The sequence below is a fragment of the Bubalus kerabau genome, chromosome 4 (genome assembly GCF_029407905.1).
Source record: "Bubalus kerabau isolate K-KA32 ecotype Philippines breed swamp buffalo chromosome 4, PCC_UOA_SB_1v2, whole genome shotgun sequence".
In the NCBI taxonomy this organism is placed as follows: Eukaryota; Metazoa; Chordata; class Mammalia; order Artiodactyla; family Bovidae; genus Bubalus; species Bubalus kerabau.
The window spans coordinates 2,194,976-2,312,579 of NC_073627.1; the positions used below are offsets into that span (position 1 = coordinate 2,194,976).

Sequence of the window (117,604 nt, forward strand, 5' to 3'; positions counted from 1 at the left end):
TCAATCTTTCCCAGCCTCAGGGTCTTTTTTAGTGGGCAGTTCTTCGCACCAGGTGGCCAAAGTATTGGAGCTTCAGCTTCAGTATCAGTCCTTCCAATGAATATTCAGGACTGATTTCTTTTAGGGTTGACTGGTTGGATCTCCTTGTAGTCCAAGGGACTCTGAAGAGTCTTCTCCAACACCACAGTTCAAAAGCATCAATTCTTTGGCACTCAGCCTTCTTTATGGTCCAACTCTCACATCCATACAAGACTATTGGAAAAACCATAGCTTTGACTAGACGGACCTTTGTTGGCAAAGTAATGTCTCTACTTTTCAACATGCTGTCTAGGTTGGTCATAGCTTTTCTTCCAAGAAGCAAGAGTCTTTTAATTTCATGGCTGCAGTCACCATTTGCAGTGATTTTGGAGCCCCCCAAAATAAAGTCTCTCACTGTTTCCACTGTTTCCCCATCTATTTGCCATGAATGCCATGATTTTCATTTTTCGCATGCTGAGTTTTAAGCCAACTTTTTCACTCTCCTCTTTCACTGTCATGAAGAGGCTCTTTAGTTCTTCTTCACTTTCTGCCCTAAGGATGGTGTCATTTGCACATCTGAGGTTATTGGTATTTCTCCCGGCAATCTTGATTCCAGCTTGTGCTTCCTCCAGCCCAGCATTTCTCATGATATATGCTGCATATAAGTTAAATAAGCAGGGTGACAATATATAGCCTTGATGTACTCCTTTCCAATTTTGAATCAGTTGGTTGTTCAGTGTCTAGTTCTGTTGCTTCTTGACCTGCATACAGGTTTTGCAGGAGGTAGGTAAGGTGGTCTGGTATTCCCATCTCTTTAAGAAGTTTCCACAGTTTGTTGTGATCCACACAGTCAAACGCTTTAGTGTAGTCAATGGAATAGAAGTGGATATTTTCCTGGAATTCTCTTGCTTTTTATGATCCAATACATGTAGGCAATTTGATCTCTGGTTCCTATTGTACTTTCTATTGCACAGTTACTCAAGTCTAAAGCTGAGACATTGCATCCCATTGAAGTGTCTGGTGTACCCATTGGAGAGGGCTTCCCACTGGCTCAGATGGTAAAGAATAAGCCTGCAATGTAGGAGACCAGGTCCAATCCCTGGGTTGGGAAGATCCCCTGGAGGAGGGCATGGCTACCCACTCCAGTATTCTTGCCTGGAGAATCCCATGGACAGAGGGGTGGAGCCTGGTGGGCTACAGTGGAGGAGTAGAGGCCACAGAGGAGTCCGTGGGGTCACAAAGAGTCGGACTCGACTGGAGTGACTTAGCGCACATGCATGGAAACGTCAGTAACCGCTGCGACCAGCGCTGGGCGAGACTGCAGTTTGAGTGGATGTGTCTGGATCCACCCCAGAGTGAGAGATCCTGCTGACCACAAACTGGGAATAATTCTTCTACCTTCTCGGTGTCACAACGGTCTGGGCCCCCAGGCTGCTTAGGCACGACCACGTGGATGATGGTAACTCATCAAGTGGCGGTTTCCACGGGTTTCCATTCCCCTCACTGATCAGATCTGCCGGCTGCAGAAACGTGTGGCCAAGATCTCCTGATAAAACACAGTCCTCCAGCCGCCAAATGCTCGGCGCTTAGACAAGCCGCTCCTGTAAGGCCCTGTTGGCGGGAAGAGGCTGGCCTCACTGATCACATCCTTTTACCCGGCTGGTCTGCAGGGACGTTCGGCACAGAATTGTTCTGGTGTTGGGAGAACAGGACAGAGCAGCCCCGTGAATCTGCCTGTGAACCTGCTCCTGAAGAGCGGGCAGGGGGCTGGGGGCTCTAGGGGGGTTGTTCCTGGCTCCCCTGGCAGCCTCAGGCTAATTCCTCTTGAGCTGATTTTCCACAACCAGAGACTGCCGCCATTCTATCTCTGCTGGTGCATCTGAGCGGCTCGCTTCCTTTCCGTCTCCGTCAATCTCGGATGCTTCCGATTTGTGAAAATTTCAGCTGTGTGTTTGTTCTTGCCTTGCAGATATTCTTGGTATTCCATTTGATGTTTCTGTAAAAGGCCCCTTTTCAGTTCATCTTTCCTTGGGAATGCAATCTCCTGTATTCTCACGTCTCTTCTTCTCAAGGTCTTCACGTCTCTTCTGGGCCATGCTCTGGGCTACAAAGCTTTGTGTCATAATAGAAATTTGTTCAGCTTCAACACACAAGCTCAGAGGTGAATCCATGGGGCCACGTTGAGGGATCAGTATCTGAGCAGATTCTGGGCTGCCATCTCTGGCCTGTTCGTTTCATTCTGGTCTTTTATTCTCTAGCTAACTTCTCCTGATGCACCGCTGGTCCTCTAGATATGCTGGGACAGGATCTTCAGATGAGCCTGGCTGTGCGATCCCAGCTTTGGCTCAGCCTAGGATCTCCACTCTACAGGTTTCTGTGTTAGGACGAAATGTGGTACCGATCGCAGTTGATACAGGAGGAGAGATTGCATTAGGAACCAGAGCCTTTGGTTCCCTTGAACCAAAGATGCGGGTGACATCAAAGAGGGAACGTCTCAGCGGCAACGGATACCCGTGTCCCGGGCACGGAGTAGATTTATGGATTGAGAGAGAAAGACAGAAAGAGAGAGACAGGGTTGGGGGAGGGAGGGAGAGAGCAAGGGAGAACTGGGTCAAGGGCAGAGAGGAAGTAGCTGAAGCCATGAGACCAGGTAACCTGTGATGGGAAACACGCCAGAGAACTGGAATGCAACGTCCTGGTTTGATGTCTGGACTGTTCCTTTAATTTTAGTTACACTATCGGAAGGGAAGCTGGCTTGTGTGTTTAGCCGGCCGTGGCAGCTCTAAGTCACACATTGCTGATGAGTGAGAGCCTCCGTTATAAATGGAAACTCGAACTGCCCAACACTCATCAGCTGAAACCAAGTGCCCAAGTTTATTTTGGTGCCTATTAATTACCCACAGATCACCTATTTTCCTTATTGCTTGCAAATACGTGCAGGGAATAAAAAGCTGGTGTGTTCTCCAAAAACACAACTGAGCTTTTACGGTTGCGTACCTGGAGTGGGTGTGATTTAGATGTTTCATGATTCCTCTGAGGTTGGAAGCATCCTTTGGTGGGACTCTTAATTTCCTGTGGAAGTTTGGCTGTGGAGGTTATTGAAGACATTGAGTCAACAAAATGTATCTTAAAGTATGGACAGTGGCAGTTTCCTAGGCTGTCAGTTCTTCTCTTTTTTGCTCTCTCCCCAGGATCTCTCCCCACACTTGGTGCTTTAGGTCAGTCTCTATCTACAGTTGACCGCGGTCTGACCTCGCTCTCTGGAATGCCCTGTCTGCTTCTGACATTCAGGGCAAATCCACATGCCCTCCCAGCGGCATTCCTGATGGGATCACTTTCTCCTGAGCTCTTGAAAGAATCCTGCTTCAGCAACTCCCAGCAGAGGTGGGAGAGGTGCTTTTTAAAAAGAGATTTGGCGCACACCAAGAACTTGTTCATTGGAAGGACTGATGCTGAGGCTGAAACTTCAATACTTTGGCTACCTCATGCAAACAGTTGACTCATTGGAAAAGACCTTGATGCTGGGAGGGATTAGGGGCAGGAGGAGAAGGGGACAACAGAGGATGAGATTGGCTGGATGGCATCACCAACTCGATACACATGAGTTTGGGTAAACTCCAGGAGTTGGTGATGGACAGGGAGGCCTGGTGTGCTGCGATTCATGGGGTTGCAAAGAGTCGGACACGACTGAGCGACTGGACTGAACTGAACTGAAGAGCAGGCGTCACTGACTCTGTGCCCTTTCACGCACGGACTATCGTGTGGTGGGCGGTTCACCCCCTCTCCTGTTCTCCCAGTCCATGAACATAGTATAAGTCTTAAGGTCTTCTTGACCCAGGTCCGTAATTTCCTACAGACACATAGCCCAGTGCCTTCTACCAGCAGGGATTCTTATGTTAGCCTGTGTATTTCCTTCAAAGCAGTTATGGCAACCTGAAATTATCTTCTTTGTTTATCTGTTTACCTATTTGCTGTCTATCTCGTCCATCCAGAAGGTAAGGTCCATGAGAGCATCGTCTTCTCCCAGCATCTGGAATGATGCTTGAGCACATAGTAGGGCCTCATGAAATATTTGCTGAATGACCTACTTATAGGATCAGTCATTTAAAAATAAAAAAATTATTAATTTTATAAAGTTAAGTTTTCCATGAACTCATCATCTGTGTCAGTTTCCTGTCTTTAACAAAGATATTTTCCAAATTTAATTGGTATTCTGTTGTTTAGATGCTAAGTTACATCTGACTCTTTGCGACCCCATGGACAGTAGCCCACCAGGCTCCTCTGTCCATGGGATCATGGCAAGAATACTGGAGTGGATTGCCATTTACTCCTCCAGGGGATCTTCCTGACCCAGGGATCGAACCTGCGTCTCCTGTGATTCCTGCATTAGCAGGCAGATCCTTTACCACTGAGCCACCTGGGAAGCCCTACGTTTTTATAGTATTCTTTTTTTCATATTAATACATGAAGGAATCTATTAATATGTCTAAGTCAGTTCAGTACATAGTTGGCTTCTCATTCCTGCAATGTAATAATGTATCATTGATTTCATAATAAACATCAGTATTAAAATAGAATCTGTTACATGGATCATATAGTATTCTTTTTATACGAGACATAGCTATCTATCATTCAGGACCTTCAGTTCAGCTGAAAAATGGCAAGCCTGTAAAACGGCCAAATGTAGAGCATTAAGTCGGATCAACTGCCGTTTCCTGGGGCTAAGTTTTTGGAAAGGCAGGGAGTCAGCTGTCATTTTGGTGACTGTTTTTAAAAAGATGAGGTGTGATTGCTAATGAATGAAGAGGATGCTGACAGAAAGTTATATCCTGTGCTGGCCATGCTGTGTGTGTGTGTGTGTGTGTGTGTGCGCGCGCGCACCTGTGCACAGGAGGGTCAAGGGCTGCCTGCCTCGGACAGCGGTGCCCAAGGGGCTGCCCGGTCCCTGCAGCTGCCTGGTGTCAGGCATAGTGAGAAGGCTGGAGGCTGGCAGATGGGCACCTCCGGTCGTGTGACAAAGAGTCAGCCCGGCAGGGTGTCCAGCACTTCCTCTCTGGAAGATCCCCCTCGAGTCCTCTCCAACAGCCCCTCAGATGAAAACCAAAGAGCACCAGCTTTCCAAATCAAAACTCCAGGATGAGCAAAGGCTGGGCTGAACTGGGAGACTGGAACGGACATATGCTCACTGTGCCCAGTCCCTCAGTCGTGTCCAACTCTGTGACCCCATGGACTGCAGCCTGCCAGCCTCCTCTGTCCACGAGGACCCTCCAGGCAAGACCACTGGAGTGGGTTCCATTTCCTTCTCCAGGGGATCTTCCCGACTCAGGGAATGAACCCAGGTCTTCTGCATCTCCTGCACTGGCAGGCAGGTTCTTCATCGCTCTGCCAAGGGGGAGGCCCTCATATATTCATTACTATGTATAAAATAGATAACTAATGAAAACCTACTCTATAGCACAGGGAACCCTACTCAGTGCTCTGTGGTGACCTAAATGGGAAGGAAATCCAAAAAAGAGGAGATATATGTATACAGATAGCTGATTCACTTTGCTGCACCGTAGAAACTAACCCAACATTGTAAACCAACTAAACTCAGTAAAAATTAATTAAAAAGTCAAAACCCCTGAGTTTTCCTATTTGTTTAAATAAATAAAACATTTAAAATGTCTTCTAAAAGTTATAAAAGCCGAATTGGATTTATTTTTGTTGACTTCCATTTGCATGGAGAATCTTTTTCCATCCCCTCACTTTCAGTCTGTATGTGACCCAAGATCAGAAGTGGGTGCCAAGGTACAAAACGGGAGCAAAGCTCTACTTTTAAGGAGTCTCTCATTGAGTAGAGGGAGCTAGGGACGGACAAGGACATAGGTCCTGGCAGTGTGGTGACGGTCACATGCTCCAGTGGGGAGACAAAGCCTGTAGGGGAGCAACGCCTTCAATGAGTTTCTTGAGTTGAATTTTGAAAGATGAGTGATCAGTCACCAGATGACGACCTAAGGAAGGACGCTAATAGTTTTGATTGGATACAACTTAAAATTTACATGTGGAAACAGCAATGGTTGACATTTATTGAGCATTTAATATGTGCCCGCTATGGGTTTTTCATGGTTGTCCTTTATCAGATTGCGGATGCTCAGTTTGGATCAGTTTTGAAAACTCATTGCTTCCCCTGTGGCTCAGCAGTAAAGAATCTGCCTGTAATGCCAGGGACACAGGGGACACAGGAGACACGGGTCTGATCCCTGGGTCAGGAAGATCCCCTGGAGGAGGAAATGTCAACCCACTCCAGTATTCTTGCCTGGGAAATTCCATGGATAGAGGAGCCTGATGGGCATTCATAGGGTCACAAAACAGTTGAACACGACTGAGAGACTGAGCGTGCAACCTAGCAAGAAAAGGCTGATCATCAGAATAGCGTCCTCTGACACAGAATAGACTTGTGGTGCCAAGGGGGAGAGGGGAAGCGGGAGGGACAGACTGGAGTTTAGCAGGAGCGGATGCAAGCTGTTCTATATGAGACGGGTGAGCAGCAAGGTCCTGGCATATGAAACAGGAAGCGCACTCAGTGTCCTGTGACAAGCCATAACGGAAGAGAATGTGGAAGGGAATATGCATGTAGTATAACCGAGTCACTCTGATGTAAGCAGAAACCAAACCACATTGTAAATCAGCCATGAAAGTGAAGCTGTTAGTCGCCCAGTCGTGTCTGACTCTTTCTGACCCCATGGACTATACTTCAATAAAATAAAAGGACAGTGTTCTCCATCATGATATAGCAAAACACTAACAAATTAGTGGCCTAGTTCGTAAGAAATTCCTGGAATACACGAAGACATCATGGGTGAATCTGTTTCTCCAAGGCCTCAAAGAACAGCCTGAACTTTTATGATTTGCTTGCTCGATTCAAGGGTAGATGGTGGGCTGCCTGTCTGCCAATCAGATTATTTCACCCACCAAATCGTCATGGAGAAGAGATGTTGCTTCTGCATGTGGTACTATTTGTCTGGAGTCAAGGGAAAGCTCAGCAGAGAAGGAGCATGGGGGACCGTGCCTGACTTCCATTCCACAAAAAGTTGGGTGCCCGTTGACCTCTCAGACCAGCTTCTGCTGTCTGTACAAGGATATCATCGTAGACCTTGGCGTGACTACATTATCCTTTGGATGACGTTGTATTAAGACAGCAGTGGGTCTGCTTTGTGGAGAGGGAGGGCAGAGTAGGAAGGACAAGACATCTGTTACTTCTGTGAGTTAAGCCTTCTAAAAATATTTCTCACTCAGCGACCACTTGTTCCTTTGACCTCTTTGATCTTTTACTCTGGAAATAGGACCTTCTAAGTGCCCTAGTCCCCTCTCCGTGTTCGTAAAATGGTGATGCCTGAACCACAGAAGCAGAGACTTCACTTTGCATCCACAGCTCTCGGAGATGAGAGGTTTTGGGGAATAAGGGAGGAAATCTTCCTATGTTTGCAAAGTCTGAAGAACTTCAGATACAAAAATTACATTGGTTGTACTGATTCTCAAGAAACATTCCTGAGGCTCAGTGATCAAGTCTGACATGTCCTGTGCTTCAGTGAACCGTGGGTGGGTCAATGTGGCAGAATAGACCCTCTCAGCAAGCAGCCACCTCTGTGATCCATTTCACAGCTGATGTTGGGACCAGGCAGAGAAGACTCCATGAGGTTTAGAAACGTCTGTGTGACTGTGGAGTCTTGAAAGCTTTCCAGGGGACTGTCCTGTGAAAGTCACCAGGCTCTCAGAGTCCCTGGGACGGCAAGGAGATCACGGGCTATGCTGTCGGGAGACATGGGCTCCTGATTTCAAGGAGATTCTTCCTCTTTGTCTTCCTCTCTCTTCCTCCCTCCTTTCCCCTTCCCCTCTTTTCTCCTTTTCTTCTTCTTTTAAATAAGTACTCGCCTTCCCTCTTCACATTCAAGGAATAAAGTATGATCACCAAGAAAAGTGACTATACAGGGTGGCCCATGCTCCAGAATTAAGCTTGAGTTAGAAATCTGGGGGACTTCCCCAGCAGTCCAGAGGTTAGGACTCTGTGCTCCCACTGCAGAGGGTACAGGTTCAAGCCTGGGCAAGATCCCACAAGCCAGCTGTGCAGTGTGGCCTCCAAAATTGTTCTGTTTAAAAAAAAATAGATGACTAAGACTACCTGGGCTCCAAAACCACTGCAGATGGTGATTACAGCCATGAAACTAAAAGACGCTTGCTCCTTGGAAAAAAAGCTATGACCAAACTAGACAGCATATTAAAAAGCAGAGACATTACTTTGCCAACAAAGGTCCGTCTAGTCAAAGCTATGGTTTTTCTAGTAGTCATGTATGGATGTGAGGGGTGGACTATAAAGAAAGCTAAGCACGGAAGAATTGATGCTTTTGAACTATGGTGTTGGAGAAGAGTCTTGAGAGTCCCTTGAACTATAAGGAGATACAACCAGTACATCCTAAAGGAGATCAGTCCTAACTAGTCATTGAAGGACTGATGCTGAAGCTGAAACTCCAATACTTTGGCCACTTGATGCAAAGAGCCTACTCATTGGAAAAGACCCTGATGCTGGGAAAGATTGAGAGCAGGAGGAGAAGGGGATAACAGAGGATGAGATGGTTGGATGGCATCATCAACTTGATGGACATGGATTTGAGTAAACTTCGGGAGTTGGTGATAGACAGGGAGGCCTGGCGTGCTGCAGTCCATGGGGTCGAAAAGAGTCCACACACTTGAGTGACTAAACTGAAAACTGCCTGTCCTCTGGAAGGCTGGTAAATACATTGTATCTGGAGGTTCACTTTTACAGTCTGGAGTTTTCAAATGAAGGCCAATCAAATGAACTAAGGAGTATTTATTTAGCCAGACACTGCTATGTAATGAGAGGTATATAGTTATAATTTAGTGAACACTTTGTCTTTCTCCTAATTCCCTTTCTAGTATTCATCCATCCATTATGGACTCGTTCAAAGATATTTTTGGCACTTTTATGTACCAGATGCTGTTCCAAGTAAGGGAGGCACAACAGAGATCAAAGCAAAAACCTTGCCCTTGTGAAGCTTTCATCTCTATCTCTCTGTACGTGTGTGTGTATGTGGCGGGTGAGGGGAGAGAGACAGAGACAAACACTAAGAGAGAGACCCACAGACAGATCAAACAAACTAGCGAAATATGCACGTCACACAGCGATGAACCTGGAGTGAGTAGGACTGTGAAGGGGCTCGCACAGGAGAAGGAAGGCTGCATTTGGAATAAGACAGTCAGGTGACCTGCACGGGTGAGGGGTCAGTGGATGGCCAGCCCTGACGTGGGCTTGTTTGAACAACAGCAAGGCTTCCGCGTGGCCTGAGGATGTGTGGGCAGGAAGCGGAAGGGCTGAGATCTGGGGTGACAAGACCAGATGACAGGGGCATGCAGGCTGGCCTGAGTCTTCTTGGCTCCTTTTCCAACTTCCCTGACCTAAGATGTGCTTGGACCAGCGAAACGCGCAAGGAACCGCTCTGGGTCCCTCCTCTATGGAAGCTTGAAGGGATAGTTTCTTCCCTCTGCCATGATGTTCTGGACAGAGGCCACATTTAAAAACTGAGATCTGTTGTGAAGGTAAGACGGAACGGAATTGCAGGCCTTCTGGGGTAGACTTGTCGTGTGAGTGAGAAATACACTTTCAAGGGGCTCTTTCTCCAGCCTGCTTCTGGACTGGGCTTGTGCTAGTTGCATCTGCAAAGCATTTTATGTAGTATTGTTAAAAGTCAAATTATCCATTGTTGTTTAGTTGCTAAGTCGTGTCTGACTCTTTGTGACCCCACGGACTGTAGCCCACCAGGTTCCTCTGTCCGTGGGATTCTCCAGGTAAAAAGTGCGGTGCGTTGCCATTTCCTCCTCCAGGGGATCTTCCCAGGGATTGAACCTGCTTCTCCTGCACTGTAGGTGGATTCTCTACCGCTGAGCCACCTGGGAAGCTCTGAACTGTCCAAACACCTAAGTGTGGAGAGGCTCCTGGAACCGCGAAAGCCACCGCCTTCGGCAGCGGAGCCTTCGCGGGCTGTTGCTTCCGCCACAGCAATAGCTGCCCGGTTTGTCTGCCTGCCAGGCTGTTCCCCGCGCTGAGGACGAAGTAAGTTTAGACATGCAAATTCAATAATGTCTCTTTCCCTTTTAAAGTCTTTCTGACGAAAAGTGAGGAGATATATGAAGAGTCTGGGAAGGTGGAGCTTCAAAGGTATCGAAAGGGCATTCTTCACGATGTCATGGCATCGTTTCTAGGTAGTGGACGATCTCTAATGCCCTTTTCTGTATTTTTCCACATGAAAAATGTTTTTAAGAAATCACATAGTCCCAAAAAGAAAAAAGAAACCCTTCACCAGCTCCCTATTTCTTGATGGCGCAGATTAAAGATGGTCCAGGATTTTGGGGGCTCCTCCCATTGAGAGATCAGGCTTCACTTAAAAAAAAACTTTTATCTTAAAATTTTATTTGTTTATTCATTAATGTTATTTTTAGTAATTATTTTATTAAAATTTTCTTATTACACTTTTTATTTTAAAATTTATTTATTACTTTTTATTTTTATGTATTTTAAATTCTGGATCTTAGTTTCCTGATGAGAGATTGAAACTGCAGCCCAGCCCTGGACTGCCAGGGAAGTCCCAGCTTCCTTTCTTGGTTGACATGAAGATGGCATGTTAATGAATAAATCATTTCTTCACTTATCCAATAGGAGCCTGGAGATTTTAATATTGTTATTTTCCAGGACAAGATCACGGACTTCTATCACTCAGAGTTCTATTAGCAAACAAAGGAACAATTCCTTGATGACATGAGTAGAAAAGGAATTTATTGAACATATATCGGGTAACTCACAGAACTTCTGGGAAGAGCTGAGAACCAGGTTTGAGCGAGAATGTGCCACGTGGGGCAACACCCAAAACTATAGTGTGGGAGTGGCTGGGATTCGCTTCACGGAGCACGTGTGGAAAAGCAGTTAAGAGAAACAACACAGCCTCCATATTCTGTGTCTTTTCCCTGTGCTTTCGAGGGAGACAAGTTTCACACGACTTTAATCAGCACAATAACCTCATGATTGTTTCATTTCTAATCTCTAGTTTCATGGACTGCAAGGAGATCAAATCAGTCTATCCTAAAGGAAATCAGTCCTGAATATTCACTGGATACTGAAGCTGAAGCTCCAATACTTTGGCCACGTGATTCGAAGAGCCAACTCATCGGACAAGACCCTGACACTGGCAAAGATTGAAGGCAGACGAGAAGGGGGCGGGACAGAATGGGATGGTTGCATGGATTCACTGACTCAATGGACATGAGTTTGGGTAAACTCCAGGAGTTGGTGATGGACAGGGAGGCCTGGAGTGCTGCAGTCCATGGGGTCACAAAGAGTCACACCTAGCCGGGTGACTGAGAACAACAGCAGTCTATTGCTGGCTGGTCACGCAGAGAGTCCATGTGGAGGCGCTGTCAGCGCCCTTCCCTCTTGGTGTTGGGTCGGAAGTGCCGACGAGGTTCCCAGGACCCCGCCTATGCTGTGAGCCGCCCCGCCTCTCCGTTTCTCGCGCCACTTCTCGGCAGCCTCTGTTTCCATCTCTGGACACGTGCTCCCCGCGGCTCCTGCGGCCTCCACCCTCTCCCAGGTTTCTGTCTGCTCCCTTACATCCCTTCTGGTCCCCTTCTTCTCTTCTCCTCTTATTCTCGGTCTTCCTCACGCCACCTTCCTGCTTCCCCTTTGCTTCTCTCTCAACGCCCACAGCCAGGAGGGATTTCATTCCTGCCCATGGCTTTATAATTAATAAATTGATGATTTCAAAGCCTTTAGCTGTCTCTTGAGCTTTCAACCTGCAGACAGCTGACAGCCCCTGGTGGATGAGTCACGGCCCCTCATCCCACCCACCTGCACTGTTCCTCCCGAGTCCTCTGACTCAGGGAAGGGCAGCAGAATTGATTCACTGGCTGAGGCAGACATCTCGGGATCATCTCTGAGTATCCCCTCCTCTGATCCTCCACGTCAGGCCTGAGGTTCTGTCTCTCCTATTTCTTAAATGTTTCTGGAAAATACTCAGCTCTTTGTTGTTGTTCAGTCACTAAGTCATGCCCGACTCTTTGAGACCCCGTGGACTGCAGCACATCAAGCTCCCCGTCTTTCACCATCTCCCAGAGTTTGCTCAAACTCACGTTCATCGAGTCGGTGATGCCATCCAACCATCTCATCCTCTGTTGTCCCCTTCTCCTCCTGCCCTCAATCTTTCCCAGCATCAGGGTCTTTTCCAAGGAGTCAGTTCTTTGCATCAGGTGGCCAAAGTATTGGAGTTTCAGCTTCAGCATCAGTCCTTCCGATGGATATTCAGGACTAATCTCCTTTGGGATGGACTGGTTGATTCTCTTTGCAGTCCAAGGGACTCTTGAGAGTCTTTTCCAGCACCACAGTTTGAAAGCATCAATTCCTTGGTGCTCAGCGTTCTTTATGGTCCAACTCTCACATCTGTACATAACTACTGGAGAAGCCTTAGCTTTGACTAGACAGACCTTTGTCAGCAAAGTGATGTCACTGCTTTTTAATATGCTGTCTAGGTTTGTCTACAGTCCATGGGGTCGCTAAGAGTCGGACACGACTGTGCGCCTTCACTTTCACTTTTCACTTCCATGCATTGGAGGAGGAAATGGCAACCCACTCCAACGTTCTTGCCTGGAGAATCCCAGGGATGGCGGGGCCTGGTGGGCTGCCGTCTCTGGGGTCGTACAGAGTCAGACACGACTGAAGCGACTTAGCAGCAGCAGCAGCAGGTTTGTCATAGCTTTTCTTCCAAGGAGCAAACATCTCTTAATTTCATGGCTGCAGTTACCATCCACAGTGGATTTTAGAGCCCCGCTCTACTCAGCTGCATCAAAACTTCATTAGTTTAAGCCAGCCCCACCGCTCACCTAGATCACTGCAACAAACTCTAACAAGTGTCTTTGCTCCAAGCTCCCTCATACACCTTGCTCCTGCCCTCACTTCAGTAGAGGCAGAGTGATAAGCATGTACTAGACCACATCTGTTCACTGCATGTGACCGTGGGCTGATTCCCGAGTGGTTCTAAGAAGAAAACCCAAACATCTCAGACAAACTATGACCTATGGGTTGACTCTGCTCCCTGATGTGTTCTTATACAGCTTACAAGCTACAGATGATTTCACATTTTAAAATTGTTGAAAGAAGTGAATGTGACATGTAAAAATTATATGAACTTTATTCAAAATTTTCAAAGAACTCTTACCAACAGGAAAACAAAACAATCCAATTAAAAAATGGACAAAAGATCTTAAGGGTCACCTCATCAAGGATACACAGATGGCAGATAAACATGCGAAGAGATGCTGAATCTCATAGGCTATTAGGGAACTGCAAGTGAAAAGAAGCATGATGTACCACTACCTGCCCGGCCGGAGGCCGAAAATCCTAAACACTGACAACTCCAGATGCTGGCAGGGCTGCGGAGCCACGGGAGCTGTCATCTGCCGTTGACGGGAACGCAAAACTGGTGCAGCCACTTTGGAAGACAGTTTGGGGGTTTCTTACAAAAGTGTACATACTCTTAACCATACGAACCAGCCAGAGTACTCCTTGGTATTCATCCAAATGGGTTGAAAACGAATCCATGTGAAATCCTGTGCATGCCAGGGAATTCCCTGCCAGTCCAGTGGTTAGACTTGGTGCTTTCATTGCTGTGGGCCCAGGTTTATTTCTGGTCAGGAAAGTAAGATCCCACAAGCCACGGCACAGCCAAAAAAAATCAAAAACAAACCTGCATATGTATTCCTATGGTGTTTTGTTCATAATAAAACTTGAAAGTAACTAAGATGCCCTTTAATAAATGAATGGATAAATACACTGTGGTATATCTGGACAATGAAACATTATTTGTCCTAAAAAGAGATGAACCACCAAGTCATGAAAAGGTATGGAATGCACAGCAGGAAGCGAAAGAAGCCAGTCTGAAAAGCCTACATACCTTTAGATCGCAATGGTGTGACGTTCTGGAAAAGACAAAACTATGGAGACAGTAAAATGGTCAGTGGTTGCCACCAGCTGAGAGAAGGAAAAGGAATAAACAGGTGGAATATGCTGGATTTTTAGGGCAGTACTTGATGCAACCTCAAAAACAACAGAATGATCTCTGTTCATTTCCAAGGCAAACCATTCAATACCCCAGTAATCCAATTCTATGCCCCAACCAGTAACACTGAAGAAGCTGAAGTTGAATGGTTCTATGAAGACCTACAAGACTTTCTAGAACTAACACCGAAAAATGTCCTTTTCATTATAGGGGACTAGAATGCAAAAGTAGGAAGTCAAGAAACACCTGGAGGAACAGGCAAATTTGGCCATGGAGTACAGAATGAAGCAGGGCAAAGGCTAACAGATTTGCCAAGAGAATACACTGGTCATAGCAAACACCCTCTTCCAACAACACAAGAGAAGACCCTACACATGGACATCACTGAAATCAGATTGATTATATTCTTTGCAGCCAAAGATGGAGAAGCTCTATACAGTCAGCAAAAACAAGACCAGGAGCTGACTGTGGCTCAGACCATGAACTCCTTATTGCCAAATTCAGACTTAAATTGAAGAAAGTAGGGAAAACCACTAGATGATTCAGATATGACCCAAATCAAATCCCTTATGATTATACAGTGGAAGTGAGAAATAGATTTAAGGGACTAGATCTGATAGAGTGCCTGATGAACTATGGATGGAGGTTTGTGACATTGTACAGGAGACAGGGATCAAGACCATCCCCAAGAAAAAGAAATGCAAAAAAGCAAAATGGCTGTCTGAGGAGGCCTTACAAATAGCTGTGAAAGGAAGAGAAGCCAAAAGCAAAGGAGAAGAGGAAAGATATATCCATTTGAATGCAGAGTTCCAAAGAATAGCAAGGAGAGATAAGAAAGTCTTCCTCAGCGATCAATGCAAAGAAATAGAGGAAAACAACAGAATGGGGAAGACTAGAGATCTCTTCAAGAAAATTAGAGATACCAAGGAACATTTCATGAAAAGATGGGCTCGACAAAGGACAGAAATGGTATGGACCTAACAGAAGCAAAAGATATTAAGAAGAGGTGGCAAGAATACACAGAACTGTACAAAAAAGATCTTCATGATGAAGATAATCACAATGGTGTGATCACTCACCTAGAGCCAGACATCCTGGAATGTTAAGTCAAGTGGGCCTTAGGAAGCATCACTATGAACAACGCTAGTGGAGGTGATGGAATTCCAGTTGAGCTATTTCAAATCCTAAGAGATGATGCTGTGAAAGTGCTGTAGTCAATATACCAGCAAATTTGGAAAACTCAGCAGTGGCCACAGGACTGGAAAAGGTCCGTTTTCATTCCAATCCCAAAGAAAGGCAATGCCAAAGAATGCTCAAACTACCGCACAATTGCACTCATCTCACATTCTAGTAAAGGGATGCTCAAAATTCTCCAAGCCAGGCTTCAGCAGTATGTGAACCATGAACCTCCAGATGTTCAATCTGGTTTTAGAAAAGGCAGAGGAACCAGAGATCAAATTGCCAACATCCGCTGGATCATGGAAAAAGCAAGAGAGTTCCAGAAAAACATCTATTTCTGCTTTATTGACTATGCCAAAGCCTTTGACTGTGTGGATCACAATCAACTGTGGAAAATTCTGAAAGAGATGGGAATACCAGACCGCCTGACCTGCCTCTTGAGAAATCTGTATGTAGGTCAGGAAGCAACAGTTAGAACTGGACATGGAACAACAGACTGGTTCCAAATAGGAAAAGGAGTATGTCAAGGCTGTATATTGTCACCCTGCTTATTTAACTTATATGCAGATATATCATGAGAAACGCTGGGCTGGAAGAAGCATAATCTGGAATCAAGATTGCCGGGAGAAATATCAATCACCTCAGATATGCAGATGACACCACCCTTATGGCAGAAAGTGAAGAGGAACTAAAGAGCCTCTTGATGAAAGTGAAACAGGAGAGTCAAAAATTTGCCTTAAAGCTCAACATTCAGAAAACTGCAATCATGGCATCTGGTCCCATCACTTCATGGCAAATAGATGGGGAAACAGTGGAAACAGTGGCTGACTTTATTTTTGGGGGCTCCAAAATCACTGCAGATGGTGACTGCAGCCATGAAATTAAAAGACACTTGGTCCTTGGAAGAAAAGCTATGACCAACCGAGACAGTATATTAAAAAGCAGAGACATTACTTTGCCAACAAAGGTCTGTCAAGTCAAGGCTGTGGTTTTTCCAGTAGTCATGTATTAATGTGAGAGTTGGACTACAGAGAAAGCTGAGCACCGAAGGATTGATGCTTCTGAACTGTGGTGTTGGAGAAGACTCCTGAGAGTCCCTTGGACTGCAAGGAGATCCAACCAGTCCATCCTAAAGGAGATCAGTCCTGAGTGTTCATTGGAAGGATTGATGTTGAAGCTGAAACTCCAATACTTAGGCCACCTGATGCGAAGTGCTGACTCATTTGAAAAGACCCTGATGCTGGGAAAGATTGAGGGCAGAAGGAGAAGGGGACGACAGAGGATGAGATGGTTGGATGGCATCACTGACTCAATGGACATGAGTTTGGGTAAACTCTGAGAGTTGGTGATGGACAGGGAGGCCCAGCGTGCTGCGGTCCATGGGTCGCAAAGAGTCGGACATGACTGAGGAACTGAACTGAAAGGAAATCAGTCCTGAATATTCATTGGAAGGACTGATGCTAAAGATGAAACTCCAATACTTTGGCCACCTGATGCAAAGAACTGACTCATTGGAAAAGACCCTGATGTTGGGAAAGTTTGAGAGCAGGAAGAAAAGGGGATGACAGAGGATGAGATGGTTGGATAGTCCATCACTGACTCGATGGACATGAGTTTGAGCAAGCTCTGGGAGTTGGTGATGCACAGGGAGGCCTGGCGTGCAGTAGTCCATGGGGTCGCAAAGAGTTGGACATGACAGAGCCACTCAACTAAACTGAACTACGACAATTAATTTTACAATTTAACTTGGCTAAGCCCTGGTACCCAGTTTTTGTTCAAGTACTAGTCTTAATTATCCTTGAGAAGGTATTGTTTAGATGTGATCAACCTTTAGGTCAGATTATCCTTGATTGTGTGGGTGGCCCTACCCAGCCAGTTGAAGGCCTTAAGAGGAAACACTGAGGTTCCCTGAGAAAGGAGTTCAGCTTCCAGACTGTCTTCAGAGTCAAGGCTCCAACACCAACTTTTCCCTGGTTGCTAGCCTGCTGGCACGTCCTACAGGTTGGGACTTGCCAGGACCCACAACCATGTGAGCCAATTTCTTCAAATAAATTCCTCTCTCTCCCTCTTCCTCCTATTGCTTCTATTTCTCTGGAGAACCTGGCTACTAATTTAACTTTCTCTTATTGAACATTGTGGATTTAAATATGCTATTCTGGGTGAAGGTATATTTGGGATGAAGATATCTTTACTTGGAAAACTCTCTTTAGTAGTAGAGTGAAAATTGCCACTCCTCTGGTTTTGGGGTTAACATTTTCAATGAATACTTTGGGTAAACACCAACCTTCAGGCTTTATTCTGTGTTGTTTTGGGGAGGGGGCACGTGTGGCCTTGCTGCAAGGCATGCAGGATCTTAGCTCCTCACCAGACTTAGTTCCTGCACTCCTGGCCTCTATGGTGGAAGCCCGGAGTCTTAACCACAGGACCACCAGTCCTCAGATTAGGTAAGCATTTGCCAGTGAGGAAAGACCTCACTGGCATTGGAAAGCTTAGAAAGACCTCTGGCATTGGAAAGCTTGCTGAAACTAGGTTATCTTTGAAACCACAATCTTGGGTTCCACAGGAAGCACATATACTCAGCACAAGAAGGCGGAAATAGTCTGAAAAGTGCCCCTTGGAAACCTGAAGTCGGGGCATCTATCTTTAGCCAGTGGAGACTTCAGCCATAACACCAAGAAATGGTCTCCCAAGACCTTCGTTCCATTTATACACTTGCTTGCTTAGTTCCACTTTGGCTAAATGCACAGCTGATGTTTATTTTGCTTCTAAAATTGTTTGCTATTGTTTCACAAACATTGTAACAGCAATTAAGGAATTTTGTTTTAAAGAGAAAAATTGACTTACAACCCTACTGTAGAAACTCATGTTGTTGAGCCTTTTCAACAAATATTTGTTTAATTGGTGCACCGGCTCCGAGTTGTGGCACATGGGATCTTTAGTTGCAGCATATGGGATCCAGTTCCCTGGTCGGGGATCCAGGGAACCTCGGCCCCCTGCACTGGGATGGCCAAGTTCTTTTTAGCCACTGGACCACCAGGAAATCCCTTGTTGAGCCTTTATAAGGACATAGATTTAAAAAAAAAAGGCTGACAGACCTTGGAATTCAGGACAGAAGGCCTCTGGAGAGGGTAAAACCACACAGAAACTAGGGTGGAGCAATGGTCGCTTCTGAAATGAAACTGAGGAGCTGAAATTCTCCCCAGGGCAGGGTGGGACTGAAAGAGCCTTCACCCCTCTTGGAAACCCCCAGGGCTGTTTGGTTTTTCCGAACAATCTTCTCAGTGGGCTCTAGGCTCAACAATCTGCTGCCCATTTCTGTGTTTTGTCTTTCAGAGCCCCAGCTCAGGAGGGTTTGGCAGCTACAAGAAGGTTGAGCGAGACAGGAAACGGCCTGTGGCTAGACTGGAGCCTGAGTGCAGGTGAGTGGGGCCACAGCCAGGCCACCCAGCACGGGTCAGCTGTCCCTCAGAGCCGCCGGCTCCTCGTCAGCAGCCTGATGGTCTCCTTACTCTAAGGGTCTTGACTGTGGCAGGAAGGTAACACCATCCAAGGCCGTCTTAACCTAGAGATGCAGGGAGCTGATGAGAGGTGGGGACAAATGGCAAGCAAACTAATTTGTATTTATTGTAGCCCCCACCTGGGCTGGACACTGCACACCAGCTGCAGAGGAAAGTGACTAAGCTTGCTGCCGGGGTATGAGCCATCCTGGCCATTTAACTGCTCCGTGCCTTCTTTTCCTTTGGTAACAGTAACAATAATAATACTGATGCTAGAGCTATGATGAAGATTCAGTTATGATGTACTTAGCACAGCCAGGAACATACTAAGTGCTACAGACACGTGTGCTGTTACTATCTTTACTTAACTAATAATTTGAACCGCACCCTGCTTGTCCTTTCCCACTGAGGAAACTGAGGCTCATCGGGATTAAGTCAATTACCGGAGATGGCAGAGCCTGAAACCAAACTCAGATTTATCTGACAGCAGTTTTTCTTCTCGGAACATGACTGGGCCTGCTCACTGCTATTGAAGTCCCTCTCCTGCTTGCCAGCTTAAGGCTGTTCTCTTTGTACCGACACGGTGAAATCCTATATGACGGAGGCTCTGCCTTTAATCCGTCATTCCACCCATCCCTGGGGGGAGATTCATGGGGGTGTGGGCACTTCCCCATACACCCTCCTCTTATCGACCTAATCTGGCCCTTCTGATAATTGTCTGTGCTTCCTCTGACTTTCAGAAAGTAGGGGATAACCACAACTAAATAAAAGAAATACTCTGAGAAGCAGGAGCCCTATCAGACTGCTGGATCCAGGGGAGCAATTGGCCTGTTAGGGCAGTGACGACCAACAGAGATAGTATAAACACGAACCTTAGAGGTATTTGAAATTTTCCTAATAGCTGTATCAAAAGGTAAAAAACAAAGGCCAAATTAATTTTAATAACATTTAACCGAATAGATCCAAAATACACTGTTTTGACCTGAAATCAATATAAAATTATTCATGATGTATATATCTTATAATATATACATGTCTATATATGTATCTCATTATATATATATTGTTCAACCCCATGGACTGTAGCCCGCCAGGCCTTCCTGCCCTCCACTATCTCCCAGGAATTTGCTCAAGTTCATGTCCTTTAAGTCTAGGGATACAAGTGTGAAATCCATTGTGTATCTCACACATGCAGCCCTAGAACTATATACCCCAAGAGTCCAACAGGTATCAGCCAGACAAGGACGCGCTTGTTCCCAGGGCCTTCATTTATTGTCTCTCTGCATCCCCTTTCTTCTTCAGGGGCAGAGTCTGGGATGGAAAAAATAAAATGGCTGAAGCGGTGAAGAAACCCCCCTCCCCACCCCGCCAACCGCATCGTCCCTGATGGGGGCCGTTTTGCAGGCGGCTGAGATTTCTCTTGCGGTCAGAGGGTCTGCGCCCATCAGCATGGTTTGCACTTCTCACCGCACTGGGCCAGGGGCTTCAAGTTCTAGGGGGATTCGGGCCTCTCCTGGATCCCCACAAAGTCCTTCCCAGCACTTGGTGCCCAAAGGGGCAGAGAGGCCTCCGCCAGCCACAGCACCCCGGGTGGGGGGCGCGGGGCGGGCAGCCGGACCTGCCGAGAGGACACTTGGCCGGGCTCGGGTTTCCTGGGCCGGATGGCCGGCCGCAGCCCGGAGGCCGCGAGCGCCGGATGCCCGGCGGCCGTGCGCGGCCCCCGGAGCAGCTGCCGCCTCCCCCGGGTCGGAGGCGGTGGGAAGCCCCCTCTGGGTCCCGCGGCCCCTCGGCGGGGCCCTGGGCGGAGCCGCCCACCTGTCCCCCGGGACGCCCCAGGGGGCCGAGCGGGGGCGGGCGCGGAGGGCCGGAGAAAAGGCGCGGGAGGCGCGCGCGGCGGGAGTGAGGGCGCTAGGAGAGCGCGGAACGGGCACGCGAGTTGCCGCGCCGCGCGCACAGGGGCCGGGAGCCCGCGGAGCAGCTGGGTGCTCGCGGCGTCCGAACGGGGACAGGTGAGGGGCGGAAGGTGACGGGCGACGGGAGCCCCGAGCCGGAGACCGCGCGCCGTGGGGTGCGGATCAGGGACGCGCTGGGAGCGAAACAAGGGCAGAGGGAGGACCACTCCGGGCGGGGGAGGGGCGAGGGTTCGCCTGCAGGGCCGCTGCCCCTTTAAGGTTGCCGGGGCGACGGCTCTGGCCAGAGCGAGGCGCATTGACGTCAGCAGCTGGGTGTTGATTGGCTGCGGCGCGGCCGTTTCCGGTGGCGCCGTTGCGGAGCCGCTGTCGCCGAGTGGAGCGGGGCCGGGAGGGCGTCGTTGAGGGAGCCCCGCCGGCCGTCTCCGAGCCCGCAGCCCGAGCCCGCCGCCGCCCGTCCGCAGGTGAGGGGACTCGCGGGCCCCGGCGCGCCCCGCCTCGCCGCCCGCCGCCCGCCCGGGGGCGCCGGGACGACCCAAGATGGCGTCGCGGGGAGCGCCCTGCGGGGGGACGGCCGCTCCCCCGGCGCCGCCCGCCCGCGCGGCCTCTCCTCACGGCTGCCGCGGGCCCCGCGCTGGCCGGCGTCCGCGCCGCGGGCCGCCCTGGCGGCTCCCGGCTCCCAGCGCGGGCCCACCCGCGCCGCCTCGCTCACCCTCCCCCCACCACGGGCGGCGGCGCGGGGCTCGCGCTTTCCCCGCGCGGCCGCCTCCGCGACCGCCCGCGGCGCTCTTCGTCCGTCCCGGCCTGCCCCGTCGGTCCGCCCTCGTCAGCCCTCTCTCGCCGGCCTCGCCCACCCCGCTGCCCCCCTCGGGGGTCTCCCCGCGGCCTTCCGACCGGAGCGAGATGGGGGCCCTCCCTCCCGCGGCCGGGGCCCAAGTGCCGCGAAGGGCACGTCCCTGCGCACGTCCGGGGTTCCCGGGGCCCCCCCAGCTCGGGGCGCGCGCGTCCGCGCCGGGGGGAGCCCGGGGGAGTGGCCATCTCCATGGTCCCCGAGGATGACCCCCAGGAAGGGCTCCTGGCCGCGGCCTGAATCAGCGACCTTCTCAAAGGGTCTGACATACTTACTGGCATCTAATCCCTTGGACACGGCGTTGTGTTACTGTCACAACTGAATTTCCAGAAGAAGGAACCCCAGTGTTTTCTTAGAGACAATGCGGTGTCCGTTTTTCAGCAGTTGAGTAACGGGGGGCGAGAGAGAGAGCTAAATTGTAGGCTGTTAGAACTGAGTACAAGTGCAGAGTGAATCTGTAGTCCATTAAGAAATTAAGACCATGAAATACGGATTTTCCGGGATTCACACGATGAACGCATGAATCCTGGAGCATTTCTATTAATATGTCGCCAAATTTCCAGTGTCCTCTTTTTGGTCTTTTAAATACATTGTTGCAAACAAAAAACCAGTTTCACCTCTTGGACTCAGTTCTATCATTTCTACCACAAACCTGACCTTTGAATGGTTTCTCTGGTCAGTTGAAAACATGTATTGATGTTCCCGAAATGTATCTCAGTGTTTGGAAACACAGATCTCATTGACCAATTTTGGTGGCTTTCAGTACAATATATTTTCTAATGCAGAAAATTCTGAAGTGGATTTTCAGTTGATACGGTTGTCTGACCTGTAAAAGAGGCGGGTGTGAATCTATCTTAAGGTAATGTGTGTGTGTGTGTGTGTGTGTGTGTGTGTGTGTGTGTGTGTGTTAGAGTTTATTTCTGAAGGAGCAGCAGGAATCTTTTTCTGTGGCCTCTTTAATTTATGTGCCTGTCAGATATCTACAAACTTTCTCATCGACTGTTAACTAGTCTACTGTTATAAAGCTGTCAAAACAGAATGAGTAACAGCATAGTACTGCCCCTCTTCCCTGTGCTGTTTCTTTGTCCTTTGAAATTTAGTTTGATCTCATTGTTTTGTGTGCGTTGTATTTGGAAAACATGGGTTAGTACTGAATTCTCTTGCAGAGTGGAAAGGACCTCACCTTTATCTTCTGATCTTAATTACATGGTAATTAGGAAGGAAAACAGTTTGTGACTCTTTTGTTAAGTTAGTGAGCTTTGAATTCCAGGCTGAGGTTAGCCGCCCATTATTGCATTTGTTTATTTTACTTCACATCGAAGTAGTTTAAACCCTCTAAAATTCACTAAATGTAGTTTATCTATTTAGTTTTCATGTGAGTTAAAAACTTGATGGTTTAACATTTCCCTATTCAAATCTTTTATAATTTACTTGTTAAGGTGTTTATATGGTGGGTTTTTTTTTCCTATTAATAACGTATAAGATTTTCCCTTTTACTAGTGGATAATTGTGTTATCATTTAAGGCTGGAATCTGGTACAAAGAGTCTGGAATTAAAAATTGCTTTTGTTACTCATCTGGGGTTTCTTTTGTGTTTTAAACCATTTTGGTTGTGTTGGCTGATCAGAGCCTGTGCTCGGGTGGTTTGCTGGCTGAGATTGGCCTGCTCCCCTGGAATCCGGGTTACGTGAAGGGGACATCAGATGTCCCTCTTGGTGCTTCCTTGCTTTGACCAGGTGCTGACTGCTGTGCCTTGTAGTTCTCTGTCCTGTTTACCCTTTGCACACGTCTCTTTCCTCAGGATTCCTTTTGCAGAAGAGAACTGAATGAAATTCCCTTGGGGGCCTGCCTGACTCCTCAGCACCAGCCCCTGCCGGGAGAGCCGCTCGTGCTTCCTCTCCGCCTGGTGGCCGGCCCAGTCGGTGCCTCTCCGGGCCTGGGCCCTGTGCAGCAGGACCTCAGTGCAGCACTGCCTTGCCAGAATGTGCCTTCTCTTCATACTTCATTCCCTAGCCCTCACCTCCCTGTTTTACAATTTAAAAAATCTACCTAGTGAGAATGAAATCTTTGTGAATCTGTTGCCTAGTGAGTTAAATCGAAGGCCAGCTTGACGTTTGCTCTCAGTGAATAGTTTCCCAAGCTTCTGTGTCTTCTCCGTAGTGAACCATGGCTTCCGGCACCACCGCCAGCGAGGAGGAGCGCAGCCTCCGGGAGTGCGAGCTCTATGTCCAGAAGCACAACATCCAGGCCCTGCTCAAGGACTCCATCGTGCAGCTGTGCACCGCACGGCCTGAGAGGCCCATGGCCTTCCTCAGGGAATACTTCGAGAAGCTGGAGAAGGTAAAAATAAAAGGGGGAGCACGAGAGCTGACCCTTACAGTTGTTAAATGCAAGGCTGGAGAAGGTCGCTGATTTCTATTTTTGGGAAGAAAAGGAATTCTGACCAAATAATTATTTATAATCATCATCATCATTTAAAATAGAATTTCAGAAAAGAAATGCAGTTAATGTGTTTGTAGTAATTTGTAACTTTGTAATCAGTAGAATTTATCAAAACTACTCTGAATGCTCAGTTTACTTGGCTACAGGTTTTCCAACCATAGTTCCTTGTAACTGTTTTAATTAATACATAAAATGGACCAAATAAAGTAACTGAGTTGATTCAGTTGATTGGAAGTAGTACAGCGTTGGTCAGCAGAAACGATCGCAAGATTGTAAATTGAGTATCCTCCAGTAAAAATTAAAAATAAAAACAGTACATCAGTGGTGTGAATTGAGAACTTCTGCAGTACTTGAAAGCATTTATGCTGTTTTCTTCAGCAAAACAAATAAACTTGTAGGCTTTATCCTACGTTTGAAATCACTGTACTGGAGCATCAGAGTCCGGCCTGTGACTAGTACATTAGAAACTCCGAGTCGTCCAAATGTGTCTTACTGTAGGATATGTCCGAACATAAATCGACTGTGGAGCAGAGAGAGCAAGATGGTCGGCTGTCAGAATTTTACTTTATTTACAGTTCTGGTCAGGACTTGTTTCCTTTTGAGAAAAAAAAAGATTCAGTTTTTACTCATTGTTGCGCATCCTTATTGTGTGTGTGTCGGTGGGACCTAAGCATGGGGTATGTGCTTCTCTAAGCAAAGTGGTCATTTTTCATCAAGGTCAGTGCTTTAGTTCAGTCCCCTCAAAAAAATGATGAAGGAGGAAGTTTGGGTTGTTGAGAGTTTTGAGTAGTTTGTTTGATTTGCTCCTGAAATTTCAGGAGGATAAAGTTACAGATCTTCTTAACGCATATTGAAGTTATGATGTGGTTCATAATGACTGTGTACCACTTGGGAGGCATTTTCTTAGGTGTATGGTTGTTAATTATCTAGTTGTATTGCAGAAAGTTTTATACTGTATCCCACTGATTTGGACAACTTCTCAGTCAGCATAATTTATTAGTAAAAGAATCTGTTTTACTAATGTTCAAAAAATATTTGGGTGGCTCAGTGATTGGACCCTTTTTCCCCGTTTTCTTGGAAAGCTGTTGAAATTGGTGTCTAGTACCATGATTAGAATAATTAAAAACAACAGGAAAACCTAGCCAGTCCCAGTGAATGTAGCCTTGGTGTTTTGGAATTGTGGTAGGAAGTCTGGTTTTTACTTAAGCAGTTTCTGGTAGTGGAGCACTGTAGCGCAAGGCTGCTGTGGGCCTTCCCTCCCTGTTTGAAAGTGAAGTGTGTTCCTGGAGGTCTGGTTCTGAAGTCCGTCGCTGTAAGGTGATCCCTCTTCTCTCAGGACATCAATAGCAGCCACCTGCTGAGCGGACGAGGTGGGTGAAGCATGAAGTGTGTGTCTTTTTATAGGGAGTGCAGTGCCGTGCTCGTCTCAGGGCTGCACTTTGATGGCCCTTTTGGAGCACTGACCTCAGGGAAAGCAGGAAAGGACCCTGAAAGTCGTTTCTGTGCGCATGGGGTTTTTAGATGTAATGCGTGTCGGCCTCTCTACCCCTTAATAGAAGTCACAGCTTACCACTTTTGTGTGTTCATGGATTTTTGTTCATTTGCATCCACTCCTTTAGCCGAGGTTGACTATAGATATCCGGACATTGGAGAAACTAGGGTTTCAGCTATTCAACAGGTCATTTTTCTGTACATTAGGTGTTGAGTTATATGTCTGAGAATACAGGCACACTCTTGTCTCCTCTTTGCCGTGCTAACCAGGGCTCATGTTTCTGGTTCCCTCAACTGCTCAGTAAGAAATGCCCCAGAAACCTATCTCAGTTGGTCCATTGACAGCGTCTGCATTTTTCTTCAGACTGTTGTTTGTAATCCGAGTCGTCTCTTCTGTATGTGTTCCTTTGAACCTTGCCAACTAGTAGATGAGAGGAATCGTGATGGCTCTGACCGTGGAGTGCCTCCTGTGTGCCAGGTTCTGTGTGAGCCCTTGACCTTCTGTAAATGCTCATTATTTCAAATGTGTGAGGTTGGTGATTGTCACCGTTTTAGAGAGGAAGCAGTAAAGCTGAGAGAGGGGTCAGGGAACTTGGCCGCGGTCATACAGGGACCTCATGCCCCTCACGTCTCCGTGGTTCACTCCAGATGTCCCGATACTGGGTCACGTGCAGCCCTCTCTGCTCAGCCCGTCTTGTCTTGGCTGCACATGTTTTGTTCCGGGGTTCAGTGGAAGGAGCAGCCATATATAAGGCATGCTGTTCTCAAGGCAGAGCAGGGCAGGCGCTCCAGGGGCCAGAGTACAGTCTTACAAGAGGGCGTGGCGTGGCAGAACAAGCCAAGTACCAAAGCCCAAGTCAGTGGGCTGGGACGTTGACGTCACCCTCTGGGAGGAATGGATGTCAGGGCAGGGAGGATGAAAGCACGTTGAGTGAGCCGCGGGCGCAGAATCAGAACTTAACATGCTGGGATGCACTGACAGTAAGTGGACGGGGGTGGGGGGTTCTTTTGAGGAGTGAGGAGCCTGAAGAATGACAGCAGCGAGAAAAAGGGTATAAAACGTGTCACGGTGCTCGGTGGAAGTGGGCGACCTCAGCCGTGGCTCCCGAGTCATCAGGATCAGGACACTTCCGAGCGCTGTTGAAGGTGGAAACCCAGGAAGCATGGTTACAACCACAGTGCTCTTGGCACTTCAGAATCGTCTAAGACAATAAAAATTCACTTAGATAGACGGTACTTCCAAACGAAGGGTTACTTGTGAGGTTTTTCATGAATTTTTTGTGAAATATCAATGATAAATCTTGGGAGGTAGAACTGTGTTTTCATTTATGCTCTTGAACTTTAAACTTTGGGGAGACTTGAGTTTTAAAGTTCTCTGTTAATATGGAATGAGAAGAACCTTACCTGTTACTGTAATTACCAGAACGACAATGAAGTGGGTTTTCTTTGAAAATTTTGTAAAAAACAATTTAGTTACATATTTGCCCGTGGATCAACATGACAATGAGAAGTCTTTTTCCTATGCCGTGGTCTCCCTGGAGTGCCGCCTGAGTCCCATCATACTCGGGCATTTACACACCTGTGTCCAGTGTGTGCATGGCATCCCATCGTATGGACGTACAGTAACTGTGGGTGTTGCTTAATCGCCATATTGATGACCGTTTTGGTGGTTTCCGGTATTTTGCTGTTAAAAGCTTTGGTATAATGAATAACTCTGTGTATCTGTAATTTCACATACATGCATGTTTAAAATAAATTCTTAGCAGTAGACACACTTTATTATTTGGTCAACAGATAAGTGCATTTGTAACTAAATATGCAAATACATTAACGTTAGTTTTGTTATAGGCCTTTGTTACTGTGTTTTTAATTGAAAAATCTAGAGAGATGAGAAAAATAAAGCTGGTTCCTCCCTCCAAAAAATAAAAAAAGAAAAAACCATCGGGCACAAGTCTACTGATAGAAATAAGCACTGTTCTTGCCTCAGTGGTGGTGGTTCTAGATGGTTCTTGCTGCACTTGTGTGTGCTTTGATTTGTCTTGATGCCAGATGCAGAACTGAGTACCAGGCGGGAGAAAAAGCCACCACCTCCTTAAATTCTTTTTTATCAGAATTTTTCAGAAATAATTAGTAAATGCTGTCATTTAGAATTTAAGGCTGCTTTAGGAAAAGAATGGAGAGTGAGTCACAAACGAGGAGGTGATAGCTCGCCATTCTCGGCTTGTTTCATTCGGGTTTGGCGTCAGTCATAACTCATTTTCTACTGCAGACCTGAGGGGATTTCTTTTTAAGGCCCTAGATCTGAAAAATAAGATTGTTAAATAGTTGATCTTGGTTTCATATGGATTGGTTTAATAAGTTGTTAAAAACAGGTAAACCAAGTGTCAGCCCTGCCCGTAAAGAATGCTTCCAGCTCTGTTAGGGTAAGTATTGTTATGTCTGATCTTAGTTGAAGTCCAGGTTCTCATCACATTTCATTATTTGTTGAATCTAAATCCCGCAGGCTCAGCACTCTCTCTGTTGTTTTTTGTGTTCCCCTTGCCTAGTGTAGATGTGGAGTGGCAGGTCCACAGAATTCGTATTGAGTTAATGGAGTAACCTGATAGCCTAGACTTTCTCATGTCACTTGCTGTGCCTGAGTGATATTCCTAGATGGCATGCACGGGCGAGGCAGGGATCTCACTCATTTCCCAGGGTTTTGTTTTGCTGTTGAGCGCGTTGCAGATCAGCGTCGCTTTATTGCCGCAGTGCGTGTATGGCTTTCATACGCGCGTTCTGTGCCCTTGTACCGGGGGCTTCCTGTGTGTGAGTATAGCGCCTGTCACCATCTGAGAGCCAGTATGACCTTTCAGAGTATCGCTCTTCCAATTCAACTGTGCATTTTTTCCCATTCATGATTGGCCTTTGCCCCTTAACTTTCATGTTGATGAGGAGAGGTTTGCAGTGACTGAGGAGGACTGTGGTTAGACTAGGAGAACGCCAGTGAAGAGCACCGATGCAGGGTCTCATTTTATAAACTTGTAATTTTTCAGGAGGAGGCAAAGCAGATCCAGAACCTGCAGAAAGCAGGCAGCCGTGCAGACTCTCGGGAGGATGAAATCTCCCCGCCGCCCCCTAACCCGGTGGTGAAGGGCCGGCGGCGACGCGGGGCCATCAGCGCTGAGGTCTACACCGAGGAGGATGCCGCGTCTTATGTTCGGAAGGTACCTGCCCGCGGGGATGTCTCCTCTGATGAGCGTGCGCTGTTCCCGGTAGTAAACACAAACGGGGTGGGCCGTACTCCATCCTTGCTGTTCCTGGGTACTGGGGAGCAGGTTTCTGCAATAATAGCCCATCAGAGGAAGTATCTGTAGTGATTATAAAACAGCGAGTACTTGAGTTTGGGGGATTTTCTTTTCCATGGTGGTGTTTTGCAGTGAAAGACCAGGCAGTACTTGTTGTCTTGCATTGTGGTGTCAGTTTTTTGACGTCCTCTCGTTCATGTGGTGGCTTTACCCTTTTGCTCTGTAAGCGTCTTTCATCTCCATTGGCTCTTTCTCAGAGCCAGTCGGCCATTTCCAGTTATGCGATTAGCCTGAAGGGGAAAGATAATTGGGCTGGCAGGAGGTTGAGAGACTAACAGTGCATGATCACACTTCAGACGATGACCAGTTAGCATAAAACGCTCGGGTGTGCCTCAGTAATGGCTGTGGGGAAGGTGATAGTGGTTTGTCTCTTGGGTTGTTGACTAGGAACCAAACACCAGCCTTTCAGTGCAGGCCTAGTTGTAGACCAAGGGGATTAATTAGTCAGTATTTGTTCACTCAAAGTCAGTATCTGTGGGGTCAGAGATAGTGTGAGAGTGTTGTGTTGAAAATACTTAACTCAAAGCAGCCTTGTCTAAGTACCTAAGGTAGCTTGACATCTAATTGAAATGTCGGTTGCAGTCATGAAGTTTTGGTTTATGGAATGTATGGAATGGTCATTGCACTTTCTGCTCTTTCCTAGGTTATACCGAAAGATTATAAGACAATGGCTGCTTTAGCTAAAGCCATTGAAAAGAACGTACTGTTTTCACATCTTGATGATAACGAGAGAAGGTAGGTGATATTTTTTTTCCGGTACAGTTGGGATCCCAAACTAGCTGCCTCATAGTTGCAAGTTTTAAAGGGTCTTCATAATTGTTCACCTGGTGCCACTCCAGGCTGAAAATCTGGAAGCTCTAAGGTTAACTAACAGACTAAGGTCTGTTAGTTTTAAGGTTAATGTTTTGTAACACGAAGCCTTCTCTCTCTGCAGTGACATTTTTGACGCCATGTTCCCGGTTTCCTTTATTGCTGGAGAGACTGTTATTCAGCAGGGTAAGGGTGGCCGCTTTTATGGCAAGTGCTATTAGTAAAGTTGTGAAGTTTTTTTCTTCTTTAAGCCTACCATCTTCCTTTTGGTATACTGTTGGATTTTCTTATTTCTTTAATTAAAATTTTCTCAGCTAAAAGTAAAAGGCACACTTTGCCTAAGGGGCTAATATTTCCCTAATGTCAGTATCGTTTTGTTTATAGTAACTGTTAAAGAAAATTCGTGCATTTTTACTTTGTAAGGAATTCCAGAGCCACATATATTTTATATATCCTTTATATGGATCATTAACCAGTCAGAGGAAGATGAAGCAGGGAATAAGCCACACTCAGACTCTTCATCATCTAGCTTGTCTCTGTGTAAGGCTCTGTCCCTTCTGCCAGCTCTTATTTTGCCCACACACACTGACATGGAGCTCATCTTTTGGGTGTTCCTCTTTTTTCCTTTCTTATTTACTCTCAATATTTTCATGGGTTTTCATAATCCATGTATTTTCTTCTTTAGTGACAAGGTGATATGTTGTTACTATTGTATCTTGTTTGTTGTTTTAGATGACATAGTGGTTAACATTTCTAATTTCTATGCATACAAGTGGCTTGCTTAAGTTATTTTTCAGAGGCATCTTCACCATGAGATGACTGATGACCTGGTCAGTTTTATGACTTGTAAAATATATTGCTGGACTTTTTGGTTTGATTTGTTCTTTTTTAATTTATAATTTGCTTCTGACTTTTTTACTCTCCTCACTTTTAGGTGATGAAGGGGATAACTTCTACGTGATTGACCAAGGAGAGATGGACGTAAGATTTAATAATAAAAATATGTTGAGAATCTTAAAAGCCTGTTATTTACTGCTTCTGAGAGTGTCTGAAGGACTATTACATCCTTGTATGTTAGATTCCTTTTGCCAGATGTTTTACTGACACCAAGAAAGGCCATTTTTACTGACACATAGACTTTCTTAAAGGTAGTTCCTTTGGTTGAGTGTACAGTTCGGAGCTTTCACTGGGTTAGCGGTTCAGGCACGTGCGCCTGCTTTGCAGGAGAAGGTCAGGGGGAGGCTCGGCAGGTCGTCAGCTGGGAGACTTGGTGTAGCCTCTGTCGTGTACATCTTGTCCTCCCACAAGAGTATTAGAAAACTCAGTGGCACAGCAAGTAAAGCGCTAACCAGCACAGTGCCTGGCGCAGGGCTCTGTAAGTACACTTGTTCAGTGGCTGAGTTGTGTCCGACTCTTTTCGACCCCATGGGCTGCAGCACACCAGGCTCTTCTGTCCTCCACCGTCTCCTGGAGGTTGCTTATAGTCATGTCCATTGAGTCGGTGATGCTATCTAACCATCTGATCCTCTGCTGCCCCCTTCTCTTTTTGCCTAGTAAATATGTGATGAGCACTGTTAAGGCCTGGTTCACTTTTTCACTCTCATCGTCTGCACTGGGGGCCCTTTTCTTCCCAGATGATTAGGCCAGCTGTGTCATAGACACTCTGGGCGTTTGACTTGTCAGAAGGCAGGTGCTTTGCTCTGCTGTGTTCCAGAAAGGTAACATTTTATTTCCTACAACAAAGTTCAGGATTCTGACCTTTTAAAAGAGTGTGTGCGTTTTTAACCCATATGTATTTGTGTGTGTGGAGGTCACCAGTGCTTTTGTATTTTAGGTCTATGTCAACAATGAATGGGCAACCAGCGTTGGGGAAGGAGGGAGCTTCGGGGAGCTTGCTCTGATTTACGGGACTCCTCGAGCGGCCACTGTCAAGGCCAAGACAAACGTGAAACTGTGGGGCATTGACCGGGACAGCTACAGAAGGATCCTCATGGTGAGACCCGTGCGAGTGGGTGCAGCCCACCATCCAGGCTGTGCGACTCGCGTTCGACAGTACTACTGCGGAAAGATGGGAGTACTTGTAACGATTGAATGCTTGATCTTAGCACTACCCGTTACACCGTTTGTGACAGAGATCTTTTAGAACAGAACTTTGGCTGAAATAATATGGGAGACAAACACAGGGTGTGTGTGCAGTGGTCAGCTGATGTTTGCAGCTGCCTCCGTTGGCCAGCGCATCTTCCTGTAGCCAGGAAGATCTTCACACGGACGGATGGCTTGATGGTGCTGCTCTGACGTTTCTACGATAGCAGTTTGAGTCCTTCTTTCTGTAGAGGATTGGCATTGTGGAGCAGGACCCTGAGCTGGAAGTATACTCAGTTTTACTTGGGGGCTTTTTTTTTTTTTTTGCAGAACTGATTATTTGCTTTTTTTTGACATTTCAGTACTTGATGAATTCTTTGGCCATATACCTGGTGTTCCTTTTAGGAGCAAGTTACCGAGAGCTTTTTATTGAACACAGACCTTACCGTCTTCAACAGGAGAAAACAAGCAAGCTCTGAGTGACTGTTGTCAGTTTACCTGAAATAGCATTTGTTTGCTCCACAGCGTTATATGATTTACACATTTTAGAGGTATGACTTTCTCTTTTTCGTTTACAGGGAAGCACGCTGAGAAAGCGGAAGATGTATGAGGAGTTTCTTAGTAAAGTGTCTATTTTAGGTAAGTTGGAAAGTTGCATGGAGAATCGCTAAATTGAAGTGTTAGTGGTGCTTAAGGAAGTGGATTCTGTTTGCTAAAGATTGCTCAAGTTATCAGCATATTCTCATAGTAACAAAAAGCACGGGACTTTGAGACCGAGGTTTGGCCAAGAAGGAGTTTCACCTTGTGTTTAATTTGCTGGTGGATGGCTGACCTCTTAGTTAGAAATCAGTGCTACTGATTCTTTCTGGAAGGATAGAAATGCTGGACCTGTCCTCCAGACGGCGGCTGGCCGGTTCCCTGGGACTTGGTCTCCATGCTCTGTCAGTGAGTTTTTTTAGTTCAGGAAAGTGAGTGTCACCAAGAATGTGTTTCTTCTGTGGAAAGGTTTGGTGTCACTTGCTGGCTTTCTCTGAAAAAATGCTAGAAGTTTGAGGAAATGCAGAGCAGCGTAATCGGAGGTGCTGCTGTGGGATATGTTACGTGGACTTGAAGATGTTATTACAAGCTGCTCTTCATTGGGAGGGAATGGTGGATTTCATAAGGTCACGCAGTCTTGAATTGTTGCTTTTTACAGTGACTTGATTTTTGTGCCCTTAGTTTTCCTTTCTCGGAAATGATTACTATTTAGTGTCTCGAGTGTTAGTTTGGCCGTTGGGAACATAAGTTATTTTTTAGTTATTCTTTTTGGTTTTGTAAATAAATCTGAGTTATTTCTCTGCATTTCTGGAGCAGATTCTTTTTGGGTCCTGTAATTGCAGGTTTGAGTTGCATTGATGGCAGTCTTTGGCAATACTTAATGATCACATTCTTTTCATTCCTTTCCCACTGGATGAGTTCGTGTAGGTTAGTCTGGCTTCTGGGCCCCTGGATTCAGGAGGGCGCATGGGCCACCTGCAAGTGACGGGGGGCGTTGCTGAGAGAGGGGCAGTTGAAGACAGGTGCCAAGTTGAATCTGAGCCACACTGGAGTGTTTCAGTTGACTTTTTATACTTTTTGTTTTGAAATTTTTAGCAATACCAAATAACATAGAGAAACTCTTTGGATATTTGCCTTTTAGAATCTCTGGACAAGTGGGAGCGTCTCACGGTAGCTGATGCATTGGAACCAGTCCAGTTTGAAGACGGGCAGAAGATTGTGGTACAGGGGGAGCCGGGTGATGAGTTCTTCATTATTTTAGAGGTAAAGATGGGGCAGCCCCGGAGGGAGAAGGGGGTGCTGGTTCTCAGTCACAGCTTCTGTTCTCGGGTCACCTGACAGTTTTAGTTAAAGGTTATCATCCCCTTTGAAATGCTGATATTTGTTTTTCTGCTAGGCCACCACATTTTAAATGAGTTTAAGTCAGAATTGTGGGAGGTATTAGCCAGATTCTGATCTACTCAAATTAATCCTGCTTATACAGGCCAAACAGAACTCCACCACTCAACGTGCAGACTGTGAAGTGATGTACATTTTTGTTGAAATCATGTTTTTGGGCTGTTTGGCAATAAAGGGCCCAGCTCAGGTCTTTAAATTCTCTGTTTTCCTGTGTTTTATATATTCATGACTGTGGACATGGAGATCCACACAGCTGGTGTGCTGTGAATGTGGTCAGGAGAAGCTGCTGGTATCTCTCCGGCCAGGGGTTGAGGAAGTCTCAGTGAGCAGGGCCAGGCAGGAACGTGTCCAGGCTCTTCTGAGCCCCGGCGTTTCTGTCGCAGACAGAACTCTGTCACAGAGAGGCAGCAGGCAGGGACAGTACCAGGAGGAGCTGGGGCATCGCCCGCGTGCCGCTGTGTCAGTGAAAAGACGGTGCGCCTGGGTCTGCCCTCCGAGGTCAAGCCTGTGCTGACTCTCCAGTCCTCTTCGTCATGTGAACACAGAAGATGTGAAGTAGCTGCTGAGATTTGTTCTTGCAGAGCTCTAGGTTGCACAGGGCGTTAGCGTGTCCCTGGGAGTGGGCCGTGTTCATGTGTGTTGCTCTCTGCTGGTCCCATTGCAGGGCTCGGCCGCGGTGCTGCAGCGGCGCTCAGAGAACGAAGAGTTCGTGGAAGTGGGAAGGTTGGGGCCTTCAGACTACTTTGGTGAGTGGGTCCCGCGGGTGACGTCCCTCCTCGGCAAGCGCCACGGTCCTTCCTGCCCTTGTTTTCCTTCTCCTGCATTTCAGTTTTTACTTTAGTTTTTTGGCTCTCAGAGAGTTTGACCTTGACTCAGTTAATAGTTACATTACTGTCTCACGTCTGTCGTTTGTTCTGAAGTGCGGATGTCGTGTGGCCTGGGCGGGTCTCTCTCTGCTCTAAGGGTGCCTCTCGGAAAGCGTTCCGGGAGTGCGCCCGCTCTCAGCCCCCTCTCCCCTCCAGGCGAGATCGCTCTGCTGATGAACCGGCCCCGTGCAGCCACCGTGGTGGCCCGTGGCCCGCTGAAGTGCGTCAAGCTGGACCGGCCGCGGTTCGAGCGTGTTCTCGGCCCGTGCTCCGACATCCTCAAGCGCAACATCCAGCAGTACAACAGCTTCGTGTCCCTGTCTGTCTGAGGCCCGCCCCGGCGCCCCGTCCGCCCAGGCCCCCACGCAGACGCTCTGTGCCCGCGCAGCGCCCCGTGGCCACTGGCACCGCAGCTTCTTGTCGGTTTCTGTTCAAGTTGCTTTTGTGGCAGCGTTCTTATTTTGGAGCATTACTGAGTGCTCACACAGTTAAATAAATAGAAGGCTTCTCTGGAGACTCTGCTGTCCCCGCCTGTGTGTGCAGTACTGGTGTTCACCCCAGCCCCCGCCGCCCCCGCCCCCGCCCGGCTCGCTGTCTGCCGAGGGCTGACCCCGCTCCCCTGAGGTGCGTGGCGTCTGAGGCACAGTGCGAGGTTTCCTTGAAGCGACGCACGTTCCCTGCTACTGTAAGCGTTCTTTAGACTGTGGTCACATGTGCTGTCTGCCTCTATGGGATACATGATTGCCCATGAAGCTCTGAGGATTAGGAAGAACAGGTGTAGAAGAGTCTTCATGTAGTAGGACGTCTGCCTGTAGTTAAAGTAGCTTAAGGGTGGAAATGCCCATTGTTGCTATGATACGACCAGTTCTTTTTCTTTTTTAATAAGAATTTGTATTTGTCAGGCTGATGTGCCTGGTTTTGTTTATCTCTGGTTGTTAAGGTTTCCTCTTCAGTTCTGCAGCATGTTGAGGTGTGCCTGTCTATTCCTGCTTTCTGCATTTCACACCAAATCATAAGCCACAAATACCAGTTCTGATTTAACGACATCTGCCTCAGCTCACAGATTCTGATTAGACCTTCCTCTTTCCAGCTAGTGCCAAATACTCAGCAGCAGATGCTGAATTGATAATGAGAATTCAAGGTCTGCATTCCTGGTTGTTAACTCAGAGCCTCTGGTTAGTGTACGTCCTTCAGGTGACTCCAGGATGGTCATCTCTCATGCTCTGCAAGCCCTGACTCCAGGAAAGATACACTCCATGTCGATGTAACAGAGAAATGGAAGAGGGGTTGCTAAAGGGGGCGATGGTGGGCAGACAAGAGTTCAGTGTTGGACTCTGCGCCCTGAGTTCACTGGGGCAGGGGACTCGGGAAGACGTTCTTCACTTTGCTTCAGCACCCGCACCACCCCTCGCCCGCTTTCCATCAGCTAGACTTCATGGGGGCTGGGGGGTGGGGTAGGGTGTGTCTGTGTTACACATCCATCAGAGAGGCCATCCTGCTGAGAAGTTCTGCTTCCCTATCCACTGTTTTATTCCCTGGGAGACTTTTCTGTGTAAACTTGCTTTGAGTCCTAACTGTGTTTTGGTATTTTCCAGCCCTATCAACCTTGTGTTGTTACACTCTTCCCTGTGCACCAGTGGTAGCCCCACTGTTCATCTTTATTGTTTTTTAAACAGCATCTCACAGTTCCGCAATGTAGGCACTTCTGTTTGCATTGTGATCTTTGTAACCTAACATGTATGGGTATATTTGGGAGTGACTGCAAGCGTTTCTTTTTCCATCTGTATGCAACTGGCTCCGATTAGTAATCCCTTCTTACCCTTTCCTGGGTCATTAAATTGGTCATGGTACATGTTTTTCACAGATTTGAACAGTTTTTAGGTTGTTACTAGTTTGGAGTATAAATCTGGGAAACATTTTATTTACATTTTAGTGTGGAATAGAAAGCCACCTTATTACAAGTTTTTTATTTTTCAAAATTATACTAAATGAGGATTTTTGATCTGTATTTTGTGTTTAGCTGCCTTTTTATATTTAAAAGATTAAAAATTGTTAATTAGCTTAAAGCTTAATTTGATCTTTGTTTAAATGCCAAAACTGTACTTTAGAATGTCATACGTTTGCACAGTTTCCTGTATGTATAAAATCATGTTCATGTATATTTAGATACCCACAATGCCTCCTAAATGAATTTTGCTCTGAAGTCATTTGGCTTTGCTGTTTACCCCTTTTTGTAGTTTTTAATCTAAGCAAACTGAAGTCTGAATTTAAAGATGATCACATTTTAAGCCTTTGTCTTTGTGCAGTCTGGGTGTATATGCGAAATCACAGTTGCTTCATTTGTCTCAGCGGACATCCTGAGCTTTAGCAGTCATTTGTGGGCTTGGTAAGGGAGTTTGAGATCTCCTACTCTAACAGTGTGGACCGCCAAAGGACCATTTTGTATTGTTCCTGGTTACTAGTCTGATTATACTGTGTGTGCTAATATACTCTCTTCTTTTTGTTATAGATTGTCTCAACGATAGGTCAAGTAATAAAAAGATAAATAATTTAATTCTTTAATGAATCAGTCTTTCTTCCCTTTCTCCTTTCCTTCTCTTCTCCATCCCCACTCCCCCAGAAACTCTGAATCCAAATCCGGTCCGCAAGGGTGAAAATTGATTGTGAGTTTGGGGATGAGGGGATCATCGGAAGAATACGTTTGTTTTCAGTGTTTTCCAGTTCTGTTTGTCAGTGAATCTAAACTCCTTGCTTTCAGGGTAATTGAGATGTACCGGATCTGTTTAATGAATGATGGAAGGAAAAGGTTAAATCAAGTCAAAGAATTCCTTTTTGTTAAGGGTAGACTGGTTCTCTGACTCCTAGATCAGCGTGCTCCTTGGTTTAAATTTAATAAGTGCATTCGTATATTTAGGTGTGTGTCTGTGTTTTGCACACATACAAGGTCATTTCTAATATTTATTCCTCAGATTTCTGAGGCATGGGATGGGTAATTGAGTCTTTTAGGATGGTAGACTTCGTTTCTTCACACCCTGCTGGAACTGTGCTGCTTCATAGCACATGCGCTTTGTCCAGATGCAGTCACCTCCTCCCGCAGCCCACTGGAGTTAGAATATTTAACAGACTATAATTGAAGAGCATTTTCCTGGGTTGGCTATACCGGTTGTAGATTAATTGTCCCTCTCAAACACTGGCTCATATGAAATCCTTTTTTAATGATGTGAGTGTATTGATGTGAAGTTGAAATTGTATGATGTTCGTTTTCTTAACATTGCCTTCTCTCCAACCACAAATTGACAGCTGAACCCGTTCTGTATTTTTGTTAGGCCCCAGCAAGTGTATTTCTGGGTGGGCTGAAACAGCACTGAGAAGCAGCATCTGGATCACCATTAAACGTGACCCCCAAGTAGCTGTGGTAGTAGCACCGGGGAAGCCTGGAGAGGAGAAGCGGAAATCTCTCCCTTCTTACCCCTGGAGTTCTACACAGAAGCCAGGGTTGCTGCTGAAGGACAAGTTGGTGAAGTGCAGACTCTTCACAGTTGGCACAGTCTGTGGTTCAGGGTCTGTGGCCCTCCCTAGTCTGTGGTGCAGAGCTGTGACTTCATCCTGACGCAGCCTAAAACCCAAACCCCAGATGACGAGGGTGGGTTCTTTTGTGAACGCTCTGCCAGTGTGGATAAGCAGCGCTGTGGTTCCCTAGTCACCACTAGGTGGAGAGCTTGTCATCGCCTTTGTTCACCTCAGAGTCATCGCAGTTGATCCTCGTTCCTCACGGAAGCTGTATTTGCGCATTTTGCAAACCTGCCTGCTGGCTGGGACATGTCTGTACCCCCAGCTTGGCCCTTGCAGCGCTGTCACGGCCACGCCCAGGCCGGAGCGGGGCGGAGGAGACGCTCTCCTGCCCGCCACGCGCCGGGCCCGGGTCAGGCGGCGTCCTGCCTCCTTTCGGACTTAGGTCTGTGATCCAGCGCCCTTCCTGTTGGTCTACTTAATGCCTTTTTTTTGGTGTTTTTGAGCTGCTCTGTTGGTTATTTCGCTGTTTAAAATGGCCCCCAGAGGAGTTCTCAGCTTCTGGCTCGTGTTCTCGAGTGTGGCATGAGCTGCAGTGCTGTTGGCCACGAGGTCAGCGTTCATGAAGCAACAGTAGCAGCTCAGGTGCCTTCGCACACCCAACACAGACAACAAAGGGTCACGGGTTGGTTGGTGGGCAAAAGTGTAATGGGAGGCTCGGGGGAAGCTGCAGCCTGTGTTTCTAATAGGAGCAAACAGCTGTCTCCCTGACTCACTGTCTCTGGTGACTCTGTCCACCATTTTTTGGTGGTGGCGGTTCAGTCACTCCGTCGTGTCTGACTCGGCGACGCCATGCACTGCAGCACGCCAGGCTTCCCTGTCCTTTGCCATCTCCCAGAGTTTGCTCAAGCTCACACCCATTGAGTTGGTGATGCCATCTAACCATCTTGTCCTCTGTCTAAACCACCACCGATAAGAGAAGCAGCTACACTTCTTACAGTCGTAAAGCCTGGATGCCCTCCAGGTTTGGGGGAGGCTGAGCTCCTCCAGACCTCTCCCTCCACCAGCTCACAATCTGTCTGTTCCCTTTCATGTTTTCACTTTGCCATCAGTAATGGCAGGAGAACACAGCAGGTTCTTACAAAGACAAGAGTTTTCAGTCATGGATGTGTGGGAAGAACCTGATAGTTCCAAGACTGGGGTCTTCTGTTTTATGGCGTTTTTGACAAATAGTGGAGTCTTAATGTTGGTGTTCTTGGAAGAATAATAGTGTGTTTAGGACAGGTGAGTCAGGGGGCACCTAGGCACTGGGCACACGGGTCTCACTCGGTTCTGTCACTCTGAGTTTCTGAAGGAGGCCAGTGTCTATTATCGTGGCCACCTGAACACGAGAGGCTGGCCTGACGAGGAGCTGGGCTTAGCCTGCCTGGGCTCTGCCGTTTGGGTGTTGAGGCCGTTGGCTCTGCCCTCGGCCACCCCTGCCTGCGTGTTTCCGGGCCGTCCCCTGTGTGTCATTACCTGGTTCCCCCGGCTCCGGAAGGAGACGTTGGCTCAGAGCAGGAGAAGTGGGAGGCAGGTGCCCCAGGGGCAGGGAGACCCCTCAGTGACGCAGGCCTCTGGGGTTAAGGTCCCTCTACTGATTTTTGTTGTAAAGTCAACAACAGCTTCACAAGCTGGGTGCATTTTTGTGTTCGGTGGAAGGAACACTTTGGCACAGCTGTGACCCCCTAGGTTGTGTGATTTTACTTCACCTCCCTGAGCCCGTCAGTTCCTTGGCAGTCAGGATGAGGTGGGGATTGTCTATGTGGCGGGAGCTCGGGGAGCGGTCGTGGTGTCTGCACCTTGGGGCGTGGCAGTGGGGGCCCCTGGGGGCCGGAAGCCCGTCTAGAGTGTGTCCCCTGGGGCAGTCCCTGGGCGCATGCCTGAGGTCCTGGATGAAGTCCAGAGAGAGGTTGACCTGGGACCCGCCTCCGCCTTAGTCTTCCCAGCCCTCATCGCGAGCATCTGAGCCTCTGGCCTTTACCAGAGAAGCCATCTGACGACGGCAGCGCTGGTCGCCTGCTGACCGGTCGGCGTGAGCCCACTCCTGGTGCGCGCTGTCACGGCTGCGCGCTGAGTGAGAAAACACCTACTCAGACGCAAGCAGGTCAGCAGAGACGAGGCTGGCGAGACAGGACGTCCCCGAAATGGCTGGAGTCTCAGGAAGTAAAGTGGACTGAGCCCTGAGCGGGTGGCGGAGGGGAGGGCATCTAGAGCGTCAGACTGCTCCGGGCAGCCCGCTGCCCTCGGGCACCGGCGGGGGCACTGCTGGGCCTCACGGGAGCCAGCGCTGCTTGGCGGGCCAGGCGGGCCGGGCTGCCCTGTCGCGGGCCGGGCTCGTGCCCCGCCGGATCTCGCCTTGTGCTGTCCCACTGCAGGCCCCCCTCGCTTTGCCTTGTACAGCTACCGACGCCAGTCCCGACATCCTTGATGCCAGTTCAGTCAGTGTTTACTCTGAGATGGAAACATCCTTTTCGGATACCCTGAGCAGATCCCTCTGTTTACCTCTCGTGATACACATCTGAGAGATCACAGGGGACGGCTGTGTTGAGATGGGGCCACAGTGATTGGTGCGTGAATAGAGTGAAGTGCACTTTAAACCAGCTGGTGAGTCACCATGAGGAGTTTCCTTCTTTGTCTGCTTGTGAGACGCCAGATGTTTCTGTGTGGATCAGGAACTTCCTTGTGGCCGTAATAAACACCTGGAGGAGTCCATCCGATGTCCTGCCATTTTATTTGTGACAGTTAATGCTGTCCTGGGAGCCAGGCTTCCAGGCCAGACCCATGTCCAGGTTCCCAGTGGGCTCAGCAGGTGTCTGTGGCCTCGATGGAGCAGAGCTCCCCGGGGGAGGGGAGCCAGGCCAGTGCTCCGAGGAGGGAGGCTCGCTGGGTCACACTTCCGCTCTTTCAGAATCATCCCCTCGCCCTGCCTGCCTCGTGAGCTCCTGACCCAGGCCCCAGCCTGGATGGGGGCCCTGGGGAAGCGGTGGTCCCCACTCAGAGTCCACCGTGGCTCTGGTCCACTTTCCGGGGTGTGCCTCCTCCGGCCCCTAGCTCGTTGCATTAGCCCGGCTGGAGTCTGGGACCCACTGTCCCACAGGGCCGTCGGCCACCACACTCTGCTCCCCGTAGGCCTCGATGCAGTCCTGCACAGTCCTGAGGACGGTCTGCAGCCTGCGGTCCAGGGCGAGGAGGTGGGGCTCCGTGAGCACGGGGCTGAGCTGGTCCTCCAGCAGCGACTCGCGCATCACGTCGCTGAGCCTGTAGTCGGCCTGGGCCAGCAGCTGCAGGTGGAGGAGTGTCTTCCTCTTTATCCTGGAGGACAGAGTCAAAAAACCCAGTTAGTAACGGTAAAGGGAGAAGCTTCCCGAACTTACTTCTCTCCCCACTGCCCGTTCTGGGGGGCTCATGCTGCAGAGCCGTCTCCTCCCCCAGCGCCTTCTCGGGCACTCTTGAATGACACCCGGTAAGAAGGGACTGGATGGGGTGGCGGTTAGCGCCCTGCGGTCCTTGCCCAGTGGTCTGCCGAGCCGTCCGGACTCTCAACTGTGGCGCCCCAGGCATCCGGGGCTTCTCGGGGGATCCAAGCAAGTGCTGAGTGAGAGCTTTCCCAGGAACTTTGAAGCCAGTGCGAGAAGCCCCCAGTGGGTGAGACGGCGCGGGTGCCGGCCTTCTCAAAGGCCGTGGGCCCTGCTGGCCCCACCTTGCTTCTGCTCAGCTCTGTGGTTCTGATTTCTCTGTATCAGATTCTGAAATGGGGTTAGGCCAACCTTGAGGATTCCGACCTCTTTTACGTGGGGCTGTGACTTGGACTCACGTGTAAGCAACTTAAGTGTCTAGCCTCGATCACACACAACCCCTGCCTTTCTTGCTCAGGAGGTGGGTGGCAGGGAGGGGGGTGCGTGTAAGTCACCCCAGGAAGTGGAAGAAGAAAGTTCAGGCTCGAACTTCCCAGCAGGGAACCGAGACACTTTTGCTCCCCGTGAGCCACACGTTTCTGTTCAGCCTTGGACACCGCTGCCCAGCAGGTGTGTGGTCCTGGCCGGCCTGGCTGACACACCAGCCAGGCTGGAGGCGGTCAGAGATGCTGTGCCGATGTGCTGGCCAGGCAGAGGCCTGGGGGCTTCCTCTCTTCCTACAAGAGCTTATAGGACTTGAGTCAAGATTCTGCTTAGGCGGTGACAGGAGAGCGGTATTTACAAGCCACATGAGCCGGGACACAGCAGAGGCCACCAGGCTTGGCGAGAGTGAGCGCATGCTTATCTGCGTGGCTTAAGGATGCAGGCAGGCGGCTGAGAGGTCTGAAAGCCCAGGCCCTAAGTCTCCCTCTGCGGGGGCAGTTATGCGGTTAAGGGACAGGAGATGCCCAGCTTCCTGTCGTCTGCCCGCCCACGTCCTAGAGCAGCGGAAACGGGTGGAGCCCTGCAGAGCCCTGTGGGCACGGGAGCTGCCCCGAAGGGGACGCTCACCGGCAGCACTGGAAGAGCGGCGCCAGGATGGAGACCTCATCGTGGGAGTGCCGGCCGAACCTGCGGGGGAGACAGATAGAGGGCGCTCATGGCGGGGAGCCGCCCCCGCCCCCGCCCGCCCTCGCTGCGGCCCACGACCCGGCTCCGAGGCTGCTGCCCCTCCCGCCCCTCTCCTCTTCAGGTCACACAAGCCTCCTCCAGAGAAGGCAAAAATAGCGCCCATTCGTCCCTGTATCCACCAGCCCGAGGGTGGAGGCTGACAGGAGGAGAGGGGCGCTCTGTGTCCAGCGGTGAACGCGGAGGGAGAAGGGGAGAGGGCGCGCAGGCCGCCGCCTCAGCAAAGAGGAAGGAAGGCAGGGCTTCCCTGCTGGCGCAGTGGATGAGCGTCTGCCTGGCAACGCACAGGGTGCGGGGCCCATGCCTGGTCTGGGGAGATCCGCGTGCTGGGGAGCAACTAAGGCCAGGTGCCACAGCTACTGAGCTAAGCCTGGGCCCCGGGGCCCAGGAGCCACGACCACTGAGCGCGGTGCTCTAGAGCCCATTAAAGATGGCACTACAGTGAGCAGCCTGGGCACGGAAACGAGAGCAGCCCCGCTCTCCACGCTAGAGAAAAGCCGTCACAGCAACAAAGACCCAGCAGTGGCGAAAAAAAGAAAAAAGAGCAAAGGCTAAGGAGCCAGGAGGGTCGGGAGCATGGACATGACCACGGAGGTCCCGCGGGGTGGGGGCGTGGGGGGGTACTCACCCCCTGGCGTTGTCCAGGTGGATCAGGAACCCGTCCTCCCCGAACTTGGTGAACATCTCGTAGTGGTGCCGGTCCATGTTTCCTGTGGAGGAGGCGAGGCGCTGGGGCCAGGCCAGGGCCTGTGGACACGGCGCCCGCCTCCCAGCTCCCTCTGGGGCCGAGGCTGCACCCGCCCGAGCCTCTCTCCCGGGGCCATCCCGCCGCCCCAGCCCTCTGGGGTCCTAATACCCGCCTGGAAGGTTGGGCCTCCTTGCCCAGTGCCCGCACTGGGCCTGGCTCCCCGCCTTTCCAGAAGCTCACCAGCTCCCAGGGCGGCGGCCTGTACCCCTGCCCTTCTCCCTAGCCTGCCCATCCCCCGGGGGCTTCCACAGTGGATGACGGGTCCCTTCCCTGGCTCCTCCCACCGCTGCACTTCCTACCTGCGCCCCACACCCCCACTGTCAAGGGGACGACTTCCATCCCCGCCCGGCCTCGGGTGGGTCTGCCCCTCCAGATGGGACAACCATTCACTCCTGTGGGAGGGTCACAGGGGGTCCCCGGCGCCGCACCCACCGATCAGGAAGTCGAAGATGGCCATGTCGATAATGTTGAGCAGGCGGCTGCTGCTGTTGTGTGGGTATGCCTGCTTCACCGCGTCGCAGTAGAGGGGGTTGACCTCCCACCTGGGGGAGGAAAAGCCGGGGTGGAGGAGTCTGGTCTCACCTCCCCCGCGTCCCTGCCTCCCCGCTCCTGCCCGGGCTGGGGCCCGTGGGGACCCCCAGGAGGACCCAGGTAAGGGCCCCCGGCAGCGGCTGACTCGCTGTGTGAGGAGGCTCCAGACCTTTCACAGTGACCCGCCCAGCGGGGTGCTGCACTGACCACGTGCCGGGGCCCGGCTCCCTCTGCAGCGCCCCCCAACAGCCTCTCGGCTGCTGCTGTCTTGTCTCCCGAGCCATCTGCAGCCCCCGCCAGCCACCCTCTGCCACCCTCTGTGCACCAGAAGGCCCCCAGGTCCCTTTCATCTGGGGGGCTCCCCCTCAGCCTTCATGAGTCCCTAAGGATCTGCCACGGCCCCCAGAAGTCCTGCCTGTTCCCTCCTCTTCCCACCATGGCTGGGAGTCTGGAGGGATGAACCCATTCATCCAGTCGGCTTGTTCACTAAGCACCTGCCCTGTGCCCGGCCAGGCCCTGGGAACCACCACCTTGGGAAGCCTGGGTCTCCCGCGGGCATCTATGCCTTCTCACAGCCTGGCTGCTCTCTGCCCCCACGCTGGACCGGGGGGCTTCTCAAAGGAAGAACCCGGGCTGTCCTTTCGGTCTCCCCCGGCATCTAGCGCGGGGTAGACAGGGGGCTTTTTATAACCACCCGTGAACTAAAGAGACGGCAGCAACACCCAGCAGGCACATGGGGTGAGGCAGAGGGGCGGAGACAGCGGCGGGCCTCCCGAGGCCAGGTGAGCCGCCCTTGGTCCCAGTACCCACTCACTCCTCTCTCCCAGCCAGCGAGTAGGAGCGGATCCAGGGGCTGGGCATGGAGAGCCGCGGGGCCAGGTTGAGGGACGGCAGGAAGGCGGACAGGGAGCCCTCCAGCAGGTGTGGGCTGCCGCACACGGCGTACTCCGTCTTGCACATGTACGGACACTTGGCGAAGAAACACACGTTGTTGGCTGGAGGGTGGAGGAGGAGAGGGCTGTCAGAGGAGGAGCGGGCACCGTCCTCCTGCCCCAGGGATCCCTGAACTCGTATCTTGGGAAAAGGCAGGAGGAGAAGACGTGGCCTCTGCCATCTGTGGAGGATACCACGGAATCGTGCATCCTGAGAACCACCTCTCAACTGTCGGAGTCGAGACTTGTGGGCCCAGCCTACTGCATCGTGCCCACACTAGCGGGGGGCTTCCCTGGTGGCTCAGTTGGTAGAGTCTACCTGCTGTGCGGGAGACCTGGGTTCCATCCCTGGGTCAGGAAGATGCCCTGGAGAAGGGAATGGCAACCCACTCCAGTATTCTTGCCTGGAGAATCCCATGGACAGAGGAGCCTGCTGGGTTACAGTCCATGGGGTCACAAAGAGTCAGACATGACTGAGTGACTGACACTTGCGGTCTCTTTTTGCTTTCTGTCTGGACGCGTGACATCTGCCTCCGGGGCTGCCGGCGTCAGAGTTCAGGGCCCGCACGGGCACCTGGCACCCAGCCGTCTCGGTCCACAGGTCACCGCGTGTGACCGTCTGGAGGCCCGCATCTGCAGGCAGCAGGCAGCCACCCGGGAACAGGGGACTGCTGGCAGGAGGTGAGACCGTACGACAGCCCACGCTCTCAGACCCAGAGAATCACTCTTGCCAGAAGCCCACCTGGAGAGACAAAGAAAACGCTCTGCAGGATTTCATTCCTGGTCACCTCCAGGATCTCCCTGGTGACGTTGACCAGCCTGCCCACGGTCGGTGGCACCCGCCGGAAGTCCAGAATCCTGAAAGAGACGGAGGCCTGTTGAGGTCTGAGGGATGACCGCCTGAAAGAAGTGGCCTCCACTAGAAACGGACCTGCTGAGAACTCCCCAGCGGTGCAGTGGTTAGGACTCTGCACTTCCACTGCAGGGGGCACAGGTTCTATCCCTGGTTGGGGAACTAAGATCCCACCAGCTCCCAGGCACAGCCAAAAAAAATAAAAGAAAGAAATGGACGGGCCTTCCTGACTGCACCCAGTGGAGGGTGGGGGGTCTCAGTGTCCAAGGCAAGCGTGCACCCCAGGGGCTGGGGGCGTGGGGAAGGACTCTATCCCATCAGTCCTTCCGGGCAAACCCCCAGCATGACCCCGTGCTTGGCTCAGAGCTTCTCACACTCGTGTGCACATGAGTCACCCCCAATCCTGTTCAGAAGTGCCTCTGAGTCAGCGGGGCCAGGCTGAGGCTGGGATTCCGCGTTTCTGGAAAGTTCCAGGGAGGGGGCTGGGGGGCTTGGCTGCCAGTCCCCAGACCACACCTCAGCTAGGAATGACGGGCAGGCAGGGGGCTGGGAAGTTCAGGAATGCGCTTTCGCTTTTCACAGGCCAGGAAGTACTATGGGGAAGTGGCAGGGGGCGCATTCTCCCCACTCTTAGGTCAGGAGACTGAGCCACAGGCAGCCTGGCAGGGCTCCTTTCCTTACCAAGCACTCCTTGTTACATTAAAAGGCCTTGTGTTTTGCGATCCCCGGGGCTGATGGGTTGTGTTGGGTTTGAGGGCATCACTGGGATCCACCAAGAAAATCCAGCAGGAGGAATGGAGGGGGAGGCGGGGGTGGGCGGGCTGGGGCGCCTCTCGGGATTGGCCTCTGCAGCCAGCGCCACCTCCGTGGGGCCAGCACTACCTGTCCAGGTGGAAAGCGGCGATCTCTGCGTTATGTCTCTGAAAGTCGATGAAATAGAAGAAGTCCTCTGGCGTCTCTTCATCTCGCTGCTGTCTGGAAGGAAGGGAGGAGTCAGGCCCTGGACTCAGTCCTCAGGCGGGAGCCTGGGAGCAGAGCTGTTACACGCAACTGGCTGGAAAGAAGATGCGCATCTGTGCTTTCCTAGCTCGCACAGGGGAGGGACCACACGTAGGAGCGGCCGGAGGCCCCTCTGCTCGGCTGGACCTGCAAGTGGGAGGAGCCAGGCTGCTTGTAGGACGCTGACCGTCCTGTAGCCTCCTGCCCCCTGCCCCCTCCTCACCAGGCCTCCCACTCCAGCCGCTTTGATGACGGTGGCTGATTCTCTGAAAAGCCCAGTCGTTGAGAGTGAAGAAATGCACTTCCCTGCAGACACACCGAGGACGGGGTGCTGGCTAGCAGACCAGAGGTGGGGTAGACTCGGAGGCCGAGGACTGAGAGGCCGGGTCCAAGACAGAACCTTATAAAAGGAAAAGTGCCCCAGAGATGCGATTCAGCAGGACGGACATTGGAAGAGCAGGAAAGTCCTGGGTGCATGGACCCACCGTCCGCACAGAGGCACCTCCACTGGGTCATGAGACCGGCCCTGCCAGAGATGGGATGGAGGCTGGCGTCAAGGATATTTGTTTATAAACATTAAGAAATCTCTACTGCATTGCTGAAAAGCATCCCCTGCCTGGTCGTGAGGAGCCGGCTGCCGGGTATGTAAGCTCAGAAAGGCGTCTCCCACTAACGCAGGGCGCCCTGCCTGCTGGCCCCGCGGTGACTGGCCTGGACGCCGATAATCATTTGAAGAGGGACGGTCTTGGAATAATTTTATAATCCACTGCGTGGGGCTGCACGGTGGCTGCGAGAGTGATGTCGATGTCAACAAATGTCATTTTGTGGAAAGCTGTTAAGTAAGCGGCACCTGCCCGGGAACAGTGACGTGCGCTTTGCTGAAACACAGCATCCTTGGAACTCCCCCCGCGCTCTAGTGGTTAAGACTTTGCCTTCCAAGGCAGGGGGTGTGGGCTCCATCCCTGGTCCAGAGCGAGCTAGGATCCCACATGCTTGTGGCCAAAAAACCAAAACATGAAACAGAAGCGACATTGTAGCAAATTCAATAACAACTTTAGAAAAGGTCCAAATAAAAGAAAACCTTCAAAAAACAAAACAAAACATAAAAGAAAATCACCAGCCAGTCCTGGAAACCACAGCAAGGGGCTGCCCAAAGTGGGGATTCTCAAGGGCACAGCCACTTTTGAAGTACAGGCTCCCAGGGCCAAGCCTGACCCCGGGCTACACGTTAGCATCGCCCGATGTCCAGGTCAGTGAGGACCGTCTGTGTGTCCTGAGCTTGCTTTAATTCCTGAATTCTGTATGTAAGAATACACGTTCTGGGAGTTGCCTGATGGTCCAGTGGTTAGGACTGAACCCTTTGACTGCCATGACCCGTGGGTTCAGTCCCTGGTCGGGAAACTAAGATCCCATAAGCCGAGTGGGGCGGCTAAAAAAAAGAAAAAAAAGTAAAGAAAAAATAAAAATTGAAAAAAGAATATACAGTCCTTCGGATGCTCTTCTGAGTTTTCTGAATCATCATTTCATCTTTGCATGGCATGTTTAGGCATGATTTTAAATCTGAAAATCATTTACTTCCCAAAGCCTGACTAGCATGATGTATTTATTACAGTTGTTGTTTCATTGCTAAGTCGTGTCTGCCTCTTTGTGACCCCATGAACTGCAGCCCACCAGGCTTCCCTGTCCTTCACTGTCTCCCAGAGTTTGCTCAAACTCATGTGCACTGAACCAGTGATGCCATCCAGCCATCGCATCCTCTGTCGTCCCCTCCTCCTCTTGCCCTCAATCTTTCCCAGCATCAGGGTCTTTTCCAATGAGTTGTCTCTTCACATCAGGTGACCAAAGAAGTGGAGCTTCAGCTGTAGCATCAGTCCTTCCAATGAATATTCAGGTTTCTTATTGTATGTACTGTATTATGGGCTTTCCAGGTGGCTCAGATGGTAAAGAATCTGCCTGCAATGCAGGAGATGTGGGCTTGATCCCTGGGTTGGGAAGATCCCCTGGAGAAGGAAATGGCAACCCATTCCAGTATTCCTGCCTGGAGAATCCCATGGACAGAGGAGCCTGGCAGGATACAGACCGTGGGGTTGCAAAGAGTCTGACATGACTGAGCGAATAAGACTTTCACTTCTGTACTGTATTATATTACATTAAAAAAATAATCTCTGTGGTCATCATTTATATTACCCAAAGATAAATTTCTGCTTTCCTTTTATAAAAAGGGACAAATTCTGTCTACATTACTTAATAGAAAAAAAATGCATGCTTTTTCAAGAAGTACATTTTAAAATGATACTCTGGCTTGGGACTAAACTTTATAAAATGAAGATTAAATTTTTATTATGGCTGCCACAGCTGGGCGTGGGGGTGCAGAAAGTAGTCACTTACCTCATCGGTTTGAACATGGCCTTCCCGAAGTCTGAGAACCTTAGAACCAGTTTGAGGTGGACGCCACTGGGTTTCACGACTGCATGGGAAGAATGGGGAGTTAACGGTGCTTCTGGGCCCAGGCTCGGGGCTGTGGCCCTTTATTCATTCCACAAACCCAGCCTGTTTCTTCTCTTCTCTCTCACTTGAGACAGTAAAGACTAGAATTTGCTCTCACAGCCTGTGGAGTAAAGTCCGGTCGGGTTATGGAGAGTGTCCAGGGACTCAAGATAAGACTTTTACTGCTGTCATCGGAAAGGGGCAAACAACACAGGTTTCCCCAGAGGGACACTCTCTGAAAATCCCAAAAGGCATTTCCTGAGAAGAGCTGACCTCTTCCTCTCTGCTTCAACCTTGTCTTAGAGACTCTGAACCAGCCACCTGTCATGTCGCATTGGACTTGTGGCCAACATCTCTTCCTGGTAAGATTGGACACCTAGGCGGTGACGGGGCCTCCTGACACATGAGGGGCCCCTGCGAGACCCTGCCGGTGGGTGCTGCCTCCTGACTCCCTAACCCTAACCCTGACTCCCCTGGCCCTGCCCCTCACCTTTGCCTTCCAACAAACAGCAGATGGCAGGGGCGAAAGTAAAGAACAGGGAAGCCCCAGGCCCTACAGTCTTGTGTCTTTTAAGCCTTTGACAAGTCAGGACACATGGACATTTCTGATGAGTGTTCAGTTCACTGAGGCCAATGGAGGAGGTTCCTGGACCGATGGTGACTGGCTGTGGCCTCAGTGTCTGTGAACATCTGAACCCCAGTACAGAGCACCCCCTCCCAAGGACTGCACCCCAGGCCCATCTTTGGCCTGCATGAATCTTCACCCCAGGGAGTCAGCCTGGCTGCCTGAGACGCTGTAGGGTTTCTGCCGTGCTGCCGCCTGGGCCTCCTCCCCAGGCCACTGACCACCCCTCCCGCCCCCGGGTCACTCTCACTTGTCGCGGGGTTGACAGACACTTCCCTGCCCCACGGCTTCCTAACTCTGAGAATGTACTCCAGTCCCTCGAGGATTTTGTGAGAACCCAGATTCTGATTCAGAAAACCAGAGTGGAGACCAAGACTCCGCTTTTCTAATCAGCTCCTCGACCCCGCGACAACTCTGGGTGGGGGCCGCAGGCCGCCTGACCGGCCCCACCTGCGAGCTCCTCTCGAAGGCCTTCCCTTCTGTGAAAGTGCGGAGAGGAGGCAGGGGGCTCATGCCCCTCCACTCGCTACCTGGTCCCCTGGGGAGGCCTGTGGGACCTCCAGGTTGCCGCCAGGTACCGGGTTCCCAGGGGTAAGGGGGTGGGGCAGGGGCGGAGCCACGGCTAGGGAGGAACCAGAGATGAGGCAGGGCCGGGGACGGAGTGGGGCAGGGCCAAGGCCAGGGGCGGGGCCACAGCTAGGGAGGAACCAGAGATGAGGCGGGGCCGGGGCCAGAGTGGGGGTGGGGTTAAACTAGGGGCGGGGCCACAGCTAGGGTGGAACCAGAGATGAGGCAGGGCCAGGGCCAGGGTGGGGCGGGGCCAAGGCCAGGGGCGGGGCCACAGCTAGGGTGGAACCAGAGATGAGGCGTGGCCGGGGCCAGAGGTGGGGTGGGGTTAAACTAGGGGCGGGGCCACAGCTAGGGTGGAACCAGAGATGAGGCAGGGCCAGGGACAGGGTGGGGCGGGGCCAAGGCCAGGGGCGGGGCCACAGCTAGGGTGGAACCAGAGATGAGGCGGGGCCAGGGACAGGGTGGGGCGGGGCCAAGTCCAGGGGCGGGGCCACAGCTAGGATGGAACCAGAGATGAGGTGGGGCCGGGGACGGAGTGGGGCAGGGCCAAGGCCAGGGGCGGGGCCACAGCTAGGGAGGAACCAGAGATGAGGCGGGGCCGGGGCCAGAGGTGGGGTGGGGTTAAACTAGGGGCGGGGCCAAGTCCAGGGGCGGGGCCAAAGGCCAGGGGCGGGGCCAGGCCACTTACTCTGGGAGCAGTCGCAGGCTCCAAGCAGGGCCTTCTCGTCCTGACTGTAATCTGCAAAAAGGACGAGAAGGCCTGTGAGGACATCAACTCTAGTTCAGACATCAGAGGAGGGAGAGTGGGAGGCGGCCTGGGGCCCTTGACTGTTCCATAGGGAGTCTCCCCGAGCCCCATTTGGGGCCACAATCTCCCACCCTGCTCCATCCTGACCTCATGCTCCCTGGCCCTTCAATGGACATTCCAGCTATGCCTGTTTGGGAAACCGATGCTGTTAATAGTTTGGAGTCTGAAAATCCCTCAGTGTGTCTCTTAGACTGGCGTACTGCTTGTGACCTGAGACAGCAGGCCACCACTGGGTCCTTGGCCAGGTTGCCTAAGCTTTCTGAGTCTTAGTGTTCCCATCTGTAAAACAGCAATGATATTGTCTACACTCAGTGGTCCCCAACTTTTTGGCACCAGGGACCAATTTCATGGAAGACAATTTTTCTACCCACCTAGGGGTGTTGGAGGGGGATAGTTTCAGGATGATTCAAGCGTGTCATACTTACTGTGCACTTTATTTCTAATCTAATGCCACTGTTGATTAGGCAGGAGGTAACAATTAGTGGCCGGGAGGTTGGGGACCCCTGGTCTACATCATAAGATCACTGTATAAGAGACAGTGGCCAGACTGGAAAGGCGAACAGGATCAACAGTGACATCACCTTTTTAGGTACAGACACCTCCTGTGCCTCCCTTATGAGATCATGGCCCTAAGAGCTCTTTCAAAGGTTAAAAGATAATGTGTTTTTCTTCTTCTTACTCTGTTGAGTGTCAGAATCAGCCCTCTACTATTTTACCCTGGAGCCCAGCCTGAGATGGTTTCCCAGCCTCTCGGGGAGAAAGTCTCCCTGCTGGTCTGTGACGCTCACCAGCGCTGATGGTGGGAAAGTGCCTCATGTCCTGGAGGAGTTTGCTGACGACGGGGCTGGATCGGGGGTACAGGCCGTGGCGGTTGATCCCCAGGTGGAACTGGACCCAGCTGGCTTCCTGGCGGAGCTGCACTGGGGGTTCCGGGGACGTGAGGTTCAGCTGCTCTTTGTACATCTTGCGTCGTCTGAAAGCGTGAAGAGTGTTTCTTCAGTTTTGGGGAAAGAGAATGCAAAGACCTGCAGGAGTGCCGCATCTGGATGCCTCCATCCGTTCTTTTGTTCCTTCAGCAAGACCATGAAGCATCTAATATGCACGAGGCTCGATACGAGCTTAGATACTGTGGGGGGGCACAGCGGCCACCAGACTCCCTGCCCTCAGAGCGCTTACAATCCAGTGAGTGAAACAGCCCGACAGGTCCACAGTGCCACACGCACATAGACAAACACCTAACCACAGACAGTGACAAATGCTGTGAGGGAAATGGGTATGGTTGAGAGTAAATTTAGGGGCCTCATACAATCTGGTATATCCGGGAGTGATCCTGGGCCTCTTCCTGGACTTTGCCACGAAAAAGTCTATATTTTATATTTCCCAGTAATTTCTTGACCTTAGGAGGCAGGAGATAGGAGAGAGAAGGTAATTGGTGACAACGAAAAGGATGAGGGTCAGGGTCAGTACGGAGAGCTGGAAGCTGAGTTAGATTAATTAGTATGTCCTTTAAGATAAGAAGAATTAATTAGCCATGTACCGATTGTTCTGCTCAGGAAATTTTCTGCCAACACAAAAAGAGCAAAGTGAAAAACAGCATCACTGCAGTGCAGAGGCTCAGAGTCTCGTCTGGGAGACAAGTTGTGTGTCTGTGAAATATTCAGAGCAAATGTGAGGCAGTTGTAGATCAACTGCTAGACACGTGTTCAGACTAAAACGTCTTGACCTGCTGGGGAAGGGACAGGCAGCTGTGTGGCCAAGTGTCAGAGGAAGACCCAGGTGGGAGAAAGTGGACTTCAGGGGGTTCACATGGGTGGCGTTTGGACTGAAGAGGAGATGTGCTCTGGGACTGGGGACAAGGTGCACACAACTACAAGAGGCAGGCAAGGGACAGGTGTACCTGAGGATCAGAGAGGAAAGGTGGATAAACAGATGGGTGCGTGGGAAGATGGAGCCCTTCAGCTTGGGAGGCAAGGCAAGGCGGTACTGGTCATCTGGCGAGTTAAGTGATGGTGAAGGTCATGTGGGTTGATGGGGCAGGATTTGGGTGTCCTGCTACATCCTTATTTCTCTTGGGAGTGATCTGAAAGACCCTTGAACCTAATGCCTTGTTGCACTTACAACATTCCTACCAAGGTGTTGTCTATTTTGTACTTGGTCAGCTCCTGTGAAGGGGGTGTACAACACCCAGAGTTGTTGTTCAGTTGCTCAGTCGTGTCTGACTCTTTGAGGCCCCATGGACTGCAGCCCCCCAGGTCTCCCTGTCCTTCACTGTCTCTCGGAGCTTGCTCACATTCCTGTACATTGAATCAGTGATGCCATTCAATCATCTCCTCCTGTCACCCCTTTCTCCTCCTGGGCTACACCCAGGAGTAGCCCAATCCATCAGGCTAGCTCTGTGAGAAAGCACTTTCCAAAACTGAGCCAAGATCTTTCCAGAGCTTCCCCTGCGGACCTTGGCTCTACCCCACGAGCTGATGCAGAATAGCTTCCTTCCTTACGCTGTAGCCGTCTGAATATCGGATGATGGACCGCACGGGCCCGTCTCCGGGCTGAGTTTCTGCATCCGGATCACCTTCCCTCTAGGCCACAGTGCGCGTCTGATTGTGACCTGGTCCTGGGGTCCCTGAGCTCCTGCTGCTGTCATTTGAAATGCGACCCGTTAAACCGAGGCAGCCCCTGATGTTTACCTGCTGGGCCACACCTGCCAGCTTTTGCTTACTTTATTCACATTCATCTGTATTTTATTCTGGTTCCCAAGGCTGCTCTGAGGCTAAAACTCTGGGACTGCTTAGCTCTGCTGGGAGCCTGGTGGGAAGACTGCCCAGTCCTGAACTGCGTCAGGCTCCCTGAGGTCGGGCAGCTCAGAGAAGAAGTTCAGAGAAAGAGAGACAAGGATCGCGGCCAGACTGGACTGGGCGGGAGGGGGGGGGGGGGGCGGGGTCGAGTTTTCTTAAGTGGAGCTGAGAGCTGACGGCTTCTGGTATAACAACAGTCAGGGTTCCAGCCTCCAAACAGAAAAATAAACGTGGCAAATTAAGTGTAACTTGTGACAGCGGACAAGCTGCTCTTTAAATGTCCATGTTTACCTTTGGGTGGGGACTCATGGCTCTCTGGGGAGCTGTTCAGCCCCTGCCAGAGCCCAAGTCACAACCTGGGCAGAGCAGGGGGAGAGGGAGAGAGGGCGTCAGGGGCTCCTTCCCACTGGGCCTGTTTGTTTGTTTTTTAATGGTTAAGGTGGAGCTGCTGAGAGTCATCTTTTTTTTTTTTTTTAGAAAAGTTTGTGTGCCCTTTGTTCCCTGGGGACAACCAGCACAGAGTGCCTGAGCTGACTTGCACAGGGAGCTTGACAAATACCATTGTGAGAGAATTTACAGCACGGAAATTGGCAAATGGTACATATCAGGGCTTTTTCCCCTAAAGGAGAGCCCGTTTTGCAGCCTGCTGACCTGTGTTCTGACTAGGGTTGTGTGCTTGCAAAGATAACAGTGATAAAAGAGGTGACCAACTAGGACTTACTGTATCGCACAGGGAATTCTGCTCAGGAGTCTGTAGTAACCTAAATGGGAAAAGCATTTGGGAAAGAACAGATGCACGCACGTGTACACCTGAACCACTTTGGTGCACACTTGAAACCAACACAACAGTGTTACTCAACTGCGTTGTTTACTCACTCAGCTGGGTCTGACCCTGCGACCCCATGGACTGTAGCCCACTAGGCTCCTCTGTCCATGGGATTTCCCAGACAAGAACACTGGAGTGGGTTGTCGTTTCCTTCTCCAGGGAGATCATTTCCACTCAGGGATCGAACCCATATCTCCTGCATTGTCAAGTAGATTCTTTACCACTGCTTCAATATAAAATAAGGATTTTTAGAAAATGGGGAACACAGAAGCTACCTGCTTTTTACCCCTGTTTGCTATACCCAATGAAAAAAATAAAGTAGATTTCTAAAAATGCAACTTAATGTGGCAACAGTAAATATCACTATATGAAAAAATATTATATGTATGGAGGATTGCTATGTATAACATCAGCCAAGATATTCCTGCAAAGTAGCCTTACCTTTAAAGGAAGACCTAAAGTAGATGAAAGAGGAGAGTGAAAAAGTTGGCTTAAAGCTTAACATTCAGAAAACGAAGATCATGGCATCTGGTCCCATGGTTCATGGCAAATAGATGGGGAAACAGTGGAAACAGTGTCAGGCTTTATTTTTTTGGACTCCAAAATCACTGCACATGGTGATTGCAGCCATGAAATTAAAAGACACTTACTCCTTGGAAGGAAAGTTATGACCAACCTAGATAGCATATTGAAAAGCAGAGGCATTACTTTGCCAACAAAGGTCCGTCTAGTCAAGGCAATGGTTTTTCCAGTGGTCATGTATGGATGTGAGAGTTGGACTGTGAAGAAAGCTGAGCACCGAAGAATTGATGCTTTTGAACTGTGGTGTTGGAGAAGACTCTTGAGAGTCCCTTGGACCACAAGATCCAACCAGTCCATCCTAAAGGAGATCAGTCCTGGGTGTTCATTGGAAGGACAGATGCTGAGGCTGAAACTCCAATGCTTTGGTTACCTCATGCGAAGAGTTGACTCACTGGAAAACACCCTGATGCTGGGAGGGATTGGGGGCAGGAGGAGAAGGGGATGGCAGAGGATGAGATGGCTGGATGGCATCACTGACTCGATGGACGTGAGTTTGAGTGAACTCTGGGAGTTGATGATGGACAGGGAGGCCTGGCATGCTGCGATTCATGGGGTCACAAAGAGTCGGACACGACTGAGCGACTGATCTGATCTGAAAGTAGATACCAAAAAACAAAGCACGAAGTACTGACAGATGTTGCTTTCATCGATAAAAAGAAAACCTGGGTTACAAGTCCCGTGACCTTGAGGGAAGGAGGAAACACCACTCTGCTCCTTTTTCTCTGCAGAACTGGAATTTTCCACAAAAACTGTTTCCTGGAAGAAGCAGCACCTCTTTTAGATGTAAAATATATATATAAATATATATATATATAACATTCTTTAGTTTTGAATAGGAAATATTTGCATGGTTCAAAATCTTAAATTTCGGAACCCTCTCTTCCATTCATGTCTGCTCGTTCACTGACTTCCCGTCCCCAGAGGTAACTGATGTGGCCAGTGTTTTTTCCCTTGTCCCTCTCCACTTTTATTCTTATGGACTTGATAACATAATATCCGCACTGTCCTGAAACTTGCTTTACACTCTTGTCGATAGTTTTCCTATACAGCCCAACTTGTGTGGTTATCTACACAAACTTTACAATTACAAAACACTTTTAAAATGGAAACCTTAAAAGGGCTTAAACAGGCGTATTGAATAGCATTATTATAGTGCTTTCTTGCATTATTGATGAGAGTGTAATTGGCACATCTTTGCAGAGGTCAATTTTCCATTTCAGAATTATATTGAGTGGGGCTTCCTAGGTGGCTCAGTGGTAAAGAATCTGCCTGTCAATGTGGGAGACACACAAGAGACCCAGGGTTCAGTCCCTGGATCAGGAAGATCTATGGGAGTGAGAAATGGCAACCCTCCAGTATTCTTGCTTGAAAAATTCCTTGGGCAGAGGAGCCTGGCAAGCTAAGAGCCAGACACAACTGAACAACTGAGCACACACATACACACCCCTTGACTCAGCAATTTCATTTCTGCAGCTTATCCAACTTGCACAAGTGTGCAAGAAAGTGTGTTCAAAGATGTTCACTACAGCGCTGTTTGTGTGTCCCTGGTGGCTCAGACAGTAAAGAATTCACCCATAATGCAGGAGACTTGGGTTCGATCCCCGAGTTGGGAAGATCTTCTGGAGGAGGGCATGGCAACCCACTCCAGTATTCTTGCCTGGAGAATCCCATGGATAGAGGAGCCTGGCCGACTACAGTCCATGGGGTAGAAAAGAACGGGACACGCCTGAGTGACTAAACACACAGTGTTGTTTGTAACTACACAAATGGAGAAAATACAAGCGTCTATGATAGGGTATTACAGGGTGGCTCTGTATTTAGTGAATAGAAGAATTTCTAATCTCAGCACAGTTTGTGGAGTGGATCTCATGTTTTTGTTGTTGTTAAAAATATTGTTTACATATACATATAAACACAAACAATTTGCTGTGCGTGAAAAGTACACAAACCATTAATGATAGTTGGCCTTAGGGGTGATGAGGAGTGACTTTCACTTTTTACTTTACATATTTCTGTAATTTTGCAATTAAACAACTGACGCACACAAAAACTGCCTTTGCAATGGTTCCTCCCCGCCTCATGCTGTTTCTCCCGTGGGAATGCCCGCCTCCACATTTTCTTCTCCAGCTTCCAGGGCCAAACTCCCTAGGAATGTCCTCTTTGAAGCGTTTCCAGTTGTACAGCTGAATGTGAGCTTTCTCTCTCGAGCCTGCAAATCTGTACACACTTCCCATCTCTTCTGTTGTCCTTGCCATATGTAACAGGTACTTGATAAATCCCTGGGGAATGAATGAATGTGCTCCTTATCTCAGCTGCAGTGAGAACTACCCTCTGTATTTTTTTGGAAAGACAGTTAATGGGAATCACAGGCTTATTCAGGAGAAGCTGACCTGCATGCTGTTCGGATAGCGTAGGTTTGCTCTGATGCTAAAGTTCCCTGAAATCCTGCCTGCCACTCTTCCCTCTTTCTGACTGTATCATCTCATAAATTTCTCGGTTCTCCTGAGTCGGGACAGCCTGAACTGATCTTGAGGATTAATTTCTGTCCTTTCTGCTGAAATAACCAGTCTCTCTTTGGCATCTGGACGCGTGTTCCCTGCCAAAAGCAAGGGTGCCAAGCCCTCTCAGGCAGAGCTATTTCAACTGCATGACTTAGAATTTATATTTTGCTACATTCACTGGTTACGAAGCAGTGATGAGAAGTGACATCCTCTCTGCTTTACTGAGGTCCCCTGGGGAGGAATCTGGTGATTATCCATGAATTATTTTCTAATTAATTGACCGCCCCCCGCCCCTCCCCGCTCTGTTCATTCCCCAGCATATTTGGGAGATGCTGAGTCAGGTGCAGAAGTACCCCATCACCTGGCTCAGGACAGATGATCTGTGGAGGTTCACAGAGTCCAGACCATCCGCATGTAAGATCCTGAGCAGCAGGAGGGAGGCAGGAGAGGCTGGCAGGCGCTCAGGCAAATTCCTTCTGCTGGAAACAGTTCCGTGGTCCTTGTGTGGCCGCATTGGGAGGGAGATGGGGGCACCAGGGAAAGATTTCAGAGCCACGTCATGTGTTTTCTTCCCAACTGAACTCTACATTTCTTGAGGGCAGGAACCTGCCTAAGATTTTTGCATCTTAGTATTTGACAAAGTGCTCTGCGTGCAGGAAATGCTCTATAAATAACTGGTCCTTGGATGCCCGAACAATTTTCCTGCTGCAAAAACTCCATCAGACTCCAAAATACTAGCATCAAAAAACTCAAGGGGAAAAATGTTTGGAATACAGGGGTCACACTGTCACACTAGAGTTCTATCTCTGCTGGATGGGAACGCACAAGGTTACTTTCTGACTTATTTATTATCTTACTCATTTCCTGAATTTCCAAAAGCACTCTGCCATAAAGAAAATTATAAAAGCATTACGGTGAGCCTCTGAGAGACTTGGCTTTCTATCTAAATCTGTGCATCTGTTTTATCCATATTGTCTGTTTCAATATTCTTATCCTTGACAATGGTCATAGGAAGAACATTTTCCCAGAGTTATTTTGTTTGGGTGGTGACAAGTTTGGAAATACCTTCCTCTTTCTTATCCTATTTCTTTTGTGAATAAGAATGATCCAGGTTTAATGGGACCTGATGCTTATATATTTGGAAGACAATTTCTAAGAAAAAAAGTATAAAACTGTGATCACAAAATCAGGCATGAGTGACTATTTCTTTGGAATGAGAAAGGATGTCAACAAATTACTAGAACCTTGTTTTCATACATACATAAGATTTCATACATAACATAGAAATACATCTTGATTGTAACCTGCCTCAGAAATGCACTTTATTTCTGAGACCACTGGGCCCATGCAGGCTGCATGTCCCCACGACAGAATTATCTGGAACAGAGGATTCTCTCCAAATGCCCCTCAGCAGTCTGGTGGGCTCACCACTGAAATCCCTGACGTCAGGGAGCTATAGTCAACATCCTGGGGTAAACCATCATGGAAGAGAATATGGAAAAGAACATGTATCTATGGGCCTCCCTGGTGGCTCAGTTGGTAAAGAATCCACCTGCAATGTGGGAGACCTGGGTTTGATCCCTGGGTTGGGAAGATCCCCTAGAGGAGGGCATGGCAACCCACTCCAGTATTCTGGTCTGGAGAATCCCATGGACAGAGGAGCTTGGTGGGCTACAGTCCATGCTGTCCCAAAGAGTCAGACACGACTGACTAAGCACAACATATATATATATATATATATATATATATATATATATATATATATATAAACTGAGTCACTTACATCAAACCAGTCCCATCCTAAAGGAAATCAGTCCTCAGTATTCACTGGAAGGACTGATGCTGAAGCTGAAACTCCAATACTTTGGCCACCTGATGTGAAGAACTGACTCACTGGAAAAGACCCTGATGCTGGGAAAGATTGAAGGCAGGAGGAGAGGGGACAACAGAGGATGATGAGATGGTTGGATGGCATCACCGACTTGATGGGCATGAGTTTGAGCAGACTCTGGGAGTTGGCGATGGACAGGGAGGCCTGGCATGCTGCGGTCTATGGAGTTGGCAAACAGTTGGGCACGATTGAGCGACTGAACTGAACTTATATATATATATATATATATATATATATACATACACTGAGTCACTTTGCTATACAGCAGAAATTAACCCAGCATAGTAAATCAACTATACTCCAATACAATTAAAATAAAATGAATCCTGTGACTTTTCAAAAACAGACTGGGACATCTCCCTGCTGCTCCATCCTGCAGATGCCAACAAACAGCACAGCCCCACCTTATCCCCTTCTGTTCCCCTGCCTCCCACTGCGTTTATCCCCGTGTCTTTGAGGCCAACACAAGTCCACGGAAGCCTTGAGCCCATCTTACACCCAATAGCTTCTACCTCCCACCCACCCCCTTATATTCCCCCTCAACTGATAACCCCAGCCTGTTCTGTGCATCTGTGAGTCATATAATGCCATAATGCTGTATGCTAAGCTTCTTTTATACTATAGTCATTAGTCTGTTGTATTTTTTTAAGATCCCACATATAAATGATACACAGTATTTCTATTTCTTGGTCTGACTTATTTCACTTAGCATGATACCTTCCAAGTCCACCCATGCTGCTGCAAATGGCAAAACCTCGTTCTTTTTAAAGGCTAATATTCCAGTGTATAAACCCCATCTTCTCTATCCATTCATCCGTAGGTGGACACCTAGGTTGTTACCATGTCCTGGCCATTGTCAACAGACCTTGCCGACTTTGGACGGCCCATCACAATGAGCTGGATACTATGGCAAGCCTGGAGGGACATTCCTGGAGCTGGGACTCTGGCCTCAGTGAGAAACCTGTATCTCTACCCCAGGAACAACTTCCAGACCTGTTGCCGAAGGTGACAGTACATTGGACACCCTGGAGAAGATGGCAGGATGATCTCTGGTCCAAGGAATCCCCCGGAGTTGAGGCAGGGAACTAGCAGGTAGCTTCCAGCTGGGCCAAGTTTCCCAGATTCTGGTCCTGGGCCCAGAGCTAAGCACCGAAGTGACCACCAAACATCACTCGCTCCATGCAAGCAAAACTGGAAAGAGTTGCAAAGCGTAACCTCTCAGGGAGAGTCTCAGTTACACAAAGACAGTCGAGGCTCTGAGAAGTCCTGCGGTCAGGCCTCCTGTGCAGGAGGCACTTCCTAAACCTTTCCGTTCCGAGCACGGGAGGGCATGCCCTGGATTCTGCGTGGGCATGATGGACTTTGAGAAACACCAAACGTTAACACTGAGCCCTCACTCTCACCCCAGTGTGACCGTTTACAGAGCGGAGGGCCCACGGCTGAGAACAACACGTTCCCATAGGATCCCGCCTCCGTGGTGTAGACCCGAGGTTCTCGACTAGGGGCAACCGCACCCTCGTGGATGGCACCACTGAGAGACACATCTTGGCATCACGGCTGGTGGGGGCAGTGCTGACGGACGCTACCAAACATCCTGCAATGCGTTCTCCTATTTTATTTAATTTTCTGTTGAGCCCAGCAAGACAGAAAATCATCTTCCCCAAATGTCAGCAGTGCTGAGGCTGAGAAGCCCTGGCCTGGAGCCACAGAATCATGAGCAAATGAAGCACTTAATCCTCTGATAACGACCTGAAAATTGCTGTGATGGGTTCTGGACTCTGAGAAACTCAAGATTTTCCATACACAGCCTAAAAGCCTTCCTCAGGCTCTGCTACCCTCCCCCCGCACACTCTGCCCAGCAAAAATTTAAATATTATTTAATTGTTTAAAAAAAGACAAGTGTGAGTCAGCAGCTGTTTAGCTGTCCCGCTTGACCAACCCAACAAGCATATGGATAAAATAGCAACACACGTGGTACTTGCAAAAGAGGCAATGCTGAATTTTGGCTTTTTTCATCCTCTGACTGTGAGACCTAAAATAAACAAATAAATGTTTCTCTCTTTCTCTCACACACACACAATAAGCAAATGACACTGACATTGGATGGCTATTTCACCATTTCCCAAGGGCAGAAAACAGAACTTTAAGTCTAAAGGCAGTGCTCAGAGTGAACTAAGGAAAAAGAAGAGCCTTAAAGACCCAAACACTGAATCCTTCAATAAACAAACGGTGACCCAAATATACTTGTTTTCAATAGTGTTTGAACTTGGCCTTACTGCCTGTCACCCAGGCCTTGGCTGCCCCATTAGAGAGGGATCTGAATTAGGGGTTCTGGCGGGGGGTCGCATAATTCCATGGTTGGCAGGCAGATTTCCCTGTGGCTTCCCTGCAGGTTAAATTCTCCCCAGCCCTTGGCCTGTGCACTGTGCTGATTTGCATGTATTATTTTTCCGTCTGATTTCCCCACGGAGAGGATAATTGGTCTCTTTTCCTCCTCAGCACGAGAAGTGACCTGTGGGGGAGGGTGGCCTGCTGAGAAGTGGATGTGGTTTCTGTTCCGGTGGAATTTCACCCACCCCTGTTCTAAGAAGGTGGCAGACTCTGTTTCCTTGTCTTCTTGTTGCTGTTCAGTCAGTCCCAAGTTGTGTTTCATTCTTTGCAACCTTAGCCAGCCAGGCTCCTCTGTCCATGGGATTCTCCAGGCAGGAATACTGGAGTGGGTTGCCATACCTTCCTCCAGGGGATCTTCCCAACCTAGGAACGGAACCCGAGTCTCTTATGTCTCCTGCGTTGGCAGGTGGGTTCTTTACCACTAGCGCCACCTGGGAAGCCCCAGCTTTGAAAGGCTCTGGCCAGGAAGTGACGTAGCTCATTTCTGCCCACAGGCTGGGCTGGAAGTTGGCCCACGGGCCTCCCCGCTCCCAGCCGTGAAGAGGCTGGGACCCACTCGGGGGCACGTGGATTCTGGGGCTTCTGCCCCCAGCCTCGGGTGCTCGTTTAGCATCGGAGGCATCACTTTATTTAACGCTCTTATACCTGCATTTCTGAAGAGCTTATTACAAATGGATTTTGGGGTTTTCCCCTGCATTGTCTTATTCTAGCTCCCCGAAGTCCTGGGACCAAACTACATTTCTCCAAACTACACAGGAGGAGATGAAGGTCCGCATGGGTGAGCGGACGACACGGTCAGTGAAAAGGGAGAGACTGACACCACGGTTCTGAGCCGAGACCACTCTGCTCTTCCACGGAGGCCGCACAGATAGTGAGGCTTTGCAAGGAATATTGAGGCTATTAGGGCTTCCCAGGTGGTGCGGTGGTAAAGAACCCACCTGCCAATGCAGGATAGATAAGAGTTCTGGGTTTGATCCCTGGGTCGGGAAGATCCCCTGGAGGAGGAAATGGCAGCCCACTCCAGTATTCTGGGAAACGCCGTGGACAGAGGAGCCTGGCGGGCTACAGTCCACAGGGTCGCAAAGAGTTGGACAGGACTGAGCACACACACACACACACACACACACACACACACACACTGAGAATGCTGATAGAAACTTCTTAAGCATCAGGATGGTGGTGGAAACACTGAATCCGCTGGTCTATTTTCTGTTGAGAAAGTAATAACTGTACTAAGACTTCAGTGAGATTTTGCTAACTGGGCTGATTTCCCCACACAAACCCCTTCTTTTCTGGCTGAAATACAATCACTTCCTCCCTGGAAGCAGTGTTGCAACAGACCCTGTGTTTCCACTCGGGCTTCACTGGCCCGGCCCGTCCTGACCTCCTGGAGTCACGGCTCAGGCCTGGTTCACGGTGAGAGGTCAGGGCTCGAGCCGGAGGGGACGGAGTGCGGGGGACCAGTGCGGGAGGGGCGCTCAGAGGCCAGCCCTGGCGGAGAACCACGAGGACCGCGGTCACGAGAACAGAAATCAGGAGGAAGAGGAGCAGTGACCCAGACTGGGCCAAGAGGCCTGAATGAGAGGAAGGCGATCGCTCACCCTCACCTCGCTCTTAGATCGCGCCCAGTGCTGCCTGAAGCACTTTGCAGGTTTTGCTCATGGTTCTTGCTCAGTTGATCAGTCGCATCCAACTCTTTGCGACTCCATAGGCTGCACGCAGCACGCCAGGCCTCCCTGTCCTTCACTGTCTCCCGGAGTTTGCTCAAACTCATGTCCACTGAGTGGGTGATGCCATCCAACCATTGCATCCTCTGTGTTCCCCTTCTCCTCCTGCCCTCAATCTTTGCCAGCATCAGGGTCTTTCCCAGCGAGCCGGCTCTTCGCATCAGGTGGCCCAAGGATTGGAGCTTCAGCTTCAGCACCAGTCCTTTTGTCAAGCACTGTCGGAGGCAATTTGCAACTTCTACTCGTGGACTCCTCCCAGGAACTCCTTACAAGGTGTGTGACTGTCACTCCATCCACCCTAAAGAAATGGGGCCCGGATGAAGGCAGCACAGGTGAGCTCTCCACGGTCGCCCGGCTAAGAAGCGGCAGACGCGTGATGAGACTCCAGCCTGGAGTCAGAACGTGGGGAACAGATTCCAGTAACGCTTTCACCCTCGCTTATAAAAACAAAGAAATTACAGTATAACCATACAAAGCAGGTCTATGGAGTATAAGGGCGGACGAGTTCGGCTCTTTCCAAAGCTTTTGCTGCTTACTGACAACCTCCTCTCTGGCAGGACTGCACAGGCTCTCTGCATCCAGAGCAGAGAGCTGGACGCGCTGCTGGCCTTCCTGCCTCTGGGACCGTGACTGCTGCCCACCAGTGTGCTCCGGTGGCATCTCAGCTTTGTCTCCAGGACCTGGCCTGAGACGCCAGGCAAAGTTAGCATCACTGTTGCACCACTGCCTTTGACGTCTGGGTTCCGGTGAGACCCAGCTTGTCTGAGCGGCCATCCTCGTGTGAAGGTGGGGATACCAGTGCCTCTCGTAGCGGGCGGTTCTGAGGGTTAAAGGTGACGGTCTGTGGGGTGGGGCCAGCCCTGCACCCGTGCAGAATGGGTGTCACCCATTTTCAATGCCACCAGCTCAAGGTCAGAGGGAAAGGTCCCCAGTGAGGCAAGAGCAGCCTGCTGAACCGGCTTGATAAATGCTTTGTGAAAAAAAGAGAAGAGGAAAAGGAGGATTTCTGCCAAGTCAGTGAGAAACATCAGCTAATGGCTTTCCCCAGGTGTGTGTGTGTGTGCACTTGTGCGAGCAGATGTGTGTGCGCATGTGTGTACGTGTGTGTGTGTGCACGTGTGTGTGTGTGGGGCATATAATTTCTGGAGTTGTTCTTTCAGTCGCTCAGTCGTGTTTGACTCTGTGACCCCATGGACTGTAGCCCACCAGGCTCCTCTGTCCACAGGATTCTCCAGGCAAGAATACTGGAGTAGGTTGCCATTTCCTTCTCCAGGCGATCTTCCTGACCCAGGGATTGAACCTGCGTCTCCTGCATTGGCACGTGGGTTCTTCACCCCTGAGCACCAGGGAAGCCCTGTAATTTCTGAGGTAGGTAGACTAATTGCAGATGCCCCGTCTGTGTTTTCCCCCTCGGTAAGCTCTAGATATCACAGTGACTCCGGAGAGATGAACATGCATATTTTCTCTCTGGAAGCAGCAGCAGAGGCTGAGGCAGGCCAGGGCTGGGCTGGAAGCTCCGGGGTTTTTTCCTGGCATCTGAGGAACGCAGATCCTGCTTCTCGTGTTTCGTGCACCCAAGCAGGCATTAAACATTAATGAATATGGTTGGCTGTTGATGGAAATCAAATCACCCACACGGAACGCAGAGCAATAACCACCTGGTGGTGCTTTACCTGCTGCTGACTCAGGGCGTTGGGAGCCAGGCCCTCCGTCCCGCGCCTTACCCTGGAGACCTCACTCTGCCCTCTACCCGCTGGGTTAGGTCTGCGGCCCTCCGCCCCGTGCCTTACTCTGGAGACCTCACTCTGCCCTCTACCCCATGGGTTAGGTCTGCGGCCCACTTTACGGAGCAGGAAACTGAGAAAATGAGCCTCAGGTCTCCCAGTGTTTATGTAGCGGAGTCAGGATTTAAACCCAGAGCTGCCCAACCACAAAGCCTCTGGAGTTCTCATGCATTCACTCATTTCTTGTTGTTCAGTCGCCAAGTTGTGACAGACTCTTTGTGACCCCATGGACTGCAGCACGCCAGGCTTCCCTGTCCCTCACCATCCTCCAGAGTTTGCCCAAGTTCATGCCCATTGAGTTGGTGAAGCCATCCAACCATCTCATACTCTGTCGTCCCCTTCTCCTCCCGCCTTCAATCTTTCCCAGCATCAGAGTCCTTTCTAATGAGTCAGTTTTTCACATCAGGTGGCCAAAATATTGGAGTTTCAGCTTCAGCATCAGTCCTTCCACGGAATATTCAGAGTTGATTTCCTTTAGGATTGACTTGGCTCTCCTTGCAGTCCAAGGGACTCTCAAGAGTCTTCTCCAGGACCACAGTTTGAAAGCAGTGCTCTCTGCCTTCTTCACTCATTTGGAAACACTTATCAAGCACCTGCTGTACACAAGCAGTATTTTAGACTCTGGGGTCATGTGGCCAAGAAGCAAGCAAACATCCAGCCTTCTGCCTGTTTCCCGTGGCAGCCCTAACAAGCAACTCAGACTTGGGGGCTTTACGGACATGTGTTCTCGGAGTTCTGGAGCCAAGAGTTTGAGATCGTGGTGTCAGCAAGGCTGCATGCCTTCCGGGAGGACCCACTCTTTGCTTCTTCTGGCTCCGGTGGCTGCTGACGTTCCTTGGCTTGTGGTCACGTCCCTCCAGCCTCTGCCTTCTTGGTCCCAACATCTCCCTTCCTGTCTGTGTCTAAGCTCGCTCTGTTTTTGTCTTGCCAAGTACACGTGCGGAGGGATTCAGGGCCACCCACGTACTCCAGCCGGGTCTCCTCCTGTCAAGACGCTTAAGTACATCAGCAAAGATATTTTTTCCAAAGAAGATAACAGTGTTCTGGGGATCGGGGTGTGGCTACATCCACTCAGTTCAACACGTCCTTGAAAAGCTGACAGTCCGGTGAGGGTGTACCCGAAGCATGCCAGTAAACAAGAGGCCAGTACGTCGTGACAAAAGCCCTGATGAAAGTCACGCAGGAGTTGGTGAAAGAGGCCGGGCCTCTCTTTGGGTTGGAGGGTCAGGACAGATTCTCTGAGTGGGCAGCTTCGCAGGCTGTCCTGAGGGACAGGAGTCAGCTGACCACCTCCAGTGGTGCCCAGGGTTCTCGCCTTGTCCACCTGCTCGCTTATTTACACTTTAAAGAGTAAATAACATTATGGGGTGTGTTAGGCACAGCAACCGCCCCCCACCCCCGCCCAGAGAGTGAGAACGAAGCATTGTCACAGATGCAGATAAAGTGATTCTAAACATCACAAATCACAAGTGGCCTAAACAGAGCGCTAGCTCAGTTCCTGCCAAAAAGAAGGGCTGCAGATCAATTGCTATAAATCCAAGCCCATCCTTTTTGGCTGACCTCCCTTGACCTTTTGACGGATTTACAGCCCATGGCAGAACAGAACGCCACCTCATCCAGTTACCTGGGGTGCACATTTCTGAGTTTAACCTGGAGGGGCCCCTGGTAAGTTACACTGCTCAAATTAAGCATCCGATGGTCGCTTTATTGATGGCTTTTTAATACCTAAGGTGAGCACTGGCGTATCATCTATTCTGGTGTTTTTCCAGCCAAACATTGTGTGGTCACATTCTGCAGCACACGGGTTTCAGGTATGGACCTCCCGTTGGCTTGCCCGTCACAGCAGATCCAGGCGAACCGGCCGAGGAGGCTCCAGGCTGTCCCAGTAGTCTGGCCCCTGTCTGGGCTCTGTGGCTTGAGGCTGGTGGCTTGAGTTCCCTTGCCTGTCCTGTTTGACTCTGAGACCTTCATAAAGAGCCTTTGTTCCCACATCCAAGTTCAGTTAATTAGCAGATCTATTTCCCTGTCCCGAATGACGACCCTGACGACCACGCTCCAGGCACCCCCAGGAGTCTCATCCTAAATGCACTGCTGCTCAACGCCTATCAGAAGCTCTGGCAGAGAGAGCAAGATCTGCTGTGTAAATGGTAAAGTGCTCTTTTGTGTAAACAGGAAAACAATCCTTTTAAAAATTGAAAGTAAAACGGCAGCTGCATGGCCTTCCTAGGCATCATGAGATGTGCGTGACTACAGCGGGCTTCGTGGGGCTTCCCCTAAACACATGTCCATGACCCAACCTTCAGGTGGTGCTCGTGATAAAGAATCTGCCTGCCAATGCAGGACCTACAGGAGACACGGGTTCGAGCCCTGGGTTAGGAAGATCCCCTGGAGAAGGAAATGGCAACCCCCTCCAGTATTCTTGCCTGGAGAATCCCAAGGACAGAGGAGCCTGTGGGCTACAGTCCATGGGGTTTCAAAGAGTTGGACATGACTGAACGCTCATACCTATCCTATCCCTAACCTCTGAAACCTGTGACCGTGACCTTACTTGGAAAATAAGGGCTGGGAGCAGCTGGCCTCTCCCCAGCCAATTCTTTTGGATCTGCTATGACAGAGGTAAGTAAAGTTCTTGAGATGAGACTGTCTTGGATTATCCAGGTGAGTCCTGAGTCCATGACCTGGGTCCTTATAGGAGAGAGACACAGATGGAATGGAGAGTCCCTTGGACAGCAAGGAGGTCAGACCAGTCAACCCCAAAGGAAATCACCCCTGAATATTCATTGGAAGGACTGATGCTGAAGCTGAAGCTCCAATACTTTGGCCACCTGATTTGAAGAGATGACTCACTGGAAAAGACTTTGATGCTGGGAGAGATTGAAGGCGGGAGGAGAAGGGGACGACAGAGGATGAGATGGTTGGATGGCATCACCGACTCAGGGGACATGAGTTTGAACAAACTCTGGGAGATGGTGGAGGACAGGGAAGCCTGGTGTGCTGCAGTCCACGGGGGTCACTGGGGGGACATGACTGGGTGACTGGACAACCACAACCTGAGTTCACAACCTGCATCCTTATAGGAAAGAGACAGACACACAGAGGTGAAAGAGGAGGCGAGGCGATCAGGGACGCAGGGGCTGGAGTGATGCAGGTGGCCACCGAAGCTGGAAGAAGCACAGAATGGATTCTCCATAGACCCTCCGGGGAGCCTGCTACCTTGCCCACACCTTGGTTTCAGAACACAGACTCCAGAATTGTGAAAGAGTAAGTTTACATTATTCCAAGCAACCAACAATGACTTAAACAGGGGCAATTTGCTACGGTAGCCCTGGGAGACGAATACAGTGACTGAATTCCCTTTTCAGACCTTGCTCAGGAAATGCCAAGAAATCCGATGGCTCAGTGTGCATAACACAGCTTGGTGTGCATTTTCTCATATTCTGTCAAAGTTACCTTGAAGCACAGGTTTTCAAAATGCAAACGGAAGCAATCATTTTCAGAACCTGTGAAGCACCTCTAGAAACCCTGGAAGTTCACGAAGCACACTTGGAAAGTGCTTGTCCAGTGTTTTCACTCAGACAGAAGAAATCCTGGTTGAGGGAGAGCTTGGAAAACAGGGCTGCTGGAGCTTCAAGAAGAACCACAGACTCACCCTCTTCATGTTAAAAAGGAGACAAGTGCTTCCCTGGGGACTGACACAAGGCATCCTGGGTCCCAGTGGAGTTTTGAGAGAAAGACACATGAGCTTACATCCACTCCTCCTTTGGACTCCTATAAAGAGAGCACGGTTGATTTAAAGGAAAGCCCAAATTGATAAAGATTCCTATCCTCTTGCAGGAATTCTGATGGTTGGTGTAAAAGATTTGCACAATAGGAACTTGTTAACAAATGAATTTGCTTTAAAAATGTCTTATTGGGCTTCCCGAATGGCTCAGTGGTAAAGAATCTGCCTGCCAATGCAGGAGACATGGGCTCTGTCCCTGATATCCGGGAAGAGCCCACGTGCTGCAAACAGTTGAGCTGCTGTCCCACAGCTAAGCCTGTGCTATGGAGCCCGCGAGCTGCAACTAAGGAAGCCCTCGCACCCCAGAGCCCGTGCTCCGCGGCAACAAGAGAAGCCTCCGCAACCAAAGCCACCGCAATGAGAAGCCCGCACACTGCATCTAGGGAGTAGCTCCCGTTCGCCACAGCTAGAGAAAAGCCAGAGCAGCAACAAACGGCAAAAATAAAAATTTAAAAGGTTTTATTAAAACTCCAGAACGGCGGCTATCAGAGTCAGAAACTGCAGCAGGCACAAGTTGAGAAAATGTCTAGCTCACGCCCGTCACAGAAATTCTTCCAGGTCACTTGAGGTCTGGGCAGCCAGCCTGGTTTGGGGGAACTGTTCTTCCCACCCTGAGCCACGTGGCTCGAATAGAGAGCATCAATAGAGAGTTTCCAATGACGCCACCTCCCCAGAGCCAGTGATGGGTTGAAGCGCCTGCACTCCTCAGAACTGGACCAATCATAACCCTCTAGAGCCTGGCTGTCCCAGGTCTGGCCAATCAGCGACTTTGCCCAGGATCTTTCTTTTTGGAAATCTGAGAAGCCCTTTTCTCTCTCTCGGGTCCCAGTGCTCTTGGGGCTCCGAACCTGCAGAGGGGATTAAGGCAGGCAGAAGGACTAAGCGACAGAGTAGAGCTAGCTGACCTCACCGAGCTTTGGTTACTTGATTCTCCACATTTCCTTTAACTGCTTGCATTGGTTGGAGTCGGATTTCTGTCGCTTGACATCAAAGTATCCTGAAGAGAGTAGGCAGCACTTTGCAAATATCATGTACTATTTCCTAAGAAAATAAACGTAGCCACAGAATGCAAAGTATGCGTAAAATGTAAGGGAAATATAGACCTCATCAGTTGAACTGGGTAGGATCCAATGATCCCGGTTTAAAAAACAACGCTGCAATGAAATGGTGGTGAATCGGGGCTTGACTTGATGATGGAATTGTAGCTGGTCAGTCTGACTTCCTCCAGAATCTCCGAGTGCCCGGAGAAGCACAGGAGGCAGAAATAAGCAACTGCTGCTGGTGCAGGATTCCTAACTCAGAGTTAAAACAAAACAAAACAAAACACAACACGAGCTGCTGTGAGTGCAGATAAACACACTTTCCCCACAAAGTCACTACTTGGCCACTGAAGAAAATGAACCAGAAATAGAAAAATTCCAGTTATCCTGCTGTACAGCACAGGGGACTTTGCTCAGTGTTCTGTGGCAGCCTGGATGGGAGGGGAGTTTGGGGGAGAGTGGATGCATGTGTATGTGTGGCTGAGTCCCTTCGCTGCCCACCTGAAACTATCACAATATTGTTAATCACCTATACTCCAGTATAAAATGAAAGTCCCACTTAAATGGATGAAACTCGGATGACAGTCTGTCCCTCCACACAGACTCCGTTGTGGTGAGCATCACGAAAAATAAGCTTACCCACGGCCCATGCGCTTGACCTGGTAGAGACAGCTGAAGGCCAGGGTGCCACGTGACAGCTGAACTCAGCTTCCCAGGGCTGAACAGCTTTGCTTTTTCTTCTGCCAGCAGAACGCTTTTCTCACCCACCCACCTCCCCCAAGTTTCCTAAAACCCTCTCTCTTCTCAGGCTGTCTTGCTTTCATCGTCCAGCTCTTCCGTTCATCTGCCCCCGTGCCAACAACTCCTTCAGTTTTGCTCTACTCTCCACATTTTGCTGAATTTTCTTACAGGTTCTTGGCTTCTTAGCAATCACAGTCCTCCACCATTTTCTATCCCCTGTGGCTGTCCAAATTTATTGGGTTTGTTACCAGAGAGTCCAATAAAACAGGCCCTTCTCTGGGTCTTAGCTTCGCCTCTTACTCAAGACAAAAGACGCTGGCGGGCTCCAGGTCTTGATTTCCAAGGTCGGCCTCCAGGGACCCGCACTCCTGGATCCCGGCGTCTCCAGGGCACTCAGACTCAGGGTTGGGTTGATTTCACATTTCCACTGTAGGACATCCTGTCAAGTGACAAGCCATAAAAAGAACTAGGCCTTTTTTTCCATACTGTGGTTTTCATTCGTCCTGTGTGTGTGCGCCTGCCTATAATAACAGGTACTCAGATGCTCTGACTCCTAGAACTTCTGCTCCATCCAGGCTGCAGCTGTTTGGAATGGTGTCCCCGCCTCGGCTTGGAGCCACGCGAAAGCCGACTTCAGCAGAACCCTCAGGTCCTCAGCAGTATCTGGTTAAACAGATGATCATGGGGAAGACACAGGTCGGCGCCTACAGAGGGGTGAGTGGGGAGTGCTTTTGGCTAAATCAGGGTCTCTCTGTGGTTCCCACTTTTTTAAATGCATGACTTCTTGGCTGCTCTTTCCTCAGAAAATGCAGGAAGCTGAGGAAATTCTCTCTTTTTGGCAAACGGCACCTTCTCCACTTTCTTCCAGGGCTTTAAAAAAATTTTTTTTTTGAAAGTTGATTTTATTTATGTTACTGCAATAGAGAGAGCAGCCCTGGTCTAAATGCCAGGATGTCTCAGTAGGAGGGTTTCGCCTGAGACTTTCAAAGAAGGAAGAGGCAGGTTATAGGTGGGATGACTTGTTTTTGGTCAAGATTGTTTTTGTTCAAGGCTTTCATCCCCCACAGGGGCTAAAAGGATGTTGAGTAACAGCCCCCAAGTCCTGAGGTCATCTGTTCCTAATTATTTGTTCCACAGATATTCACTCTGGCTCTCCCGTAGGTGAAACCACGGAACAGATGTATCCGTGCGACCACGTGCAGGCTGGGGGCTTCTCATGCCAGGAGCGAGGGCCATTCATGCTCATGTGACAGCCGCCGCGAGGCTGCAGGGTCACAACAGTTCCCGTGATGCTGTAGGGGAGGATGCGTCCCGGCGGGGAGGGACCAGCGTGGGGGGAGGTGGCCGGAAACGCCTTTCCCAGAGAGCAGAAATGAGGACCTGGAGCTTCCAAGGATGTAGAGGGCTGGAGCTGATGATGAGACCGTGTGGATCCTAGCCCCTCGGGTGCCAAGCCCGTCTGAAGTTTGCCAGCTGCCTGACACAGAAGGCAAGTGGCAACCAGCTTCCCATCCCTGGTTTTCTCCAGAAAACGAACTCAATGGCAGTGCTACCCTTGTTTTCTATGCCGAGGAGCAAATTACCGCCACCCTGGTGGCCTTACGCCACGCCCACTGACCCGCTCTCCGAGCTGCAGGTCAGGGTTCCAGCTCAGCGTGACTGAGTGCCCAGCGCAGGCTTCACAAGGCTGAGGTCAAGCTGTCCGCCAGGCTGAGTGCTCATCCGGAGAGTCTGCAGAAGGCTCTGCTGCCATGTTTGTTCCTCTTGCTGGAAGAATTCATCTCCTTGTGGTTGTGCAACCGAGGGCCCTGTTTCCTGGCTGGCTGTCAGCTGGGGCTCAGCTTAGGTCCTGAAGGTTACTGTCTCTCTTGCCACGGCCCCCCCGCCCCATCTGCAAGTCAGCAAAGGCACTTCCAGCCCTTATTCGACTTCCACTTCTTTGATTAACTGGAGAAAACTCTCTGCTTTCAAAGGCCTCATGTCATCAGGTCCAACATAGCCAGGTCAACATTGCCAGCATTCACTGGGTCATAGAGAAAGCAAGGGAGTTCCAGAAAAAACATCTATTGCTGCTTCACTGATTATGCTAAAACCTTTGTGTGGATCCCAACAAACTGCGGGAAATTCTTCAAGAGATGGGAATACCAGACCACCTTACCTGCCCCCTGACAAACCTGTATTCAGGTCAAGAAGCAACAGTTAGAACCAGACGTGGAACGACGGACTGGTTCCAAATCAGGAAAGGAGTATGTCAAGGCTGTATATTGTCACCGTGCTTATTTAACTTATATGCAGACTACATCATGTGAAATACCAGGCTGGATGAAGCACAAGCTAGAATCAAGATTGCTGGGAGAAATATCAATAACCTCAGATATGCAGATGACACCACACTTATGGCAGAAGGTGAAGAGGAACTAAATAGCCTCTTGATGAGGGTGAAATAAGAGAGTGAAAAAGCTGACTTAAAACTCAAGATTCAAAAAACTGGAGTTTTTTGGTCATGGCATCCAGTCCCATCACTTCACGGCAAATAGATGGGAGAAAAGTGGGAACAGTGACAGATTTTATTTTCTTGGGCTCCAAAATCACTATGAATGGTAACTGTAGCCACAAAATTAAAAGAAGCTTACTCCTTGGAAGGAAAGTTATGACAAACCTACACAGTGTATTAAAAAGCCAAGATACCACTTTGCCCACAAAGGCAAAAGTCCATCTAGTCAAAGGTCCATCTAGTCAGAGCTATGGTTTTTCCAGTGGTCATGTACGGATGTGAGAGTTGGACCATAAAGAAGGCTGAGCACCAAAAAATTGATGCTTTCTAATGGTGGTGCTGGAGAAGACTCTTGAGACTCCCTTGGACTGCAAGGAGATCCAACAAGTCCATCCTAAAGGAAATCAGTCCTGGGTGTTCATTGGAAGGACTGATGTTGAAGCTGAAACTCCAGTACTTTGGCCACCTGATGGGAAGAGCTGCCTCATTGGAAAAGACCCTGATTCTGGGAAAGATTGAGGGCAGGAGGAGAAGGGATGAGATGGTTGGATGGCATCACCGACTCAGTGGACCTGAATTTGAGCAAACTCTGGAAATGGTGAAGGACAGAGGAGCCTGGCATGCAGCAGTCCATTGGGTCTTGAAGAGATAGATACGATGTAGCGACTGAACAATAAGGACAACAAATATCTGGGTAATCTCCCTATCCCAAGGTCACCCTCTCTGGTAGAGAGGTTTAGTTACATCTGTAAACTCCCTTTCCTGCAGGGCCTGGTTGCACTGGATTGAACGAGGAGGCATGTGTACACCAAGGCTGGGCCTCTAGGGATAAGTCTAGGAATCATACACCTTCTTCCGGAGAAATCGTGAGGCCTGAGTTAGCAGGTGTATGTCAAGTATGCGGCAGCTACCATGCCTGTCTCGGGCAGGATTTGCATGCAGAGAACTGGCCAGCCCTTCTCGCAGATGGACGAGGACTTGGCTGGGGGTGAAGGAGGTGGGGTGGCAGCTGTTGGGACCAGCGGAGCAGTTGATGAGCACCTTCCGGCTCTTGGCCAAAGGGCTTCTTTCTGAAGACACTGGAGACAGGAGGTGCGGGTCTCCCTTGCGTGGTACCCTCCCCGGTTTGGGTCTTTGCCACACTGACTACAGCGAGGACTGGGCTTTGGGATGAGGCACTAGGAAGCTGGCCCAGTCCTCTCCGAAACCATCTGCTTGGAGCTCTTGGCTCTGACAAGAGTGGGGAGGTTTCCTCCAGCTGAAAGTCCAGGGACTCAGAAACCACTGAAGTCATAGCTTTTCCCCAACTAGCCCAGCAAGGCTCTAACTGGGAGAGAAGAGAAATGGACGTCCGGACTCCCACCCCCTCTGCTAACCACATGCGGGTGGGTGGTGGCTGAGGGCCCTTTTCAGACCCGTTCTCAGCCTGGCGTCACTGGCAGAAGAACCAGCAGGGGGTGCTGGCCTTGCTGACTCTGGGCGAAAGACAGACAGCAGTCTCTGAGCTGGGCCCTGGGCTTCCATCCAAGGCTCTGTAGGGGAGCCGCCCGTTCCCAATAACCCTGCTCTCCAAGTGATCTGGGCGAGCGTGAGATCAGTAGGAAAGAGGCAAAAAGGAAGAGGTGAGAAGAGACTTTATTTTTCCTTCCCCAGATGCTCGGTGGGAAGCAGCTTTCCCTCCGCCGATTCCTAGGCCAGACTGTTCTCGTGCCTGGCTGAACTCTTTCTCATCTCGTCTGGCTCTCTTCCTGCCCTCCTATCACTGCTTTGGCTTCTGGAGTTTCTCAGAGCTTCTCCCAGAAAAACTGGAGCCAGTTTACTCCCCATGAACGCCTGTCACTTTCGCAGAGCTGCAGCGTCTCTTTGCTGTGACTTTCAAAGAGAGTCTTGGGCCAGACTTTCTTCAGTGAGAGCAAGTACGCAGGAGGAGGGAGACGGGGCATCTGATGGGGGGAAGAGCACAGATGGACACAGTCGGTAATTACAGGAAAACAGAACCTTCTTGATCCTGGAGGAGGAGGTCCAGAGAGAAAAGCAGCGAGAAGAGAATGTGTGTCTGTGCCGGAGTTTTTACACCAGGGAGGCGTGACCCCGTTTGACCTTGACTGTAAGAACCAGAGGGTTACAGAGGAACCGACCAAAGATATGTGGGCGCAAGGCCAAGCTGAGCTGACCGGCTTTGACAAGTCAAAGGACAGATGTGGTCTGGCTCGCGCAGCTTCTGGGAGGGGGCGAAACCCAGAGCTCAGCCTGTAAGTTGTGAGGGTGGCGGCACCGGGAACCTGGGCTCCAGGTACGCACTGCCCTTCATCACTGCTTTGACAGGAAAAGGCGGAGAAGGCGATGGCACCCCACTCCAGTACTCTTGCCTGGAAAATCCCATGGATGGAGGAGCCTGGTGGGCTGCAGTCCATGGGGTCGCTAAGAGTTGGACACGACTGAGCAACTTCACTTTCACTTTTCACTTTTATGCATTGGCGAAGGAAATGGCAACCCACTCCAGTGTTCTTGCCTGGAGAATCCCAGGGACGGGGGAGCCTGGTGGGCTGCCGTCTACGGGGTCGCAGAGTCGAACACGACTAAAGCGACTTAGCAGCAGCAGCAGCAGCTTGTTGGTTTAAGGTCTGAAATACTGACGACCCCATTTCCCTGGCTCCCTGTGCCCCCTCTGGCTCCCCGTGCCCCATGACTCCCTGTGGCCCCCCGGCTCCCCATGACCCCCCTGGCTCCTGGTGCTCCCTGGCTCCCCGTGCCTCCCTGACTCTCCGTGGCCCCCCTGGCTCCCCGTGCCCCCGACTCTCCGTGGCCCCCCTGACTCCCCGTGCCCCGTGTCCCCACACCCATCGAGGGCTGGTCCTGGACCACTGGAGGGATCAGCGGCCGACGATGCGACAGGAACATTTTCCCTGATTACTTTTTTAACCTGGATTGTGCCTCACTGTGGTGTTAAAGACTTCTGAGAGTCCCTTGGACTGCAAGGAGATCCAACCAGTCCATCCTAAAAGAAATCAGTTCTGAATATTCATTGGAAGGACTGATGCAGAAGCTGAAACTCAATACTTTGGCCATCTCATGCGAAGAGCTGACTTATTTGAAAAGACCCTGATGCTGGGAGGGATTGGGGGCAGGAGGAGAAGGGGACGACAGAGGATGAGATGGCTGAATGGCATCACTGACCCGATGGACATGAGTCTCAGTGAACTCCAGGAGTTGGTGATGGATAGGGAGGCCTGGTGTGCTGCAATTCATGGGGTCGCAAAGACTCGGACACGACTGAGCAACTGAACCGAACTGTGCCTCACTTAGTTACACTTAGAGGAAGGGAAGGAAGGACGGCACTTAAGGAGGTCTGCAGCAGGCTTCAGGTCAGCACGGGGATCGCCCACCCGACCCATGACATGCCTTTCGCATTGCTTCAACTTAACTAGATGTTGATATTCCATGAATGGATATTGATCAAGGACCTGAAATATGCAAAACAGTGTGTGAGCTCCATCTTCCACTGAAATAAAAAAGGGATGTGCTGGGAGGCGGCAGGTAAGATGGGACATATCCTAACTCTGGTCACAAGTTCAAGTTATAGGAACGTACTTCTGACTTCATGCATTGCTTGCTAGGGCGGTGGTTAGAAGAATCAGTCAGGCAGACTGATGGGTTCACCTGAGCACGTGGGAGGGCGGCTGATTTGGCTACTGTGTTACCTGCTCTTCTCCAGGTGAGGCAGCTGGTTTGCTGCCACAGTTATTTTGGAAAGCAGCTAACGTTAAGTAATTATTGGCATGACAGCATCCACATATGTGTGCAAAGCTCTGGGTTTTCAGTACTGGCTGGATAGTGGCTGCAGATGAGGGTGGGGGCACGGGCTTGTGTGTGCAAGAGAGAAGCGGTTGGCACGGTCCCTCCCTGCTTCTCTCCTCTGCTGTTCGTTCTCGCCGTCGGCACTGAAGCCTGCAGCTCTCACTGGCCCTGCACATCACAGCAGGTGCGTTCACGTGTGCTCATGTCGACGGGGCACCAAATCACGTAAGGTGACGGTGGCTGTCTCTTATAATGGAACTCTGAGTGCGATGCAGATGCATCCTGGCTAGTGGGCCTTCCATGTTCCATTTATGATTATTATCTTTTGTTAAAAATTCTTCTACATCATGGTTTTATTTTATTTATTTATTTTTTGGCCACGCTGTCAACATGGGGGAACTGACTTCCCTGATTGGGGATTGAACCTGGGCCCCCTGCATTGGAAGCTCAGAGTCTTAACCACTGGACCACCAGGGAAGTCCCCCACATTCCATTTCCAGCCTGATGAAGTGCTAGTTACTCAGTCGTGTCCGACTCTTTGTGAGCCCATGGACTGTAGCCCGCCAGGCTCCTCTGTCCATGAGATTCTCCAGACAAGAATACTGGAGTGGGTTGCCGTTCCCTTCTCCAGGGAATCTTCCTGATGGAGGGATCGAACGCGGGTCTCTGCATTGCAGGTGGATTCATTAACAGCTGAGCCACCAGGGAAGCCCTGATACACACCACATAAGCCGGAATATGCTTATTAACATCCTTGCCTGGACGCTTGCCATGCACTCTGGGTGAAGCTTCTCTGCCTCTAGGGTCCAGTTTCAACACTTGGAAGAACAGCTCCCCCTCCTGTTACAGCCTACAAACCTCATGTGAGCTCTCATGGATTAAGAGGAAGTAATGGGCTTTCCTGGTGGCTCAGCTGGTAAAGAATCTGCCTGCAAGGTAGGAGACCCTGGTTGGATTCCTGGGTTGGGAAGATCCCTTGGAGAAGGGATAGGATACCCACTTCATTATTCTGGCCTGGAGAATTCCATGGACTCAACAGTCACAAAGAGTCGGACAGGACTGAGCGGCTTTCACTTCACTGATGAGTCCATATCAGAACTATCACATTCAACCGACCACACAAACCCATCCCGTTGCCTCCAAGTACAGTGAGGGCCACAGCCCCACCCATCCACTGGTAAACGGCCAAGATCACTCCTAATCAGTAAATGGAGTTTTCTGACACGTAATGACACAGAAGTCAAGCTCAAAATGGTCTGTAGGACAGACTGGTGACAAAGAGTCTTGCTTTTCTGCCGAAATACTCCTCCGACTCTCCTTAAGGACCAAAGTAGCATACAGAATTTAAGGCCACAGCTGTGTGAATAAGTGGATACTGATCAACACTGACACAGCGCAGTCTCCTGCGCCCCCCTCAAATCCTCAACTGACGTGTCGATCATTTTCCAAGGGCATAATTTAGTAGTTCACCAATCCTCGTGTGGTTGATGAAATAAAGGTAATATCGAAAATGACAGCATCTGAGAAGCAATCTCAAACTGCCTTTTTATTGCATTCAATTAGCAAGAGACTTGGGAACCACTTTTTAATATAAAATTACCAGCCACAGAGTTGCAATTGAAACGCACTGTAGCGACTTCAGCTGATAACTCTCATTTTTTCTCTTCACTTTCCAGAGGCCCCCTCCACCCCTGGCCACTCTCAGCGCTATAGAATGAGGAGCAAACAGTTTTTACTTGGACAAGCGCTGAATTTCCAGAGACTTATGTTTGCCCATCCTCTGGGGGGACCATAAAACCAGCCAAGAGAGCTCATTTGGAAATCTCTTGTATTAAGAAAAGTGATGAATGTGTCCAAAAGTGAGCTGAGTTATCCTCAGACCAGTCCATATTCAACCAGAGTCCTAACTCCTCCAAGGCCTCTGTCATCAGCTGGGGGTCTCGGAACTGACCATCCCAGCTTCTCCAACACCCTCCCTCCCCATCCCTTCACACACACACAAAATCCTTCTTGATATTACCCTACATATGTTTGGCATTTCCCCCTCTATATTTAGTCTTGGATGTAAAAAAATTCCCAGGTAGTCTATGCAAGCATGGAGCCTCAGCTCCAAGTGAGCCAACCCCCTCCCCCCCCGCAATAATAAAACTGCTCGTAGGTTATAACACTCAGGAGAAAGGGGCAAGCCACGCTTTACACTTAACAGAGTGGCGACCACTTGGGGAAACTGACTTTCTGGCCCTCTGACCTCTCCTGATCTCTGACCCCGGGCAGGGGAATAAACAAGAGGGGAGAGCGGGGTTTCCGGGAGTAGCCCTAGTTTCTGAAAGGCGCCCAGGTCTAGAGCTAAGCGCTGGGTGCGGAGAAGCGCTGGACTTGCTCTGTTTGGAAACCTCATTCTGGAAAACCGAGATCCCACATCAGGAGCGGGGGAAAGAGCGAGGAGATGGCCCGGGAACGGAAGGGGCCTGGGGTGAACCCCGGGGGCTCAGGAGCGGGTCTGGGAGAATCTCCGGGCGCGCTACTGCCTGCAAACTTCTCGCCCCGAGATGGGCGCGGGCACAGCGCGGGGCGCGAGGCGCGGCCGGGGGCCGGGCGGGGCTCACCTGTTCCAGCGGGCCACCTTCCTCCGGTAATAGCGCAGCGCCTCCGGGCCGGCCAGCAGCGAGTCTTCGGGCCCCAGGAGCGGCGGCTCCTCCGGCTCGTTGTACAGCGGGTGCGCGAATAGGGCCCGCAGCTTGGAGCCGGGATCGCCGCCGCCGCTCGGCTCGACCCGCCGCGGGGCCGAGGGGGCCGGGGCGAGGGCCGGGGAGGCGGCACGGCGGGCGCACGGGCAGCCGAGAGGGCGCTCCCGGGGCTGCAGGCGGCTCCGCACGCGGGGCCCGAGGTGGAAGTAGAGGTCGGCGGCCAGCAGTGCGCCCAGCAGCAGCAGGGTCAGCAGGCGGTCCCGGCGCAGCCCGGGCATGGCCCCGCCGGGTGCGCGCAGAGGCGCCCGAGCCCCGCGGCCGGACGCGCCGCGCGCGCGGAGCCCCCTCCGAGGGGGTCGCCCTTGAAGTCGCGGCCGGGGCGCAGAGCGCGCGGGCGGGGGCGGCGGCCCCTCTCCGCGCCCAGTGGCCCCCGGAGGCCGGTGTCCCCAGGCCCCTGCTTCTCACACCCTCTGCGCCCCGGGAGCCGCGGCAGGTGGAGGATCGGGGCGCCGGGGCGCGGGGACGGGCGGCGCTCGCCTCCCAGCGGCGGCGGCGGCGGAGGGCGGCCAGAAGCGCGGGGCGTCTCTCCGGAGGATGCGGTCGCTCCGGCTCCTCCGGCGGGCGGCGGGGACGCCCGTGCCCCCGGCTCTTCGGGCCGAGTTGGTGTGCGCGCCCGGCCCCCGGGGGAGGGGTGACGCCGCCGCCCCCGCCCACTGCCGCTGGCACCTGCCCCCGGCGCCGCCCGCCCGCCCGCCGACTCCGGGCCCTCTTCCGGCCCTGCCCGGCCACCTGGTTGCCCGGCCGCCGCGCGCCGGCCTCTCGCCCCGGACGCGCGCGGGCCCCGCTCGGGGCTCAGCCAAGCGCTTGAGGGGGCTCGAAGCTGCGCACGAGAGACCTTCGATTTTCGTGTTTATTTCCTAGAAACAAGACAGCTCCCTGAAAGCCTTTCCCCTTAAGAGCTGCCAGGTGTGTGTGCGTGCGTGTGTGTGGCCCTTTCGCTCTCTGCGTCTTCCCGCAGAGCCCCGTCCAGATCCAGAATGACAGCGTGTCCGGTGTTTGGCGCGTAGTAGGCGCTCAGGAAACAGCCGCGCTCAGCCAGGGAAAAAGTTTGACCTTTGAAAAGAAGGCGCCGGTTCTACCTAGAGTCTTTCCGACTTCCTGTATGGATGGAGCGCGGTCGCCGCTGTGCCCGAGTCTACGGAGCGGGAATGTGTCCTTCCGCGAAGGAGCGGGCCCTCCTGCTGACCCCACTCCGAACTTCGTGCTCAGCTGGGTGCGAAAGCGGGTCCGCCCAAATGAATCACTGAAGGACTGTGTTAGGCTTTCCCCTGGTATCCTGTGAGGTCATTCACACCCCTTCCCACCCCTTTTCCCTTTGAGGAAGACGGAGGGCGAGGTGGTTGCCCGGCCCTGAACTCCTGGCTCCTCCGTTTAATGAGCTGGTGGGATGGAGACATGCTGGTCTGACGGCAGAGGCAGCAACCTCCCCCCCCCCCCCCCCCCAAGCCCTTCCTGGGTATGAAGAGGCATCTTCGCCAGGAGCTGCCCGCCCAGGCACAGAACGTCCCCCTTCTGTGAACTTGGCTCTCTAACCCCCTCCTGCCCTCCTGGAGTCAGAACTCTCAGACGCACTTGGGCTTGTGGGTTCCGATTCGAGTTCCTCCCCCTGTGGCTTGGTGGGAGATCCCTGTGGCCTCTGCCAGCCCCATCATCTGTTAATGAAGCTAATAATAGAGCTTACCCCATAGGGTTGGGCTTCCCTGGTGGCTCAGGCCATAAAGAATCCGCCTGCAATGCAGGAGACCGGGGTAAGATCCCTGAGTCAGGAAGATCCCCTGGAGGAGGAAATGGCAACCCACTCCAGTATTCTTGCCTGGAGAATCCCACGGACAGAGGAGCCTGGCAGGATGCAGTCCATGAGGTTGCAGAGTCGGACACAACTAAGTGAAGAACACACACACACACACACACACACACACACACCCATAGGGTGACTGTGTGGCTTAAAGTGGCTCAGCTGGTAAAGAATCCGCCTGCAATGCGGGAGACCTGGGTTCGATCCCTGGGTTGGGAAGATCCCCTGGAGGAGGGAATGGCTACCCACTCCAGTATTCTGGCCTGGAGAATTCCATGGACTGTTTACCCCATGGGATCGCAAAGAGTTGGACATGACTGAGCGGCTTTCACTTTCACTAAGGGACTTTAAGAATATAACCCGCTTTGAACAGCCCCCAGCACGTGGTGAGGGTGAGAGATGTGTTTGTCAGAAATACGATTGCTTCTTGGTTCCTGTCGTACACTGGGGAAGGTTGGAGACTGTTCATGAGAGGGACGAAGACAGGAAAGTACTGAAAAGGAAGACGCCAGAAAAGGCCCATGGTCAGCAATACAACGTGGTGGCCTGCGGAGCCGCGTCCACGCGAGGGGTGCCCAGATGATCCCATCGCCAGCTGCTCTGCTCAGCTGAGGATGCTGGCGGGAGTTTTAGGGTTTTGGAACCACCTTCTTTTTCGCAATCATATTCGAGCAGGTCTCCAGTTTCTAAGACGCTTCGGACGTGCCTAATTAGGCCTCGTGGCTAGGATGAAGGAGTCAGGCACCCGTCGGCGTTGCGTCGGTAACAACGAGGAGGAAGCGTGGTTTGCGTTTCCGGGCTGGCAAAGGGTGTGGGCGCGGAGCCATCACGAGTCTTATGACTTCCCTCCTTCCACACCCATTTTGTCTGAGCTCCATTCAGGAAGCAATATTCCTAACTCAAGTAGAAATTGTCTAAACACGTTTTCCTCTGCTCCATAAAGGTCAAGGGCAAACTGCACGTGGAAGCCAGATATTAAGTGTGGCGGCGGCTGTGGGCAGAGAGAAATCTAGGGGCGGGATGGGCAGTGCGTGTCACCAGCCTCAAGGTCCGTCTAAGCCGCTCCTTCTCCCTCCTGGAAATACGCGTTCCCTTCTGCTCCTGCTCCGGCTCTCCGCGTCTCGGCCGGGCTTCCTCGCCAGCCTCACGTGTGGCCCCTCACTTCACACCCGTGTTGTCTCCAGCCGCTGTGTGCCGGGACCCGTGGTCTTTCTACCACCACTGGCTTGCGGGGTTTCTCCAACAGCCTCTGTTGACAAAGCCCCGCGTGGTGCCAGCTGGTGGAGGAGAAACGTGTACAGGGTCCGGCTCTGGTTTCACAAGGCAGGGGGAAGAGGAACAGATTTGGAACGGAGGTAAGAAATTGACAATCGGCACAGACTTTGGCCTCTAAATTCCATTTAAAAAAATTAAAGGAAGTCATCAAAGGTGTACATGAGTATTTAGATAAATAATGGTTATGGCTGTATAGGGAAGAAAAAAGGAAATAAAAATGTTCCAAAATTGAGAACTACTTAAGAAAAATGATGGTTCATATATAAAAGGAAGCTCTATTTTTATTTATTTTAAAATAATTTTATTTTAAATAATTTTGTTTATTTACTTTTGGCTGGGCTGGGTCTTTGTTGCTATGCAGGCTTACCTCTAGTCGTAGCAGGCAGGGGCTGCCCTCTCCTGCAGTACACGCGATAACTCTCCTGTTGTGCAGCACGTGCTCCAGAGCACGCAGGCGTCAGCAGCTGAGGCCCCCGGGCTCTAGAGCACCCGCTCGGTAGTTGTGGCGCTCAGACTTGGTTGCTTCGCAGTATGTGGGATCTTCCAAGATCAGGAATTGAACCCGTGTCTCCTGCATCGCCAGGCAGAATCGTTACCACTGAGCCATCGGGGAAGCTCCTCTATTTCTTTATTTTCATGAAAATGTGTCTATATTATTAGGTAAAAAGATGTAGTAATTGCAACTTATACATTATTACCCATTAAAATACATTTTTGCATATATTTCTATATAGAAGTAGAAAAAGACTGAAAGGTTTGGTGTCTTGCAGACGATTCCTCGGTAGAAGACCCAGCTCACAGTTCGTGCTCAGTAAGTCTTTACTGAACAGACTTGTGGCCTGTGCAGCCCTCACTGCCTCGAGTCCGGATCAAGGCTGGAGCCTCCCTGTACCACTTTGTTTCAGGGCAGACCTCCTCCGTTTCCTCTTCATTCTCAGGCTACGATTCATTGAGAAGTTCCTAGGAAGATGTTGCTCCATTAAAAAAAGAAGGTCTGTGACGTCAAGAGATCTGGGGATGAAAGGCATTTTAAAAGGCTGACATCTTTTATTTAGAGAGGCGATCTTTCCAAGAGGAAAGACAGGAAAACATGGCAGTTAGGGGAAAATTATCTTTTAATTTTTCTTAAGGCTATAGTTTTATTTCCAGCCTCATTTGGAGATTAATCTCTTTTTGTTTTAGAGCTTAAAGTTTAAAGCTAGCCTAAAATATGGATAAATATTGACTGCAATACTCAAAATTCTAAATGTCTTCTGGGATGTAGATTTTTTTTTAAAGATTAGGTTCACTGAAAAATAATAATCACCTATTAATCAAAAAGACATCTTTTTTGGGTGTTAGTTCTAAAAGGTATTGTAGATCTTCATAGAACTGTTCAACTTCAGCTTCTTCAGCGTTGCTGGTTGGGGCATAGACTTGGATTACTGTGATATTGAATGATTTGCCTTGGAAACGAACAGAGATCATTCTGTCGTTTTTGAGATTGCATCCAAGTACTGCATTTTGAACTCTTTTGTTGACCATGATGGCTACTCCATTTCTTCTAAGGGATTCCTGCCCACAGTAGTAGATATAATGGTCATCTGAGTTAAATTCACCCATTCCAGTCCATCTTAGTTCGCTGATTCCTAGAATGTTGATGTTTACTCTTGCCATCTCCTGTTTGACCACTTCCAATTTGCCTTGATTCATGGACCTGACATTCCAGGTTCCTATGCAATATTGCTCTTTACAGCATCGCACCTTGCTTCTATCACCAGTCACATCCACAACTGGGTATTGTTTTGCTTTGGCTCCATCCCTTCATTCTTTCTGGAGTTATTTCTCCACTGATCTCCAGTAGCATATTGGGCACCTACCGACCTGGGGAGTTCCTCTTTTAGTATCCTATCATTTTGCCTTTTCATACTGTTCATGGGGTTCTCAAGGCAAGAATACTGAAGTGGTTTGTCATTCCCTTCTCCAGTGGACCACATTTTGTCAGACCTCTCCACATGACCCGCCGTCTTGGGTGGCCCCACACAGCATGGCTTAGTTTCATTGAGTTAGACAAAGCTGTGGTCCATGTGATTAGATTGACTAGTTTTCTGTGATTATGGTTTCAGTGTGTCTGCCCTCTGATGCCCGCTCACAACACCTACCGTCTTACTTGGGTAAGAAAAAAAAGATGTCCTTTTCATTATAGGGGACTGGAATACAAAAGTAGGAAGTCAGGAAACACCTGGAGTAACAGGCAAATTTGGCCTTGGAGTACGGAATGAAGCAGGGCAAAGGCTAATAGAGTTTTGCCAAGAGAACTCACTGGTCATAGCAAACACCCTCTTCCAACAACACAAGAGAAGACTCTATACATGGACATCACCAGATGGTCAACACTGAAATCAGATTGATTATATTCTTTGCAGCCAAAGATGGAGAAGCTCTATACAGTCAGCAAAAACAAGACCGGGAGCTGACTGTGGCTCAGATCATGAACTCCTGATTGCCAAATTCAGACTTAAATTGAAGAAAGTAGGGAAAACCACTAGACCATTCAGGTATGACCTAAATCAAATCCCTTATGATTATACAGTGGAAGTGAGAAATAGATTTAAGGGACTAGATCTGATAGATAGAGTGCCTGATGAACTATGGACTGAGGTTCGTGACATTGTACGGGAGACAGGGATCAAGACCATCCCCATGGAAAAGAAATGCAAAAAAGCAAAATGGCTATCTGGGGAGGCCTTACAAATAGCTGTGAAAAGAAGAGAAGCAAAAAGCAAAGGAGAAAAGGAAAGCTATAAGCATCTGAATGCAGAGTTCCAAAGAATAGCAAGGAGAGATAAGAAAGTCTTCCTCAGTGAACAATGCAAAGAAATAGAGGAAAACAACAGAATGGGAAAAACTAGAGATCTCTTCAAGAAAATTAGAGATACCAAGGGACCATTTCATGCAAAGATGGGCTCGATAAAAAGACAGAAAAGGTATGGACCTAACAGAAGCAGAAGATATTAAGAAGAGGTGGCAAGAATACACAGAAGAACTGTACAAAAAAGATCTTCACTACCAAGATAATCATGATGGTGTGATCACTCACCTAGAGCCAGACATCCTGGAATGTGAAGTCAAATGGGCCTTAGAAAACATCACTACGAACAAAGCTAGTGGAGTTGATGGAATTCCAGTGAAGCTATTTCAAATCCTGAAAGATGATGCTGTGAAAGGGCTGCACTCAATATGCCAGCAAATTTGGAAAACTCAGCAGTGGCCACGGGACTGGAAAAGGTCCGTTTTCATTCCAATCCCAAAGAAAGGCAATGCCAAAGAATGCTCAAACTACCATACAATTGCACTCATCTCACATGCTAGTAAAGTAATGCTCAAAATTCTCCAAGCCAGGCTTCAGCAATATGTGAACCGTGAACTTCCAGATATTCAAGCTGGTTTTAGAAAAGGCAGAGGAACCAGAGATCAAATTGCTAACATCGGCTGGATCATCGAAAAAGAAGAGAGTTCCAGAAAAGCATCTATTTCTGCTTTCTTGACTATGCCAAAGCCTTTGACTGTGTGGATCACAATCAACTGTGGAAAATTCTGAAAGAGATGAGAATACCAGACCACCTGACCTGCCTCTTGAGAAACCTATATGCAGGTCAGGAAGCAACAGTTAGAACTGGACATGGAACAAGAGACTGGTTCCAAATAGGAAAAGGAGTATGTCAAGGCTGTATATTATCACCCTGCTTATTTAACTTCTATGCAGAGTACATCATGAGAAACGCTGGGCTGGAAGAAGCACAAGCTGGAATCAAGATTGCTGGGAGAAATATCAAAAACCTCAGATATGCAGATGACACCACCCTTATGGCAGAAAGTGAAGAGCAGCTAAAAAGCCTCTTGATGATGGTGAAAGAGGAGAGTGAAAAAGTTGGCTTAAAGCTCAACATTCAGAAAACGCAGATCATGGCATCTGGTCCCATCACTTCATGGCAAATAGATGGGGAAACAGTGGAAACAGTGTCAGACTTTATTTTTTTGGGCTCCAAAATTACTGCAGATGGTGACTGCAGCCATGAAATTAAAAGACAGTTACTCCCTGGAAGGAAAGTTATGACCAACCTAGATAGCATATTGAAAAGCAGAGACATTACTTTGCCAACAAAGGTCTGTCTAGTTAAGGCTATGGTTTTTCCGGTGGTCATGTATGGATGGGAGAGTTGGACTGTGAAGAAAGCTGAGCACCGAAGAATTGATGCTTTTGAACTGTGGTGTTGGATAAGACTCTTGAGAGTCCCTTGGACCACAAGGAGATCCAACCAGTTCATTCTAAAGGAGATCAGCCCTGGGTGTTCTTTGGAAGGAATGATGCTGAAGCTGAAACTCCAGTACTTTGGCCACCTCATGCGAAGAGTTGATTCATTGGAAAAGACTCTGATGTTGGGAGGGATTGGGGGCAGGAGGAGAAGGGGACAACAGAGGATGATATGGCTGGATGACATCACCGACTCGTTAGACGTGAGTTTGAGTGAACTCTGGGAGTTGGTGATGGACAGGGAGGCCTGGTGTGCTGCAATTCATGGGGTCGCAAAGAGTCAGACATGACTGAACAACAGAACTGAACTGATTAATCAAAAGTAAAGGAGAGCATTCATTGTGATCTTCAAAAATCATTGCTAATTTCAGGTTGACACATTAGCAGTGATGTTAAGATGTCAGTTAAAATGTTATGAATGAAAAATGATGAATGAATAAATACCCAATATGAGAGTAAATACCATACTGTTTTAACTAAGGCAATTTTTATTGTTGTTTTGTTGTTGTTAAGGGCCAGATAATAACAATTTTAGGCTTTATGGCTCGATGGTCTTTGTTGCAATGATTCAACACTGTCATTGATGTAGGAAAGCAGCCAGAGACAATACATAAACTCACTACATCTCTGTGTTTCAATAAAACTTTATACATAAAAACAAGTGGTAGGCCAGTTTAGGTCCATGGTTGGTAGTTTGCTGAGCCCTGAAAGTTGAATAGGATAACAGTAACACAGTATTGGCTCTCTAGAATCTGAGAAAGCAGATTTTTACTGTGAGAAGGAAAGGCCAACATATTTGTAGTTCTATGTGCTTTTCTTGGAAGATTTATCTGGGATCAGTGATGATTGGCATAAAAGGAAGAAAGAGAAAATGAATCTCTGTCTTTGTTAACTTAACAGTTTGATTCTCAGAAACAAGAACCTTTTCAGTTACTCCTATTGGCAATGCTTGTGACCATGATGTCCTGGGAACAGACATAATACATGCCTTGTATGTTCATCTCACCATACAGAGCTTTTGCCATATGGAGTTATGTGTTGAATGATTGTGGTTTATGTCAAATACAGTTGAATCTGGAAAATAATCAGTAATGACATGCACAAAGGGGCTTGAATGAATTCTGTTAGCCGTGACTTATTGATTCATCCCTGTTCATTTTTCCTGTGTAATATTTGATTGCAGGTGAATTTTAGGAACAAAGAAGGACAACAGGAGTGGATGATATGTTGGAGGGAATATTGCTGGGATGCGGTTATATTCTAAGTTAAGAGAACTAAAGAACCAGGGAGGACGGAGCACATTAATTAATAGAAAGTGAATTGCTTTGAGTAAGAATCGCTGTATTAGGTAGTCTTAGTCAGTTGAGGAAATCACCAGCCTCTCACCTTTTTAATGTTTATTAAATGCTTATTTAACCAAATCAAATAATAGGCGTTAACTCATGTATGTGGTGTCAGCTGGGTTCTCTGGGATGCAGAGGCTAAGTGCACAAGATTTCCTGGGCAGAGGGGGCCATCTGACTGCAAGGCAGCTCTGACAGTCTCTGAGCCCCTCAGAGAGCTCCGGAGTCAGGAGTGCCTGGTGGAGGCGTCCCGTGTCGGTGGGGGTTTTCACCGTGCTTTGCTCCGTCGTTGGCAGGGCTACCTCAGCTAAGAAGGGATCTTGGCAACTGCTGCTTGGCTCAGTTAACTGCCTTGAGAGCTCCGGTATCTCAGGCTTTCATCTTCTGATCCATTCTTCATGCTGTCGCTGAAGCTATTTCTGCAAAATGTAAATCTGATCATGCTGTTCCACCGCTTAAAATCTGATACGATCTACACTACCAAAGCCTTGCTCTTTAGGAAGGCATCTCTCGTGGCCTCCTGATGGTCTTCATTTCAGCGTTATCTTTGGCCACTTCCTGCTGGGTATTCTGTGCGTCATCCACACCTTTATACCCAAATCCATTGTGAAATACCTAGCACACCCAGAGATAAGCCTCATTAAGACAGGAACATTGAATTCTGTCTGTCGTGTCTGCACATTGGCCCCATCCCCCACCGCAACTAGCTGGTTGCAGATGCACATTCTTCTAATAAAGCTCAAAGGGCTTCTTAGTCTTTATGAAGGTGACTGAAGACTTTAGGGGGAAACTGATCAGGGTGGATTTGAACACGCCGCTTTAAGCTCATGGTGTGAGAATCCGAGTGGAAACATCTAGGATCTGGGGAGTCGAGGGTGGGACAGACATTTGGAAATAAGGATTTTGATGATGTCAGCATAGACACTACAACGTATTCTCTGAGAGTGGATGAGGCAGAGCATTTTGGAAGAATGTTTCAATGTATTTGGCTGCAAGTAATAGAAATACAGCCAACAGTTATTACTTACATCTAGACCTATTGTTACTCAAACACGTCAGAACTTACAGCATTGACTTGGAAGCTTTCCTTGATGCCAGAAACAGTCTTGGCTTCCATGCTCTTCTGTTGACCTTCCTTCTTGGTGACAAGGTGGCACAGCTCAGGACTTCATGTTCTCATGTGACAACATCCCAAGGAAAAAGGGACGGGCAGGAAAAAGTGCTTTTCTCCTTGGGCCTCTCTCTTACAGGAAGTAAAATGTTTCCCTGAGCTCCTAAGAGGTCTCCCCTTTACCCTGGATCAGAAACGGCCCACCTGCTCATCCCTGCGCCTCTCGCTGTCAAATGGGAGCTGTTGGGTCAGGTGACAGTGGTAGCCAGGAGTGCTTGCCGTCAGGTTTATCAGCACTCAGGACTGGACCCCAGTTCTGAGAGAAGGAATACTAGACTAAGACGAAAAGAGGTAAATAAGTTGCTGGTGTTGGTAGGGTGGACAGTGGCCATCGGTGTTGAAAGAAGCAACGAAATCAAGAAGAATTAGGACTAAAGGCTGAAGAATGTGTCAATAAACAAACTGCTGGTGAACTTTAAGAGTAATTCTTTCCATTGAATGCTTGGGTTGGAAGCAAAAGGTCATGGAATCGTGGAACAGTTCAGTGATGTGGAAATACAGGTAGAACCTGTGTGATGATGTTTTTAGAGCTTTGATAGTGAATGGAGCAGAGGGAAGCAGCTAGAGGTGGGCAAGGAACAAAGTGAAAAATGAGAGGATTTTCAAAATGAGGGGATCTGGGTATGTTTAAAGGCAGGTGGGGAGGAGCCAGGGGAGAAAAAGAAATAGAAAGGATGCGAGAGGAATGGAGGAAAGGGGGTCTCCTGGGTTCAACAGAAAGTAGAAGTCAAAAGCTCACTTTGGAGGGAGAGAGGCATACGTATAATCAGAGGCTGGAGAGAAGGATGAAAATGTTGGCAGATGTTTTGAGATGTTAAATACAAAGGCTCAACATAGATCTTAGAGAAGCAGGAGGTCTGGTCATCTCTAGAATTTATAGAGGAATAAAAGTGGAGAGTGGAGGTGGAAGGAAGGAATAAGCTAGAAGATATGGAACATCAAGAATCAGGAAAATTTTACAAGTTTTGAGTAGAAATTAAAAAGAGAAAGGGAAAAAAAAAAGCTCCTGGGAAATTAAATTTGATGACCATTGGGAAAAGGAAGCCAGAAACCTATAAATTTCCCCAAGAAGGGACAGATTTATAGATGAAGAGAAATTTGACATGGAAAATCCATTTTTGGCTTTTCCCAACCGCCTGCTATTTGTGAAATAACAAATGATGTTTCTCAAACCCCAAATGTTTCAGTTTCCTCAGCTGAAAGATGCCATGTCCCTGCTGTACTATTTATAAAGTAAGGCTTTGTTTGCTCAATCTCACTCAGGATAAGAAAGCTGAAAATAAGTCTTTGGGATAGAATTCAAGTCAGTTAAATCAAGGACACATATAAGACACACACTGTCTGTATGAGACACTAGGTCTTAAGACAACCTAAAATATAACATCCCTCTAACCTGCCTTAATTGGAAAGAGTTGAAAAATTGATATAAGAAATTGATATAAGACAGATGGAGATAAAAATATCACCTTTCTTACTCACAAAGCGCTCTGTCAGAGGGCAGGAGTTAATCTGGCCGGTAGGTTTGTTTACACATCCCTGGTTCAAACTTACATCCCTCCTGCAAAGTGGAAGTCTCTGCTGGAATGATCCTGCCTGAATAAACTTTCTGGATGGCCAAAAAGAAAAAAGAATTCAGCGTGAATACAGGTTAAGTATAAGTGGCTGTTTCCTCAAAGGGAGGATGGAGGAAGGGATGCTGAGCTGAGCACATTCAGATCCTTTTGCCAAACTCGTGACTCAGCTGGGTCATCTTCCCCTTCCCTGGGGTGGAGTCACCGAGTGGGGAGAGAGAGCCCTGACTGTGAATCTAGTAGATGTCCTTCCTGTGGGCTGTGTATTAAGTACCCCTCTCCAAACCAGGCACTCGTATTGTGTGCGGCGGCCCAGGCAGGCGTAAAGGTAAACAGCACATGTGCTGGGGTTCAAGCGACTTATGACCTCGTGTGAGAGCGTAGCAGCACAGGGCATGGAGAGACCCACAGAGACGCAAGAGCGTAGGGCGGGTGGTGTTCCCTACAGGGGGACAGAAACAGGGGAAACTGAGGTTGGGAGGAGCTGGAAGAGGCCTTCCCAAGCTTCATTAAGGAATTTGGTCTTTATTAGACGGGAGGCAATGGCACCCCACTTCAGTACTCTTGCCTGGAAAATTCCATGGATGGAGGAGCCTGGTGGGCTGCAGTCAATGGGGTCGCTAAGAGTCGGACACGACTGAAGCGACTTAGCAGTAGCAGATGGGAGGTAAAGAGCCATGGCGCATTTTTAAGCAGCGGAGTGAATAGTTGGGTTTTGTTGCTGCTGCTGCTGCTGCTAAGTCGCTCCCACCAGGCTCCCCTGTCCCTGGGATTCTCCAGGCAAGAACACTGGAGTGGGTTGCCATTTCTTTCTCCAATGCATGAAAGTGAAAAGTGAAAGTGAAGTTGCTCAGTCGTGTCCGACTCTTAGCGACCACATGGACTGCAGCCCACCAGGGTCCCCCATCCATGGGATTTTCCAGGCAAGAGTACTGGAATGGGGTGCCATTGCCTTTTCCGTGGGTTTTGTTACTGAACACAAATTCATGTGCCCAACGCAAGAGGTCAAACAAAATGGAACATCAGTTGGAAGCAGAGAAAGGTTTATAGCAGGGCCATGCAAGGAGACAGGTGGCTGCTGTCCCCAAGTCCAGACTCCCCAAAGGGTTTCAGGAAAGCCTTTTTAAAGGCCAGGTGAGAAGGGGTGTGGGATTGGTTGGTACAAACTTCTTGGTGCTGGAATCCCTGGTTCTTGCAGCTGTCCACTTAGGTCAGGTCTAGATCTTCCCGTAAACCTCCAACAAGACAAATGTTATTTTCTATTCTGCAGCTCTCTATCTCTGTATGAATGGAAAGTGTTACACCCTTAAAGGTCAGAGCCTTGGGAACGGGCTGTCCCATATATCTCAGGCTATAGGCAGTATTCTTGTACAGAAGGTGCTGAGTCAGCATGACTCAGCCCAGGCAACAGAGCACAAAAGCTAAAGCAGAAGAAGCAGATCCACATGGAGTCAAGCTTTTTCAACCCTGTACATTTCTGGGAAGCAGTGTGTAGGCTGGGCCAGGATGAAGGGAGGCTTGGGGAAGAGGCTGACTCAGACAGAGTTCAGGAGAGTGGTCAGAGTTTCCGGCCATAGTGGAGGGCGCGCCTGGGGTACTGAAGAACTTGGAGGCAGTTAAAGGACCTTCTAAGAAAAAGGAGGAGCAAGTGAGGAGAGGACGTTGCGTTTGGGTGTGTTTACGTCGAGTTTGAGAAGTGGCAAAGGTTGTTCTTTTGTAACAGGGAGTTAGAAGTGAACAAAGCATCACACGCAGGGGAAAACAAAAGAGCATTTTTTGCGGGGTGAGTCCTGCCTTAGGGACTAGAGACACATGGTAAAGACGCTAGACATTGCTTGTGTCTCCAACCAGCTTACGGTGACCCCAAATCTTGCCATCGGAGAGTGGAAGGCTCTCAGTGTTAGTTCCTCAGTATGTCCAACCCTTTGTGACCCCATGGACTGTAGCCCTCCAGGCTCCTCTGTCCATGGGATTCTCCAGGCAGGAATACTGGAGTGGGTAGCCATGCCCTCCTCCAGGGGATCTTCCCAACCCAGGGATTGAACCTGGGTCTCCTGCACTGCAGGTGAATTCTTTACCACTGAGCCACCAGGGAAGCCCCTACTGTTGTTATAATTGTTTATTTTCCACATACCAGTCACTGCGCTAGGCACAAGTATATGTATCATTTACTGAATGCCTACAGTTTGCTGGGTCCTGTACTTAATCCTTAGTAGTTATGAGTGTGGTATCTACAGTCAGATGGCCAGGGTATGAATTTGGGCCTCAGATGAACGATGTTAAACAACTTACTTGATCCTGTTGAGTCTTACTATCAGTGCTTGTAGAATGAGGCTATAATAAATGTATCTATCGGGTAGTTATAAAACATGCTAACTTTAGCATGTGAAGAGTTGACTCATTGGAAAAGACTCTGATGCTGGGAGGGATTGGGGGCAGGAGGAGAAGGGGACGACAGAGGATGAGATGGCTGGACGGCATCACTGACTCGATGGACGTGAGTCTGAGTGAACTCCAGGCGTTGGTGATGGACAGGGAGGCCTGGCGTGCTGCGATTCATGGGGTCGCAAAGAGTCGGACACGACTGAGCGACTGATCTGATCTGAACTTTAGCATGGAAGCTAGCACATGGTAAGTAGGTGCTCAGTAAATATTAGCCACGATGGTGACGATAATGCTGCTGATTGCTGTCGTTACCGACCAGGCTTCTTGGCCTCCTTAATCAATAGAGATTGATAAGAGGCTGGACAGGACATTCAGGCAAGGCTTTACGGGGCCCTTGCTGCAGCAGGAAGGAGCGAGAACAAGTAACAGGCTTCCTTGCCCACTCAGGCGGGCTGAGCTGGTTCTTACCTGGGGTCAGGGTAGAGAGGTGTCCAGGAATCAGGACGGAGGGGTGGCTTGGGTGTTTTGCCCACCCCGACGTGGTGTTGTGTGCAGGGGGCACTCTGCTTTTGCTCCTGGCTCTTCAGAAGTGGCAGTTGGACTTCTTGGTCTCTTTGTATCTCATTGTCCAGCATTTGCCCCAACTACGCATGCATGTATTTATAAATATTTTCAGTCCCTTGGTGGCTCAGATGGTAAAGTATCTGCCTGCAATGCAGACCGGGGTTTGATCCCTGGGGCAGGAAGATCCCCTGGAGAAGGCAATGACAACCCACTCCAACTGCTTGCCTGCAGAATTCCACGGACAGAGGAGCCTGGTGGGCTACAATCCATGGGGTCACAGAGTTGGACGTGACTGAGCCAAGTAGCACTTCCATAATCACTTTGCACTTTGTTGCTGAGGGAGACGTCCGTCCAGGTGCAGGCACTGCGGCAAAGAGTCCGAGGCCCCGCCTGTCTCACTGTGACTTTGATGATGAGGGTCTGCCCAGGATGACTGGTGGGGACAATGACCATCGTGTGGATAATGGTGCCAGGGATGAAGATGACTCTGCTGACCTGAGAAGCCAGAGCGTGGAGGCCATGTGCTCTGGGTATAGCGTCAGAAGATTCCGGAGTTGAGTATCTGTGTTTGCTCAATGGCTCTGTGACCTTGGGAGAGTTCTTTTCACTAGTTACGTTTCAGCCTCTTCGTCTGTAAACACAGTAATTACTTCACAGGGCTGCTGGGAGGCTCAAACAGGACACTTAATGTATCCAGGCTCCTCTGTCCATGGAATTCTCCAGTGAGAATACTGGAGTGGGTTGTTATTTCCTACTCCAGGGAATCCTCCTGACCCAGGGATCGAACCTGACTCTCTTGTGTCTTCCGCGTGGGCAGGTGGATTCTTTACGGATGTGCCACCTGGGAAGCCCCAAGTAAGACACTACATGTCATCAATTCTAGGATGTATATAGTACATATTTTAACATCTTTGAAATCAATGATGCATCTTACAATTATTGCCAGTTGGTGCATAAATTGGATATTTGTGAAGCAAGTTTTCATCATTAGAGAAATGATCACTGTTCCATGTTTTTTTTTCTTGCCAGATGATGACTCCTTCATGAGACCTAAGGAAGGGATTCCTAAGTCGATAAAGCTGTTATTTATTTATTTATTTTGGAAATGCACACAAGAGGGCTTTTTTCCTTTTATTAGCCCATGCTAAGCCATGTGATTGAAGGCAGGAGAAATTGTGAAGTTCCACAGACTGGATGAAGAAAATTTCAAAGCCATGAAAGGTTGTTTTGATGGATTGTTGCTGATCAAGAAAGCGCCAACATCAAAAGCTGCAGAATGGGTGTCAGCGTTAAAAGAAAATCTTGGAGGAGAATCGCTGGTTGCTTGACGGGTGATTTTGGAGAAATGTGATGGTTGCTGACTTGAATTGAAAAACGATTTAGATCATTCAGACTCTGAACACTTTATATCTCTTATATTTTCTTTCTCATTAAGACACACGAGGAATCTGTGATAAACAATCGCTGATGTCTAAAGCAGCTTTTTCAATAAGTAGACAGAAAATTCAAAGTGATAAGTAAACTTTGTGCTGTGATTTTATTGGGAGCGTCTCATTTACTTCCAGGAGGAACAGAAAATGCCCGTGTGCCCTTTGCTCTTGTTCAGTCGCTAAGTTGTGTCCGATTCTTTGTGAGCCCAGGAGTTGGAAGCACGTCAAGATTTCCCGTCCTTCGCCGTGCCCCGGAGTCTGCGCAAACTCATGTCCATCGAGTCGGTGATGCCATCCAACCATCTCATCCTCTGTCGTCCCCTTCTCCTCCCGCCCTCAATCTTTCCCAGCATCAGGGTCTTTTCTAATGAGTCAGTTCTTCGCATCAGGTGGCCAAAGTACTGGAGCTTCAGCTTCAGTCCTTCCAATGAATATTTAGAATTGATCTCCTTTACGATTGACTGGTTTGATATCCTTGCAGTCCAAAGGGCTCTCAAGAGTCTTCTCCAAACCGCAGTTCAGAAGCATCAATTCTTTAGTGCTTAGCCTTCTTTATGGTCCAACTCTCACATCAGTACATGACTACAGACCTTTGTTGGCAAAGTGATGTCTCTGCTTTATAATCCTCTGTCCAGGTTTGTCATAGCTTTCCTTCCTGGGAGCACTCGTACATAGCATCTCATAATACAGATGTACTTCTTTTTTTTTTTTTTTTAACCATTTTCAACTGATGAACATTCAGGTTTTTCCACTATTAAAAAAGACGGTGCGGTCAGCAGCTCCGTGTAAATGCTTCTTTTGGGAATCTTTTCTCTAGGAGGGAAATAGAAGAATTTATAGGTCAGAGGAGAAGTACAATTGAAATACAGTTTCATTGCATTTTCAGTGTTTCTCAACCTTTCCCGCCGCCGCCATTATCACTGCCCCTAAGGAAAAAAAATAATTAAACTTGAATTTTAAATTCAATGAACTACTTAAATTGATTAAAATTAAATTTCACTCTGATGAGAGAAATTAAATTCTAGGGTGAAGAAGATTTTGTTGAGTTGAGGTGAGCTTTGAAGGGCCACATACCATTCTCATAGCCAAGATATTTTCGCCTCCAAGAACCAACTTTGCCCCCACTGGGGACACATGATTTAGAAAAATACAAATTGACAACTTTTTTGTTGGGTGGAAAAGACACATCCCTCTTTTGTGAAGACTGCAATATGTCACATGGAATTCTTGTGACCCAGAAGCATTTACCACCTGTGGCATGTCTGGGACCCTCAAAACATATTTCCAGAGTTGAACTGAGAATTGATAATACAGTGTGCAAGGATGTTCTCATGCTTGCCATAGAGCAGAGCAGAAAGACACTGCTAATTTACCCTCGTTCCTCAGACATGAATCAATATTGCCAAAATCACTAGAATATCGCTAGGAAACTCACAGAGAAAAAAACTTTGAGAAGAAATAATTGCGCCAGAGGCTGTCAGTCACGGGAGCTTGCTCACACATTCCTTTTGTAGGAGCTGTTTTTTTAAAAAACATGTTTAAGGAGGATAGAATTTGGCCTGGGAAGCTCAGCCTTTGAAATCTGCTCTGTGACAAGCAGCATGGCAGGAAGAGCAAGACGTGGCTTTGGTTCCATGAAGAGAAACTTTGATGAGCGGTTCTCAAAGAAATCGGGCCCCTTGGATGTCAGAAAGCTGCAAAATGAAAGGCTTGACGCTTAGGAATAGTTTCTCCTCACTCTGCGGTACAGACCCACCAATCATCCTGACATGAAGGGAGGGGTGCTGTACCAGGAACAAGACCCAAGTCCCGGAGCGGCGGGGGCTTGGAGTGGGGTGTGGACGCTCAGCCCTGCGGTTGGGAGCTGCGCTCTAGTCTTCCCGCCTTGCAGCAGGCGCATCACTTCGGGCAAATCGATTGTCAGTTCTGGTCCCTGACTGACCTGGACGAGCTGGGAGCCGAGAAGTTTTGCTCCCACCACTTGGGTGAAGAGATTCCATGTCAAAACAGAACTGCCACTGAGAGCTAATAAGATGCAAATGTGGGAACGAAGGGACTTCCTGGAGTTCTAAGTCACATTTTTATGCAGGTGTGACTGTTTTTATTTCCATAGTAATAGTTTCCCTTTAAAGTGGATTAGGAAAAAAAAAAACAACACAACTTAGACCATCAGATTTCTGATTTCATTGGTCTTATTTATTGACTAGAAGGTTGCTTCTAAAGAAACCAAATTCATTGTAAATTGACTAATGTAAAAATAGTGTATAAGGGTTGTATGTGGAAATGGTTTTTAAAAAAAGAGTGAATGTTTCTAGAATGAATGAAGTTTGAGAAACAGTGATGTAAACCTCTCCTTCCTAGAACTGGCTGAACTGCCCACGATTTAGTGTGGACGATGTGGCTCAGGGGTAAGGAAACTGCCTGCCGAGGCGGGAGATGAAACGGGAAGATCCCCTGGAGAAGGAAATGGTAACCCACTCCAGTGTTCTTGCCTGGAGAATCCCATGGACAGAGGACCCTGGCAGGCCACAGTCTATAGGGTCGCAAAGAATCGGACACAACTTAGCTACTAAACAACAGTAGCAACAATATTTTTTAGAGAAGTTTAGGTTTAAAACAAAGTTGAGAGGAAGGTAGAGAGTTTTCTTGTTACCCCCCGCCCCTCCTCCCCTCCCCACCTCTCCATACACAGCCTCCCCACCCCCGCCCACTGAGATCCCCATCACTCACCAGAGCAGGACGTTTGGTACAATGGACGAACCTACATTAACACATGGCCATCGCTCCAAGTCCCTCGTTCACGGTTATGTTCACTCTCTTTTTCAAAAAACATCTTTTGGCCATGCCACTTGCTATGCAGGATCTTAGTTCCCCGACCAGGGATTGAACCTGTAGCCCCTGCAGTGGAAGCAGGGCGTCTTCTCCACTGGACCACTGGGGAAGTCCCTGGGTTCACTCTTGATGTTGAGCATCCTATGGGTTTGGACAAATTTACAATGACGTGAGAGTGCATGTGTGCGCACCCAGTCGTGTCTGACTCTTTGTGACCCCATGGACTGTAGCTGCCAGGCTCCTCTGTCCATGGGCTTCTCCAGGCAAGAACCCTGGAGTGGTTGCCTTGTCCTCCTTCAGGAGATATTCCTGACCCAGGGATCGAACCCAGGTCTCCCACATTGCAGGCAGATATAATGACACGTACTTATCATTATAATATCAGACAACATATTTTCACTGCTATAGAAATCCTCTGTGCTGCACCCTGGGGTGTGGTCCACCATCCATTTCTAACAAGCTCGTGGGCGCCGCAGTTCCTGTGGATCCTTGAAACTCACACCTTGCACGTAAGGACCCAGAATCTTCTGTCTGCAGGAGGCACCTCTGTTGTCCTTTCTGTCCTTGCGCCGACTCCAAGCCATCGATTGAGTCAAAAGTGTGTAGGAAATTGGATGCACTTGTGGGATGTTTGGCAATCAGAGGGGAGCTAGATTCAGCACGTGTGTTTCTATGGATTTCTCGTATCATTTTTTGGGCTAAAAATGAAGCCTGTCTAGCTCCTTTTAAGGAGAAAAGCAAGCTGTGGCCTGGCGTCCATGGAGCACTGAGGTGGAGGTTAGCGTGCAGGGAAGCAGGGCTCCCAGCGCCTTCAGAGAGGGTTCAGTGCTCGCTCGTCTTGGGGTTTGGGCTGCACACTGGTTTTTAACTTTATGTAACATCTTGGCCCTTTCCCTGAGAAGAAGTGTTTCGAAACCGCTTGCCGTCCCTGCTGTGGGACATCTGTAAAGAAACAAGCTGTCCTTTAACCCGGGCTGACTTGGCAGGAGAGTGTGGCCCGTCCCTTTGGCTGTCCAGAAACTTGCCTGACTCGTGGCCTGTAGCCTCTTCCTTTCGCTCCTTCCCTGAGAAACCCTGGGGGACAGCAGCCTGCCAGGAGTGCGGGCCTGGTTTGCACTCCGTTGTGTGAGCTGCTGTACGTGTGAATCGAATCTTAGCCCCGAAGCCCAAGAATACAGGAAAAACAACTGACGATGGATTTTTGAGATTCAGTCTAACTTCTCTTTCCAACCCTCATTTCACCAGAGTGGAAAGCATTTCACCTCAGTTAATTTTTTTTTTTCTTTCTCTGCTCCAGGATTGTATTTAAATCTGGGGAAATAAACGTCCCGTGGGCACGTCTCCTCTTTAATCTGGTTGTCAGGGTCCTGGATGAGACCTCTGCCATCCACTTTGGTCCTCCTTTGTTGGCCCAAGCTTGTCTCTGTAGTAACTTCCTTTTTCCTGTCTGCACAGTTCCTACCTGGCTTTCCTCTTATTCAGGATGTTTTCCAAGAAGTATTGTGTCAAAACTGAGAGTCCTTTCCAGGCTCCTGCCATCCAAAGCTTTTAAAACAGTAGAGCCAGGAAAATACTATTTTTCCCCCTCTTTTACTTCCTTCTTTACATCATCCCCTGAAACAAAAGCATACAATACCTTTGCTGTTAAAAACGAAGAAGGGCCAAAAAGGAGAGGCCCAAAGTGAAGGGTATTTGAAATATGCTAACCTTGCTGCAAAATCTAATGCCTCAGATGAACTGCCGTGTAATCTGTGTGTAATAAGTGTGTTTCGACTCCTTTTCCACCCTGTAGGCATTTTAATGATGCTATGTTTCTGCTAGAAGGTACTCTTCACATTTTTTTTTTTCCTTCAGTTTCACCCCGTGTCTGCTAAAATTGTACCAAATCCCAAGAGGTGGGAAATTCAGGGCTGGAGAAGGGAGGAGAATAAAAGAACTCGCCCAGGAACTTTCTGGATTACACTTTCAAAAAATGTGACTTAGACCGAGGCCCCAACCTCTGTGCATTTGTAGCGATGTGAGATAAGCTAACTCAATTCAATTCATCAAGACAGTGCTGGAGGCAAGTTCATTCTATTGAGTGCTGGGGCTGGGGGGTGGTTAAGGACGCCAGCGTCGGGGTGAGAAAGCCTGTGTTCAGTTCCTGGGTCTGACACGCCTCATATGGTTGACTGTGGGCAAGCTACCAGGAGTGCAGTACCCACCCTCCGTGTCCCGGGGTTTTGTTTCTGGGAATTCAGCCCACTGAGGATTTCCAGTCATGAAATTTAGATCTGTGCTTCGTTGAATCCCTGCTGGCTCAGATGGTAAGCAATCTGCCTCCAATGCAGGAGACCATGGTTTGATCCCTGGGTCTGGAAGCTCCCCTGGAGAAGGGCGTGGCTCTCACTCCAGGATTCTGGCCTGGAGAATCCCATGGACAGAGGAGCCTGGCGGGCTACAGTCCATGGGGTCGCAGAGAGTCGGACACGGCTGAGTGACTACAACTTTCACTGTGGTTGAATCTGCAGGTGTGGAGGGTCTGTGTATTCACTTTATTGCTGCTGTTTAGTTGATCAGCTGTGTCTGACTCTTTTGTGACCCCATGGACTGTAGCCTGCCAGGCTCCTCTGTGCATGGGATTTCCCAGGTAAGAACACCGGAGTGGGTTGCCTTTTCCTCCTTCAGGGGATCTTCCCGACCCAGGGATTGAACCCAGGTCTCCTGTTTTGCAGGCAGATTTCTTACCACTGAGCCACCTGGGAAGCGCACTTCTTCACTTAGGAGGTGTTTCCACGAGAGGCTTCAGCATCGTTGAATCTTAACATCAACAGGGACCCCTGGGGCCCATTCCCCATGGATGCCAAGGGAAGGGCATGTGGGGCAGGACTGTCTGATGACAGAATGGGCTGCATAATGCATGGTGAGAGCTCAGGACAACAAGTGCCTGGACTTTGGCCAGCACAGAATAAATGTTAATTTATGATGATCGTTGTACAAATAGCGTTGGTTTTCTGAAAATTTCCCCCCTTCAGTTATCATCAAGGAGGTCCTTTGTTTGGTCCTTGTTTATGAAGATGGAAAAAACCCAAGAGGCACAAAGACATCATTTAACTTGTGTGAGGTTCTGAAAGCGGGCAAAGCCTCTGATGTACACTAACCATTGTGTCTTTCTGCATGGAAATTATGGCTCTCACACATTTTATTGTGAGTGTGTTGATTCAACAAACCTCAGACCCTGGGTTTAACATACAAGGTCTGAAGCATGGCCACTTGCAAAATATTCCCTAATGCTTGTGTTAGGTAGGCTAGGTTAGGCTGAACCTGCTGACCTCATGATTGGTTACGGCCAAAAAGCGAGACACATGGTTTGGAGTTGGCAAGGGAAAGGGTATTTTCACCCTAAACACACAGTTCATTTCAGTAACTGAGGCTAGATATTCACAACTCTAGACAAGGGTTCACAAGTCCATGAGTAAGGACTGATAAAATTCACAGAACTCTAAGCTGAGTCTTACCATTGGGAAGTTTATAAAATGGAGGAATCTCTGTCTGCTGTCATAAGTGTGATTTCTGGGCTTCTGCTCCAATTTTATGGACTCCTCCCCCCTTTTTAACTTATAAAGGTGAAATTTATTTGCTTTTAACTTTTCATTTGGAGTACAGTTGGTTTATAATGTGCTAGTTTCTGCTGTGCAGCATGGTGAATCAGGTACCAGAAGCATCTGGCTCCTCTGTTTTAGGCTTCCTTTCCCCTCAGGCCATCACAGAGCAGCGAGTAGAGGTCCCTGTGCTGAGCAGCTGCGCCCAGCGGGTGGCTGCTTTACACACAGCATCAACAGGGTGCACACGTCCTGCCCGACCTCCCGAGTCACCCCTGCCTCTGCTCGCCCCCGTGACCACACGTCCGTTCTCTACGTCTGTGACTCTATTTCTGCCTCACAAATAGGTTGATCTGTACCATTTTCCTAGATTCCATATATAAGCAACTCCTTTTATGGAGTTTAAATCCAGGAACCTAAGCTTGGGAGTGATAAACATCTGCCCACTTCTGAATTCCAGCTTACATGGGTGGCTCTTATGTCACCCAGCTAATCCTCCTGGAGTGTCTCCATAGGGCCCCTCTTCCCACGGATAGACTCTCCTCCAGTTCTTTAATATTCCCGCATCTCTACCTCCACAGTTGCTTTTTTCTTTCTAGTCTGCTTTCTAACGAAACGAACATCACAGAAATTAACCAGTATCATTTGGCACGGCACAAGTTATATCTTTATATAGTAGAATAATACTTTACCTCTTTCCAAAAATAAAAAAAGTTTGAAATTTTGATCCTGCCTCCATCCATTTCACATTGAAATGGCTAACAACAAAAACTGTTGGAGGGGATGTAGAGAAACGAGAACCTAACTTCTTACAGAAGCACTTTACAAACAGCTTCTTATAAAGTTTATATGTTTACCATACAATCCAGAGATTTCATTGTTCGGTATGTACATAAAAGAAATGAAAACATACATCCATAAGAAGAATTATGCAGAAATGCTTACTGCAGTTTTATTTATAATAACCAAAAAAAAAAAAAAAAACCAAAACTGGAGACAACCCAGATGTTCATCAGATAGTGAATGAGTAAAGAAACTGTGATGAGTCCATTCAGTAGAATACTTCAGCAATAAAAAGAAACAAAAATGACTTACACATGCAAAACATGGCTGCACTTCAAAAATATTATGATGCATGAAAGTAGAATAAATGTATGTTTCTATTTATATGAAATTCTGTAGCAGAGAAAGCTCATCCACAGTGACGCTTTAGCGCTTGTCTGGGGCTGAGAGTGGAGATGGGGGACTTTTTGGAGTGAAGACAAAGCTCCACATCTTAATTATACTGGTAGTTACTTGGATGTGTGTGTTTTTCAAAACTCACTAACTGTATATGTATTTTCCCAGTATTACTGAGAAATAAGGGGCTTCCAAGGTGGCCCTAGTGGTAAAAGAATCCACCTGCCAATGCAGGAGATATGAGACACGGGTTCAATCCCTAGGTTGGGAAGATCCTCTGAGGAGGAAATGGCAACCCACTCCAGTATTCTTGCCTGGAGAATCCCAAGGACAGAGGAGCCTGGTGGGCTACAGTCCATGGGGTCACACAAGGAGTTGGACACGACTGAGCAAGTTTCACTTTTTCCACTTGTAGATACAATAGAAAGAAAAGACAGCAAATGTTCTCCTTGTGATGAAAATTTTAGACTCTACTCTTTTAACTTTCCTATGTATCACACAGCAATAGGGACTATAGTCATCCTGCTGTGCACAACATCCCTAGTGCTTATTTAACCTTTTTTTAAAAATTAAAGTTGATTTTCGATGATTCAGGTGGACAGCAAAGGGACTCAGTTCCCTGCGAAGAACCCCTGTAAATGTCCATCGCAATGATACGATATCCTTAGGATTGGTCTATCCTTAAATTTACGGCTGTAAAGAACATACAGCAACATGGAAAATGCTTATTAAAGAAAATATGCTACAAAATTAGACCTCTTCATAACAGCTTTATTTGAAACAGATGCTTAAGAAAAAGGATGGGAAAAAATGTACCAAACTCCTAACACTGGTAGTGCTAGAATGGGAGGATTCTCTGTGACACAGCTGTCTGTTCCTCTCTTTTTTAAACATGTGTTATTTACTTATTTTTGGCTGCACTGGGTCCTCAGTCCGTGCGGGCTTTCCTCTGGTTGAGGCGCGCGGGCCTCTCCCGGCGGTGGCTTCCTGTGCGGAGGAGCGCAGCCTCGGGCACGCACGCTTCAGTGGTTGCCGCACGTCGGCTCAGTAGCTGTGTCTCCTGGGCTCTAGAGCACAGGCTCAGTAGTTGGGGTGCACAGGTTTCGCTGCTCCAAAGCGTGTGGGATCCTCTTGGACGAGGAGTCGAACCCGCGTCTGCTGCATTGGCAGGCGGGTTCTTTACTACTGAGCCCCCAGGGAAGCCCTCCTCTAATTTTTACTGAAATAAGGATAATTCAAATAAGGATAACTCAATTCTGTTCAACAGCAGGGCCCACATCCTTGATTTCAGAAATGCCTCTCTGTGAGGCAAGGTGGGAGGTAAAAAGGAGTGAGTTGACCTTTGGAAGGACTTGAGTTTATCTCTTGCCGTTTAATCTTTAAGAGCACAGTCAGATAATACAGGGGTCAACAGTTTCCAGCCTTGAGTCTGAGAGGAGAGGTATGCAAAGCTTTCTTCCCCAGGTTCCTCTCTCCCTGAGCTGCTATGACCAAGAGATTTCAAGGACTGTGGCCAGGCATGGAATCCCAGTCCTGACCAGGAGAATGGGAAGCAGCGGAGGAAGGAAGGAACGAGATTCTCTCATTGGATAACTTACTGCCTGGAGCCAAGAAGGAAATCAACGAGACAGTGTACCCAGATAATTCAGACCGCCGTGGGCTTGGACGCATCCTGTGCTCATCAGCTCAGTGGAAAGACCGCAGGCTTTGAGTTAGATGAGCCTGGTGGTGGGGGGAGAGGTGGAGAACCTTTTGACCTTGACCAAGTCCCTTCTCTTCATTAACCCTCTGTTTCCTCATTAAGAAAGGCGACTTGTAACATCTATCAGAAATATTTAGACTTCCTCTGTTATAAACGTTGGAACCTCACTCAAGACAACCTCAGCAGTCTATCTTAAGTCTGCATCTGTGTCTCTTGCTGTTGTGTAGTCCGTAAGTCATGTCTGACCCTTTGTGACCCCAGGGACTGCAGCACGCCACGCTTCTCTGTCCTTCACTATCTCCTGCAGTCTGCTCAAATTCATGTCCATTGAGTTGGTGATGCCATCCAGCCATCTCGTTCTCTGTCGCCCCTTCTCTTCCCACCTTCAATCTTTCCCAGCATCAGGGTCTTTTCAAATGAGTCAGTTCTTCACATCAGGTGGCCAAGTATTGGAGCTTCAGCTTCAACATCAGTCCTTCCAGTGAGTATTCAGGACTGATTTCCTTTAAGATTGACTGGTTTGATCTCCTTGCAGTCCAAGGGACTCTCAAGAGTCTTCTCCAGCACCACAGTTTGAAAGCATCAATTCTTTGGCACTCAGCCTTCTTTATGGTGCAACTCTCATATCCGTACATGACTACTGGAAAAACCATAGCTTTGACTATATGGACCTTTGTCAGCAAAGTGATGTCTCTACTTTTTAAATAAGCTGTCTAGGTTCATTATACCTTTCATTCCAAGGAGCAAGTGTCTTTTAATTTCATGGTTCTTCCCCCACCCCAGGTTTACCTCATGTAACTTAAGAGGAAAAAAAAACCAGGAGCAGGAAAGCCAGTGGCAATCCAGGAATAAGAACTTCTTTCTTTTCTACTTTTCCCTTGCTGAAAGTTTCATTCTCTCACCCCACCCATCAGACTCACTTCTCAGCTACTTTTTGTGGGGAAGGGGATTTTGGGAGGATATCTGTATGAACTTGGCTCTGCAAGACATTATTTTACAACACTTGCTTGGGGACTTTCCATACTGGTGACACGGGTCTTCTTCGAAGTCATTTGTCATATTGACTGATGAGCCCCAGGTCATGTGCCTCTGCTCATGTGTTCGCTGCCGCAAAAATTTGCACTGGTGCCCAGGAGAAGCCACACAGAGTTCTCTATTGCTTCCAGGTGAACTCTGACCTGGGAAGCAGTCTGTCTGCTTTTGGTGTGCTGTTTTCGTCCAGCCACAAGCTTGTTTTGTTGGCGCATAAAATATCAACCGCTGGTGGAGAGCGGGAGGTGTGTATGAGAAAACTTACTATTGTTATTGCTTTTTCAATTTGCACAGCGGTGGGGGAAGTTGTTCATAACAAGTACGAACGTTCTGTGACTTTCTCTGCCCCCATTTATGTGCGTGTTTATCAAGAGATTGATCAGAGAGACAGAGAGGAAGAGACGGAGGGAGAGGGGAAGACAGAGAGGAAAGCCAGGGCCAGAGCCACGGAATGGGTTGTGAGTTCGGCTTCACCTCTGCTGTAAATCCTCTGCAGTGAGGCAGGGCCAGGTTGCTGTACCGTTTCAAGGTTAAAGTTAACAGCCTCAGTCAACAGAGAGGCTGACCTTTTGCAAGAGTCTAGAAGAGACACTCTGATTGGACCAGCCTGGGCAGCCACCCTTTTCTCACCCTGTGACCGGGGGCTGAGGTCACCACGCCCAGAATGGGTCCCAGGCGTTCATGGCTTTGCAGAGGGACCCAAGGACATGTCCTGGGTTTCTGGACCCACCCTGTTCAAGTAGCCATCACACGAAGTCAGGAGGTGATGCGAAGATTAGATGTATGTCAGAACCGCAGCTTGAGACGGAAACAAAGCGACAAGCGCTCGTTTCCTGAAGCTTAATCCTGGTTCCTGAGAGCTCAGGGTGGGCTGTCCTCTCTGCTCACTCTCGGCGCTGCTGACATACAGGTGCCCGGGACGGGTAAAGCGTCGCTGGTGTTTCTAGGAATTAGGAGAAACCATTTCCTGAAAGGAAGCAGTTAGCTGTCATGGGTGTCTTTCAGTTTTCACTTTATTGCACAAGAGACTCGGCCCTGATAACACTCCAGGTCTCCGTAGAGCTCGATCTCCTAGTTCGTGTCATGAATCCTCACGAGAATCCTTCAGAAGGACGGGTGTTATTATCGTCATTCTGCAAACGTGTTCGTTGGAGGTCAGGGAGGTGAAATAGCTTGCTTAAGGTGACTTGGAAATGGAGGAGGAGATGGCAACCCACTCCCGAGTTCTTGCCTGAGAAATCCCATGGGTAGGGCAGCCTGGCGGGCTGCAGTCCATGGAGTCACAGAAGAGTCGGGTACAACTTAGGGACTAAACAGCAAGGGGATTTGACTCAGGTCATCTAGTTCTCCAATTGCTAGTTTAATTTCATCTTCATTAGACAAAGCCTGGTCCTTCTTGGAGTCTCACGTTGTTGCTCCATCCCTAAGTCATGTCCAACTCTTTGTGGCCCCATGGACTGCCAGGCTTCCCTGTCCTTCCCTACCTCCTGGAGCCTGCTCAAACCCATGTCCCCTGAGTCAGTGGTGCCATCCAACCATCTCATCCTCCTGCCCTCAATCTTTCCCAGCATCAGGGTCTTTTCCAATGAGTCAACTCTTCGTATCAGGTGGCCAAAGCTTTGGAGTTTTAGCTTCAGCATCAGTCCTTCCAATGAATATTCAGAGTTGATTTCCCTTTGGATTAAGTCTCATACTCTCATAAATAGCTGAAGTTATTTCTTTCGTTAGAATTTGGTGCTTGATCAAGGCTGGGAAATATTTGCTTATTCCATAATGACCGTCAGGCCCAGGCTGGGCATGGCTTACAGAACACAGCAGAACTCTAATATCACTGAATGAATAGTTATAGGGTAGTGTAATTATTTTTATCCTGAGTCCTGTGTAGAACATGTACAGAGTATTTTTTGAAATAGGCCAGTTTAAAATAGAGGACTTAAAAATCTTCCTACCCTTTGACCAAGAATTCTGCCTTTGGATGTTTCTAATTTTTTAAAATTATTTTTTAATTTTAATTTTTTATGCAATTTTTAAAGACTATACTTCATTTAGTTATTTCACAATGTTGATCGTATCCCCCATGTTGAACAGTACAGCCTTGAGCCCGTCTTATACCGATCGTTTGTGCCCTCTCCCCATCCCTGCATTGCCCCTCCCCCAGTCCACTGGTAATTACTAGTTTGCTTTCTGTATCTGTGAATCTGCTTCTTTTTTGTTATATGTGCTAGTTTGTTGTATTTATTATACTCCACATTTAAGTGATATCATACAGTACTTGTCTTTCTCTGCCTGACTTATTTCACTTAGCATAATGCCCTTTAAGTCCATCCATGTTGCTGCAAATGGAAAAAAAATGGTTCTTTTTTATAGCTGAGTAGTATTCTGTTGCCTGTGTGTGTGTGTGTGTGTGTGTGTATGCTAAGGCACTTCAGTTGTGTCTGACTCTTTGTGACCCTGTGGACTATATAGCCTGCCAGGCTCCTCTGTCCATGGGATTCTCCAGGCAAGAATACCAGAGTGGGTTTCCATGCCCTCCTTCATGGGATCTTCCCAACCCAGGGCTCGAACCCTCATCTCTTACATCTCCTGCATTGGCAGACAGGTTCTTTACCGCTCCTGCACCTGGGAAGCCCACGTGTGTACCATATCTTCTTTATTTGTTCATCTGTTGATGGACACTTAGGTTGCTTTTATATCTTGGCAATGGGCAACTGCATAATTTTTTTTTAAAATGACGACCCAGAGGGATGGTATGGGGAGGGAGGAGGGAGGAGGGTTCAGGATGGGGAACACATGTATACCTGTGGCGGATTCATTTTGATATTTGGCAAAACTAATACAATTTTGTAAAGTTTAAAAATAAAATAAAATTTAAAATAAATAAATAAATAAAATGACTTTTCTTGGTAGTACTGATATTTTCAGAGGATAGACTCAGAAATGGAATTTCTGATTCCAGAGATGTGGGCATTAATGAGTTAGTATTTATGGGGTTACAATCGTATCAACAGTGTGTGGCAGGGTCTTTGATCTCGCCTTCTTGCTAACAGTGGATATTATCAATATTATAAAAATACTTGCTGTAACCATTTTTGTCCTTCTAGAGTTTAGACGGAGTTTAGCCTATTTTCGTGTGTGCTCGTGATTTGGGTTCCTTTCCTGCTGCCGGGTCTTGCCCTTCAGCTGGTCTCATTGTCTGCTAGTTTTCTGTGCCATGTTCACCCATTTCTTGTCAATTTGTAATAAACACAGCATTCTGGATATCGCTTCCTTCTCTTTGCTGGAGACATTTCTTTCCAGGCTGTTATCGGTTTGTTGGGGTCTGACTGTGTTGGCATCTTTGACTTTGGATGCCTTCCGTGTGCGGTGTCCCGTGCTGGGGTCTGACTCTCTGGCGTCTGACTCTGGACGCCCTCCCTGTGCGGTGTCCCGTGCTGGGGTCTGACTCTCTGGCGTCTGACTCTGGATGCCCTCCCTGTGCGGTGTCCCGTGCTGGGGTCTGTGCTGGCGTCTGACTCTGGACGCCCTCCCTGTGTGGGTGTCCCGTGCTGGGGTCTGACTCTCTGGTGTCTGACTCTGGACGCCCTCTCTGTGTGGGTGTCCCGTGCTGGGGTCTGACTCTCTGGCGTCTTTGACTCTGGACGCCCTCCCTGTGTGGGTGTCCCGTGCTGGGGTCTGACTCTCTGGCGTCTGACTCTGGACGCCCTCCCTGTGTGGGTGTCCCGTGCTGGGGTCTGACTCTCTGGCGTCTTTGACTCTGGACGCCCTCCGTGTGCGGTGTCCCGTGCTGGGGCTGTCAGGTCAGTCAGAGTCTCTCATTTTGACCTTTTCAATTTTATGTCTTCGTTGTGAAGTCTTCCTTATCTTTAAAGCTACAAAAATATTTTGTCTACTTTTCTAATTCTTTTGTAGCTTGTGGTTTGTCTCTGATTATTTAATCCAGCTGGGATTCATTTTTGTATATGTGGGAGAGATCTCACTCATTTCACAAAATGGAAAATCTCAACACAATTGTTAAATACCGTGTCTTTCCCCCTTCACTTTGACAATGCTACATCCTACTTTATATGCCCACACATTCATGCTTTTGTTTCTGGGCTGAAACTAATTAATTTTAATATATGTATCTGTGTGTTCAGTCACGTCCGACTCTTCGAACCCATGGACTGTAGCCCGCCAGACTCCTCAGCCCATGGGACTGTGCAGGCAAGAATACTGGAGTGGGTTGCCATTTCCTTCTCCAGGGGATCTTCGCAACCCAGGGATCGAACCCGCATCTCCTGCATGCATCTCTTGCACTGGCAGGTGGGTTCTTTACCACTGAGCTGTTGGGGAAGCCCTAATTTTTTTAATATATAACTGTCACCAAGTCAATATTGCTAATGAAGATGTGGAGTTCCCTGATATAAAAACAAAAATTTTTTTTTTTTTTGCAAGAAACAGTCCCCTTCCAATTCTGATTATTCTTTCACTGCTTGTAACTTCAGCATTTACGGCTGGTCTCCTTTCTCCCATCGGCGTGTTACTCGGTGTTCTTCCTGTAACATTTCACCATGTGAATAGACTTGATTTGCCCAATAAATGGCAGCAAGTCTGGTAGCTTTTTTTGTTTTTTTTTTTTGGCCTCACTCCACAGCACATGGGATCTTAGTTCCCACCAGGGATGGAACCTGAGTCCCCTGCACTGGTAGCTCAAAGCCTTAACCACGGGACCACCTGGGAAGTCCTTGTGGCTTTTTCTCTTGCATGTTCCCCAATAGTGTGTGGTTCTCTATGGAGCTCTGCTTTTAGCCACTTTCAGCAGACTTTGCCTCTGGATTATTCTTTTGACCTTGTCTTATTTGCTTCCAGGAGAAACCACAATACCCTGGACTCTGAGGAGTGAGGAGGAGTCACAGATGATCAGAACTGCATTCAGGTTCCTAGGTCTACCCCCACACTTGACTGGTTTGCGGTTTTGCCCTAGAATCTGCACCTTTGAAAAGCTAGGGCTTTGCTCTTCCTGGGCTTCCCTGGTGGCTTAGCTGGTAAAGAATCTGCCGGCAATGCAGGAGACCCCGGTTTGATTCCTGGGTCTGGAAGATCCGCTGGAGAAGGGATAGGCTACCCACTCCAGTATTCTGGCCTAGAGAATTCCATGGACTGTATAGTCCATGGGGTTGCGAAGAGTCGGACACGACTGAGTGACTTTCACTTTCACTTCACTTTGCTCTTCCTAATGGCTAATCTCTCATTTGTAATTAAAACAACTGGGCAACCAGACCTGTGAGAATAAAACATCTGGGGCAGCAAATGATCCTCCAGGACCGCTTTTCCTGGTTTCCCAACAAGAGATGTTATAGATATACTTCTGAGTCTTGTTATTCCAAAGGCCATGCTGACATTCACTTCAGTGGAACAAGCTGGGGTACCTTCCTAACAAGATTAAACAGCAAAGCCACAGAAGAAAGAAAGGAAAATCCAATGCGCTGGATTGTAAGTGTCTCTGTGGAGTGTCGCATCCTTTCGGGATAAGGGGATTACTTGTTACACGCCCACACGCCTCTCCCTTCTGAAGATGTCTTTGAAGAACGATTCTGACGCTAGCATCAGTCAGTTGCTTGGAAGCTGACCCCGGGTGAACCGCTGCTTCTTTTTTCCACTGCCTCTTCTGGAAGTCATTAAGAGATAGATGACAGAGACCAAAATTTGAGAAAGTGCCAGGGGTTTGTTTATTCTGATCTGGTTCCTTAGAGATGCAAATGCATGAATTATGAACATGATGGATGGAATTGTAATGTTTCAACCTGCCAGCCCTGCATCAGGGCCTACTTGAGTCTTGCTAAAAAAAGACAAATAAGTGCTCATGTTTGTCAGGAGAAGAGAAGAGACTCCTTAGAACTTTTACTTCAGACAACTCAAATCCAGACTCAACCAACTAGTTCCTTTATAAAAGAATCCATTTCTTAATGCCAGTGTATATGCATATAAGCACCCGTGTCTTGATGGCTCAGCTTAAAGAATCTGCCTGCAATGCAGGAGATACAGGAGATGAGGGTTTGACCCCTGGGGTCAGGAAGATCCCGAGGAGGAGGAAATGGCAACCCAAGAATACTCCAGTATTCTTGCCTGGAAAAATCCCAAGGACAGAGGAGCCTGGTGGGCTACAGTCCGTGGGGTCGCAAAGAATTGGACACAGCTGAACAGCTAAATCATGACAACAACTAAGTGCTTTGAAGACGCCCTTATCTTCCAAGACCAGGCTAGGAAAGTCTCGCAAGGCTGTTGCCCATCTGCTCAGAGTGAGCAATTTCGTGTTCAGCCTCTGACACTGGAACATTTCCAGTGGCCTGAGTCCAGTGGAGAGAGCTGAATCCTGTTTCTAGAGTTGTGTCTGTCTTGACCAAACCTTTCTAATAAATGAACTGTTCATCACGCCCAAGAGACACAGGGCTGGGGCTTTATTTGTGTCTACAGAACTGATTGCATGAACTATTTTGTGTCTGCTTGCCAAGAAACGTTTGTCGAGTAAATGTCCACGTGATGGGAAGAATTCGGTCTGAGGCTCTTTTTCCTTACACCCTGACAGGGAGCTTATGAGAGAGTAGCTAGACCTTCCCCACCCTCAGCTTCTTCAGCAGCTGTCATGGTCTCCCTAAACAACTTCCAAGTTGTTCCTGAGCCCTAGACCAGTTCACAACATAAGTAGATTTAGAAATAAGAGGCCAATTCAAGCATCAATTTATGAATTGAAAAATTAGACAGTGCATGTGGGCTAAGTTGCTCGGTTGTGTCTGACTCTTTGGGACCCTACGGGCTGCAGCCTGCCAGGCTCCTCTGTCTATGGACAATGGACAAGTATGCAATCCTTTCTCTGGACAATTGGGAGTTGTTTCTCTAAAGGGAAACTTCTCTTGTTTTTTATTTCTTTATTGTTTAAACTTTTTATTTTATATTGAATTCTAGCCAACTGGGCTTCCCTGGTGGCTCAGAAGGTAAAGAATCCACCTGCAATATGGGAGACCTAGGTTCAACCCCTGGGTTGGGAAGATCCCCTGGAGAAGGAAATGACAACCCAGTCCAGTGTTCTTGGCTGGAGAATCCCATGGACAGAGGCTGCAGTCCGTGCAGTTGCAAAGAGTCAGACAGGACTGAGCCCGACTCACACTTTGGCTTTCACGTAGCCGATTGACACTGCGGGGATGGTCTCAGGTGCATAGCAGAGCTACTCAGCCCTACCATACACGGATCCTTTCTCTGCCAAATTCCCCTCCCACCCAGGCTGCCACATAACCCTGAGCAGAGTTAAGGGAAACTTCTTTAAGCCCTGGGAACTCTGTAGCAGGAGGTGGAGGAGGAGGAAATCAAAGTCTAGCCGATGGCCGCGTTGAAAGCCACGAGGCCCAGGGCCCGGACGTCCGCTCTGGGGGGTGATGTCCAGTGCCGATGAGGAGCAGACTCGGAGTAGGAAAAACATGGCCCATGGCAATTATCTTTGCCCATAAAGATTTGTGACTTATTTCCTCCTCTTAAATCAAGACCAGACCAGGCCCACATGCCAGTGAGTCCACAGGAGCAGAGACCTGGCAATCAGTAGGACGGCGGGAGTTGAGGACAGGCCCATCCAGCCCGGGGACCACGGCTGAGGTCCGAGCTCGGCTTTACCCGTGACCTGTTGGCCCTCATTTCCTTTGGTCTGAGAGTCAAGGTCAGCAGGCAGGGGAGTGACGGGCGAGCAGAAAACCACTCACAAGAGATTTTGTTTTGGGTGAACGTCGTCCTGACTAAACAAACCTTTAACTGTGAAGACGTGCCATTTGCAGCTTCCGTGGGGACACGGAAAGGTAAAGAGAGACTGGCCAGAGGGAAGGGTGGAGGTGATGTGATTTTGACAAGCTGCAAACAAAGGCTGGCAGACTTTCCTAAAGGCCCTGGCTGTTCACTCTCCAGATGCTAAATTCTCCGTTTTAAGCAGACGCTCAGAGAAGTCAGACCTGAGAGTGGATCCAGGTTGGACGGGGATGGATTAGAAGGCCGGTGGGTTGCCATGACGGCAGGGTTGGCTCTGAGTTGGAGATGCGTGTGACCAGGTCCCTTGGTGTGTGCTGTTAGGGGCTCACTTGTGGAGGAGGTGGGGACGTGGGGCGGGAATGAGAGGGCTGAGCTTTGATGCAGCTGTGAGTCCAATGAGCTACCACCTGACACTGGTCAGAATGGCCATCATTAAAAAGTCCAGAAATAACAAATGCTGGGCAGGGTGTCGAGAAAAGGGAACCCTTCTGCACTGCTGGGGGGAATGTAAATTGGTGCAGTCACTATGGAGAACAGCATAAAGCTAAAGAGAGAGTTACCATATGACCCAGCAATCTCATTCCTCAGCAGATATCTGGAGAAAACTATAATTTGAAAAGATACATACACCCCAGTGTTCATTGCAGCACTATTTATAACAGCCAAGACATGGCAAAAACCTAAATGTCCATCAGGAGAGGAATGGACAAAGAAGATGTGGTCCATATATACACTGGAATATTCCTCAGCCATAAGAAGCATGAAATAATGCCCCTTGCAGCAACATAGATGGACCTAGAAGTTGTCGCGCTAAGTGAAGTCAGTGAGATAAAGACAAATATCATACGATACCACTTATGTGTGGAATCTACAAAAATGATGCCAATGAACTCATTGATGAAACAGAAAAAGACTCACAAGCACAGAGAACAAACTTATGGTTACCAACAGGGAACGTGCGGGGAGGGCCAGGGTAAAATTGGAATCTGGGATTAGCCGGTGCACACTGCTATATATAACATAGATGAACACCGAGGACCCACTGCATAGCACAGGGAACTCTGCTCAGGGTCCTGTAATAAACCATAGTGAAAAAGAGTATATACATATGCATGTGTGTGTGTATATAACTGAGTCACTTTGCTGAGCATCAGGTACTAACACAGCAGAGTGAATCCACTCTACTCCAATACAATAAAAAGATTAAAAAAACAAAGCAACTTGGTCCTCAACTAGACAAACTGATGGTCATATTTTTACTCCTGTGAATATGAAGAAGGACGTGTCTCCAATTTGTTTATTCGTGCTCAACTATGATGCTGTTCTTACGTGAAGACCAGATGGGCAGCTCCAAGCAGAAAGACACCTCAGTACCCAGGCCGTGAGGAAAAGGGAGAGAACCAAGTTGAGTGCTTCTCAGGGGCAGGGGAAGTTCAGCGCCAGCGGGGACCGGGCCCGGCTCAGTCGGGACCGCTTCACAGCAGACGGCTCAAATTATACCTCTCGGACGAAGCTCCTCATTAAGGACCTGCACCTCCGAGACGTTCTGGCCTCCCAAGGTGCGTCATTAAGGAAGCCAGCATGATGATAGTAATTTAAATGGAGCTGAAAGAGCGGTCTAACTTAGAACAGGTATTCACAGTTCAGCCGTTCTCAAGAAGAGGCTCCCCGGGATAAAGAACCTTCCTGAAGGAATCGTGGGCAAAGTCATCTTTTGAAGGCAAACCTTATCCAGCCTGGTGAGCGAGAAGCAGGGAACGCGGCCAGTGGCTCTTAGGGCCGATTGCTTCCTTCCAAATCACAGGGTAATTTCCAGCAGCAACTTGTTCTGCCTCGGGGCTCAGTTGAGTCCTGGATGGGGTGTTTCATCAAATGCTACCTTGTCCCCACAGCCACTGCCAGGAGCCCCAGCATCCCTGGGAGGGCCAGCTGCTCGGTGACTCTCTTGAGGGATAAGGGCTGGGGGATGGAGACTTTCCCTGCGCTGTCTCAGCTGCGCTCCCCTGCTTCCCCTCACAGGCGCTACCCAGCAGAGAGACGGCTTCTTGGGAGAAAGGGAGGAGGCAAGTATCACTTCCTTGCTGCCCTCTGTGACGCCCAACAGAGGAAATGCACAGCACAGGTGGGAGTTTGGCTGACTTGTAGTAAAAAATAAACGTGGTTTCCTGTTTGCCACTTATTTTCATTCCTAAGTGGTGAGGAGCCGCTGGTACTTCCTGCCAGGACTAGTATTTTATGCAGGCAGAGTTGGTGTCATTTGGGACCAAAAAATGTCAATGCCTGCAACCTTCTGAACACTCTCACATCTCACTCATGACTGTCATTCTTTAAAGTAATATTGAGGATTTGGGCTGAATCATTGTGTTACTTGGAGTGTTGAAATATCGGCACCTTGAAGCATTATAATTTTCTCATGTATCTGATTAACTTAAAGCAATTCTGGGTCCTGAGAATATTCAGTGGTCCATCCATCTACGCATCCATCCATACTCATCCATCTATCCATCCATCCATCCTCCCATCCATTCATTCACCCATCCATCCACTCATCCATTCATTCACCCATCCATCCATTCATCTACCCATCCATCCATCTACCCATCCATCCACCCATCCATCCATCCACCCACCCATCCATCCATCCACCCACCCATCCACCCACCCTTCCACCCATCCACCCACCCATCCATCCATCCATCCACCCATCCATCCACCCATCCATCCATCCATCCATCCATCCACCCACCCATCCATCCATCTACCCATCCATCCATCCACCCACCCATCCATCCATCCATCCATCCACCCACCCATCCATCCATCCATCCACCCACCCCTCCATCCATCCATCTACCCACCCACCCACCCACCCATCCACCCACCCTTCCACCCCTCCATCCATCCACCCACCCCTCCACCCATCCATCCACCCACCCACATCTCCATCTGTCCACCCACCCCTCCACCCATCCATCCATCCACCCATCCATCCACCCACCCATCCACCCACCCACCCATCCACCCACCCATTTATCCATCCACCCATCCATCCATCCACCCACCCACCCACCCACCCATCCATCCATCCATCCATCTACCCATCCATCCATCTACCCATCTATCTACCCACCCACCCATCCACCCACCCTTCCACCCCTCCATCCATCCACCCACCCCTCCATCCATCCATCTACCCATCCACCCATCCATCCACCCACCCATCCACCCACCCTTCCACCCCGCCATCCATCCACCCACCCCTCCATCCATCCACCCACCCATCCACCCATCCATCCATCCACCCACCCCTCCACCCACCCACCCACCCCTCCACCCATCCATCCACCCACCCACATCTCCATCTGTCCACCCACC

At 49.2% G+C, this 117,604-nt stretch overlaps 2 protein-coding genes and 1 pseudogene across 4 annotated transcripts; 1 reads left to right on the forward strand and 2 right to left on the reverse strand.

The window, feature by feature from the left end:
• Positions 1–1,282: 1,282 nt before the first annotated feature.
• Positions 1,283–19,301, reverse strand: LOC129650196 (AMSH-like protease; annotated as a pseudogene).
• A 1,360-nt stretch (positions 19,302–20,661) lies between these two features.
• Positions 20,662–35,036, forward strand: PRKAR1A (protein kinase cAMP-dependent type I regulatory subunit alpha). Of its 2 annotated transcripts, none has more exons than XM_055574983.1 (11): positions 20,662–20,802; positions 23,713–23,892; positions 28,518–28,688; positions 29,473–29,564; positions 29,764–29,825; positions 30,574–30,620; positions 31,474–31,632; positions 32,300–32,360; positions 33,400–33,521; positions 34,321–34,402; positions 34,679–35,036. In XM_055574983.1, exons 2-11 carry the CDS (start codon positions 23,719–23,721, stop codon positions 34,849–34,851), a joined length of 1,143 nt encoding a protein of 380 aa, XP_055430958.1. In that variant the 5' UTR covers positions 20,662–20,802; positions 23,713–23,718; the 3' UTR covers positions 34,852–35,036. The 2 variants fall into 2 exon arrangements, with proteins under 2 accessions (XP_055430958.1, XP_055430957.1); XM_055574982.1 differs by lacking the exon at positions 20,662–20,802 and adding an exon at positions 21,009–21,167.
• A 2,140-nt stretch (positions 35,037–37,176) lies between these two features.
• FAM20A (FAM20A golgi associated secretory pathway pseudokinase) lies at positions 37,177–81,594 on the reverse strand. Of its 2 annotated transcripts, XM_055574980.1 has the most exons (11): positions 80,168–81,593; positions 51,999–52,183; positions 51,091–51,141; positions 49,109–49,187; positions 46,604–46,696; positions 45,611–45,726; positions 44,751–44,931; positions 43,838–43,947; positions 43,286–43,367; positions 42,541–42,600; positions 37,177–41,386 (listed from the first exon to the last, which is right to left on the reverse strand). In XM_055574980.1, exons 1-11 carry the CDS (start codon positions 80,524–80,526, stop codon positions 41,122–41,124), a joined length of 1,581 nt encoding a protein of 526 aa, XP_055430955.1. In that variant the 5' UTR covers positions 80,527–81,593; the 3' UTR covers positions 37,177–41,121. The 2 variants fall into 2 exon arrangements, with proteins under 2 accessions (XP_055430955.1, XP_055430956.1); XM_055574981.1 differs by lacking the exon at positions 42,541–42,600 and having other exon boundaries at positions 80,168–81,594.
• Positions 81,595–117,604: the final 36,010 nt, after the last annotated feature.

What these genes read in the sequence shown, in the direction of transcription:
- PRKAR1A (XM_055574983.1), top strand. Translation starts at nt 23,719, where the DNA reads ATGGCTTCCGGCACCACCGCCAGCGAGGAGGAGCGCAGCCTCCGGGAG. An exon ending in CTTGATGATAACGAGAGAAG is followed by an intron (nt 29,565 to 29,763) that starts GTAGGTGATATT and finishes CTCTCTCTGCAG; the next exon opens with TGACATTTTTGACGCCATGT. An exon ending in GCTACAGAAGGATCCTCATG is followed by an intron (nt 31,633 to 32,299) that starts GTGAGACCCGTG and finishes TTTCGTTTACAG; the next exon opens with GGAAGCACGCTGAGAAAGCG.
- FAM20A (XM_055574980.1), bottom strand. Translation starts at nt 80,526, where the DNA reads ATGCCCGGGCTGCGCCGGGACCGCCTGCTGACCCTGCTGCTGCTGGGC. An exon ending in CTTTCCCACCATCAGCGCTG is followed by an intron (nt 51,142 to 51,998) that starts GTGAGCGTCACA and finishes TCCTTTTTGCAG; the next exon opens with ATTACAGTCAGGACGAGAAG. An exon ending in GCCATGTTCAAACCGATGAG is followed by an intron (nt 46,697 to 49,108) that starts GTAAGTGACTAC and finishes CCTTCCTTCCAG; the next exon opens with ACAGCAGCGAGATGAAGAGA.